This window comes from Peromyscus leucopus, chromosome 15, assembly GCF_004664715.2.
Source record: "Peromyscus leucopus breed LL Stock chromosome 15, UCI_PerLeu_2.1, whole genome shotgun sequence".
NCBI lineage: Eukaryota > Metazoa > Chordata > Mammalia > Rodentia > Cricetidae > Peromyscus > Peromyscus leucopus.
The window spans coordinates 4,962,633-5,084,528 of record NC_051076.1 but is presented as its reverse complement, the minus strand read 5'-3'; the positions used below and the strand labels follow the sequence as shown (position 1 = coordinate 5,084,528).

The 121,896-nt window shown below is 48.7% G+C and overlaps 2 protein-coding genes across 3 annotated transcripts; one reads left to right on the top strand and one right to left on the bottom strand.

Annotated features, from left to right (window-relative positions):
• The first annotated feature begins 405 nt into the window (after nt 1–405).
• On the top strand, nt 406–42,330 carry Lamb3 (laminin subunit beta 3). Of its 2 annotated transcripts, none has more exons than XM_037211114.1 (23): nt 406–450; nt 1,672–1,730; nt 2,686–2,840; nt 18,005–18,119; nt 18,641–18,714; nt 21,814–22,005; nt 23,355–23,418; nt 23,707–23,900; nt 25,917–26,037; nt 26,630–26,818; nt 28,251–28,406; nt 28,944–29,140; nt 29,499–29,610; nt 30,318–30,696; nt 32,376–32,536; nt 32,618–32,835; nt 33,049–33,246; nt 33,559–33,703; nt 37,097–37,304; nt 37,674–37,815; nt 38,186–38,362; nt 39,070–39,223; nt 41,794–42,330. In XM_037211114.1, the coding sequence occupies exons 2-23, from the start codon at nt 1,700–1,702 to the stop codon at nt 41,928–41,930; spliced, it is 3,519 nt and encodes a 1,172-aa protein (XP_037067009.1). In that variant the 5' UTR covers nt 406–450; nt 1,672–1,699; the 3' UTR covers nt 41,931–42,330. The 2 variants fall into 2 exon arrangements, with proteins under 2 accessions (XP_037067009.1, XP_028738640.1); XM_028882807.2 differs by having other exon boundaries at nt 418–561.
• Nucleotides 42,331–45,314: 2,984 nt separating this feature from the next.
• Camk1g (calcium/calmodulin dependent protein kinase IG) lies at nt 45,315–69,368 on the bottom strand. The gene is given in 13 exon segments (XM_028882806.2): nt 45,315–46,145; nt 46,261–46,376; nt 46,933–47,381; nt 47,607–47,694; nt 48,195–48,273; nt 49,414–49,526; nt 51,494–51,569; nt 54,598–54,721; nt 55,312–55,450; nt 56,709–56,783; nt 59,682–59,810; nt 61,862–61,991; nt 69,182–69,368. Coding segments are annotated over 11 exon segments (1,464 nt in total). The 5' UTR covers nt 61,963–61,991; nt 69,182–69,368; the 3' UTR covers nt 45,315–46,145; nt 46,261–46,285.
• Nucleotides 69,369–121,896: the final 52,528 nt, after the last annotated feature.

Sequence of the window (121,896 nt, the reverse complement as noted above, 5' to 3'; positions counted from 1 at the left end):
TTTTCCACATTTTCCCCTCAGGATGAGCCTGGTGCTTTCCAGTGTTCTGAATATTTGGGTCTTACACTGTCCAACCCAGTGACATGTCCCAAACCCTAACACAGTCCTCACAATCTGATGTGTGCCCCCAGCTTCGTTGGTCTTCCAGAGGTGACTGGAACTTAAGAGGAAGCAGATACCTACTAGACTTGGGAAGGTGCCAGATCTAGTACCTGGGCTCTTCCCTGCCCCAGAAACAACACCCCCCCATCTCTAAAGACCTTGCTGCTGCCTATTTCCAGAACATTCCAGCCCTCCAGACACCCAAGACCTGGCAGCCTCCAAGACCAACCCACTTGCCTAGTCCTGTCCTGAGGGTGGGGGGGCAGTGACGTCAGATGGGCGTGGCGACTGCCAGATTCCTGAGGCCGTCGTGGACTGGGGCCACACCCAGCCAGGGAGTCTCCAGAGGTGAGGCTGCTGTTTAAAACCTTGGAGCCAAGAGAGGGGACCCCCACATTCCCAGGGAGCTCTCCGAGAGGGATCTGGAGAAAGGCAGGGAGCGTAGGAGCTCAGGGTGAGGTAGGTTATCTGCCTTACCTGTCCTGTGGAGGAGGGTGGAGAAGGGCTGTGTCTCCGGGGTCTGAGGCCTGGGTGCAGGGCCGATGCCGCACTCTTCTTGGGAGCACACCTGAGTACACTTGGGTCTGTGGCTGTTTGAATTGCTTTCTACGTCTGATAAGACTTAGAAGGAAGCAGCTAAAACCCGGCTTAACACAAAGGCAAGGTAGGAGGAATGGTCAGGCTCAACTCAGCCTCATTCTTGGCGGGTTTTCAGGAGTGCAGAGATGCTTTCTGGCCTTGAGACTTGAGGCCACATGCTTCAGCCTGGGCTCCTGACTGCCCTGGAGGAGGTAAAGGAAGGACCACGCAGCAATGGGATGGAAAGTTGGCAGAAAGGCTGCCTGGCTCCCTTCTGCCTGCCCACAACCCCCGTTTCCTCTCAGCAGCTTTGGGCAGACCTTGTGTGTTATCTCAGGTGGAGCGAGAGCGGTGCATGCTCTCCTGCGCTGTTTCCAGCTGCCTCCAGCATCCCTGCCCACAACTGGAGACGTTTTGAGCTGCTTTTGGTGCAGATAAAGCCTTTTCTCATTTTTTCTTAAAACTATCAGGCCTGCCTCTCCCCACGCACCGCACCTGCCTTCTTAAGATCCCTTCTCCTTACAGCGTTCCTGAAACCTGGTTAGCCCAGAGGTGTGGTCACCTCAGCTTCAGCCTCACTGTGGCCCTGTAATACTGGAGACCCCGTCCGTTCAGGAAAAGACCTGCCCCATGGCTCTCAGCACCTTTGGCCTATAGGCCTTTGGCTTATGGGTTGGCTTGGGTTGCAGCCCTGCAAAAGCCCAAGTCCTCTCCCTTGAGGCAGAAGCAAAGCCTTGGGCCTCCCTTTAGCTGTCCACAGCAATGGGCCCTGCACTCCCTCCTCCTGCACAGTCCCCATGTTCCCGCCCATTTCAGAGGAGGAAGCTGTATGTCACTGCAACCTGGGACCGGGGTCCCAGGTTCCTGTCATTGGCTACAAGTGTCTTTGTGAAGACTTGAGATGAGGACTTGGTGAGGACAGTAGTCTAGCACAAAGCAGGGAACGGGTGGGTGGTGGCCGACTATCCAGGATGTTTTGTTTTGTTCCAGGTGACCTCTCTGGGGACCTCTCTGGCCCATGATGACAGTACTTTTATTCCTGTGCTTTGGTAAGTACCCCTTCCCCTCCTCCAGGCCACCAGCAGAAGAGAGCTGCCCAAAGGTATGAGTACTGTCTAATGGGACAACTGTGGGTGCCCCCACCTCTCTGTGCTTCAGGGAGAAGAGGCTTCTCTGCCTCTCTCAGAAGGCTCCCCGGGTCTTCTTGTCTTCACCCAAGGGTGACGTGTGGTTTCCTGAGTGCTTTCCACTTCTTATTCCCCATCCTCTCGACTCTCAAGCTGGCCACAGAGCCACTATGGCTCGAGTTCTGTTTTCTGGAAAATCATGGCTGCTGCTTGCCATGCTGGTCACCTGTGCAGACAGAGTAGAAATAGCAGGTGCTTTCTCAGGGTTCCACCAATGGTTCAGCCAACAGCTGCCTCTGGGCTGTGGACTAGACAGGCACAAACATCGGTCACAGTGTCTGCATGACCCAGTGTGTCTCCAGATAGACTCTAAAGCCACATGTAGATGGCATGCGTCATGTGTTAGGATCACTGCTGGTTACCAGTTGCTGACATTTCTTCCCATCTTTTCTTTAACTAAAAAAGTAGTTTAACAATTTCATACATGTATATGGCCTCATGTAACCCAGTCTGGGCTTGAATTCCTTATGTAGCTGAGGATAACTCTTGATCTTAGTGGCTCCTGAATTCTGGGATTATAGGTGTATACCACCATGCCTGGTTTATGCAATACTGGGGACTTGAACCCAGGACTTCATACATGCTAGGCAAACACTTTATTAACTGTGTTACAACCTCCTCTCCTTTCCAAGTTTGGGTTATGAGATATGAAATCAGCCCCTTCAACTCCCTGAGTCAGGACTGTAGTCATCATACTGGCACCAGTGAAGACTGGGCCTAGTTTTGCTGATGTCAGCTCCACAGAGGGAATTACTGGGGTACTACCAGCTGGGATCTCATATTTTGGGCCCACTCCAACATTACCCTGTGATTTCAGCCTTGCCTGGCCTCCTGTGTGCCCAACAAGCCTGCTCCCGAGGGGCCTGTTATCCACCTGTTGGAGACTTGCTCATCGGAAGGACTCAGCTTCTTCAAGCCTCGTCTACCTGTGGACTGACCAAGCCAGAGACCTACTGCACCCAGTATGGAGAGGTAGGTCCTCCTTCCTAGGCCTCTAGGACAGGAGGAAGATGGGACAGAATGGGGCCACTGGATAAAGTGTAGGAGGCACAGGCCAAGGGCCATACTCTGGGAGAGGGCAGAAGGGTATAAGTTCAGATCCCTGCTTCCAAGGAGTTTAGCAGTAGGAAGAATTAACAGGACTTCTCTTAATACACTAGGGATTGTATCAGAGGTGGCAGCATTGGAAGGCTGAGAACCAATGACATAAGAGCAGTAGCAGCTAGCCGAGTGCTAAGCAAGCCAGCAGGCAGCATGGGTGCTTTCATTCCTCTCTGCTCTTGACTATGGGTGTCATGTGATTAGCTGCATGAGTTTCTGCCTTGACTTGCCTGAAATGATGGATGGTAACCTGCAATTGAAAGCCAAAGAAACCCTTTCGTCTCTTACAACGCTAGGTTTTTTTTTTTTTTTTTCAATCACAGCAACACAAGTGAATGCAGGACATAGGAATGTATAACATACTTTGATCTCATTCACTCTCTCTAGCAATCTTTTTTTTTGTATTTTATTTTTTAACATTTCATACAGGTATATACTGATCTTGAGTGTATTCCCTGCTGTCCCTTCCTTCCACACTCTCCTTTTCTTGGCCGTTCTCCCTCACATTTTCCCCTGTTCTTCCCTTAGACAATTTCACTTCTATCATCATTTAATATACACATACGTGGTTGTATATAAAACCTAGGAACCAAAAATGAGAGAAAACATCTGATATTGTTCCTTCCAAGACTGGCTTAGTTCACTTAATATATTATCTCCAGTTGCATCCATTTCCCTCACATGATATGATTTATTCTTTTTATGGCTAAAAAAAATGGCACATTTTCCTTATGCATCTCCCTGTTACTGGACACCCAGGTTGGATCTACAATTTAGCTATTGTGAATAGTGAACTCTGATGGGAAGGTGTCTCTGTGATGGGTTGATTTAGTATCCTTTGGACAAATACCCAGGAATAGTTTGGCTGAGTCATATGGAAGGTCTACTGTTAGGTTTTTGAGAAACTTCCATACTGACTTGCATAGTGCTGGAGACTAGTTTTCATTCCTACTGGCAGTGTGCTAAGGGTTTTGTTTTGTTCATAGCCTCACCAGCATTGTTGTTGGAATTCATTTCTTTGAGAATTTCATACAATATATTTTGATCATATTCTTTAACCTCAAGATCCAAACTCTTTCCTACCTACCCAACTTGACATTCTTTATCTCCTTAGAAAAACTAAAACCTAAACAAAACAGAATGAAAAGCACACAAAACCATAGAGTTAGATTTGGGTTGGCTAACTACTCCCCAGTGTGAGGTCTGCCCTGCAGTTTGGTTGATATCCAGTGTCGTGCTGTTGAAGAAAATGGATTTTTCCTCTTCCAGCAGCTATCAATTGCAAATAGCTTCTTGGTTAGGGTGAGACTTTTGTGCATTTCCTCTTCTCTACACTGGAATTTTCTCTATCTTGAACTTGTGCAAGTTGTTTGCATGCTCTCATAGTCTCTGTGAATTGATATATGCCTGTTGTATCTAGAAAATGCCATTTCCTTGAAGTTCTTCACCACTTCTGGCTCTTACAATTCTTCTGCGTCCTCTTCTGCATGGATTTCTGAGCCTTGAGGGGAATGGCATGATAGAGGCATCTCATTCAAGGCTAAGCACTCCAAAGTCACTTACTCTCTGCATATTGCCCAGTTGTGGGTCTCTATATTAATTATCATCAACTGCAGGAGGAAGCTCCTCTGGTAAGGGTGGAGCTATGCACTGATCTATATGTCATTTTACTGCTATTTCCTTCAGAGAATAACAGTTTCCTCTAAGGCCCGTGACCTATCTAGTCTCAGGTTCTTGGCCACATTAGTAGTGTTGTGTATGGGCTCTATCTCATGGAGTGGGCCTTAAATCAAATAAAAAAGTGGTTGGTTACTCTCATAATAAAATGCCCCTATTGTACTGATGATCATATATATATTGCAGTCAGGTCACTCTTATAGCTTGCAATGTTTGTAGCTGGGTGAGATTGTTATTTTTCTCCTCTGGTAATGTATATAATACATCCAGAACTATTCATATCAGTAGGGATGAAGCATCCAGTTGAGGACTGGCTCAATTCCTCCATGTTTGATGACATAAATATGTGTGTCTTCAGCAGTAGGGTCTTACTGTCAGGTTGTGAAGGGTAGCTAAGAGCATTATCAGTAGACTGTAACATTTGAGGGACATTCTATAGAACCCCTTGGGCCAACAACTCAAAAAATGTAACCCATTCCTGTGATGAGGGTTGTATTTGGTAGCATATGATGTAGAGAAAGGACACTACATCCTACTACAGAGATACGTACTCATCCATGTTCATTGCTGCTCTATTCATAAGATCCAGAATTGGAAGCAACCTAGTTTCCACTGAATGATGAATGGATAGTGGAAATGTGCATTTACACAATGAAATATTATTCACCTGTTAAGAAAAATGAAACTTGAATGTAAATAGATGGATCTAGAAGCAGTCATTCTGAGTGAGGTAATCCCAATTCAGAAAGACAAACATTGCATGTTATCTCTTATATGTGGATGCTAGCTTTTAAGCTTGAAACATGTGTGTTTCATTTAGAATATCCACAGAGATTAGGTAGCAAGGGACCGGGGGAGGGGTGGAGAGAATCCTTCCAAGGAAGAGAAATAGAATCCAATGTTATAAAGAGATAAAGAGGAAACTGGAACAGGAGGATTAAATGAGAGGGGGGTGGAGGGCAGGGTAAAGGAGGAAATAGCGAGAGTGAGAGTGATATTAAGGACCTTTTGAGAAGCCACATGGAAACCTACAGCTGTAGAAGCTTCCTCAAGTATACACATATAAACAGGAGTTATATATCTATATATCTATATATAGATAACATGAGTTATATATAATGGAGTAGACAGCACTCCAGCTAGACACTTTATGTTTTTGCCTTCTTAGTGGCCACCATTGTCCTGGGGCAGATGTCATTGGAAGGTGTCTTTGATTTGCATGTCTCTGATGGCTAATGAGACTGAGCACCTTTTTGTGTTCATTTGCTATTTATAGGCTAACCGTTGAGAAAGGTCTATTTTATCAGCCCATTTAATGCTATTAATGTTTGAATTTTTGTTGTCTAGTTGAGTTCTCAGTATATTCTAGATATTAACCTCTGTTGGGTGTGTAGCTAGCAATGAGTTTCTCCTCTGCGGTCTGGCTCTTCACATAACCATTTGCTTTGCTGTGCAGCTTTTTAATTCCATAAGGTCTTATTTCTTGATTGTTGGACATAATTCTTTAGCAACTGGGGCCCTATTCAGGGAGTCCTTGCTTGTGCCCTCACCTTCAAGTGTTTTTCCTTAAGTTCCAGGTCTTATAGCAAAGTCTTTGATCCACACGGAACTGATTTTTGTTATGGGTAAGAGATAGGGACCTGGATTCGTTCTCATACAGGTGGACAGGAGTTCCATTTGCTAATGAGGCAGTCTTTTCTCCAATGTGTATTTTTGGCAGATTTCTCAAAAGTCAGGTGACTGTAGCTGTGAGGGTTTATATCTGGATATTGTGCTCCATTGATCTCTGTGTCTGTTTTTATACCAATGCCATGCTGTTTTTGTTACTGCATCTCTGTAATATAACTTGGGGTCAGGAATGGGGCTACCTTCAGCGATATTCTTTTTGTACAGGAGTACTTTGGCTTGCTGAGGTCTTTTGTACTTCCATGTTCATTTAATGTTGGTTTTTTTTCTATTTCCATGAGAAGAAGCGTTAGAGTTTTGATGAGGACTGCATTGAATGTGTAGATTGTTTTTGGTAAGATAACCATTCTCACAGTGTTAATTCTTCTGATCCATGACCATGAGAGGTCAGTTTGAAGTTTTCATTGTACAAGCTTTTTGCTCCCTGGGTTAGATTTATTGCAAGTTTTTTTTTTTTTTTTAAGGGCTATGGTATTCTCCCACAATGCCTCTGAACCTTTTCTTTAGGAGCTTTTGATTTTTTTTTCTTTCCCCTCAACAAGGGTTTTTTTTGTTTTTTGTTTTTTTTTTTTTTTTGGCTCCTTGTGTTTATATGTGTTTAAATCTTTGTGTCTCCTTGTCTCCCAGTTGTCTGACTGGCCTATTTTGCCTATTTTGTTTTGTGGTGTCAATGACTGAATCTCATACAAGTTAAGGAAGCACTCTTCTACTGAGGTACATTCTTAGCTCTACTTTAACTCTTTGTGGGTTTTTTTTTTTTGTTTTTTTTTTTTTTTCTTTTGAGACAAGGTCTCACTATGTAACTCTGGCTGTCTTGGAACTCACTATATAGACCAGGCTGACCTTAAACTGACAGAGATAGCCTGCTTCTGCTTCCCAAGTGTTGGGATTAAAGGTGTGCACCATCACACGTAATAGTTTTACTTTAACTCTTTATATCAAGACTGAGTCTTCCTAAGTTGTCCATACTGCCCTTGGACATACAGTTCTCTGGTCTCAGCCTCCTACTAGCTGGAGTCCTCAGCCATTTTGCTTCCTTCCAAATGGGTTTGTACAAGAGAATGTCAGGGAGTGGCTTGCCAGGAGGTCTCCAACTTTCATGGGAAAAGAGAAAGAGAGGGAAGTAGACACTTGCCTTTGACCCTGAGGAAGGAGCAACGGTTTTTATGGATGCACCTTCCCAGGCTGCTCTGTCCTCAGGACCCAAAAGAGGGTATTTGAAATGCTCTTGCCCCACTGTCCTTTCAGCCTGGCATGCTTGTGGCTGTTTTTAATCATAGAAGGTCCTGGGTGGGGACTTTGGAGATGCTGAGTGAAGAAGGATGTGCTGTCTACATGTCACCCACTTGGATATGGGAAGCCTGCTCGACCAGCTTGGGGAATAGACTGCTCCCTGTAGGTCAGGCAACAGGGTTGACTTAAGCTTTCTAGGCTGTAGAGGGACTTCAGATGTCCACCCACAGACTCCCCAAATCATGTGCCACTAAGCCTAGGCCTGATTTTCAGGAAGACTTCTGTTCTTCTTGCCTCAGAAGGTGGAGCAGGGAGAGATCAGGACCCCATGGTAGAAAATATCCTCCCACCCAGCTGTGAGAAGAGCCTCTCTTCCACTTGGCCTGGACATTTGGCTTCTCCCTGGCCTGCCCTCTGCCTCTTTCAGATGCACCCTCTTTCCCCGCCAGGAACTGGCCTCCTTTCCTGCTTACAAGTAGCCTCCTGAGAGCAAGTGGGGTGCTTGCAAAAGAGAAGTCTAGACTGTTGCAATCCTGGTAATGGATAAATATTAGCTATTTTCTGCTGTGAAAGCTAAGAAGCCTTGGCCGCTTCCCTTTTTCTAAGGGAGCAATAAATACAGGAAGCTTTTTGCAGAGTAGAGGATGGGACACCTTGTGGGTGGTATAGAGTTCCAGTCTCCTGCTAACTGCAGTATGACCTTGGGCAAGAAATCTGTCTGACTCTTCCGTGGGCCAGTGTGAGACAGAGTGGTCTGCAGGGTCCTTCCTTGCTCCTACATTCTTGGAGATGAACTGGGTACAGACAGCACCGTCTCTCCTGTGCCTCCTACCCTTTGCCAGTTTCTCTTTCTTCCTCCCCTATCCCATGCCATCTTAAAACTTGTGGTTTTCAATGATGAAGCCACCGCACGCGCACACACACACTTGCACACATGCATGCATGCACACATGCATGAACGCATGCACTGAATGTTCAGAGGCCTCTTCTCAGTCCCATGTTGGGTGCCCCTAAGCCCTCCCCTGGGGAATGTGTGGAAGGCATCATACTAAGAATCCTATATAAATATGTCAAGTAATAGTCATGGCACCTTATAAAACAGCTCTTGTTATTCCCATGAGCTATGAGAAAGTTTGGACTCCAGAAGGAAGAGAAAAAGTTGGGTTTCCTGAGTGGTTCTGCAGGGAGGGGTATGAGGTGGTTAGCTTCTCATACCCCTTCTCTGCATATCTCTGGAGTTGAGGTTTTTCTTCTGTCTATGTAGAGGTGACAGTGGTGGCCTGCTGAGGTGGCATGAGAGAGTGTAGAGGGACTTGTGACCTCAGGTGTCTCAGTATCACTTCACTCCACCCCTCCCCAGCCTGACTGACTGGGAGGGAGTTGCATGCTGGGACTCTGTCCAGTTCCAAAAGCGTCCCTTCCAGCTCTTGGCCTCCAGAAATGACTCCTTTGCAAGCCAGTCTTGGCCTGTCTGCACGTTCCTTCCTCAGCTACCCCGCCTCGCCCCCTCTACCTCTGTGGTTGGCTGAGCCTCCAGTTCTGGCTCCTTTGGATTTCAGCTGTGTGTTGCAACCAATGGACCTTGGGTGTAGTTATCTTTGCCCCATGACACTTCCCCCAACTTTGTCCTTCTGGGCCAGCCTGCCTTCCTGACCTATTAATAGTCTGGCCCTACGTGTGAGCTACACTCTACCAGAACAGCCTGAACTGCAGTCCCTACTTCTAGTTTGCCTTCTCCATGCTTTCCTCCTTCCAGCCCCTGGTGCCTTCTGGGTAGGCTTATTGTACAGACAGTCCTCAGTCTCAAGGCCTAGGTGAAATCCTGTGACGCTGTCCCACCCTGACACACCTCTGCACTTCTGCTGAGCCCCAGATGAGAAGGAGCAATGTTAGCGTCCAGTTCAAGGGACTGCTGTGAGGACTATGTGGCAGAATGTCCAAATGAATGAGGTGCCTGCAGAGGCCCATGCTCCTGCATCACTTCCTCTTCCCTCCCACCCTCCTTCCCCCACTGTCTCCCTCTCTGCCTCCCTCCTTCCCACCCCATTTTCTTCTTTCCCTCCCTTCTTGTCTCCTGGGGGCTGTCTCTGCTCACAGATCTCCCAAGTACATCTTCCTCATCAGGCCACTCACCACCCAGGGAAGTCAAACCATCCTGGTCCTCTGCCTTCTTTACTTCCTAAGGTCACTGCTGCCAGTCTGATCTGTGGGGGACTTCTGGAGAAGCCAGAGTCAGCCAACACTGACGTGGTCTTGTGGTCCTGGTTCTGACTCTCAGAATAGAGTTACGTCTTTGGGAAAGCTGAGGCTCCTGTCCGGATCACCATTTCTCCACATAGGAAACTTACTGCTTGCTCAGCCCTGGTGTCTCTGTCTGTTTCTCAGAGAACCCCCGGGTACTGCATGATGTCTTGGGATCATGGCACAAGGACTGCCTATGCTCAAGGCTTTGCAAGGCAGAGAACCAGAGCCCACGGTTTTGTCTGGATGTTTCCAGCCTTGGCTTCTGCTCCCAACAAGGTTGACGACGTGTCTGCTCTGTTTCTCAAATGTTCTACTTACCCCTGTTCCCTCCCTTTCTGAGGGAAACTTAATCATCCCATTGTCTTAATGACAGTCTTGCACAGCACATTCCCTACGTTAACTTTCTGTGCAAACCAAATAGCTGCCATTTTAATCTCTTGCACAGAAGAGAGCTGCGGCCAGTTGGAGGTCCCTTCCTCCTCAGCACATAAGCACACAAGCATCCACATGCCCACCTGTGCCCACACCAGCCTTTGCCTCTCTTTGTTTGGAAACGGTCTAGCTTATGACCTTCTGAAAGGCTAATGTGTAGACAGAGGTTGTGCATGGGGGTATGCATACATGCGTGTGCATGTGTGCGTGTGTGTGTGTGTGTGTGTGTGTGTGTGTGTGTGTGTGTGTGCAGTCACTGTATTAGCTGCTTCTCTGTTACTGTAATAAAATACTACGACCAAAAGTAACTTAAGGAAGCAAAGGTTTATTTAACTTCTGTCCAGAGGGAAAGAGTCCATAATGGTAAGGAAGGTGTGACGGCAGGAACAGGAATGACCTCCTTGTTTCCTGCTCCTACTGTCATGATTTCATCCATATACAGGAAGCAGAAAGTGAGAGCAAGAAACAGGAAAGGCTACAAACTCTCAAAGCCCACCCCACAGTGACATATTTTCTCCAGCGAGGGGGCAGCTCCTAAAGGTTCCATAACCTCACAAGCAGCACTAACTGGGTGCTGGGTGGTTCTGGGTGCTGGGTGGTTTAAATATGTGAGCCTATGGAGGACATTTCTCATTCAAACCACAACCGAACACACACACACCACACACACACACCACACACACACACACACACACACTTTGCTTATGGTTTCTCCATTGTTCTGGAGAGTTATCTAATAAGAACAACTTAAGGAAGAGTTTATCTTGCCTCACAGTTTGAGAACACAGTGCATAATGGTTAGGGAGATCATGGTGATAGGAGTGTGAGCAGCTGGTCACATTCTATCCACAGTCAGGAAGCAGAGAGAAGAGTACTGTTACTCAGCTTGCTTTTTATTTTTCATTCCGTCTTAAGCTAGCATGTAGAATCCAATGTTTAGGGTAGGTCTTCCCTCTTCATTGAAACTGCCCAGGACACCCTTACATACACTCTCAGAGGTGTGTTTCCTAGTAGTTCCAAATCTGAGAGTGTATGTAAGGGTGTCCTGTTCAAGCAAGTTCAGCTCTCACTAGGAAACCAGGGTGGTCTTCCACAAGATTAGCTCTCTCTCTCTCTCTCTCTCTCTCTCTCTTCTTATCTCTCATCAGACACAAGACCACACCACACACACACACACACACACTCACTCACTCACTCACTCTCTCTCTCACTCACTCTCTCTCTCTCACACACACACACACACTCACTCACTCTCTCTCTCTCACTCTCTCTCTCTCTCTCTCTCTCTCTCTCTCTCTCTCTCTCACACACACACACACACACACACACACACACACACTGTCCTCTCTCCTTAGGGATATTGAGCTTGTCTCTCTCTAAAACAGTGGCTTTCCTGTTCCCAGGAGCTCTGAGAAGGCCTAAGGTCTTCCATGCTGCTGCAGCTTTACTGTTCCGGTGGGCACTGTAGACATCTTTATTTTTATGTAATCTTCCTTAGGAAAGGTAAGCCATTCAGACTTCAGCACAGGTTCATATATCAGAGACATAGATGAAATTTTTCAAAGGGTCTCAAGAGAGTAAGGGGTGTCACCTTGGAGGGGATGGAAGAAAATGAGAAGACTGTTGGAGGAGGAGAGTTACTGTCGGAGGGAAGCAAGACCCGGTGTGAGGCTGCAGGCGCGGTCTGATGAAGCTCTCCACTCTTGGGCTGGCGGAAGCTCATTGTCTGCTGAGATTATTATTCAAACAGTTTTCCCTGATAGTCAAAGTATGTCGGCACCATGTACAGGCAGATGAGCACGACGATATTAGCCCAAGACCTTCTGTCTCTGACTTTGTAATACTCCTCTCCACAGTCACAAAGCTCTAATCACCTTTAGATTCTTCAACATGGGTCTGGGATTTCTAGGAAATTCACCTTATACCATGGAAGCCTCAGCAATGTCTGGCAGGCCAATCTTTGCCAGCAAGTCCTCTGTCTGTGGTCATGACATGGACTTAGGAAGCCATTGTCATGGGTAGAACTGCCTCTCCCCACTCGGGACTAGGGGGCATCTTTGCTTCTAGATCAGTGGTTCTCAGCCTTCCTAATGCTGTGGCCCTTTAATACAGTTCCTCATGTTGTGGTGACCCCAACCATAAAAAATTTTTATAGCTACTTCATAACTGTAATTTTGTCACTGTTATGAATTGTAATGTAAATATCTGATAGGCAGGATATCTGATATGCAACCCTGCCCCACAGATTGAGAACCTCTGTTTTAGAGGGATCTGCCCCTTTTGAGTGAGGGGTAGAGGACAGCGATGTCTTGAAAGTCTATTTAGTCTCAGCTGTGTGTAGTGGTGGCCACATGACCTCTGTACACCTTTAGTCAGAATGGAACAGGTCAGTATAGAGTCAGATGCCTGGTACATGGATCCCTGCTTCATCCCCATGGCATTCCACCAGTAGGCTGGGGATACCCATCATGTCAAAAGCAGTATACCTGCCTCGGAGGTCTTGGAAGGGTGAGCCAAGGGCGTGCCCGTACTGCTCAGAAGAGCGACTGCAGTGTAATGTAATTTTGGGGTGTGTGGTGAACCTGGGCTCTATAATCAGCTTTGGAGAATTGCCTTTCTCAATTTAGTTTAGACAGAGCTGTCTAAACAGTTTGAGCTAAGCAAGAGGGGAGATGAAGTTGAAAATGGCTGGGCTCTGGAGGCCTCTTCCCACCTAGCACCTGCTGTAGGCTGGCCTTGACTTTTTAGTGGTTGTAGGGAGACTACTCCTGGGAGCTGATGAACCCCTGCTGAGGTCTGCAGAGCGCCCTCTCTGGCCTTCCACAATTCTTTCTCCTCTGGGAGTCAGCTTTCCCAGCATGCCTCTGGTCAGTGTCTTCTTCCCCTCTTGATTCTCTTGTCCTGCTGGATGTCCATGATTATGGTTTGGGGATAATAAGTCCGATCCAGGGAGTTTTAACCCATGTTATAACAGGGCCAACTTGTTATCACATCTACCCTGTGCTTTACCAAGGAGGAAGCTGACATGGAGACATGTATCTTTCTTTCCTTTCCTTTCCTTTCTCTTTCTTTCTTTCTTTCTTTCTTTCTTTCTTTTTTTTTTTTTCTTTCCTTTCCTTTCCTTTCCTTTCCTTTCCTTTTCTTTTCTTTTCTTTTCTTTTCTTTCTCTCTCCCTCTCTCTCTACCTCCTCTCTCTCTCTCTCTCTCCCTCTCTCTCTCTCTCTCTTTCTTTCTCTTTCTTTTTTAGAAATTGCTTTTCTTGAAGACAGCAGGACTTTTTGCTTTATTTGTTCCTGGTTCCCTCCTTTGGGCCCTGGCTAGTGGCCATGACCCCAGATGTAGCTTAGATGGACACAGGCAGCTCCCTGGATCAACCCTGAAGGGAGCTGCATCATGGCTAACCAGAGCTTGCTTTTCCAACCCCCCTTCTGTTCTTCTCCACTGTGATTCAGGCCCCAGAGTCTCTTGCTCATTCCCTTGCCCTACTTAAGCACTCTGGAAGGGGTTGTCTTTCAGCCAGATTTCTGAGATTCTAGAAGGCTCCGAGAAAGCCCAGCCTCTCCAGCTGGAGAGCAAACAGGAGCCAAACTGGCTGGAGGCCTGGCAGGCTGGACTGATAAGAATGCTTCATCTCTTGGTAAAACTCAGGGAGCATGGTGGCTCTATGACCCTAGGGAGGGAGGCTGCAGCCTTGGAGAGCAGCCATTGCTGTAGAGAAAGGGGCACACGGGACCTGTGAGAAGAGCCTCACAAGCGCTAACACACACACACACACACACACACACTACACAGAGAAAGAACCTGAGGCCCAGAGTGAAATCACACAGCTTATCTTCAGATTGGCTTCTATTGTAGCTGTTCTATTTCAGGTCCATCATCCTGCTGGCGAGTTGACAGCAGAGCTACTTAAAATACCTGTCTTAAGCGGGGGCTTAGCCTCCCTTTGAGGGTGAAGCCAATTCCTTCCTCAGCTGTGTCCCCAGACACGAAGCACGCAGCACGTAGTGTCCGAGCTCACGAGGCCATCTGATCCTTTATCAGTGCCTGTGCATGTGGAAGGCTGGTGGACGTGGCTTTAGATCCCCATGCTGTCTGTATGACCGAGGGAGGCTCAGAGCAATGAGCCCACATTGACACTGGACATCTTTAGTTTATTTTTTTTATAATCCTATCTATAGTCCTACATTTAAAAGTCAAGTAACATTCAATATGTAAAAGTTTAAACATATCAAAAAAAATAACAGGGAAAAGTCACCTGAAATCCTGTTATAGAGATATTAGGTTGAGCTATATGTAGCTATCATGCTTATGGGTCAAAACAGGTGAATATCAGCAATTTCATATGGGTTTTTCCTGCTATTTTGGATATTTCCTTCCCAACATAGTCAGTTTCTTAAAAATGTATTTGAGATTGTATTGTATATTCAAGTTAAAGCCTAACTTTCACCCATAAGACATTCTACTGTAATCTCTTCCCCATGCAATTAAAAAGTTTCTCTAAACACTTCTTAATGGTTACATAATATTCTCTCATTTGCGAATACCAAGGCCATTGCCACCGTCTCTGGCTTCTTGTCCAGTGTCCTAAGCTAAGAAAGAAAGCCTTGTGTTGAATGCTGCTCTGGTCAGGCAAGGGCTGGGCTCGACTCCCAGCAGAGCCCGGGGCAGGGAGCTCTGGTGACAGCAGCATCTGCCAGAAGGCGTCTGGCCTTGTCTCTCCTCCGGATATGTGCTGAGTGCAGACGGAATGGGGGTGGAAAATTTGCCCATGAGGCTGGGCAGAATGTGGGGAAGGACACACTCCTTTGCCAAGGACCAAAATAGGGTCTAGAGAGGCATCCTGCTCTAGCCTTCTCTTGCTCAGAACAGATGATGCTAAATGACCAGGCATTTCAGCTGGTGGCACATCTCCAGTCTCCATGGCAGCTGAGCTGAGTGTGCTGGTGAAACTGAGTCCTTCCCAAAGTGCTCTCTGTGCTGTGGGCTCCCCGAAAGTCAGCTTCAGGGTCAGCACAGGTTCTGCTTGGTGCTCTGTGGATGAGACAGAGATGGTAAACTTTAGCATGCTCCAGGCGAAGTCTGTCACTCAGCAGCTTTCTTGGGGAAAAATAAGAGAGAAATACTGTTTACCTCAAAGGGCTGCTAGTGTTGAGCTCACTGTATACCTACAGATGACTTGGAACTTCTGGCCCTCCTGCCTCCTCAAGGCTGGGATTACAAGCATGTACCAGTATGCCCAGTTTTATGCCACACTAGGGATGAGGACTCAGAGCTTTGTGTATACTAGTCAAGTGTTCTACCACTCAGGCCACACTCCTAGCCCCTTAAATAGGTTTTTATACTGCATTATCTAATACAGTACCTGGCCAGAACTTCATCACTTAATTTTATTTTCTTAAGAGATAGGTCTCATTATGTTGCCCAGTCTGACACCAAGCTTGAGTTTAAGCTATCCTCTTGCCTCAGTCTTCCGAGGGGTTGGCAGCATGGGCATACTGCTTAATGTTAGTCCTTGATTCCTTCCTCCTCCCTCCCCACTCCTTTCAAACAGGCTGAGCCCAGGAAAGAAATAGCTATTGATCATGTGGTTGAAAATAGTTGGCACATGTTGAGCATTTCCATTCTTCACTCATTCATTCATTTATTCAGTGAGGACTTAGCTAGAGCCAGCGGTGTGCCAGGCACTTTTCTCCACACTGGGAGGCAGCAGGGAAGGAAGGCAAGCCTTTGCCCTCATGGGAAATGCACTGTAGATGGGGAAGGTAGACAGCTTATGGAAATCAACAGGAAGGATATAGCTTGACAAGCAGAGATGCTTGGTAAGAGAAATCCAGCAGGGGAGGGTGGGTATGACCAGGATGGAGACCAGCTGGCGAGTGATGGGCACAGTCTAGATGGGGCTCAGCTACCAGTGCTTTCTCAAGCATCTTTGGTTGTGATAAGGATATATGGCAGTGGTGTTCCTTTCGCTGACTAAGGTTAGGAACGGGAAGTGGGCAGGAGAGCAGAGGCCCTAGAGCAGCACACTCAACTCCCCTTCTTTTTTGGGCCAGTGCTGTGGGCACACAGAGGGAAAATGGTGCTGGGTAGGGAGTGTCCACAGCCCGTGAGCAGGCCCAGCATAGCCACAGAGTCTCTGTACCTAGGCAGAGTGCCCACACCTATGGCACCGGCTCAGGTAGTATATGGCCTCTGCACACCGCTGCGACTGAGCAGCTGCAAGGCTGTGGGTGAGAAGCGATTAAAGGAAGCAGAGGCCTGGGGCATGTGAATAACCATCAGGGCCCAGTGGTCTCTTCCAAGCCTTGCTTCTGCTTGTGAGTGAACCTTCAGCCCTCTGGGCTGTGCACTTGAATTTTGGGCAGGGTTTAGAGCTATGGCTACTCAGAGAGAGAGAGAGCAGATGTTTGTATGTGCAACCTGAGGAAGCTGGAACAGGACCTTGCTGGGCCTGTGGGAGTGCTATGTATTGCACGCATGATCATAGTCACAGACCTCGAGACAAACCACCTCTCTGATCACCTTTGTTTCTCCATTTTCTCTACCTTGACCTGGAGCCCATCCTTGCAGCTCTATAGTTAAGTCTTTTGTCCCACTCAGAATGGTACAGGCCATGGAAGAGGTGAGTGTTGTGTGCTAAGCCTGTCACAGGAAGGCAGTTGTGATGGTTAGTGTTATCAACCTGATGGACTCCAGAGTAAGTCCATCATTTTGGGCCTGCCTAAGGGAGATTACCATGACTATGTTAACTGTGGGTGTGGCTGGGATCCTGGGCTATATGTGTGCTGAGTAGCAGCATGCATTCATCCTGTTCTGCTCTTTGTGGATTTGATGTGACCAGCTACCTCAAGCTCTTGCAGCTCTGACTTCCCGGGTATGGTGGCTAAGGGCTCACTGAGGTTGGGAAGACAGTATGTTGGGAGGACCACCTTTATTTCATTCTGCTTAGTTTCTGTGGGTGGGTTCCTGGAGGGACTTGGACATTGGGAGCACGTCTTTGTGAGAGACATGTTGGAACCCTCTGAGGTATTGGAAGCAGCAGTGATGATCAGAGGAAATCTGACAAGTACAGAGTATATCTTGAGTAAACCCTTTCCCCATTAAGTTGCATTTGTCAGAGATTTTATTATAGCAACAGGAAAAGAAACTAAGATAGCTAGGTTCTCTCCTGTGGACAGGGTATCCTGGAGCTGGGAAATGGTAACCAAATATGGGCTTCCTTAGAGAGCAATCTAACCTGTGGAGCCCAGTGCTATGCCTGGCATGTAAGACATGCTCAACAAACACCCGTGGAGTGACTCTAACTCAACCCTCACTTAATTTATTGAGGAAAAAAACTGGGCCTGGGAAGTGGAATAATGGAGCCAGCACCAGAACCTCCAATTTCCTTGTTCTCTAACACAGTGTTCCCTAGCACAGTAGGTACTGAGTTTATGTGGGTTTCTCCTTTCTTTTCCCTGCCCGGTTCACACCTCTGCAGTTTCTCTTTCAGGGAATGACATGAGCTAAGATTATTTTCCACCGTGTACTCCTTCTCCAACCCCAACATTGATTTGCCTTGCTATAAGTAGGAAGGCCACAGAATTAAACTAAGAGATGACCAGAAGCCCTGGGTTAAGAAATTCATCTTTCTTAGTGTGTTGGTGACATTGGCAGGTCCCTTGAGGGTAGATTCCAGATGAAGACATGTGCTGGGATCCCAGGATAGACGGGAGAGACCCACGGGGACCCACTCTGAGCTCTGCTATCTCCCTCCCCGACAGTGGCAGATGAAATGCTGTAAGTGTGACTCCAGGCTGCCTCACAACTACAACAGTCACCGAGTGGAGAATGTTGCATCATCCTCAGGCCCCATGCGCTGGTGGCAGTCACAGAATGGTGAGGACCTGCCTCCTGCAGCAGCCCATGATTATGGAGGCTCCACAGGCTGGGGCATGTGGAAGTCTTTCAAGACAATTTGGGTTTCTGTGGGAAAAGGTGTGGGGGGTGGGCAGGCAGAGCCTTCTAGCTTTGTTTTGGGTCTGTTGGACACCATAGGCAGAAGAGCTTGCTTAGGCTGGGGAGAAGGTATGCTGGGAGAGTACCACATCCATTTCACTTTGCCTTGTCTCTGTGGGTGGTGCACGTGGGCCTTGGGCCTTGGAAACAAATCTGTTGTGACAGACAGGCTGGGACCCTCTGGGGTATCAGAGGTGTCAGTGATGATGGGCCATCACCATCCGACAAGGACATTTGAATAAGTGACACAAGCAGGAACACACCTGGTCCACTCCTTTCCCGGAAGTGCCAGACTCAAGGCAGGAGATGTTCCAACTGCCCAGAGCTGGTGTTGTCAAGGCCTGCTTTGGGGGCATGGGGGATAGCATCTTGTCTAATATTTCTCATTCTTGTCCTCCCAGATGTGAACCCTGTCTCTCTGCAGCTGGACCTGGACAAGAGAATGCAGCTTCAGGACATCATGATGGATTTTAAGGTTTGCTTTTGGGAACCTCAGGGGGTAGGGGAGGGACTTGGGTTGAGAAAGAACAGTGTTTTGTCTCCCTAGGCTGGGGTGATGGCACCATATGCCAGGGGTCCTCTTTCAGAGTAGGTACACTCACTATGATTTTACATCATTGTGACAACAGATGGCTGACCACCAGAAGAGGGCCCCTTCCCAGCCCCCTGTCTTGGCCATGGTACAGCTGCAGACCCTAGTCCTCTCTGCAGCTGACATCTTTAACCTGTCTAATAAATAGACTTTTCTCTGGCACATACTAGTTCTGCGGGACTTGGTTGCTTTTTATGATTTCGATATGAAATGTCCCAGAAATAGCTCATGTGTTGATGGCTTGGTTCCCAGTGGGTGGTTCTAGTCATCAAGAGGTGGATCATGAGGCCTCTGATGTGACCAGTGGATCAATTCATTGATGGACTTATGTGATGATCTGAGGCATTATTTCAAAGTGATGGAAACTTTCAGGTGGGGTCTGGTTGGAAGAAGCAGGTCACTGGGGTCATACCCATGGGGCTCTGTCTGTCCTGTTTTTCTCCCTCTCCCCTCTCCTTGTCTTTTTGTCCATCTGTTCTATCCATTCCACAGTGTGTAGCTATATAATCCTGGCAGCAGGGAAGGAGGGCAGGGGCAGATGGATCCCCAGAGCTGATTGGCCAACAATTCTAGTTCAATCAGTGAGCTCCAGATGCAACAATAATGCCTGTCTCAAAAAACAAGGTGAAGAAGTATTGAGGAAGACGTTGTTCTTTAGCCTCCATTCACTCACATGTGCACACCCCACATGTGTGCACACACAAACATGTACACATAAGCACATAAAAATAAGTAGAATATGCCAGGAATATAGATCAGTGTGGTAAACGACTGTGTTAGTCAGGCTTCGTTGCTATGACAAAAACCTCTGAGAAACCAGTTTGAGGAGAAAGGATTTATTTTGGCTCAGGGTGTCAGAGGTTTCAACCCCTAATGGCTGCTCCCTTGACTGAGCTGAACCTGAGCATCATGTCAGGGAGTGTGAGGTAGAGTGGAGGGGAGCAGATCACTAATGATGGAGAGAGAAACTGGGCTAGAGATCTGAACTCAGGTCCTTAGCTTATACAGCAAGCATGTGTCCTCTCCCCAGGGATGGTGTACTCTACTTTAACAACTTTGAAGATGAGACCAAGTTTAAATAGTGGCCAAGAACTTACCTACCCACAGGAAGGACATACCCTGGCACATCTCTCTTGGTGAACAGTCTATCCCATCGGCACTATGGCCTCTCAAATTCTCCTTCCTGTCTTAGACTCAATGGTTTCATTCATTTGTGACAGGCCATTGTGCCCACCCCCACCAGAGGATTTAATTACATTCTTTTACAGAAATAGTCAAACATGGAAAGATAAAGTTTGGTTAATAAGATGAGCTGAGCAGGAAAGTCTATAAGACTTTTAAGAGTTGAAGGAGTGTGAGATGAAACACAACAGGACCCAGGTTCTTATCTGACTGAGAAAATTGTCTCTGAGAACCCTGCCCTACAAAAGGTCAAAGCATTCTGAGAAATGCCAGCAGTGTTTGAACAGATGCCCAGTCTCTCAAGGTGACAGTTTTGAAAGGCAGTGTTAAGTTGTATACTGTTAAATGCTTTCGCTGTTCTGCTGTTTCCCGTCCATGTATCAGGTCTGGCAGTACACATACCACTGAGAATATGGTAGAATTGGTATCCGTCGGTAGGGATCGAAAGGGGTGTAAAACGAGTCACAACGAAGCTGCTCTTACTAAGGATATCAGAGGAGATTGAGTGAGGTGGGGGGCGGATGCAGTGGTGTTGGTGTTGATGAGCCTGGGAGGGGCATCTAGCTTGGCTAGCCTTGGGGGTGGGCTTGTCAGAGAATTTACCTTATAGCCATGTGAAGGGCACTTTCATTCCAGGCAAAGGCTCTTTCAAAACTTCAAAGCTAAAGCTAGGAGTGAGGAACAAGGAAACCTATAGCAGGCGAGGGGACAAGAGACTCCACGAAGTCTAGAGGGTGAATGTCTATGGCTGTGAGAAGGCTTTAAGTTACCACTCACTCAGTGACGTGTACTCAGCACCCACTGTGCACTAGATGCTGGGAAGAACTGGGAACCAAGCGGGCAAGGGAGAGGGTGTAGCTCAGGGCACTGTTTCTCAACCCAGGTTAGCTCTGCTCTCCCCCTTCCCTAGGGACATATGGCAATTTTGGGGGACACTTTGGTGTCACCACTGTGGGTATGGCCACAGCATCAGGTAGGCTGAGGTCAGGGATGCTGGTAAGTGTCCTGCAATTCATAGGGCAGCCTGATGGTTCCTTTGTCCAACCCCATATAGGAACTGTGTTGAAGCTGAGAAATCCTGCCTAGAAAGCAGGGAACTGACTAGTAAATAATTAGAATGGTGGTGCTATTTCTAAGGGAAGCCAGATGGCAGACTAGGAGACAGTGCCATGGGCTGGGCAGAAGGATGCAAGTTAGATAGGTGTAAAAGAATCTCCATGCAGAAGTAACATTTAGACTTCCAACAAAAGATGAGAAGGAACCTACAGGGAAGGGATGCTCCAAACAGGAGACAGGTGGGAAGGCTGAGGAGGGGGTGCACTCCCTGAGATGGGCTGGTGAGGGCCAAACAAGGAGTACAGAGCCTTTGCACACAGGGCCAGGTCAGATTTTAGGAAGGGTGGTGTGTTGGTCAGTGTTCTGTCGCTGTGACAGATACCGGAGATGAAGAACTTAGCAGGAGGAAGGGGATGTTTTGGCTCACAGGTGCAGAGGTTTCAGTCCATGCTCACTTGGTCTTGTTGCTTTGGGGCCCATGGAGAAGCTAAGCATCGTGGCAGGGAGTGGTGGAGCAGAGCTCCTCCTCTCCTGGTGGCTGGGGTGGGGGTAGGGTGCTGATTGCTGTCTTGGACCTTAGGACTTGTCCCTGACACTTTCCACAGTCCTTGCTCTTGCTGGCCCACCCGTCCCTCCTCTCTCCAGGAGCCTCCTGCAATTGTGTCTCCCATGGAACACTACCAGTGCCTCTTCCCCTCGGCCACCACTCAACCCTACTCCACTCCCTGCCCCGTGTCTCCCCAGAGTCCCATGCCAGCTGGCATGTTGATCGAGCGCTCCTCTGACTTTGGCAAGACCTGGAGAGTGTACCAGTACCTAGCTACAGATTGCGCCAGCACCTTTCCCCAGGTCCACCAGGGCCAGCCCAAGACCTGGCAGGACGTCCGGTGCCAGCCCCTGCCCCAGAGGACTAATGGGCGTCTAACTGGGGGAAAGGTAGGTATAGGGAGCCTGACCCAGCAGGCAGAGGGAGGAAGCCCACGTCTCCTAGTCAAACCGTGAGAACAGACCAGATCAGATCATTTTGCTGGGACCTTCCAGAAACATCCTGAGGCTTCTATTGCATCACTCATCCCGACTTTCCAGCTTCCTCCTAGAGGGCTCATGGCTGCATCCCCTGTGGAGTTTGTTGTGAGGACTTCTGGATGTCTGCTTACACATAAGTGAGCAAAGAACACATGAAATTTCACTTTTACAGGATTTACCACAAATATCAATTTTTTGGTTTTAATCTATCGGTCTGCCAGACCTAGTCATTGGAGGGAGATTCAAGAGTAACCCAGAGCTCTGAAGGCATCTGCATTGGAAATGACAACCTGCCTCTAGAAACACCCAGAATTTTCTCTCAGAATCTTTCCTGTATAGTCACTCTCTTCCCCAAAGCATATCCCACTCCATATGAAGGTGGCTGGAGCTTCCCCTACCCTTGGAGAAGCGGCTCTGGGGACAGACAGGCTGAGTGCTGCCCCCATGTGGCCACGGATCTCCTTGTGTCCACCTACCAGCTATGGGGTTAAATCTTTACCCAACCCATGTGTCCACTAGTTCCTAACCCTGAGCAGAGCCCAAGGCTTCTTCCTTATTTGTAAGGGGTTGGGATGAAAACTTGGTGGGATATGCCTGGAAGTCACATGTGGTGAGAGGTTTGTAGCATAAGTAAAAGCCTACTCAAAACTGATGGTGATCAGGGTGGCCAGTATGGAGTGCTCACTTAACCCACATCTATCCAGTCACATCTTAACATCTCCCGTGCATGAAAATGCCAGACAAAACCCACCATCATGTATACTAAAGTTAGAAAAAAGTAACAATTGGACCGTGAGATGGCTCAGTGGTAAAGAGCTGGCCGTGCAAGCCTGATGACGTGAGTTTGATCCCCAGAACCCATGTAGAGGAAGAAGGAGAAACATGCCATGGTACACTGTGTGCTCCCACACACACCATAGTCACACACCAATACTAAAGAAAAATTAAAACTGATAATGAAATAGTATCATCAAAGCCCTTCTCTGTAATAGATGATATAGCAGGTAGACCTACATTTTCCATCACACACACACACACACACACACACACACACACACACACACACATACACACACACCTGTGCATGCTCTTTTAGGATCCAGTAGTCATCTACTGTCCCCAAACAGGTGCCCACGGTCTGTCTCAGGTTCCCGGTGAGAAGGGGTATCAGGAGAATGAGGACGGGAGGGAAGGAAGGTGTCTGAGCTTGGTGCACGCTTCAGTCCTCTGCGCTTCTGACCTTTCTTCTCTCTGAGCAGGTCCAGCTTAACCTTATGGATTTAGCGTCAGGTATCCCTGCATCTCAAAGTAGAAAGATTCAAGGTTGGTTTGACTCTCCTCCCTCTTTCCCATGGGACTGTTAGTAGGGGCATGAAGCAGCTTGGGACCCAGGTTATGGAAATTTCCAGTTCCTTCCTACATATGCAGTGTGGTTGGGAAGTAGTGCTTGCTTGCCCCACTCATCCTCCAGGAATATGTGTAGCATGGTGTGGGAAGGCTGAGGGCTGGAAAGTCTGTGGTATTATGGGAAGGTAGAAAAGAGGGAGACTCTATTGGCCTTTAACTTCCTGTCTCTGCTTTCCCTCCCCTCCTTGCTGGTGCCACTCTCAGAATTAGGTGACATCACAAATCTAAGAGTCAACTTCACCAAGCTGGCCCCTGTACCTCAGAGGGGCTCCTATCCACCAAGCGCCTACTTTGCGGTGTCACAGCTGCGTCTACAGGGGAGTTGCTTCTGTCATGGACATGCCAACCGCTGTGCCCCCAGTCCTGGAGGCCCTACGGGTCCCACCACTGCTGTGCAGGTGACAACCCAGGGTGGGATGGCAGAGTGGAGGGAGTGAGACCAGAGCAGACCCTCCCGTGAAGCAGGGCAGCTGCTCAGTTTCGGTTGTGGTTATTGCTGGTGACATAGCTCAGTGGTAGAGCACTTGCCTAGCAAGTGAAAGGCCAGAGCAGGGTAGGGAGATAGGTTGGGGACAGGGGCTGGGCATGGTGGTGCATACCTCGTAAGCCCAGCACACTTAGAAGGTAGAGGCTGGAGGAATAGGAGATCCAGGTCATTTTCAGCTACATAGTGAGTTCGAGACTAGCTGGGCTCCACACCATCCTGTTTTTTGTTTCTTAAAGTCTCTAAGCAAACACAAAAAGACATAGGTATTTAGTAAGTCTGCAAGAACAAAGGTAAACCTACTGTCTCAGAAATCCACATTGTATACTTTAGGTCTGCTACATGGCTGGGGATGGTTTCCGCTTCAGCTGCATGTAGACATGTGGGTACAGGGGAAACTGATGCAAAGTCTCTCACCCTGGGTCTCACAGCATTATTATAATATGGAAGTTGCTGCATACCTATGAAAATATTGCTGTGAATTATGAGATACAAGAGACAAAATAACCTGTCTGGACCTCTACTCTCAGATATTCTGATTTCATTACTGATGTTTGAAGCTCCAGGCTGTTGTAATGTCCTGTGGTGTGGAGAGGCACTGGTCTTGGGGTTTAGTCATCTGGCAGTAAGGTGTGGGGCTAGGTAAGAGGTCAGTGCTTAGTATGCACACAGAGTCCACCCTGAGCACCAGCCAGTATCGATGCAGGAGGGATGGGTAGAGAAACTCCAGTTTAGCAAGATCTTGGGGTCCACTGTGAGCCCCAGTAAGAGGACCCTGGGAAGAGGAGAGACTCTGCAGTGAAGGAGCACCAGGACATTTTGTTTGCCCTTCCCAGGGCATTAGCTTGTCTGCCAACCTAAGGGGATATGGTGCTCAGTCTGGTGGCAGAGAGGCAGGAGAGTCATAGCAGGCAACTGAGGAGGGAGGTGAGTGGAGAGAGCGTCTCAGTCTCGACTCTCTGCCCACTTGTGGGACAATTCCTGCTGGAGGCTGCAAAGGAGCCCAGAGGGAATAGGATCTCTTAGGGCATAGAAGACAGATTAGGAGAACCTAAGGCCTAGTGGGAGGAACTCACAGGACTGCACCAATGCCTCAGCCTTGAGGGTCAAGGTTCAGGTGGAACTTGGTCAGAGCTCTGGTATTTATTTGTAAACCACTGCCCAGGTGACTGTGCATGCAGCCAGCACAACAATTTATGGAGTTAAAGGGACCTGGGCAGGCCTAGGAAGGGGGAATAAACATGCCCCACTTGGCTGGTGAATGTAGAAATTAATTATGGCAGACAGAAAGACATTAGAATTGGCCAATGGGAAATGCCAGCTTGCATGGGGAGTGGCTAGAGGTTCAGCTGTGGCAGAAAGGGAAGGGGAGCTGAGAGTGAACACGTCCCTGAGTGCCAGGCTGTGGAGGTGGGGCTTAACTGGGGAAGCAATTAGCATATAATAGTGGTTCTATTTTTATATCTTAATGAGTCTAGTAACAACTCACCATGCATGTTCCCCCGGCCAAACAGCTTAGTCATGGATTGCCAGAACGAAGCTGTAGAGAGCCTGCCAGACTCCAGAGTCCTACAGTTCATTAGCACAATGTCCCCGCCTTCCACTGAGCTCTGGCATGTACATCACAGGTGTCAAACCTGTTGAACCCTTGCTAGTATGCAGGACACCTGCACACTCGCATGCATGTACACACATACTCACGCTGCCCTCCCATGGGCACACAGCATGAGTACTCACATAAAGATCCAGGCCACCACAGTATTACAAGAACTGGGTGAAGGCTAAAGCATTTAGGTGTGGTGTCCTGGAGGGGGCTTGTGTCTAGGCAAGGTCTTGAAGGTCAAGCAGGTTGATCTGTAGGAAGTGGGCAGGTCCAGCCCTCAAGCTTTCCTGTATAAATCCTTTCTGCTAACCACTGCGCCTCCCTCAGGTCCAGGATGTCTGCATCTGCCAGCACAACACAGCTGGCCCCAACTGTGAGCGCTGCGCCCCCTTCTACAACAACCGGCCATGGGGACCTGCAGAGGGCCAGGATGCCCATGAGTGCCAAAGTAGGAGCCTGGGATCAGCTCCTGACCATAGCAACTGGGATGGGAGCTGACTCGTCTGTATCTTACCTGGAACACTGGGACTCTGCTTTTGTTGCTTATAACTGAACTGCAGCCCTGCATTCAGATCTCTGGTTTGCAGTGGGGCTAGAATCCCCTCACAGCCTCCATCCCTATTCTGTCAGTCTGGAAGAGCCAGGCTTTGGTCCCTGCTAAAGACATGTGCTCCCAGAGACACTGTGTCCCCTCCAGGCTCCTTGCTCTGTGTTAGACACATCCGACTTCCAGTGATCACATCCCTCTACCCAATGGCCCTTGGATACAGAACCTTCATCTGTGCAGATCACGAAGTGGCAGGGACCCATTTGTGACTGTGCTGAGGGCTAGCGTGCATGTCAGGATGGGACGGCCTGAGTGCTTGTCCACTCAGCCCTCTTCCTGGTCATGAAGCCCTTCCCCAGTCTCCTTTGAACTTGGGCCCCACTTTCTTGCTGTGCATGTTTCAGAGTTGACAGAGGTGCCACGTGCTACTTGGGGGCCTGCCGTGGTGGTCTGCTCTTGCCCCATGGAGTCAATCTTGGATCTCCCTGTCTAGGGTGTGAGTGCAACGGGCACTCGGAGACCTGCCACTTCGACCCCGCTGTGTTTGCTGCCAGCCAGGGGACACATGGAGGTGTGTGTGACAACTGCCGGGACCACACCGAGGGCAAGAACTGTGAGCGCTGTCAGCTACACTATTTCCGGAATAGACGACCTGGCGCTCCCATTCATGAGACCTGTATCCGTGAGTAGGGGCTTCAGGGACAGGTTGCTATCCACTCATTCTCCCCAGTTAGTCCCTGGGGACATGGAGGCCGTCAAGAAGCATCAAAGCCTTAGTCCCGAGGAAGGACTTGTGGGATTGTTTTAATGTAACTATGCTCTGCCGAGTAGGTCACTCTCTCTGGGTTCTGGACCAATCACACAGTGAGCTTGCTGGTCAGTATACACCCTTTTCAGAGGGCACAGAGAGAAGAAAGCATCAAGTGCAGCTCCTGCCTTTGGAGTCTACACACATGGTGAACCGCTGTGTCTGTGATGCTGCTGTGGGTGTTGTGTGCACTGCTTTTGTTGAGAACTCCTCTACCATGAAGTTCTCTCTCTCTCTCTCTTGGTTTTTCAAGACAGAGTTTCTCTGTGTAGCCTTGGCTGTCCTGGAACTTGCTTTGTAGACCAGGCTGGCCTTGAACTCACAAAGATCTGCTTGCCTCTGCCTCCTGAGTGCTGGGATTAAAGGTGTGCACCACCACCGCCTGGCTATGAGATTATATTTTAACCCTCTGGCCCCTGCACAATGCCTGGCAAATCACTATGGTTGAGTATTTGTTGACTGAATAAATGAGTGGGATGGCTTAACAGGCCCTCCAGGCCACTGGATTAACCTAGGACCGTGGTTCTCTACCTTCCTAACACTGCGACCCTTTAATACAGTTCCTCATGTTGTGGTGACCCCCAACCATAGTATTATTTTTGTTGCTACTTTATAACTGTAATTTTGCTACTGTTATGAATCATAATGTAAATATCTGATATGTAGGATGCCTGATATGTGACCCCCAAAGGGGTTGTGACCCACAGATTGAGAACCACTGACCTAAGAGAAGAAAAAAACAGGATAAAAGTGCTTGAGGGCAGTTTAATCAGGAAAAACCTTCTGGACAAAGAATCCTTGAGTTTTGAAAGGCATGAAGGGGTCAAGGAGTAAGCAGGAGCTGGGCAGCTTGCTGGTATTTGTGTCTGGAGAGTGAGATGGATGTGAGTTTGACTCTGTTTCCCCCCTCCCAGTCCAGTCTCCAGTATGTTAACATCTGCAAGCATTGGTTTCCTCATCTGTATGACAACTCCTGCCTGTTGAGGTTGTCATGAGGATTGGGCAGGACAGCCTGTGAGTGTACCTGCTCATTGTTTGGAACATGGTAGTCACTCTAGAAGTGATGATCACAGAAGCAAGAGTGTGATACTTAGCAAGAGTCAAGTGCTGTCCCACCTGCTTTGTGTGCATCATTTAGTACTCAGAAGGAATTTCTTTCTCTCACGTGGCAGATGGGAAAACAGGCACAAAGGGTTCCAAGCTTGGCTGAGGTCACGAGGCTGGAAGCCCACGGTGGAATGGGAGTTTGGAGCAGGCCATCCTGGCTCCTCCTCTGAGCTCTGACTTTCCTTTGTTTCTGACTCAGCCTGTGAGTGTGATCCAGATGGGGCAGTGCCAGGAGCTCCCTGTGACCCATTGACTGGCCAGTGTGTGTGCAAAGAGTACGTGCAAGGAGAGCGCTGTGACCTTTGCAAGCCTGGCTTCACTGGACTCACCTTCGCCAACCCACAGGGCTGCCACCGTGAGTAGAAGGCCTGGGAAGGTGTGGTGTGGTATGAGGCGTAGGGTCTTTGGAATGTTCTCATCAGAGGAAGCCCCACTTCAGGTACTGTGTGCTGCACCCGTGTCCTCCAGCAAGTGGCAGCACAGGCCTGGGTTGGAAGGTGGGTTTGAGTCAGTCTGTGCAGGGGTGGGCGGGCCAGTTGCCAAGCTGCCAGGTGGCTGGGAAGGCACAGTGGCCCTATGAGTCAGCCATGTTATGCACAAGGACAGGCCCTCTGACTTCAGGCTGGTCTGATAGCTGAGATCAACTTTTGGGGGACGCACCAGCTCTGCACAGCATTAGCCCTGCATTCTGTCTGCAGAGTGAGAGTCTGGGACACAGTCCCCAGAAGCAGGGCCAGACAGCCTGGTAGAAAGGGTCCCTGAGGGTACATTCTCCAGTAATACACAGAGCAGGTGCTTTTCCAGGGCTAGGCCCTCTCTGGTACATGTTTTTTGGGGCCAACCTCTTGGTGGGAGCCTGTCTATGCTCACCAGCCCTCCCTCCCTCCCACAGGCTGTGACTGCAGCGTCCTAGGTGCCCGGCGTGATATGCCTTGTGAGGAGGAAAGTGGGCGCTGCTTGTGCCTGCCCAACGTGGTGGGCCCCAAATGTGACCAGTGTGCCCCTTCCTACTGGAAACTGGCCAGTGGTCGGGGCTGTGAGCCCTGTGCCTGTGACCCACGGAACTCCCTCAGCCCCCAGTGCAACCAGGTATGCACAACATCGGTCCAGGGACTCTTCAGTCACGGAGGGGTCCTGCCTGCTAATGTCTTTACCTCTCCTCCACTGCTCTCTGGCCTTCCTACAGCCAGGCAAGGCTACATCTGTCTCCTTGCCCCTTGGGGGAGGCCACCAGATGTCCCTCCCTCTGTGGTTCTCAGCCTTGGGCCAGGCTTGTCCCCCATACCGTCTGCAGCTCACTGCCGAGACTTGACTTTGGGCTTGTCTTTCAGTGAGAGTCCTAGTTTTGGGGAGCACCAGATCTGTAGAGCAAGGTCTTAGACACAGCACCCAGTAGGAAGGCCAGGAAAACACTGGAAGGGTCCCCCATGGCATTCTCTTTATTCAGTTTACAGGGCAGTGTCCTTGTCGGGAAGGGTTTGGTGGCCTGACATGCAATTCTGCAGCCATCCGTCAGTGTCCTGACCAGACCCATGGAGATGTAGCCACGGGATGCCGAGGTGCGTGCTTATTACGTGGTCAGGCAGCTGACATGTAGCGGGGTGGGTTAAGGGGTGCTTGGTGGAGTGCATTGACATGGTAGGACCTCCTGTACTGATGGCTTGGGCGGCTCTGAGAGTATCTACACTTGAAGACTGCCTGGCCTCCCTGTGCCTGAATCAGGTTATCTAAGGTGGTCCTCACAGTCCAGGATGGGGGTCTGGGGACCTCCCACTCCCCAAGAGCAGTGGCCAGCAGCAGTGGAGAAAATGGGTCCTGAGGAGGACTGGGGTATTTTCCTGGAGGGCTTATAGATCAGCAATGGCGTGGGACTAGAGTAAATTCCAGCGTTGGTCTCAGCTCTGCCTTGCAGGGTCTGAGCAAGCTGCTCCCCTTTCACATTTCTTCCTCTTAAGGGGGAGGTGCCATGTACTGAGTCCTTCTAGGCCTTGGTTGCCTCCTAAACAGAAGCAAGAAATCAGAATGTAAATGCACGGTGGGTGTGCTGGTCAGATGGGTTCACATGCATGTGAATGTGTCGCTAAGAACAGGCCTGGCCTGCCATGGATGCTAAGGACAGCCTTTCGGTTAGTCCTGTCAGGGCTTTCCTTCTGGCTGCTGTCCTCTGATAGTCTATGTCACGTATGCAGACCCCGTTCCTTCATCCTCAGCGTGCTCCTTCCTCTTCCTGACCCCAGCCTCTGAGTGTCCTTTCTCCCGGCTCTAGCCTGTGACTGCGACTTCAGAGGAACCGAGGGTCCGGGCTGTGACAAAGCCTCAGGCCGCTGCCTCTGCCGCCCCGGCTTGACGGGGCCCCGCTGTGACCAGTGCCAGCGAGGCTACTGCGACCGCTACCCAGTATGTGTGGCCTGCCACTCTTGCTTCCAGACCTATGACGTGGATCTCCAGGAGCAGGCTCGGCGCCTTGGTGGTCTCCGTAATGCCACTGAAGGCCTGAGGTCGGGGACAGGTCTGGAAGACCATGGCCTGGCCTCTCGGTTGCTAGATGCCAAGAGCAAGATGGAGCAGATCAGACAGATCCTGGGGGGCACCTCTGTCACAGAGCAGGATGTGGCTCAGGTGGCAAATGCCATCTTGTCTATCAGGTAGGTCTTTCCTCACCAAGCTGTTGGCGGGATCATGCCAGTGGATTTGGGTGAGGGCCTCACTGGTCCATTCTAGTCCATGGGGCATTTTTATGCATACCTCCTCTTAGCCACCAAGGCAGGTCTGTGAAGGTGGAGTGGTGGTGTTGATTCCATTCTGCAGATGTGGAGACAGGCGTGGATGTGATGCGCTGTGCAGACACAGACCCAGAGCCTGAGCCCAGCGCTCCTCCTGAGCCTGTACTACCAGTGGGATAGTCAGCCTGGATTAGTCACCTTGGCAGAGGGCACCCATGAGGCAGGGCACTAAAAATATCTCTGAATTTGTCTTTAGAATGGAAGCGGCCCCACCCACACCCCCTCCTACCAGCAGAGGCGCCTTCTTTGGGAGCTCGGGTTCTGGAAGCTTCTATAATTAGCTTGTGTTCCCTGAGCATTGGTGGATGGATGGTGCCAAGCCCAAAAAGAATAAGAGGCTCTGTTACCCATGGGGGTGTTAGGACATCCTTGGCAGGGTGGGGAGTGGGGAGCTCTGTGGATGAGCTACAGCTTGTTGGAAATTGTTCATTCATTCATTCCACATTTGTGTGTGGGTGTGGGTGGGTGCACATGAGTGTGCATGTGTATACAGAGGCCGGAACAGGATGATAGGTGTCTCCTGTTGTCACTGTATGACTTCCTGCCTTGAGACAGGGCCTCCCACTGACTCAGAAGCTCACTGCTATCATTAAGGTCCAGCTTTTGATGTGTATACTGGAGATTTGAACTCAAGTCTTTATACTTGCAGAACAAACATTCTTATTCACTGATCCATCTCCCCAGCCCTTCCAAATAGGTTTTTGAGAACCCAATAGGATCCAAGTATTGTGCAAGGTACCAGGGTCATTAAAATATTAAGATATGGTCTTCACATGCCAAGGGCTAAGGTGTCTGTCTTGTAAACAGTAATGTGCTACATGGGGTATGTTAGAGAGCTAAGATTCTCACAGGGGAGGCCATGGTGGCCTTCACAGAGGAAGACTATATGACCTAAGTCTCAGAATTAGGTGACCAGTCCACAGGTGGTCAATATAGGAATGTGTTGTGTCTTGGTAGACCCTGAAAGGGCATGCTATGCCTGAGCAAGGCTGTGTGGTGGAGATGTGTTGGACGGGGAAAGCATGGTGGTATAGCAGAGGTCATGAGGCATGAAGATAGAGAACCATTGGCTCTCAAGCTTAGGACCCAGGATCTGGAGTGACACCCTAAGCCTCTGTTAGATGGAAATGGCCGATGAGCATGCAATGGGGTTGGAGCTCCTTGGGGGAAGGATGGCTACAGAGGAGAGATTGGGAACCATCCTAAACATAAGGTGAAAACTGAAACCAACCTGGGGACCAGGGGAGCCAGCAGGGTGGCTCTCTTCAGGGAAGCCAGGAACAGCCTGGGAGATGGAGGTGGGTCCCAGACGTTAGGCTGACAGAAGTCAAGGAGAGAGAGCATTCAGAGTCACCTGCAGAGAGATGGGGTAGGCTGTGTCCTGACTCTAGCTTGTCTGAGCCTCTGCCAGGCAGAATTCTCAGTAGCATGTGGATTGTTCCCTCTCATACCTGTGTAGAAGGCCCTTCCCCATGCAGTCTGCTTCTCCTGACTCAGTTACAGCGTCTCCCTATATTTCAGCAAGTATCCTTCTGCCTCAGGCGGACTCTTCAGGGCCTGCCGCTGGACCTACCCTTAGAGGAGGAGATGCAGTCCTTCCCTGGTGACCTAGGGAATCTGGACAGAAGTTTCAATCGCCTCCTCCTCATATACCAGAGCAAGAAGGAGCAATTTGAGAAGTTGGGCAGTGCAGACCCTTCAGGTGAGGACAGGGGCACAGGCTACTCTCCCTAGGGAGAAAGGGCCCTGCCCAAGGCCTCCAATCCCTCTCCCTTTTCCTCAGGAGCCTTCCGCATGCTGACCACGGCTTATGAGCAGTCCTCCCGGGCTGCACAGCAGGTGTCCGACAGTTCCAGCCTGCTGAGCCAACTGAGGGACAGTCTCAGAGGGGTAGAAGGGATGGAGAGTCAGGCTGGGGGAAGAGGAGCTGGAGGAACCCAGCTCATGGCCCTGCGCCTGGAGATGGCTTCGCTGCCTGACTTGACACCCACCATCAACAAGGTGATTGGGAATGGAGTCCAGTGTCCTAAGCCCTCATACCTGTAATCTGTCCCATTCAGAACCTACCCCACTCCTCCTGACCCCATGTCTGTGCTGTGCACCCAGGGGTTGCTAAGGAAACATGGTCCTGGTTGCCATGGAGATGTGTGGATGTTTAGTGTGGGATGGGAGTGGTTGTGGAGGGGCCTCCTTGACACCCTCATCTCTCTGCAGCTCTGTGGTAGCTCTAGGCAGACAGCCTGCACCGCGGGAGCGTGCCCTGGAGAGCTGTGTCCCCATGCCAATGGCACAGACTGTGGTTCTCACTGCTTGGGAGCCCTGCCCAGAGCCAGAGGGGCCTTCCACATGGCGGGGCAGGTAGCTGAGCAGCTACGGGGCTTCAACTCCCAGCTCCAGCAGACCAGGCAGATGGTAGGTACCACAAAGTATGGGAGCAAGAGGCAGAGGGTGCAGAGTCCCTTGAACAATTCAGAGTTCACATTGTACAGTCAGGAGAATAAAGTTCAGAGATCTCAGGTGATTTGTCTAATGCCTCACAGCAAGTGTAAAGTAGAATTTGGAGCTGATATCTTGAGCTTTCTCTTAAAGTCCTACATAAACATCATTTGCAAACTGGGTTGGTTGCAAGTCCCAAGGGAGAGAATGCCCCACAGATTCCTTGGGAGCCGCCAAGAGGCTCCTTGAAGGCGATGTCCTTTTCTGACCCACGTTGTGTTTTAACAGATTAGGGCAGCTGAAGAGGCGGCCTCAAAGGTCCAGTCAGATGCCCAGCGCCTTGAGACCCAGGTGAGCACCAGCCGCTTGCAGATGGAAGAGGATGTCCAGCGCACACGGCTTCTCATCCAGCAGGTCCGGGGCTTCCTCACAGGTGAGCGTCTTTCACCTCTGTGGGTGTTCTGGCTCCCATCTGCCCTAGTTCATTAGCCTACTACCTCCTTCCCACCATGTCTGCTGCCCACTGGCTTGGCCATTTCTCCTCCATGGTCTTCAGCTATTGATTTTGTTGCCCTTCTTCCAACTGCCCACCCTGTTCTTGGATGAAAATAGGCTTCTTTCTTGACCGCTGTCCATCTATTCTCTGTGACTTTATGTTTCCTTTGCTCACTGGGTATCACTTTAAAATTGTCAGTCCCCTGCAGGGTCTTTCCTGGCCTGGGATGAATGGTTCCCAGGTTACAGTTTGAAATGCCACCTCCCCAGGGAGGCGTTTTATAGTCCCCCTGTCTGTGTATCCCTCCTCCCTTCTCATCCCTGCTCATCCCTCCACTCAGAAATGGCTGTGCAGTCCATTATGAGTGTGTCTCCAGCACAGCAAGGATGGATGTCTGTTTTGTTCATGGCTGCATCTCTAGCACATATATAAGATTGGAAGATGAATGGATGGATGAATAAAGAAATGAATGGATGGGCCAGGCCCTCTCTTCGGTGGCCTAGAGGATGAGATAGGACTCAGGGGACTCAATTTGGGGCAGGTTGTTTCTCTTGACCTTATCTTTCTCTTGAAAATGGAGTTGGTGGTATTCTACAGGTTTATCCCAAGAACTGAATAACTGCTGTAAAATGGACTTTGACAAATTAAAGGTGCCTCTGGATTGTGAGTTGATATTATTAGCTCTTGGGTCTCTGCCAGGACTTTGCTTGGCTGGACGCCTGGTTGATATGAGCTGAGGTCTGGGCACAACAGTGACTGCTCATGCTACTACTGAGTGTTTTTACCCCAAATAGCCAAAGCTGTCTCCTGGGTGCAGACAGCAGGTCATGCGGAGAGCTGTAGATGGCGCTACTCGAACCCAGGAGCGGTCTACAGAGGCCTTGTGACTTAATCAGGAGGAGCCTTTGGGAAGCATGTTTTCTGAGTGCAGGGCAAAGGTGCCTGGTATGTAAGGACAAAAGGACAACCAAGGTTTGGGGCTTGAGACTGAGTAGCTTGAGACTTGTGTTAACTTGAGCAGGCCCCAGTCAGGCTGGCGGGGGGGGGGGGGGGGGGGGGGCAACGACTGACTTCTCTGTGTAGCCTGGGATCTGCTCCTGGGAGCTGATAGGAGCTTCCAGGCACCTCCTCCCTCTCAGCCAGGCTGCACCTTAGGTCAGAGCCTCTGATGAGTTCATCAGCAGAGGGGGAATGGAGAGAGAGGCTTGGCTGTGTGTGGGACTCCAGAGACTTCTCACAGCCACCACTTGGTGGATTCTAGTCTGCAGACCCACCACAGGAGGTGCCAAATCCAGCTGCTACTGCCACAGGAGAGAGTGTCAGGCCTATGGAGGAAGGAGGGGTGTTGTCTTTGCTAGCCCTTGGGGTGGAATTGAGGCAGTTCCCACATGGGGCTTATGGAGCAGTTACTAAGTACAGGCAGTATTCAAGGGGCTTTGTATCACATTCCTTAACCCTAGCCACTCTAGCTAAGTGCTGCTATTACCTCCAGTTCCCATGTGAGGAATGCACAGAGAAGTTAAGTAGCCAGAGGGTATCCAGCCGTAGGTACACACACACACACATATACACACACATGTGCGCACGCGCCTCCTTACTTTTGATGTCTCCCCCACCCGCCATATTCTCTCCCTTCCATCACTTCTTCTGACTTAATTTCCCCTTTTTCTCTAAGATGCTGCTCAGGTTCCCCAACCATCCAGGAAGCCTCCCTGGTCCTGGGGGAAGTGCCCCTCATCCCTGGCCCAGTGTACACCCTGCAGATCACTCAGGATTATGCTTCATCTTTTATGTATCCCTCATTCCCACTACATTTTGAACTCCACAAGGGCAGAGTCTGACTGGATCTTTGCCTTAACCACACATGCTGTGCATGCTGGTATTTACTGGGCCCACTCCGCCTCAGAAAGTTATTGACCGAGTCGACTGTACACCCAGGCATGCATGCATGCTGCTGCAGTTGTGAAAAACACAGGAAGTGCCTGAACTGGGTAGGGCTATGATCCTGGCAGGAGGCTTTCTGGGAAAGGTGTCCATTCAGCCCCATTCAGAGAACAGGGCATTGGGCTCCAGGAGAGGGCTGCATCTCTGGGAGCAGGATCCCCGAGGAGCTATAGGTGAGGTGGGAATGCTTAAACTACCAGGGCTGCACCTTGGGCTTCTGTGGTGTGTTGCTGCATAGCCTAGGACATCCTGCCTCCTTTCTCCCAAGAAGGTCCTTCTACCTGGTATGAGGAGGGCAGGAATGGGATAGGACCTGTGTTACCTGCTGCCTGTGAAGAAAGGCTGGCCCCAGAACCGTACAGTTCAGGCCAGGCTGAACTATCTGGTTGAGTGGACACTTCTTTCCAGAGTGATATCTGTAGAAGCAGCTGAGAGAGAGATGGAGAGCTATCTCCTTTGTACTTGCCTCTTGGATCTCTCTCTGAGACTCTTTGTAAAACTCTTGCTAACTGATGGTGACATGTCACAGCTCAGGATGGGGTGAGGGGTCACTCAAGGCACTTCGCAGGTCAGGAAACTGAACCCAGGTGGCCTGAGTAGTGAAGAGCAAGTGCTCTTTCAGTCTTCCATTTACTCAAGTGCAAAGGACCTCAGAATGCCTGGCTTTAGCTGGGATCTGGGGACACAAATGGGACAAAACCCAGTCTTTGTTCTCAGGGGGTTCATACTGCAGCAGGAGAAGAGAGCCAAGCCAGGAAGTGTTTTCAAGGGGGTCGGGGGACATGGCTAATGAGAACAATGAGGTGAGGGGATAGGAATGCTGGTTCTAGATTCCATTGCTAGGCTGGCCTATCTGAGACGGTGACATTTCAGGGAAAAATGGCAGTCCTTCTCTGTCTTTACAAAAAACGAGCACTTGGCCTGAAGATGGGTGCAGGGAAGGGGTCTTATTGCCAAGGAAGCAGCTCCAGTTCCTGGCCGCTCCCTCCCAATTTGGAGCTGATTATGTATGTGCTGCTGGCATTGTTCAGTACCAGCTGCCTGGCACCACCTCCTCCTCCAAGCCCACAGCTTCCTGTGGCACCAGACACTTAGCTGCCACAGCTGTGCCCACATCCCTCCTCCCTTCAGCAGAACATAGGACAAGAATCCTATAGTGTCCCAGAAACACACCACCACCACCACCACCACCACCACCACCACCGCCGCCGCGAGAGAAAGGTGCCTGGGTTTGTCCAGGAACAGGGCTCTTGGGGAAACAAAACGGGGGGCGGGGCGGGCTACAGGAGATGCTCTCCAGGGGTGCTACCCAGCCTGGAGGGGCTGTGGATCCTAGAGGAGATGAGTGGGGCCTCTAATCTGACGGTTTGGCTGGCTTTCTTCCAGACCCCCACACAGACTCAGCCACCATCCAAGAGGTCAGCGAGGCAGTGCTGGCACTCTGGCTGCCCACAGACTCGGCCACAGTGCTGCGCAAGATGAAAGAGATCCAGGCCATTGCTGCCAGGCTCCCCAATGTGGACCTGGTGCTGTCCCAGACCAAGCAGGACATTGCACGGGCCCGCAGACTCCAGGCTGAGGCTGAGAAGGCCAGGTATGACCACTGGCCCCAGTGCCTTCCTAGTGGAATTGAGTTCATGTTTGCTCCCCTACCTGGTGGCTGGGAGAGGGGTACAGGGGCTGTAACATGGTGGGGGTTACTATGCCAGGGAAGTCATGGTATCTGCAGGGTTCAGGCTACATTTCATTCACATGACCTCATACTTTACACAGGGAGCTTGTGTCCAGAGAGTGCCGTGAGCATCACTCTCACACTCACCTGCCGCTGGGTGGGTCCTGTGGGTAGAGAGTTAATGCTTCCCTTGCCTTTGCCTGAGAACAATGCTCTCCAGGGCCGGTGTGAACTGAGCTCGTATTTGTTCATTTGCTGCTCACTCATTCTCCTTTCCCTTCCTTTACTCAGAAGCCGAGCCCATGCTGTGGAAGGCCAGGTAGATGATGTGGTTGGGAACCTTCGGCAGGGTACCGTAGCTCTGCAGGAAGCTCAGGACACTATGCAGGGCACTGGCCGCTCTCTTCGGCTCATCCAGGAAAGGGTTGCGGAGGTGAGGCACTAGAGCTCCCCATGTTTGGGAATGAACCATTTAGGGACAAGACAAAAAGTGCTAGAATGTGACCTGGTTAGATACCACCTCGTTAGATACACTTGTCTTGGCTTTGAGCTTCAGACTTGTCTCACCCATCCGCGATGCAAAAGCAGGGATGGACTATGAGCTGCATTGGGGATGATGTCAGTGGAGCTGGAAAGGGGAAAAGCCTGGGTACCACTGGGCAGGGAGCGTGGAGTCAAAGCATCATGGTCAGATGTGACGATGGAGTGAGAGACCAAAGAGTGAGAGACAAGCTGGGGGAATGAGTTCCCTTGATGCCTGCGAGACCCAGCACAAATCCGGATTCTTCTGTCTTTCCACAAAGGTCCAGCAGGTCCTGGTGCCAGCTGAAAGGCTGGTGAGAGGCATGAAGGAGCAGATGAGTGGATTTTGGGCACGGATGGAGAAGCTCCGCCACCAGTCCCAGGAGGAGCAGGCACAGGCCATGCAGGCCCAGCAGCTTGCGGAGGGTGCCGCCAAGCAGGCAATGAGTGCCCAGGAGGTACAAAGTGGGCAGAGTCATCCCAGTGACAGGAAACCAGAGTGGGGCTCCTGAGCAGGAAGGTTACTACACCTTATATAAGACCACACAGGACAGAACCAGAATGGTTGAGGGTGAACCCACACACAGCCTGTGCCTGCATCCCACCCCTGCTCCTCTGGGTAGCTGGTGCAGGACACAAGGATCATCCTAGATGCTGTCCCTTTATGGATGAGGTAGTGACTTATCCCCAGGTCCAAGTTTATCCAAAGTATTTCCCTTGATAGTCGCTCTGGAGCTTATCTCCCGAGTCTCCAGCCTGGTCAGACCTTCATGGCTCAAACAGACACCCTGGGCTCTGTCCTCATCAGAATCAGGACAAAGAAGATCAAAGAGCCATTTTGGTATCTCGGGTGTACCACTTGCTTTACCCAGGGCAGGAACACAGGCACATGCAATCCTGGTCTAGTGACCAAGTTGCCAACACACTTTGATATAACCTGCCATTTGTGCCTGGCAAGTACGGTGGGTCATGACACAAGAGGAGGAAAGACAAAATTTTAAGACATCCCTTGGGGCTCAGAGGTAGGGCATTATAGGCAAACCCAACCCTTGGGGGGAACCAGTTAGGAGGCCGCACGTGCTGATTTGGGTGATGCCAGTTAGCACTGGCATTTAGGACTTTAGATGATGTTGATGGCGATATTGAGAATGATCTACCTCTACAGGGCTTTGGGAGACTCAAGCAAAGGTATACAGAGTTGAAAGACCGGCTGGGTCAGAGTCCTATGCTGGGTGAGCAAGGCAGTCGAATCCTGAGCATCAAGACAGAGGCAGAGGAGCTGTTTGGGGAGACCATGGAAATGATGGACAAAATGAAAGGTGAGCATGATCCAGGAACATGGACTGTTGGGCAGTTGCCATCCGTGACTTCTTTAAAATATTTTAAAAGTATTTGTGTGTGTGTGTGTGTGTGTGTGTGTGTGTGTGTGTGTGTGTGTGTGTGTGTGATGTGTGTGTGTGTGTGTGTGTGTGTGTGTGTGTGCAATTGTCTGTGGAGGTCAAAGAGCAGCTTGCAGAAGTTGGTTATCTCCTTCCACTTTGTGGGTTCTGGAGATCAAATTCAGCTTATCAGGCTTGGTGGCAGGTGCCTCTACCCACTGAGCCATCTCACTGGCCCATCCTATCTGGGGCTCCTAAAACTCATTCTTGTTGGAACCAAGCCAGCAGTGCTAAGGGAATGAGAGCAGCCAAGACTCACTGAGCAGCTAGTACATGGGATGAGACTGCAGACTGCAGGGATGTGCTGGTCCCATGGCCCGAGAGGCTCACAGTCCAGCTGGGACCTTTTTTCCTGCTACCCTCAAAACAAACGCTTTGCTATGTAGTGACACATGTGTGGGTGATAAAGACGCAGATCTCTTGGGGCTCAGAGGACAATCAGTGCCAGAGAGAAACGCTCAAAGAAGTAAGATGAGGAAGGAGGTGCAGGCCTCGGAGAGGCTAGAGGATGATGAAGGACCTTGGGGTGATGGCGGTGAGAAAGAAGAGGAGTGTTCTGAGAATGTGACAGGCCTCACTCCCTGAAGGAGAGGAATGTAGGATAGGAGTGTGAGGGGGACAGTGGCATGGTTCCTCGAAGCCCCAGTGCTGAGGGTGGACATGGACACAGTAGTGATCCGTCTGAGGCCATCTGAGGGTTTCAAACATGGAGACATCATGGTAATAGCCTTGGAAAGGGAGCATTCCTAGGAACCTGACAGTCTATAGATGTGATGGTGAGTGAGACCATTGAATTGGTGTGTCCAGCAAATGCCATACACATTATTCCTCTGCATTTCAAGAAAAATAGTTGGCAAAAGTCTCATTTCTAGCCAGGTGGACACTATAAAAGAGATTAGGTTGGTGGGTTTATGGTGAATTGGTGAGAGGTGTGGCCATATATCCTAGAGGAGAGTTGGAGGCTGGTTCAGTACTTATCCTGGCCTTGTCCTGCAATACTGTGTCGACAGATAACAGTTTGTTTATCATATCTGAAGATGGCAGATAATTACACTAGGAAAGAGAGTCTAAAAGGCGGGCTAGAACCAATGGATGAAATTGTGTAGGAGGGGCAGTTACCTCTGCCACTGTTTGGGCCTCTGTTACTAAACCATGGCTTGAATGAAGCTTCTCTGTGCATGGCTTATGTCACCGGAAGTACTTTGTAACTGGCAAATGATGGCAAGCACAAGCTGTTACTCACCTGAAAGAGACTCAAGAGTTCTGAGTCACCTCAAGTTGTTCTAACGCAGCAATGTCTTGCTCACTGCGGGAGGATTTAACAAATGAGAGGCATCTGGGTGAACAGGAGGCCACCGCTCCAGGGAGACAGTGAAGTGACTTACCACCTGGTGTGGCCTGGTCCCAGCAAAGGGAAAAGGCTCAGCTCGGAGCATGGGAGCAGGAGTTTATCTACTTGTTGGGATTTGCCTTTGTGGGATCCTCTGGGACTGGGGGGGGGGCAAGGGACGGAAGAGTGGCTGTTTAACATTGTGAGTATTTCTAGCGTCTATCAGCCTGAAATTCCATGTGGAGTTCCCCTGGCTGCATATCAGCCCAGGCACAGTGCTGCTGCAGTCTGCTGGGGGTGGTGAGGCCTACCTCACGTTCAGAAAGAAACTGACAGATCTGCATCCACAGGAGAGCAGTAACCAGGGCAGGCAGGGGGAGGGGTACTGTGCAGCTGAGGAACTGAGGTGTTTGTTTTGGACATACTACCGCACAGGAGCACAACAGACACACTCCTGTCCCCCAGGAGGTGGGCGTGGGCAGCTGTGTGGGTGGAAGCAAGAAGTGGTCAGATTTGGACTCTGAGAAGATGACTTCTGACATAGTTAGGACTGCTCCATCCTACCCTGGGAGGCAGTCCACACCCCTCCTTACTCCTGGTGAAGTCCAAGCTGTCTCAGTACGGATAGTGGGGACTCCTGCATGAGGCTAGACTGTCTGGGTCACTCTGGAGAACTTCAGACCTTCCGTCTTAATCTGGGGATGATATGTGAGTGCACTGGGGATGGGGAACAACTGCATTTTCCTGGAGGACATTTTAGAGAGAAAAAAGTGGTGAAAGATCCACGTCACCTGGCCAGCTTTTTCCAGCATCCATCTGAAGGTCATTGGTAGGATTCAGAGGTCTGCATGCCCAACTTGGGCTGCTAATCTTGGTGGCAGCAGGCTCCCTCATCACCCTGGGATAACCGGGAGCCCGGAGTGGAGGAGAGGGACGGGCAGAGGGAAGACCGAGAGCAGGCCTGGGCCTGGGCCTGGGCCTGCCAGGTTTGAGTGGGATGGGCTGGAGAGGTGGGTTGCAGGTGAGAACTGTCTGCTTCAGTGGTTGACTGTGCTCAGGGGAGACTCTTGTCCCGGCTGCCTCACCTTCTGATTTTTCCCCATGGCTGTTTCTGCCTTAGACATGGAGTCAGAGCTGCTTCGTGGGAATCAGGCCATCATGCTGCGCTCAGCAGACCTGTCGGGGCTGGAGAAGCGCGTGGAGCAGATCCGCAGTTACATCAATGGGCGTGTGCTCTACTATGCCACCTGCAAGTGACCTTAAGCCCCAATCTCATACACATTCCCCTCTGCCTTGGAAGCACACACTGGGGGGTGGGAGGCGTTTCCTAACTCTAGGACACTTTAATACCACTGATAGTGCCATCTGGTCACCCGGGTGTGCTGCTGCTCGGTATCTGATGGCCATCGAGCCTGTGTTTACATGACCACATTTAAGGGAGAGATGGTGTATGTGTCGGGGGGAGGGGAAGGCCAGCTATCACAGCTGAAGGTACTCCAGCTCAGGGAGCTGGGCTGCATAGTGTGCCCCCACACCTACTCCTGCCCTCCACTGTAGTGGAATCTGGGATCAACACAAAAACTAGACAGAGTGATGTACAAATACAAAGCCCAATAAAAAAATCTTTGAACCGGAGCCTGGAAACTCAAGAAGAAAATGATCTGACTCTGCATTAACTAACCTCCGTCACCTTTTCTGCCTCCCGTTGAGGTTCCTGTGGACTCAGTCCTATGGCTTGCCCTGATTACTCAGTCTAGCTCAATTGGCCCCTGGACTCAGGCAGATTGTGTTCCTCTGTCTCAGGACTGGAGTCCATCTGTTTCCACTTTCTCAGTGTCCTCGGCTCTACCCAGACAGCATAGGAGAGGAGAGACTCTTATTGGCAGTCTCCAGCCTGTGATTGCCCAAGGTCTGGGGCTGGTACCAGGGGAGAAGAGACTCTCTAGGTGGCAGTCCCTGGCCTGCGATTGCCTACGGTTGGGGTTGGTATAGCAGACCCCGAGGCTCTCAGCTCCCAGCCCTGAGAGCCAAGCTTTTGAAGTCAGAGTCCTGTAGCTGCAGACACTCAAGCTAGTGATGTTTTCTCTTAGTTTTAATCACTAGCAGCCAGGGCATTGGGTAGCTCTTACCCTCCTTAGCTCTAACAGTGCTTTCATTGCACCCCATGTCCCTTAAGGCTTGGCTGCTCCCTGGAACTCTTTAGCCACCAGGACCCACAGTTTCTTATCTTTGGCTCCTGGAAACGTCATTCATGTCAGGAGGCCACGGCCTCGCTCCCCGCTGCTGTCTTCCTGCTGGTGCTTCTGCCGTTTCTTCCTCATGTTACCACCTCAGGCTTGAAAAGTGGCCTGAACAGTAGTCTATACAGCTGAAAGCAGCATGGAAGAATGCAATGTCATTCCACAGTCCTCCACGTTTGCATGAAGGACTGTGTCTTGGTCAGTGTTCTACTGCTGTGACGAGAAGCCATGACCAAGATAACTCTAATAGAGAAAAGCATTTAATTGGGGCTTACTTATAGTTTCCCAGGTTTACCATTAATGTCATGGTGGGTAGCATGGTGGCACATAGACAGGCATGGTAGCTGAGAGTTCCACATCTGGATCCAAAGGCAGCAGAAAGAAAGAGGAGACACTGGGCCTGGCTGGAGCTTTTGAAACCTCAAAGCCTGCATCCAGTGACAGACACACTTCCTCCAGCAAGGCCACACCTACCCCAACAAGGCTGCACCTCCTAGTCCTTTCAAATAGTGCCTCTTTCCAAGCATTCAAATATCACAGCCTATCGGGGCCATTCTTACTCAAACCACCTCAGGCTGTGTTTGTACGAATCACAGGCCCTTCTGCTGGGCCAAGTGGTCCTTCTCTGGCCCGGGTGAAAAATGGCTTAGAGAGTTCACTGAGGCTTGTGATGGTAGAATGTTTGTTGTCAGTGGTGAAAGAGTGGCACCCGGAATATTGCCTTCTGAAGGAGAGCTGTGCTTCAGCAACAAGCAGCTGTGCTGTAGTGTAGCTTCCTCAAGGCATCCCCGTGGGTTTAAAGCAGCCAGGATGCAATGAGAGCATCCACACAGCTGTTAGAGAGGAGCTGCTTGCCTGGAAGTCCTCTGTTCAAGGCAACTGGACAGCAAGGAAGGGGTCCAACAATTATCAACCAAGGAATCAAATCCATACCCCATCATTCTCCCCTCTCAACATTTATAATTTAAGGGAAAATAAACACTAAAAGGGTTATCGAACTTTAATAGCACTCAAAACAGCGACTGTATCAAGCCTTAAAGAAAAAAAAACAAAAAAAAAAACCAAAATAAATAAATAAATAAAAAATAAAAGGGTTGCTTATATTAATGGCCTGTTTCTAACATTAACATTGTATTAACAGAATTTAGTGTTCTGCACTTAACCAAACCTCCTTGGGGGAGAATTGGGTCATTTTACTTGTCCTAGAGGTAGGGCAAAGGCTTAAAACTGCTTGTAAAATGACTGTGTATGTTGATATGAAGTGTCACATTTGTGTGCTAGCCATGGTCCAGGCACTGTGCTGGGCACTTTCCCTCCTGCCCTTTTCCTTCTCATCTCATTTCTTATTCCCCTGTTTCCCTTCTCTTCTCTTTTCCTCCCCTTTCTTTGAGATGGGGTCTCACTACATATGCAGCAAACACTGGCCTTGAACTCACACTCCTGCCTCAGCATTCTGAGTGCTATTTTTTTTTTTTTTTAATTTTTTTTTTTTTTTTTTAGGTTGACTGCTGCCACACACCCTGCCCTCTGACACGTCCCCATATCTCAGTGCTACATTCATGAGCGTGTGTGAGTCAATATTCAGGTCTATGTCTGGCACATTAGCATATTTCAAGTCCCATGTTCGTGTGACATCACTGATCTATTGCATCATTTTATTGAGTTGTTTTTCAAGGTAGTGTGACGTCACTGATCTCGTGTGCACATCACCTGAGATCTCATTGCCAGCACTGACCACACACACTGTCCGATGATGTGTAAGTGAGATCAGTGCACATCACCAGTCCAGTGTGCACAGCACCAGGCAGTGCACAGTCCCCATGGTCTCAGTGTGCACAGTCCCCATCCAGTGCACACCCCATGTCTCAGGACATCACCCATTCAGTGCACAGTCACCCATGATCTCAGTGTGCACAGTCACCATGTCACTCCAGTGTGCACAGTCACCCATGATCGTGGACATCACGTCAGTGTGCACAGTCACCCATGATCTCAGTTGCAGTCACTGGTCTCAGTGTGCACAGTCACCCTCATTGCACATCACCATGATCTCAGTGTGCACAGTCACCCATGGTCTCAGTGTGCACAGTCACCCATGATCTCAGTGTGCACAGTCACCTCAGGGTCTCAGTGTGCACAGTCACCCAGTGTGCACAGTAACCCGAGGCCTCAGTGTGCTCCATGGGGGCAAAGTTGGCTTCATCTTCATGGTCTAAAGCAGTCATCAACACAGAAGGAACTACAACATTCATAGAACCTGATCCAAGGGGTTGAAATGAGTTGGGTGATTCAGGTGTCTTGACACTTAGCTCCTAATATATGTTTAGCTGCACTACCTCTAGCTGTCCAGGTAGGCCCAGCTGTCATGAATTGCTTTGATTTGGAGAGAATGAATGAAACCTTATAGAGAAAAATATGTCCATTTTATTTGAGCACAACACAGAGCATGAAGCTTGAGGGTGTGACGGCAAGAACACAGAGACAGAACAATGCACCTGACTTTCAGGGGAAAAGAGGAAGCCAGAGGCAGGAGACCTGGCTGATGTGAAAATAGTTCCCCAATTCTTAATTAGTGGTGTGTGAGGTGTGTGGCTGGAAGAGAAGTGCTCACAGTCTTGGCTTTCTCTACTCCATGGGGGATGGGCACTGCTGTGCTTCAGAGGCAAGGAGAGCTTTGAAGTGTTCTGGGTCTCAGTGCAGTGGGAAGCTAATCCTGGAGGGAAGGACTGGAGTTGTGAGTGCCCCCAGGCCTCTGGGGAGCAGCCTGGCATTCATGCGAATAGGCAGGTACTATGACAAGGAGTCCATCTGGCCATGAGGCCAGAGAGGCAGGAGTGAGTATGCAGAGCAGGGAGTCTGAGTCAGACTCCATATGGCTTTGCTTGGAGAAAGTGGCACAGCCTGGCCAGCCCACAAAGCTTTTCACAACAAACAACACAGACCCAGATGAGCACTATCTATGGACACAGCACAGAGCCACTGCACATAGGATGTGGGGACATGGAATGGGCAGGTTGGGAGACCTGGAGGCTGGGATGCCATGCATCCTGCCCATGGTCTCAGGGAATGTCCAGGCCTTGGGGCTCCTTTGTGACTTCCTGTGAGTGTCTGCCCCAGGGCAGCAACAGGCTGCTGCTTCACACCAAATGCCAGCCCTGCTCCACTGCTGTCTGTCCATCCTCTGTAGGGCAGGTGCTAGCTTAGAAAGGCAGAGAAGAGTCAGCCATGTCTCCTGAAAAGGGAAGCACTCTGGGTGAGGATAGGCTTTCACCCGGTCCCTCCTTTAACCCCAGGAGTGGGTCTTCCCTTCTAGACCCCCAGCTTGGCTTGCAAGCCTCAGATCCTACCTGAAAACTTCACAGGCTCCTGGGATCACATAATGAGACACACCCCAGTTTGCCCAGCCCGGCAGTGGGAGCTGCCACCAGCTTTCACTGGCACCATGACCTCTGACTTGAAGTTCCTAGAAAGGAGACAGAGTAGGGCCCTTGAATTATTTGAGATAAAAAGAAACAGTTGGTGTTCTTCACACCCACAACATCTGCCTTGTCATCCCTTTCTGAAGTTCTGATGGCACAGGCCCTGCTGTGGGAACCTCCAGGGCTCCCTTCCTCCTTCCTGCCCCAAACAGGGAAGAGCTGGTAACTCATAGGATCCAGCGCTAGTACTTCTCATTCACACGTCCGCCTTTTCCTTTTCTCAGCACTTGGGATCGGATGTACTGTGACTGTGAGGCAAGTTCCCTACTATAGGGCTGAAGCCCAGCCTGTCTCTCTGCTAGACCTCTACAGTACCTCTGTGATGCATTTTATAGATGAGCAAACTTCAAGCCAGAGGCGAGACCTAACTGGTTTCTCTGGCTAGCGGCAGAAGCTTCCCTTGCTTGGGCCCAGAGTTCCTTCCACCCTGTAACTGCCGATTAGTGGGCCTGACTTTTGTGTTCATGTTCTTCAGCAAATGGTTCCTACCCTTTCTGAAGTGGATAAGCAGAGTGAGGCTGACTGCCTGAGACTACGTACTGTTTTTTGTTGGCCTTTCTGAAGAGGGTGGGCTCGGAGCAGTAGGAGGACTTCCCCTTGTTCCCGATATTTAGACAGCTGGAGCAGCAGCCACAGGGCCCGGTGGCTAGGGGGCCCTGTTGCATGGGCACTAGGCTACTGCTGATTCGCAGAGAGCCATTGACCAGGCAGTTCAGTGAGCGGCCACCAGGAGCTGAAGGCCGGGAGCTGTGTGGGCAGGGCAGTCGGGTCAGCAGCAGGGCACAGGGGTGTGCCTGTGGGGTCCGAGTCGGTCAGGCAGGAAGGGCTCCTATGTCTGTGATGGTATTGTCATAGGAGCTTGGTCTGGAGACTTCAGGAGCTGGGGACACAGGTGGCCTGTTCTCCACCTCTGAGCGGACACTGGGGCTGTGCAGGTTCATGTGTAGTTTCCTCATGTGATGCACCACTGCGGCCGCGTTGAAGGCTTGCTGAGGAGGCAGGGAGTGTCTGGTTCTGCTCTTGCAGAGGCTGCTGGGTTCCAGCTTCTCCCTGGGGCCTCTGGAAACCAACCTGCCCATGTCCCAGCTCACAGAAAGCACAGGGTACTGCTGTTGTCTGGGAGAGGGGTGCCCTAGGAAACCCACCCACCAACCTCAAACAGTCCAGCCTCCCGGGGCCCAGAACAGCATGCTCAGCCTCTGAGCACAGCTCACCCTCCACTTGCTCTTGGCAAAGTTCTTCTGAATCTGGAGGCTGACAGATGGGTAGATATCCCGGTGCAGGGCCGTGTTCCCGTCAATCCTGGCATGTAGGAGGGGACTTGACTACCAGGTGGCCCTGACACTGAAGTCAGAACTTGGACAGGGCTCTGAGCATGCAGGGCCAGGTTCAACTGGTAGGATATCCCAGGAGAAGGGTGATTCCAGCAGGAAAGGACTCCTATGTCTCCCTGGGCAGGTCATAGGCACTCTACCACTGAGCTACACTCCCAGCAACATGCCCCTTAGGACAGGTTGCCTCTTTGGCAACTAGCATTCAACATTGTTCCGTGTGGGAGTTGACGCTTAGCCTGAAGACTGAAGCCTTGGGCTTGCCTCTGGAAGTGATTAGAGCACTTTGCTGGGTCTTGCAGGTCAGACTGGCCCAACCCAGTACTCTCTGCTGGCCACCTGGGCCTGATGAACACGAGTGTGTTTCCTGGATGCCTCAGCACTGGCTTTGATGTCCAGGGGGTCCTGGGAGTTAGCTTGGCCTTGGGAAGCAGAAGGGAGGAGACAGAGCCCACCCTGTTTCTCACTCACCAGGGGTGTCTTAGGGCCTTCTCGCAGGTGTACCGTTCATTTGGGTCCTTCTCCAGCAGATGGCAAATAAAATCCTTGGCTAAGGGGAATATCAGAGGCTCGGCTAAGGACCAGATCTCATGACTGATAGAAATTCACTTCCAGGCTGGTGGGTGGCAGTGAATGCATCTTTAGCTAATCTTGCAAAGAGTTGGTTTTAAGTCTTAAAGAAGGGAGAGGAAGAAATCCAAACCACCCAACAACCCACACAAGCCACCAAGAAGAGCGCTCTAGGCAGCCTCACCCACACGTACAGGGGAACCTTGCCAGTCACATCACACCAATGTGCCTGCACAGCATGTGCATGCAATTGCTGGTAAACACGTGGGCTAACATGTGAGTGCTGGCTTCTTCCATCTCTGACCACCATTGACCAGGCCCCATGAGCATGCATGGCTCCTTTTTCACATACGGAATGGGTGCTGCCCTCTCTCTCAAATAGTATGCGTGCTTGCTTCTCACACACAACATGCACACCACCTTCTCTCACACACATCATGCATACCCTGCCTTCTCTCCTGCCCAGCATGCATACCCTGATTTCTCTCCCAGCATGCATACCCTGCCTTCTCTCCTGCCCAGCATGCATACCCTGATTTCTCTCCCAGCGTGCATACCCTGCCTTCTCTCCTGCCCAGCATGCATACTCTGCCTTCTCTCCTGCCCAGCATGCATACTCTGCCTTCTCTCCTGCCCCAGCCATGTGCATCTGCTTCTTCTTCCCACTACGTAAGGGTCGTTATTCTGCCCTGAGTAGCTTACTACGGATTAGCATCTCGCAGCTTATGTGACCATTTCTCAGTCCATATCGACCGCGTTCTCATGCGCTTCTAGCACTTTCATTCTGGGCCTCTCCTGTCTGTATCCTCACACGCTTTCCTTCTCTTCCCTTCTCCCTAGTTGCACTGGCTCATCTCCTTCTGGGAATATTTCTTCAGTGCTATGTCTGGCTAGGGCCTACGCTCTTACATATCATCTTGATATCTTCTGAGGACTCAGTCCTGTGACCAGACATTCGTTGCTCTCGAATCTCTCAGCAGGCGGCTTCTGGCCTGGTAGCCAAGTGGGCATAGCTTTCAGCATGATGTGCGATATTTTGTCCAACTGCAGCCATCTGCCTTTTCAGTAAACATCACCTCGTGACTACGTAGAATATGTGCGTTCTGCTCGGCATTTAGGCAGTTCACTAGGGTTCAGGTCCAGAATGGAGACTCAAACTCATAGTAGCCCTCTTTGATCTTCTCAAACAGTTTTGACTCTGTTTCTTCATAGAAAGGGGGATACCCACACAGTCTGCAGGAAGACAGGAAAGAGGGGGTCGGCTAGACATTCCCTCCTCCATGGACCAACCTTTCTTTTTCCCATTCTCCCACTGCACACATTCATAGTCAATGAAGGTCTCGGACAAAGCAGTGTGACTAAGGTAGGCCCGCCCACTATTCAAAATGGGCAGGTCCATAGAGCACATGCAGAATTGAGGCCTTAGGAGTCTCTGGACATCTGCCCACTGAGCCCTCACTTCCTCTGTCTTTTGGGTGTTCTCCACAAAGCATCCTTAAGAAGGATGGGGAATATCACAAGGGATTAGGCTATTTTGGTCTACTTTTTTGAGACAGGGTCTCATGCAGCTCAAGTTAACTTCAAACTTGCTATATAGCTAAGGACGACCTTGAACTTCTGCTTCTCTGGCCTCTATCTTGTTGAACCAATCCTAAATGGTCTTATAATCAAAACCTGGAGCCAGATATTGGGGTAAATGCTGAAAGATCAGAGAGACAAAGGAACAAGCCACAGTTACTTCTCACCACTACCGAATCCTCAGGTCGAATGGAAGTCGAGATCCTGTCTCCATGAATCCTCTGACTGAAAGTCTCTGAGTCCTGAGCCAAAAGGTTTCCTCAGCCGAAAGGCTTTTAGTTCCTGTCTCCTCACACCATGTATACCTTTCTCCACCCAGCCATATCACTTCCTTCCTAGTGCTGGGATTAATGGTGTGTGTGCTTCGCAAATACTGGTAGCAAAGGCATGAGATTTCAAGTACTGGGATTAAAGGCTTTGTGACTCCCATGGGATTAAAGTTGGGTGCCACCACTGCCTGGCTCTGTTTCTCTCCTAGACTGAATCAATCTCATGTAGTCCAGGGTGGCTTTGAACTCACAGAGATCCAGATGTACCTCTGCCTCCCGAGTGCTAAGATTAAAGGTGTGTGCCACCCCTGCCTGGCCTCTATGTTTAATCTAATGGCTGGCTCTGTCCTCTGATCCTCAGGCAAACTTTATTTGATACACAACATCACCACACTATCTTCTGAGTACTAGGATTACATTTGTGTGCTACTGTAACCAGGTTTTATTTTCCAAAAAAGATGTTTTATTTTCATTTATATGTTTTATCTGTGTCTGTGTGTCACACGTGCACAGGTATGCACAGAGGCCAGAATAGGGCATCAGATCCCCCTGGAGCTAGAGCTACTGGCCTTATGTGGGTTTTCCAGAAAAGCAGCAAGTGCCCTTAACTGTTGAGTTCTCCCTAGCCCCCTTCTTGACACTCATGATTGAACTCAGGGCTTCATGCGTGCTGGGCAGGCACTCTACCAACTGAGCTCCATCCCCAGGCCCCAGCCTCAGGGACAACTCAGACAGATATTATTTGAGTAAATGAGGCAGAGCATTATTTAACAGAATCCACACTAAGAGGCAAGTGTGATTCCTTAAGAACAGAGCTGGCTGCTGTGGTTGGGGAATGCTGGGTATGTGTGTGTGTGGGAGCCGATGGGAAGGCTAGGAAAGGGAGTGCCTGAGCATGTGTGGAGGAGAGGAAGTACCTAGTTCAAGAGGTGGCCTTCAGATAGTGTCACTGCTGGATGTGGGGAGCCGAGATGCTTCAGCCTGCCTGGTTTCTAAGCCTTGATCTCTCATTTTCCTGTTGGTTTTACAGAGTGGCTGGAACTCAACATATTTGCACAGAGGGTGGGGATGCAGTGCCCTGAAGGAGGGGGTCCAGGGGGCTGAAGAGTGAGTGCAGGCTGGGTTCTGCTCATAGCTTGGTAGACCTTAGAGGAGTTATGTACATAGTGAGCATGTGTGTGTGCATGTGTGCGTGTGCGTGTGCGTGTGCGTGTGCGTGTGCGTGTGCGTGTGCGTGTGTGTGTGTGTGTGTGTGTGTGTGTTCACACACGCAAACACAGATGCCTGAGAAGAGAAGGGGTGAGCAGACCCTGAGATTTCCCAGGAAATGCACCGGCACCAGCTTTTACTCACAATATGTACGTGATGACACCAATGGACCAGCAGTCCACAGCCTTACTGTAGGGCTTCTGGGCCAGCACTTCTGGAGCTGTAGAAAATCAATGGTAGGTTCAGGGCTAGGGACAAGAGCAGAGGCCAGAGAGAGGAGGAGAGAACAGGAAAAGGAATGGGAGTGGGGGTGGAAGGGCAGGGTAGGGAACATCTATGAGATGAAAACTCCCCAAAGGCAGGGCCTGTATCTCTCCAAGCAGACAAACTCTTCCTGAGAGGAGAGGCCTGATCCTCCATCAATCTGGGAGTTTCCACAAGCTGTTTGTGACTCCTCCATCAGCCAGGAGGTCTCCAGCTTTGCTGCTCCTGTCAGACTAAATACCTTCTAAGAGCAACACCTGTCTGTGCTCACATGGGGGGGACCCTCAGGATAAGGGTCATGTGAGGGATCCTCAGGATAAGGGTCACATGGGGGAACCTCAGGATAAGGGTCACATGGGGGATCCTCAGGATAAGGGTCACACGAGGGACCCTCAGATAAGTGTCCAGTCTCTGTCTTCGGAGCTGGGCTCTGCAGGGTGGCATGGACTCTCTCCCACTGCTGCAGAAGCCCTGGAAGGCAGAGGCTCCCTATCCTAGTCATCTCAGGAAGCTCCCAGAAAGTGACAGGAACTTCTCATCTATCTGTGGGTACCTGCTTAGGGCAGGAGCTTGAGGGCTCAGTAAGGCCACAAGCCATGTCTCCCTAGGGGTGGGAGAGCCAGGCAGAGAGAGCTAACTTCTGAGGGTACCCCAATATTGGATTTAGTATCCATAGAATTCCACATCTTTTAGTGAGTGACTAAACTCCCCACGAAAGAGAGCAGGTTCTTTCTGGGAGTCTGGGCTCCTACTTTCCTAAGTCCATCAGGTGGTAGCAGGAATAAACAGAGGGTATTCTCTTTCTCCTTCCTCCTCTCGGGTCCCAGCACTGCTGTCCCCAAGTGTCCTGTCAGTTATTCTCTTTCCAGGAGTCCTGGCAGCTGAACGGGCACAGTGCCCAGCTTCTGCCACTCCCATGTACGTCCTAGAGTTACATGAGGTGCCCACACCCCTTGGGGCCAAACTCCTCATCATGTAGATCCAGACTCCTAGCAGTTAAGGGGTTCTAGTTTAGTGGGGGGAAGGGGGAGAGTGCTCCATTCCTTAGCTCTCCGCTAATCTCAGGGTTCTGATGGTGGCAGAGTATGCCTAGAGCTCAGGGCGGGCTCTGTAAAGAGCAGGATTAGAGAGGCAATGGACTGGCCAAGGGCTCTATTAGTCCCTGAGGATGAACATGTCCACACATAATCACTTTTCTCTGTGAATTTTATCACAGTTGTGCTGGTCATCTTAACACACGCTAGAATTATCTACGAAGAGGGAACTTCAGTTGAGGAATTTCATCCATCAGATTGTCCTGTGGGTGGGTTTGTGGGGCACCTTATTGATCTGGGGTTGATGTGGGAGGAGGAGCCCAGGCCACTGTGTTGGTGACACCCCTTGGCAAGTGGTCCTGGGTGATATAAGAAAGCAGGCTGAGCAAGCCAGTAAGAAGCATTCCTCCATGGTCTCTGCTTCAGTTCTTGCCTCTAGGTTCCTCCCTCGAGCACCTGCCTTGACTTCTCTGGATGGCCTGAGTCAGGATGTATAAGCCAAATACACCTTTTCCTGCCCTAAGTTCGTTCTTGTCAGCATTTTATCACAACTGCAGAGAGGCAAACTAGGACAGAAGTTGTTACCAGAGAAAGTGGGGGTATTGCCATGACAGACCTGACCATGTCAGTTTGTGGGAAGACTGTGGAGGATTTCGGAGCATTGGACTAGAAAAGGCCATCTAATGCCCTGAGGTTGATGAGCTATTATGGGACCTTAGAAGATAGGACTGTCAAGAGGGGTGCAGATGATGCAGGCCTGGCTTGTGAAATTTCAGGGTAATAAAGACTATCAGGGCTGTGTGTAAGATATTTTGAATTAAGAATCCATGGCATATGGTCAACTGCAGCTGAAAAATTAGCTGAGATAAGCAAGAGACCAGTATTTTTGAACTGAAATTTTCTGGGGAGTGTTTCTTCAGAGTTAGCACACAGAAGCTGTAATCTGGGGCGCATTGGACTGCACATCAAGCTGCCAGCAGAACTTGGTGAGTAATATAGAAGAGCCTACCACATGGTGCTAGTTCTGAAGGCGTGGATGGATCATGGAGAGCAGCTCAGGCTTGGCTCTGTGTGAGGCTAGGAGAGGCTGATGATGCAGCTTTGTTGCAGTGGAGACCTCGGATATTACAGATGCCACCAAGGGTGGTGACAGGTATGGAGTGGAGCTGGCTTGAGTCTGTGGGACAAACTGTTTGTGTTGTGTATAACAGAGCCAGAGAAATGAGCTGTCCAAGCCCTTTGGAGCCAAGAAGTCAGTGAATCCCAAATGTCAACATTGATCTACTTACTATATTAGATTTTGGTTTTGCTTTGATTCAATTGAAACTGTGCATTGATTCTCTCTTGGAGTAAGAAAGTATTTAACTTGTTTTGTCTTTTATAGGAACCCACAGTTAAAATACTGGATATTTTAAGATGTTCAACTTTTAAAGTTCTGAAAAATTTAAAGACTGTATGATATTGACAGGATATCTTGGGAACAAACAAGAAAGGAAACTGACATGGTATCGACTGTGCTGGTTACCTTACGTCAACTTGACACAAGCTAGAGCTGTCTAGGAGGAAAGAGCCTCAGTTAAGGAATCGCTGCCATCAGATTGACCTGTGGGCAAGTCTATGGGATATTTTCATGCTTAACGATTGATGTGGGAAGGCCCTGCTCACTGTGGGTGGTGTTATATCTGAGCAAGTGATCCTGGGCTGTGTAAGAAAGGGAGCTGAGCAAGCCTTGGGGAGCAAGTCAGTAAGCAGCACTCCTCCATGGCCTCTGCTTCAGTTCCTGTTTCCTTCTTGAGTTGCTGCTCTGACTTACCTACATGCCATTAGACATAAGACAAATAAGTCCTTTCCTCTTTTGGTCATGGTGTTTATCAAACAGCAACAGAAAGCAAACTAGACCCCTGGTGATTGAACAAACACACAGCCAGCTCCTGCTGCCCCTGGACTCACCCACGTAGCCTGGGGTCCCACAGGCCGTGGACATGACTCCATTCTGTTCCATCTTGGATAGACCGAAGTCAGTGATCATGATCTTGGAGTTCTCCTCTGGGGTGAGGTACAGCAGGTTCTCAGGCTGCAGAAGGAAAAGACACACAGCATATGAAGGAACCCCTGAACAGTGTGCTAGTCCTTGACATGGGATTTCCTGGGAAGCTAAGCCCTGGGCTCCCAACTCAGAGGCCACAACCCCTTTCCCTATTTCTTCCCATCTTCCTCCTCTCTGTGTCCTTGCTCTACATCCTAGAACTCTGTATCTTGCTTATAGTCCTGGCTTTGCTTACCTGTCCCCACTCCCAACTACCCTAAACTGCATTTTGAGGGACCGAACTAATTGTCTCTTATCTCCCAAAGTCTACTGTGGTGTCTGCTATGGCCCAGGCCCTTAGTGAGTGTTTGTTATTCTTGAATTTGACTGTGGCTGTGGGCTGTTTTGACATCTTAATGGGGAGAGCATTCAAAAGGCTCATAAAAAGGCTAAGGTGTAGTTAGTTGAACAATGATCATCTATGACCAACATAAGGAATCTTAGAGCAGAGGCAGCCTTTTGAGTCTAACCAGGCCAATGTTCTCATTCGAGAGTTATACTTCTCAGGCTTGATGCAACATCATGAAGTTCCCCCAGTTCCTGACATGTGTTTCCCACCAGCACTCCTGCCCCGTCACCTTTAGGTCTCTGTGGACGATGCCGTTCTCATGGAGGTATTTCACTGCAGACAAGACCTGCTGGATGACCAGGCTGGCATCTTTCTCTGTGTAGACACCACGCTCCAGGATCCGGTCAAAAAGCTCACCCCCAGAAACACTGTGGGCACAAGAATCTGATTCCATATCGGGTCAAGGGCTAAACACTTCTCTGTAGCCATGGGCTGTAAGCAGTCAGGCCACCCTAAAGTGAGATGTGAGGGTGCAGAGGGAGGCATTCTCCTGCCTCAGAGTACTCCCTTTGGGTGTCTGAGATGATCACTAGGGGTCATTTCCTTGCTTCAAGCATTGTTTGGTTGATCTCTTTCTGGAAGCTTCTATCATAATTCAAATGGCCTTGGTTGGAATGCATGGAAAAGCTAGGAATTCTTTCCTAGGGATACTACGCTTGCTTTCCTGGCATGCAGGAAGCCATTATAACACAGAGAGGTGATTCAAAATTGGACAAAGCGTGAAAATGAGATTAATTATGCATACATTTATAATAGGGCTTCTTTTCTCTTTAGGGAACTGGGATACCTATGGCTGCAATTTCAGATAGGGACATAGGGGCATTTTGAAACTTGAATAGTATAGGAAATGAGGACATTGGAGCTGACCCTCTATTATCTTTGATATCATTTATACTATGTTTCTAGAAGTTTCCAGTCAGAACTAGAACATGAGCATCATAGAACTCGCTGCCTCCAATGAAAGATTGCATTCTCCTCCAGTGTATTCTTAATATTTCTAGATATCATGTTGAAACCTGACACCTTGTAGTTCCAACAGCTCCCCTCCTGCTACCACACAAAGCAGGTCAACTCTTACTTCTGTGTGACAGTGGCAGACACAGAGACCATGCTACTGTCTTATAGAAGGATATATCACATAGCCTGCATTTAATTTAAGTGGATCTCTCTTGAGAAATTTATTCTTTATACTGAATTGAAATCATCCACCTATGGTTTCTACTCTTGCAATCACTTTATCCTAGAACGATGTTAATAGGTTTACTATCGAGTCCATAGACATGGACGCATTAAAGTGGTGCCAGAGGAGAGTTCTGGTGGCTTACATTATGCCTGGTATTTGCCTCTTCAGTGGCTGAGTGGTTGGGAAGTCCCAGAAGACCTTGTGGGTGGCAAAGAGCATGAACAGCTATTGTCTGCTCATAGGAAATATCCCAACTGCAAGCCTGTGCTGGTCTGAACCAACTCAACAGTCGACCCAGTGTGGCCCTTCAGCCCAGCATCGGAAGCACACTGATTCAGAAGGACAGCATTTCAGAGCCCCTGGAGCAGGGTCTTGACTGTATCTGGCATTCCCTGACCTTCCTCCCCTCGGCCTCTTTAGGGGTGAGGATCATCTTTACTTACAGCTGCATGACCAGGTAGTAGTGGGTGGTGCTCTCATAGATGTCCTCCAGGGTCACAATGTTTTCATGCTTGATCCTGAGAAAGATAAGAATCCTGTGATAGGTACATGGTTCAGGTGGTCCAGACAAAGACTCAGACTTTAAATTTCTACTAGATTGTTTGGATGATAATGTGTAAGAGGACTGGGTCTGAGAAGCCTTCCTGATGAGGCCAGCACAAAGCAGCTGTGGATGGAAGACCTCATCCCATCCCATGAGCTGGGGGTCCAGACAGGATAAAAAAGAAATTGAGCTGAGCGCCAGTGTTCATCTCTTGGCTTCCTGCCTGTGGATGTGATGTGCTCAGCTGCTTTGTGCTCCTGCTTCTTCTTTTCCATAACGGACTAGAAACTGTGAGTCAAAACAAATCCTTCCTCCTTTAAAATTTTGACAGATATGTTGTCACAGTAACACGAAGAGTAATTAATATAGTAACCATGAAAATAAGAGTTAGATATGAAAAAAGGTGGGTTCTGATTTTCTATGGAATGCCTTAGATGAGTGATTCTCTATCAGGATATTTGCCCCATAAAGGACATTTAGCAGTTACACATGTTTCCACTCATGCATGCACCCATGTATCACCATCTGTCTATCTATCTGTCTATCTATCTATCTATCTATCTATCTATCTATCTATCTATCTATCTATCTATCATCTATCTATCTATCTATCTATCTATCTATCTATCTATCTATCATCTATTTCCCAATCATCTAATTATCCTTTGCATTGTGGTTCTTGCTCTTCCTTCCTTCTTCCTTTCTTTTGTTCATTTTTTTTCATTTTTTCTTCTTTTCTTTCTTCTGGCAGGATGTTACTATGTGGGTCAGACCTGGGTTAGGCTAGAACTCATCATGTATACTGCTAGGCTGGCCTCAAACTTGTGCTGATCCTCCTTTCTCTGTCTCCCAAGTGCTAAGCTCGTAGGTATTTACCACCAAACCCAGCATCATAGTTTTTAAAATAACTTTTTTTAAAAAGTATTTATTTGTGTGTGTGTGTGTGTGTGGTGTGTGTGTGTGTGTGTGTGTGTGTGTGTGTGTGGTTAAATAAACAACTGGACTGAATTGAGCTGAAGGTTCCGTTGTTTCAGACAGAGAGAACAGGAAAGGGCTGTGCAGCCAGCCATTTGCTTCCTGCCAATATTAGTAGCTTGTGATGGCAAGTGCATCTCTCTCATATAGTTGTACCAGGATTAAAGGAGAAAATTGCAGATGGCTCAGCGATGAAGGTGCTTACTGCACAAGTCTGGTGACTTGAGTTCAACCCCTGGAACCAATGTGAAGTTCCTCACACTGCAACATGCCCACTATGGCATGTGTGCCCGCACATCATGTACACAGGTACACTTAATAATAATAATAATAATAATAATAATAATAATAATAATAATAATAATAAGTACATTGTAAATTAAAAAAATCTTTTAAAAATGAAAATGCATGAAAAATGCATAGTATAGTGCTTGGGAAAGGTAGAGCCAGTGGCAGATATCCGATTTAAGGTATCTTTAAACTCCAGAGCTGGTACTGTGTTTCCTAGAAGGATGCTACCACCCGTATAGGCTGGCAATGTTCATATTAACTTCCTTATTATTCATGCATTGAACTGATGTGTACTGAATATCTAGGCTGTTATACAGTGCAGTAAGAAAGAGCACCACAGTGTGCTTTCCCCCAATCCCCTGCCCAGGCTCTTCTGTGCAGAGATAAGTGGACGTCTACAGTACAAATGCTCCAACCAATTTCTTCCTGTTTCCTCGAACCTATGCTTTTTGTTCTTTATTTCCAGCAACAACGTCACTTTCTACTTAGTGGGCGCTTGCCTTAGTCTCAGGACCATTTGAAATGTTCTGCTCTTTTGTTGTCTTAACTGTCTTTGCACAATCCTGCCACTGGTGTTTTCACCCTGTGTAAATTGCTGTGAGGGTTTTATAATGAGTATCCTCTGGTTTCCTTAACCCACCTTCCTGCATGCCTAAGAGGGATGACTATTAACCTGATTCTGTTGCCTTGCTTGAAATCCCTCCGTCAGTTCTCTTTGTTCACAGAATAAAGCCAGCATCCTTGATCCTGGCGTCAAGGACCCTCTGCAATCCTTGTTCCAGTCCACACTCTATTCTCACTGCCTGTCCTTGGTACTACTACCCACACAAAGCTGTGGGGATTCTAGGACATACTCTCTCCTTACACTTCCATGATTCTGCACAAAAGTTTGCAAAACCCTTGCATTTCTTTTCTGTGGTGCCTCCTTGTCCACAAAATTCTACTCACTCATCAAAGTCTTTCTTCTTTGAAAACATACTGAATAATTCACATTCATCAGGCATGTGGGCCAGCAGAAATGAACCTGTCGCCTCCATACACTACTTCCTGCTGGATTACAGCCAGTCAGGTGGGAGACTCGCTAGTTATGGGTGCTCCTCCCCAGCTGGGCAATGTGGGCTCCCGAGCAATGCCTGCCTAATCCAATGGTTCTGATCGTGTGTCAATGTGCCTGTCATACTTAAAGTATGTCACAGGCGTTCCACAGGCTCACTGTAAGAGTCTCACTGTGAACGTTGGTGATACATCAGTGCAGCCTCCGGCGGTTTCCAGGATGATTGTGTGGGTTCTCTCTGGATCAAACCAAGGCTAATTCTCAAGTCTCCTGCTGCCTCCTTGGGTATCGATTCTTCCTGCTGTCAGCCATCAGTTGGCTTTTGATTCTCTGAGCTACTCACTCTCTGGCCTACATGTATGAACGAGTGAGTTCACCAGTCAATTTGCTGGGAAAACAATTTCATCTGGCCCCACTGCCTGACTAGCCTGAAAAGGATTCAAAGGGCACGAGGCCCTCAGGTGTGGAACCCGTGAGAAGGGCAGGTCAGAATCCCACAGTGCACCTGCCTCCCCCTCCCCACCCCCTGTGGCCCTACACCCACTTACTCACCTTTTCAACACAGCAATCTCGTTCTCTAGGCTACTGTCCCGGAAGGCTGGCGACTTCTTGATGCACTTCAGGGCAAAGAGTTTCCCAGTCACCCTTTGCTTCACCAGGAACACCTCTGAGAAAGCTCCTCTGTGGGGAAGAGGCCAAGATAGAAAATGTAGCTCTGGCTGGCAGAGAGCATACCAGAATTAAAGGGGAAGATTAGAAGGGAAATGTGTGGCCGATGAGTTTCCATTGTCACCATGAACTCGGACGAGGGGGATGCCCACCACCTCTCTGACATGCCACGATGCTCTTTCCCTTGTAGATCTCATGGGACACATGTGGGGACCAGGAGGCCACTTTCCCCTGTGTAATCCCCACAGACTCTGCTTCAGCTGTGGACATCTCTCCATATAGCAAAGCCCACTAAGGCTTGGCAGAACCAATTCACTCATCATCATCATCATGATGTCCTGTGGCCAGTGGTGCTGGCAGGAGAGGACAGGCTCACATGCCGTGAGGGAAGAAAGACTCCTGGATAAGTTTAATTAGCTTCTATTTATGAATTATTTAATTTAATGTGATGGGGTCTTCTTACTACCTTCAGACTGCTGGCTAACTCCTGGGATCATGTGATCCTCCTGCCTCAGCTTCCCGAATAGCTGGGACTATGGGTGTGTCTTATGAGTGCATTGCTGGTGGTCACCCGATTCTGTCCTCAGAAGACCAGGAGGCTGACTATCCACTCCTTCATTCTGGAGGTTCTGGGGCACACTGGATGGAACCCAACAGGATTTGACATGCTTCATGGGTGCTGGAGATCAGCCATCAGAACATCGGGTCAGCTAGGGCTGGGAGCTGGAGCTTGACAACTGATGCTAGAATCTTGGCTTTGGAGGTGAACGCTGTGCCCATCACAGTTGTGCTGGATTGTTTGGGAATGAGGACAGGAGAAAACCTGACCATGTCCAGGACAGACAGACACATTTTTCTCCTGCTACATTTGACTTCCTGATGGCTAAATCTGCAGGTGTGGAACCGAGGGATACAGGGCTGACTGAGCAGTGAAATGCCAACAACTGGATTTAGGTGGAAGGGTTTATTCGAGTCCATTCCACCTTTTCCTTATGTCTAAACTCCTTTAAAAGCTGGAGCCATAGCTCCCAAATGGATCCCTCTAGGTTTGCATAGTGCTGCGGTGGTGGCCCTCCCTCACCACCACGAGGGAGGGCCTGTCTACTTCTGGAATGTCTTCTAGGAGATGGTGCCATGTCGGCTCTCATCAACCTGGGCTTCTTGCTCTCCACTTTGTGGGTTTAAGGCTGCTTAGCAAATCATTTCTGACTCACTTGTGAGCCTTGTCTGTCTTCTGCCATCTGCCACTTTCTAGCTACCCCCATGTTGGCAGGGCCCTTGAAGGAAGGTCAGGGCTCTGACAACCGGCACTGTCCCTGTGTCCCTGTGCATGCACAGTCAGATACCTCCCTGTGTAGGGACAGCCTGAGTCTGTTTTCAGTGGTGCCTGGTGCCTGCCTGTCTACAGAAAGAGAGGGCATCTCTCACTGTCTGTGGTCACCACCTCCTGGCCGGGGCAGGGTGAAGGGACACTTTGCCGGCACTGGCTAGAAAGCTTGCTAGAGGGAGCAGCCTGTGGACTCCTCGCTTGCCTAGGCCCAATTATCCCTGGCTCATTAGCTGACCAGCTGGGGCTCTGAAGAGGCGAAGTCTGGTTGCTGGAGCTGCTGGCTGGCATACGTCAGAGCCTGTGACCTCCTGGGGGACAGGCAGGACTGAGTGGTGAGTCTCCTCCAGACAAGCAGCCTCATATGGAGTCAGTCAGCCATGTGATTGCTGTCGAGGGGCACGCCCAGACACCACAGGCCCCAGCATTTATAAAGCACTGGGATAAGGAGAAGAGGAGAGTGAAGGGGAGCTGATGAGGGTGAGGAACCCACCTGCTCCTGGGAGTATGTTAGGAGCCACTGGGGTGGCTCAGGATGTAGAATCTGGGGGCAGGGGTGGTGTCTCCTGAGGGGTCCAGTGCATTAGAGTAACAGGTACCTTTTGTACTGCTCTGATCCCCCCCCCCAGTGCTATAACTCTGCCCAAGTTCCTTAGTGCAACTGGGAGTGAGTTCCAGGGGCTAAGCTTCCCTAGCAGGCAGCCCAGCTCTCTGACAGCCCAGCCCCAGGACTTACGATCCCAGCACTTCCATGAAGATGAAGGTTTTCCTGATATTGGTGGTCTGTTTCTTCCAGGAACCACAGTCATCTTCCTCCTCCTCCTCCTTGTGCCCCATCCCCTCCAGTGTTGAAGTTGCCTGGGAAGCTTCGTGGGAGGGAGAGAAGTGAGACAAGGTCTGGTCAAAGCGTTTCTCAAATAAGACAGAACAGGTTGCAAAAGAATCTGAAACACCCAGATCGTGATGTAATGGCCAGAAGGAAAGACTGAGAGCAGAACCTGGAAAAACGGCAAACTTAAGAGCATTCTCCCACTCGCTTTCTAAAATTGCGAGAGCAAATCCAGTGAATGGCTGTTCCGTATCTGCCTGCTAAATGCAATAGGGTGTAGACTGAGGGTGGAAACCCGATGGCGATCTGTGCACTTGTGAAGGTGCACAACATATAAATTGACATGGTATACCCAGCTCTCGGGCATCTGAGCTGAGCCAGGAACTTCCTGTGTTTCTTCAGGCTCTGGAGTCAGCCTGGCTCCTTCGTACCATCAAAGCTCTGCCTTCCTCCCCATCTTCCTCCTACCTGCAGCAGCTCCTGTGAAGGAGCAGTGTGTTTCCCTTGCCACCCCCACAGCATGCACACACAGTGGATTGGATTGGAATGGGTGGATTTTTGCTAGTATCTGAAATGAAGCATCAGAGATCTGGGGCTGCACACATTTAGGTAGTACCAGTGATGTTTCAGGGGCTAGATATGTGATGATGGACAAATTGGACCATGGCCTTCCTTCCTGGGGCAGCCAGGCAAAGGAAGTAGGCAATGAGCCAGCCAGCCAGCTCTCCTGTGCATGGCTAAGTGACAAGAGACTTGGTGGGCAATGGGCACAAAGAAGGGTGTCTTCAGATGAGGCCAGTGGACGCATTGTAAGCAGGCTGGATTTAGGTTGAGACTTGAAGCTGGCAAAGGAGTCAAACAAGCAAAAACTGCACAGGCCTGCTTCCCTACAGAAAAACAGAGCACGAGGTTCCCAATGTAGGGACGCCAGGACGGCAGGGTGCCCCGCTACTGAGCATCTGGGAGTGATGTGAGAGACAGGGCTTCTGCCAACACCCTCCACCTCTTGAACCTGACAGAGAAGCAGGAAAATATGTCTCTCTCGTGGTCACTCCTTTTAGGCAGTGGCTCTGGTCCCACTTCAAAACAAAAACAAAAGCCCATAAAAACCCCTGAGGTCCTTTAGCAGGCTGTGGAGATAGCACAGCCAATAACATGCTTATCTTGAAAGCACGAGGACCTGAGTTTGATCTCTAGGAAAAGCTGAACATAGTGGCACATGCTTGTAACTCCAGCACTGGGGAGGTGGAGATGGGTGGATCTCTTGGGCTCACTGCTGGGCTAGCCTGTTCTACTCAGTTGAGGTCTCAGAAACAACAACAAAACAACATCTGATAGCATCTGAGGAATGACAGCCGGGGCTGTCCTCTGGCCTTTACACACACACACACACACACACACACACACACACACACACACACACGCATGTTCATGTGCGCTCACATATTCTTACATATGCACAAAACGTTTGTGCTTCTGCAACTTTGTGTCAGGTGAAGAGCACAGGTTTGGAACCTGGGTTCGAATCCTCTCTCTACATTAACTTCTTGGACTGTGTGGGGCAGGAGCTCTGAGGACGATGGATAGGGTGGCAGCCTGAGCTTGATGCCTTTACAGACTACAAACTCCAAATCTCTCCGGATCTTTGGTATGCCTGAACCCCACCTACCAGGCAGCCAGAGAAGGAAGGGGACAGTATGTGAATCCTGTGGCTGGGCTAGCTAGTGTCCACTTCCTATTGAGTGCAGTCAGGGTAAAGGGGGTGCATGTCTAAACATGAAGAATAGACAGAGTTGGTTTGCATGCCTCCCTTTGGGTTTCTCCCCTACACAGAACAGCAGGGCCGGAGCTTGCTCCGGGTGAGGGGCTAATGAAGAGCCTGAGCATGGGGACCTTAGCTGTGCACACCACTCCCCCTTCAGGACCTGCGGGGAATGACTGCCCACGCTGCAGGAGGCTCCCAGGCCTCATTAGCTGATCTGTGCTCAATGTTCCTTCTTTCCCAAAGCTCCTAAAAAGCTTTAAAAACATAGTATTCTTAGCCGAGGAGAAGCCAAACATCTTTCCGCCCACCCCTCCTCCCATACAATGAATCCTAACAATTTAGCTTCATCATCTGTGTGGAACACTCAGGGCCCAGATCTGGACCCCACACCATCTAGGGCTGGGCTCCCATGATCCATGATGTCACAGAGGCCTCCTGGGAAGGAGGCCCAGGTCCAGGTGGGGTGGTCACAGGTAGGGAGGGAGGGGCTGCCCACACCCCAGCTGGGTCATGCTGCTTTCTGCTCCAGTCTCAACGCCTCTTGTCCCCTGACTTCAGAGACACCCTGAGCTCTGATATTATTCGTTTTGCTTGCAAGGCATTCTGCTTCACACTATTTTCCATAATGGCTGCCATTAGGTTTTATAGTTTTGAGGCTTAGGAGCAATTTCACCTCCACAGAGGCCTTCAAGAAGCATCCCCCATGTTGGCATGTGCGCCTGGTTTATGTCCCTCACTCCTCAACAAAGCGAGATAACTGTGAGGGTTCTATACCAAAGATTCCTGGCAAAGAAAAATGACTGTGTGCATATAAGATCATCTCTAAATCATGAGGTAACAACTTTTCATTCAGTGAGCATTTATTAAGTACTTCCTGTATACTGAGGACTGAATACAGCTATTTCTATGACACAAGCCTTAGTTCTGCAAACACTTGTAATCTAGCTGGGAAGAGTGAATGCAGGTCTGCATCTGTGTAACTAGACAGGCAATGTGCCTAAAGAACAAGCATTCCCAACATGCAGTGCTCATTACTGAGCCTCATACACACAGGAGAGTAGGATGGTTTCAGATAGGAGCTAGGTTTAAGATGGGTGTGAATGGTGGATGGGTTTAATTTTTGCCCTTCAGAGGGCGTCACCCCACTGAGACCTTTGATATGGAGTCCTGTCTGAAGCACAGTGGGAGGGAGGCAAATGGTGGCAGAAAGCCAGGTTGCCTTGCTTCTTGTTGTCCCGGCATTGGAAGGAAACTACTGGGACATGAGTCCAGCCCCGCGTCTCTGGGATACCCTCCCTAAGTCAGGCCGCTTCTTCCCCAGCTCCCCTCTCCTACAATGCATTTGGTGTTTGGCCTGTTTTAGGTAATCATCCTCTCTAGAAATAACTCCAAAGAGATGAAGCCTTGGTCTTGCTGTAGTTTTGGTCTGGTCTTCTTGGCTTCTTGGGGTCCTTTAAGTTTCTAGCGAGGGAGGAGCCAGAGGGGACACTTCTTCCCAGAGGACATGCAGGACAACTCCAGCCATGGCGTGTATGGGCCCGCCCTTTGCTTCTGGGACAGGTGTTCTAACCCACGTTGGCAGCCAGCCTGGCTGTTGATGAGATGTGGCTGAAAGATGCTTGGGCATGAGTCCAGCAGGCAGGAGGCCCCGCAGTGGTATTCCCAGGGGGCTCACTCTTCTCCCCTTCCCAGCTCACACCACACCCACACAGAACTCTTTGGAGGATGAGGCACTCCGCAGTGTCCTCCTCACTGCCCTCACTAGGCCACCTGTGCTAGGCTGCACCATGACCCACACTTTCTGCCTCTCCCTCCGCTCCCTTGCTCCGTGTGGCCTCCTCTCAGCTATTTACCGTGCAAGGAGTCAGTGCTGCTCTGCTAGAGTCCTGAATCAGTGTTGGAACCTGAAACCCATTCCCTCCACCCTAGGGCCACAATGCAGAGATGACATGGAGCTCTGCGCTGTCCTGAACACACCAGAAGGGTGAGGACAGGGTCAGATAATCTTTTGAATGCTGTATCTGTGGTTCTAAATCTGCAGATAATGGCTCTCAGTTCCACCCACAGAGGAGACACGGCTGTACCTTCAGCACTCCTGCCCGGAGCTTCTCAGGGAGGCAAGTTGCCTCACTAGCTCTCACTGACCCCAGATGAATCAAGGTACCCCAAGATTCATTTTTCTTTTCTGGTGCTGAGGATCGAGTCTATCCAGAGCCTCCCACACTAAGCAAGTGTTCTACCCCAGAACTCCACCCTCAGCCACCCCAAGGCTTCTCTGTTCTCCTTTCCTGGACTGTTGGGAGTATGGCATTATGGGCCTGGGGATACTGGGAGGGGGTTATCAGTTGTATCATCTTTAATAAGAATGTGGACAGAACCACACATGGAGCAGATTATACCAGTCCAGAGGGTAAAACCTGGACGCTTTTCCTGATCTGGTACCACAGTTTCCAAAATTCTGACCTGTACCGGACTCTTTCATCCTTTGGAATCTGGAGTCTGGATTGAGAACACACACTGCTCATTCTCAACCCTGTTACCAGCTCCACGTGCCAATTTCTGCTCACAAAACAGCTGAAGAAGGTTTTCAGTTGGCCTGCAGTTTGGTGCTCTGCAGCTGTGCAGCCCAGGGCAGATCATTATATACCTCTGAATTCTGACCTTTCTCCTTAGTGAAAAATGGAAACTGAACTAGCTGAGTCCCTGAAGTCTTGTGGACGTGAGTCCTGAGAGAAACTCCTTGTGAAAAGATGGCTTTGCTGTGCTGTGGTTGCCTGTCTCCATCCACATCAGCTCCCGAAAGGCTTCGAGGAAGACTACAGATACTGCTACAGTCTCTCCTAGCAGTTCCCACATTTCCTTTATGAGATGCTTTCTTAATGCCCATTAGCAGCAGGGACCTGGCTAGAAGGGTTCTGAAGGGCTAGAAGACAGACCACCTTCTTAAGGCACAGCCCCAAGTGTGAACTCCATATTCCACCTGGTCTTCAGCTGGGAAAGCAGGCATCTACCTAAACAGGGAGGAAAACAAGCTTGGGTATTGGCTCTCCACATGTCATGTGCTGTTGTCTGTTAGGAGTTAATGACCATCATCTGTGTGTCTTTGTGTCACACAGTGATGGCTATGATGCCTAACATTCATGCATGAGGTGCCTCCTGTGTGCAGGCCCGGGACTCATTACTAATAAATGTCACAACCAGGCATTTTGCTGGGGCTCTCAGAAGGGGATAGCAAGGATCCATATTGGAGAATTCCAGGACAGACATCAGGACTCGTGGAGTTACAAGCCTTCCCTCTGGGGACACAGCTTTGGTGCTCCCAGACAGGCTGTGCCGCCCTTCCCCCAGGGCCACTCTCTGGCTGGCAGCCGCTTTGCACCAGCCCCCTTGCCGTTGACCATGGCGGTGTGCCTGCAGTTGTAGAGGCAGCCGCAGTCTTTCCTCAGACTCCGCTGCTGCTCCTCCTCTCATTCATGCCACAGCTCATTCACTCCCCGGCTCTGGCATGCTGCTGCGGCTGGGTGCCGTCACTCCTCACTCACACGCACGCCGTGTGGCAATTTATTTCTGGCTGGGTGTGCGTGTGTATGGGGGAGAGGAAACAGAGACGAGTCCTCCTTTTAGAGAGAGATGTTTTCGTTTCCTTCTAGCCAGAATTGCTCCCAGGCCTGGTAGAATAATGAGGCAAGGACAGAGCCCCTGGACATGGCTAGGCACTCTGCAGGCATGATCCCTGTTGTGGATTCCCTGCCACTTTTCAAAGTGACACCGTTTTATAGCTGAGATAGATACTGATGGATAACAGTGTTCAAGGAAAAAAATGCCCTGAATCAAGCAGATAGTACGTGACCATATCCGTCTAGGAGCCCAGTTCTAAGGCTTCAACCAGTGTCCTTGTCAGTGTGCCACAGGACCTGTTGCCTCTTTTCTGGAGGTGGCTGTTGGGATGTCACTCATCTCCCCCTTCCTCCTTATGATACTGTCATGCTGCATAGCACCTGACTTATTCCTGGGAGACATATGCTTCAGTGATCTGAAAAAGGCTGTCTCCTTGTTGTGCTCAAATCCCTCATTGTTGAAGCTGGGGCATCGTGTCTATTGCATGAGCTGCTCCAGGCTCCAACTTCAACCTGCACTTCCTCAGACCTCAGCCTTTTCCAAAGTTTTCCTCATCTCTCTAAACAGGATTCTTAAGCACACACACACACACACACACACACACACACACACACACACACCCCATAGCAACATGAAATGGGTTCAAATACTACCAGCACACAAAGGATGCCAGTGGTCACTTGCTTTATAGCAGGAGATCCCCTTATCCCTCTGGGTACCAAGTAGCCCCATCTATATACTAAGTGGGGAACCATCTAGCCCACTGCTGGGTGAATGAAAAGCCTATTGCCAACTGTGAAGTGCGGCAGTATTAGCTATTACTAAGCACTTTGCACTCTGGTCTGTTTCAGATACGGGTTTCATCTTTGTCCCTGGTTTAGCTCGGGTCCATAGGAATGATGGCTCCATTCTGCCTGTGGTCTGTGATCTGGAAAAGATTCTCTCCTTATCCGAGATGGAACCTGCTGGACCCTCTTGACTCGACTCAGAGATTTTCCTCATGATCAGTTATCTGTTTTCAGAGCAGGAGGCTGGCTAGGCTCACACTGCAGCTGGCCCTGCAGCCACCTCCACTAACCTCAGGGTTAACGTTGTGCGTCAAACTTACGTGGAGAGAGGGTGGGTGGTGAATCCAATCCTACCCTGAGCACCCCACAGAGCCATGCTAGGGAAGTTTAAGGACTCTGGGAGCAGATGAGCCCCTGGGGAAGGTGAAGGAGCTGGGTTATGACTGACAGATTTAGCAGGTTGTGCCTGTGTCCTGCATCTTAAAGCAGCAGCCTTGGCCCTGGGGTGGGAAGCTGAGCCCTGCAGGGACCCTGCAGCTGCAGGGCCTGAGGCCATCTTTTCCCTGGAGTATGAAGAACAGCCACAGGCTATTTGTAATGGCCTTTGTACCCACAAGCTATCCACCCCAACCAAGGATGCTAATGTGGGCGGGGTGAGCCTTCTTTTTTGGTAGATGGGGTATGTCCCAGAGGTGAAGGAATGAAAGATGAGCTGGAAGACGGGTGCCAAGGAACTGTCAGTCCTGATGCCCCCTGCCTCCCCATTTTCCCCCCAGCCAGGAGCTCTCTGAACTGGGCACAAAGCTCCTCCATTCCTGTCCCTGCCGGCAAGTACAGAAGGCTCCCCTGGGCCAGCCCTGGAGGAATGATCAGATGGCTCCCCAAAGAAGCACCTACCAGCCCCCATTCAGACTTCTCTTTCTTGGATGCTACAACTTACCCTTGAGACCACAAGAGCCAGGAGAGATTGACAGAGGCTCTCCCTCCCAGTGCCCCATGCTTCTTGTTAAACAAGATAACCTCCCCAAAGCCCAGAGAAGAAGCAGGCTGTCTTACCCAGGGACTCACAAGAAAGGTGCTCCAGTCCGTGGTCTTGGCTGGCAAGCCTGCTCCTACAGGTCTGTGAGGATTAGCTGCCCCACTGCTTTAACAATAAACCCAATTAAAGGGGAGGAATGCAGGGGTTTTCTTTCCCAGGACCGTAACCAGGCAGCCTTAAAGGGGAGTAAAAGTAGCTACAGTGGCTTGTATCTCTTCTCGCTTTCCTGGGCTCTGCTCTCCCTCCCTCCCAGGGAGCTGTACCAAAAAAAAAAAAAAAAAAAAAAAAAATCGCTCAAAAGGAACCCTTTGATGCCCGAGTGGCTGTTTACACACTGTGCGATTGTGGTCACAGTTGTGTTAAATTTTGTCTGCATTCGCGTATGTAAGAACAGAAAACAGAAATGCACAATCAAGTTGTGGGTTTCCCCTGAAGTGTAAACAGGAAAGCAGAGAAAACTGTCTGGGACTGCCTGACTCAGTTTCCACTTTACACAGCCGTTGCTGATGAGGTGGTCTAAAAGCCCCTCCCCGAGCCCTGCAGTGGTTTGTATATTGGCTGACAAGCAGTAACCCTCCGTTAACCTGTCATTTTTGTCTCTTATGGAGTAGAGAGAGAAGCCCTGGGCTTGGCTGGTTCTATCCTGATCTCTGATGCCACTCCTCTCCTCCAACCTCCATTCTGTCCCCAGTCTTAACCTCTGAGACCTGGAAGTGCTCTGTTCTCTCAGGTCCTTCTTCTTCACCTCTCTGCCCTGGCCCTTGACTAGTGTTCTTTTCCTTACACAGGTTCCTCAGGCCTCTGACTTCTGCATCTTGCTTTCTCCTTCTCTGATCTCTCAGTGCTATCCACCCATGACTCCTGTAACCGCCTTCTTGAGGAACCCTCCCCTGAATGTGGCCATGTTCTAGTTACCTTCAACCCTACTTTTCTCCTGGAGTCTTCCCAGGGAGGTTAATGGCTACTGTCTTCCCAGTGTTCTTCAGAAACCCTTCTTGTCTGTGCTACCCCCAAATCCTGTTAGGCCCTAGACAATTTCATGTGTTCTTATGAATTAGCTTTTAAATCATCCCTTCTATTTTGTATTGCATTGTGGTCTTGGAAAAAAATAACATTTCCATGGATCTACATTAGGAGCCATATTAAAAGGCATCATCCCTCTTTCCTAGGGCCTGACCTTGCTTTCTAGGGGTGGCTACTTTGGTTAGTTCTTGTGCGTGCCTGTGGTGTTTGCTCTCATGGATGCAAACAAATAGAATACACGTGTGTCTCCTTGTTATGCCTTCTGATGTCTCCTGTTCTAGTCTGTTTTCTGTCTCTGTGATAGACACTTACGACCAAAAGTGACCTGGGGGTGGTGGTGGGGTAGGGTGGGGGTAGGGTGGTGTGGGTAGGGTGGGGGTAGGTGGAGGTAGGGGGGGGGGGGTGGGGGTGGGGGGGTAGGGTGGTGGTGGTGGTGGTGGTGGTGGTGGAGGTGGAGGGTGGTGGGGGTGGTGGTGGTGGTGCTTTATTTGGATGACACAGTCCTGATTACAGTCCATCACTGAGGAAAGTAAAAGCAGGAACATGAACAGGAACTGAAGCAGAGACCTGAAGGAATGCTGCTTACTGGCTTGCTCTGCCTGCTTTCTTATATAACCCAGGACCACTGAGGTGCCAACCCAGAGGTGGCTCTACCCTCAGTGGGCTGAGCCCTCTGGTATTTATCATTATTTGAGAAAATGCCCTCCAGACATGCCCACAGGGCACTCTGCTGGAGGCAACTCTTTAACTGAGATCCCCTCTTCCCAAGCAACTGTAGTTTGTGTCAAGTTGATGAAAGCTAATCAGTATCCATCTCTGCAATATTATTCCAGACTGTTCTGTGTCTTGCTTTCTTCTCTGTCCTGGACATTTTGGGGGTAGGGTCAGGACAAGTCCTCCATAGGCACTGGTTGACAAGTTGCAAGAGGCAGATGTGTGGGCTGGCTTCCTGAGTCTTCCAAAGACTGGATGTGTGGCCTTGGCCAAGTGAATCTCTTCCACCTTACTTTTCCTATCTGTCCTGTGGTGCATTCACTGGCCTTGCTTCTTGCAATGGTGAGGTGAAGGGAGACAGAAGTCCCTGACCAGTACCTGGTCAGCTCTTAGCAATGCTAGCTGTCATCAGTCTCTGGGCTCCAGTCTGAACACTTACGTCTCCACCCAAGTTCCTGCCTTGAAACTTAATCCCCAGTGTGAGGATGTTCAGGGCCTTTGAGTGGTGACTAGGTCTCAGGAATGGAGCCTCCCAGCTTCCAGAATCAAGAAATAAAATTCTGTTGTTTATAAGCCACCCAGTTTATAGTATTTTGTTATAACAGCCTTAACAGACTAAGCTACTTTCTCAGTCCAGCTTCCATTCTTCTTAGAATTTTCTTAATAAAAAAATACATTAATAAAGAGGGATCTCTGTATGAGCAGTGGCTAATGCTCAAAAGCGCAAACAAAAAAAAAACCAGAAAAAAAAAAAAAAATAAAAAAAAAAAAAAAAAAATCCACAGCTGGGTGGTGGTGGTGCAGGACTTTAATCCCAGCAGAGGCAGGTGGATCTTTGTGAATTCAAGGCCAGCCAGGACTGTTGTATTGAGAAAACTTCTCCCGGACCCTCCCCGCAAAAGATACAGTTTCTACTTCAAAATTTGCCTATAGAATGAAATCAGGGCACATAGGGCAATGCTGAAGGCATTCTGAGATCCAGTACAAACTGGCTCCTGTGGAATGTTCTCTTCTCACCCATCTGCTGCTTCAGCCACACCACAGACACTGGTTTCTGGCATTTCACTTACTGTACACCTTCAGGCTTTGCTTGTCTTGGTTCATTCACATGGAATACTCCCTCACCCCCAGTCTCTGCCTTCCGGTATGCTTCATATTAAAAGACCCACATAACTTTTCCTGATAAAATACACATGTAAAGCAACTTAAGAGAGAGTTTACTTTGGCTTCTAGTTTGAGAGTATAAACCATTATGGCAGGGAAATCACGGCCAGCAGAAAGGTCACATTCATTTACAGTTAAGATAGACAGTGATGGATGCTTGTGATCAGCCCACTTTCTCCCTTTTATATAGGATCTTAGTCTAGAGAATGGTGCCACCCACAGTGGGCAGGTTTTCCCACCTTAACATAATAAAGATAATTCCCCCACATGCATGCACAGAGGCCCATATAGAGCTGATTCTAGACTTCATCAAATTGACAGTTGAGATTGGCCATCACACACATGAAACACTACCTCATCTAGAAGGCTGCAATTTCCTTCCTTGAACACATTTCTCCGACCTATAAGCCATTCCCCAAACTCTTTGTCTTCCACAGCCCTTTATCTACTCTTTCTCTTGTCTAGACATCTCCATTCCCATTTCTCTTCCCTTTTTGAACTCAGTGCTTGATGAGGACAGAGACTTGACCTGGATTTTCTGTTCTCATCCCAGATATCTCACCATACCTGGCTCTGGGAATGTTTCTGGGACCCATAGAAAGACTTTGGTGTCAGCTATTTTCTGTTGTTGTGATAAAACAGCATGACCAACAGCAATGTATGGAAGAAGGAATTTATTTGGGCTTACAGTTCCAGAGAAATGAGTTCATAGTGGCAGAGAAACATGATAGCAGGTCACAGTCATGGCAGCTGGATCAGGAACCTGAGAACCCATCAACTCAGCCACAAGGACAAAGCAGAAAGAATAAATGAGGAGTTAGGTGAGGGACTATAAGTCTCGGAGCCCAGTTCCTGTGCCGCACTTCCTCCAGCAAGGCCACACCTCCTAAGCCTCTCCAAACAGAGCCAACTGCCTGGAACCAAGTGTTCAATATCTGAACCTATGGGGTACAATCTCATTCAAACAACAACAGCCTCTGGGTAGTTACAAGTAAGTAAGATACAGTCAAAGGTGAAGTGTGCCAAGGACAGTAGCTTGTCACTGTTGCTGACCTAGTCTCCCACTCAACACCTCATTCTCTAAATGGGGCACCAGACAAACCCATTGGAGCCTTTGGAGTTGGGGAGAGCTGAGCAGTACCTGTGGGCATTGGTGTAGGTCACAGAGTTTGTCTCCATGGGAGCTGAAGCAGCCCCTCCAAAGTCTTTCCCAGGACACACACATAAACTCAACCCATAAAATATTTATTACAACCTGACTTCGAACTGGCACTGGGGATATAAAACTGGACTTGGTCCCATACTCACAGGATTTCTACTGCCCTAGCATGTGGCTAGTCAAATTTGAGTTTTTAAGAGTCTGGACTAAGGGAGCAGTAGGAGAAAAGAGGAAAAGTCAGGACCCAAAAGGAAGGGCCGTGAATACCAAGGAACACTCCTTCGTCCAGAGTGATGGCAGGCCTGAGCTCGTTGGCTCTCAGTGACACCAGCAGGGCTAGAAGCTGCCCTGTGGAACTGGCTTCCCTCTCCACAGCTCCATCTCTTTGAGTTTATCTTTAAAGCAAACAAAGGGGCCTCTTATAGTTTGCTCTGAGGAAGGGGAAAGGGAAGCAGAACGGTGATGGGCGTGATGACCTGCCAAGGAGGAAATGATGGTGAACCAGAGGAATCAGCTGCTTGTAAAGTCAGAGTTAGAAAACCAGAGCCACAGCATGTGTAAGGGTCCTGGGGTGGGAAGGAGCTGTGTTACTGGAGTCAGAAGTGCAGGGAGGGGAGAGGGGAGAGCAGTGTGACAAAGAGAGACATTCCTAACCCAAGGCTGGAGGATGGAGAGTGTCTGATCAGGGAGGGTAGTGCGAGGGGGGAACAGGAGTGACGGGATGGAGAGGGCAGGCTGGCACATGGGGGTGATCGATACAGACAAGTCACTTTGTTATTGATCTGTCTTAAACAATAAGACTTCTCTGCTGGCACTTGCAATGGGCTTTTCACACAATGTCCGAGTCCACACTGTTCCTACAGCCTGAGAGAGGCTGGTTCATATTTTAATTTGACCTCTCCCCAATACCCTGCCTACACAGGCATGTGAAAGACTCTTTGATGGGTAATGAGGCAATTCCATGGAGCTTATCTTATAATTAAGGGGTTTATTTTGGGTTAACTCACAACAAGCATAAGGGAGTTAGTTGGCTGTGGGATCCAGGAGGCCTGAGACGAGGTCCAATGCGGGTCTCTGGAGAACTCTGCCTTGATCCGCAGCACCAGCATCCAAGACCACGAGGTAGCCAAGAGAGCGAGCACCTATGCATCCAGGTCTTAAGGGGTCCCCCCTCAGCCACGCCCCCTGGGGGGCAGGTAATTACCTGCTGCCTATAGGGGCGGTGCTTGGGGCAAAGCACAGACAACCACGCCTACAGATGGGGCTCCCACCTCTCTGTACCAGCAGCGATGTCACCGACCTAAGACATCAGGGCGTCCCCTTGCACAACAGAGCTCTGAAGGATGGGAGCTGTGTTTCTGTGGCCCGAATATCATCACCGCAGGTGAAAGAATTTCCACATGACCCTCGAATCCAAGGGACCAAATGAAAACCGAGAATGAGAGTTTTCTAGAGCGTTCTGTATTTGACACCATGAACCTTGGGAAGGAGGAGTGATGTATGGGCTCACCAGGGCTGCCTATGACAGAGCCCCAAAGAACAGACAAGCAGCTAGTTTCTTGTCATTCTGTCTCGCCTCCCAGGTTACCCCACAGTCTGCAGAGAGCTGAGCGTCAAGGGGGGTGTTGCTGTGACTTCAGGTGTGCTTGCCTGTCTCCTCCCCATGACTGCTTCATCTCATTTTCCCTCCATCCTCCCCATTTCTGTCACGACACTCTCTGAGTGGATGGCCCTAGACCAGAGGAGCATCTACAACATGGAGGGCATCCTTCCATCCTCATCTTGGCATTTGCCATGTGGCCCTGCACTGGAGGAGTCTACTGCTTTGCGGCCTGAGTGCAAGTCCCAACAACCCTGGCCTTGGTGGATGGTATGTCCAGGAACGGGTGTGTGTGTTGGAAGGGGCAGAACGTCCATCACTCTGGCCTTCTAAACTTTCCTCTGACCTGTCTAGTTCCTATGTGAGGAGCTGCTCCTGGTCCTTGTTAGGTTTGAGGGACTCTCTTCCTCTGTGAAAACCATTAGTGACTCTGATTTCCATGTTCGCATGGAAACCCGAAGGGTAGGAGCTGAAGGAAGGAGCAATGGACTCTCCAGGGAGTGACCTTGAGACACCAGGGTGTGGGGGCTGGGGACTGGCAGTGTGTGGCCACGGAGCTAACTTCCCTCATGGACACTTCATCATGGCTGCTTACAGAGTCTGATTCAGCTGCTGAGTTTCTATCTCTTTCCTCTTTCTCTCATTCTCTAGGGAATGGACAGACAACAAAGGGAGTGGCTGGGGGGTGTGGGGGGGAGGGTGAACGACAGTGGGTAGAGTTTTAGCATCCACTTTGTAGATTTAGCATCACTTTGTAGACGGCTGTAATTCCAGAGGGACCAGGGGAGTCTGCCCGCTGAGCAACGTTCTCAGCTGGGTTGCCTGGGACAAGTCTAAATCTCACGAAACTTCCTGTCCTAGTGTGTGAAACTGGACAGTCGTTCTCAACCTGTCCCAGCAATATGTCATCAGATCACATTAGATAAGGTTATATAGGAAGACATCAGCAATGCAGTTCCTACTCTAGGAAAGCTTTCCTTGGGCTCATTCTGGCTTATCCCTCCTAGAGAGCTGCACTACCCTCTAGTGGCACCGAGGAGGCATATCATTTTCTTGGCAGGGCTGTTTCTGGCCAGCCACCTGCCGTCCTCCAAGGTCTCCATATTTCTGAGCTGGGACGTGACAGCAGCTCCCTTTCTTTGGTTTGGAAGGCCAGTGAGTGTGTGCCAGTGTCTTCTAGGGGTGTGACAATGTGACAGGCACTGCTTTCGCTCTCCTACCTTCTTACCTCCCAAAGGAGGGGAGCTAGTTACTGCCAGGGCATATCTCTGCCTTCTGGAAACTCCAGGTGAATGAGCCTAAGCTCCCCCACCTCCCACCAGTAAAAAGAACCCAGCAAGACCACAAGGACTTCCTGGTAGTCTTCTATGTCTCCTACAGCACCCAGCACAGAGCAGACATTCTGGAAAGTTTAGTGAGTTAAGAGCCTGCTTTCATGGGTACCGTCTCTAGAGAGACCCTAAATGAAAACCACCACAGTGAAGACATCAAGAATCACAAAGAGACTGACTTTGGACTTCTTTGCTATGGCAATGAGACTTTCAGTGTTTCTCTTTAATAACCTTTATATCATTTAAAACTATGTGTATGTGTTTGTGTTGGTATGTGTGTGGTACATACATGTGAGTGCAGATGCCCACAGAAATGAGAAAGGGCCATCAGATCTCTGGAAGCTGGAGTTACAGGCAGCTGTGAGCTGCCCAATATGAGTGTTGGGAATAAATTTGGGTCCCCTGGAAGAGCAATGTCTGTTCTTAACTGCTGAGAAATTTCTTCATCCCCTCAGTGAGTATGTTTCCTGGACATAAACTCTACATAAGGGACATTTTCTTCAACAAAGGAGTCCTAGCAATTCAATGAAATAAAAAGTATGAAATGCTGGGGGATGAAAAGCACACATGAAGAGGACATTTGTGGGCAGGAATCAATGCAGAAATACTATAGGATCCATCCACACAGCCAGTCAAGTGACCTAAGAGAGTGGGTGAACTACAGACAGGCTAAGAAGAGGGTATCTGCAGGTCTAAAGGCTGGTGTTCATGGACAGCAAGGTCTTGGTATACAACTCTTTGATATAGGGTGATGGGCAGTCTCCCCTCCTGGGATGACTGTTGTGGTGGTTTGACTAGGAATGGCCCCCATAGACTCATATATTTGAATGCTTAGTCATCAAGGAATGGAACTACCTGAGAGGGATTAGGAGGTGTGGCTTTGTAGGAGGAAGTATGTGACAGGGTGGGCTTAGAGGTTTCAAAGGCCCATGCCAGACCCAGAGACTCTCTCTCTGCTTATGGATTAGGAATGTAGTTCTCAGCTTCTGCTTCCATGCCTGATTAAATGCCACCATGCTTTCTCTTACAACAGTTGCCTTGGTCACGGTGTCTCGTCACAGCAATAGAACAGTGACTAAGGCAACTGTCTTCAAGATAGAGAAATCCTGAGTTCTGAGCCCCCTGATGCTCAGGAAGTGTAAGTCATACCCTGTTCAGTTCAGAGGCAGAACAGTGGGCCCAAAGCTGGAACCTGAATCTCCTTGGGAGTGGTTTGGGAAGGTTACAGGACTCTTGAATAGCTCTAATTGCTAGCATCTAGGAGGGAGTCATCCAGCCTTCTAGGGACACTTGACCTACCAGGTGGCCCTGGGGGAAGACACAGCTATAAAACCCCTTTTCCAATTGTCTTCTGCCTAGACTCCCTACAGGGAGGTGGACCCCACTTACTGTATTCCCCTCCTCCCCTCCCCCATTTCTGGATCCCAGGAGATCCTAGGTTCTGAGGCCACCGAACCTTCCTACTAAGTGTCTGCTGGCCAGTGCTCCTGAGATGGAACATTTACATAACAGAACTGAGGGTAAATAAAAAGCCAAAGAAATAATTTCTAGGAAGAAACAATTGCTTGATTTAGACACGAGACCTCTGGACTCAGTGTTCTCAGCTCTTTGGTCCATGTATGACCTTCAGAGATGGATTGAAAGAGCCCAGTGGAGGGAGGGAGGGAGGGACAGGCATACTGCATCAGGTCTATAGACGGAGAACAATGGCTGTTTCCCTTGGAAATCAGGCACCATGGGTGCTCCACATCCAAGGAGCTCTTGTGCTGTCACTCACAGCAGCTTGGGGACAGAGCACAGGGGACACTGGCACCCTTTCTCACAGATTGTTTTGATCTCAGCTCTCATCATCATCCCCACCCCCAACAGGTGGGAGGAAACAGAAAGAATGTTCTGTACAGCTTTGTTTAAAACCTTGGAGGAAAAAAACAACATCAGCACAGAAAGCATTGTAGAGATAGGTTATAGGCACCGGGAGGGGCAAGGCCGGTGCTGAACAGCACCAGAAAATCATCCATTCATGGCCGGGCCTAGAACACTCCCAGCCAGGCTACTGACTCATTCATGCCTGTGTTCGGGCAGCGGGTCTGCAAGAGGGGTTGACAGGAGAGAGAGGGAGATGGTGAAGCTTCTGCTTTGTTTTGGAATAGGCCACAAGAAAGCACCAAGCGTGTGCCATGGCTTTGTCCAGAGGGCTCCCGGTCTGCATCAAGGGCAGTCCAGGCCGTATTCTGAAAGCCTCCATAGCAAAATAATCTACTTTCTCTGCAATGTTGGGCAATGTTTTGTCCTTTCTTCGTATTCAAAACTTAAAGCTGAGCCCCAGAGTACATACTATATGTGTTGTTAAGTGCCTAGCATATAAAAACTAATTCTTTATTATCTCACTGAGCAAAGGAATATTAAGAGTCAGGCAGGGGCAGGCCTGTAGCTTGAGGGTGTGGATTGGTGGGAGAATTCAGGCTGAGGTGAGGCAGTGTCATTGTCTGCCTGGTGCTGAGTACTGAGTAAGAGTTCTAATGCAAGTACTGTGACCCAGGGACCTGTGTTGGGAATGAGGCATCTGGTTGTAGGGATGCTGCAGAGACCAAGGGCAGAGTTGGGGCCAAGAGAGGCCTAGTGCTCAGTCATCGGTACCTAACTAAAGGGGTTTCTAGGCTGCTTGATGGAGAATTGGGACCATATGCACCTGCTTCTGAAGCTCTAGACCCCAGTGCAACTGGAGGATTGAAGGTACATGAGCTTACATGTCAGTCAGCCAGACCCCTAACTGTTGTTTTCCCTCGGCTCAGTGGCTGCACCTAAATATATTGATAGTTGAACTACCATCTGCAGTCCTGTGGCCTGGCAGTCAGCACCCTGCCATTCAGGCTGTGGCCTGGTGGGATTTTCATTCCCCCCAGTGCTGGCTCTGTGGCTGTTGCCAAATGTAGTTTTTAACTAAGTACCTATTGTTCTATTTACCAATAAACACTCGGGAGTCAGATGTTGGGGTGAAAACCTGCTAGCTCAGAGAGGCCAAGACGCATCCAGTTTACCTTCCTTTTTGGCCAGAGACCCAGCAAGAGAGCATCTCTCCAGCTGTCTCACACCAAAAATATCTTGAAACTCCAAGTCCTTCCCTCCTTCTTCCTGTGTATCTTCTCTCTGTCTTCCTGGCTCCTCCAGATTCCCTATGGCTGATTCCTGTCAACTAGTTGCTGGCTCCACCCCCATTCCAAGGTTAATTTTATTAACACAGTCTTGGGTTTTGCAGTGCAATCAAATATCCCACAACACCCAACCACTGTATGGTCATCATCTCTTCAGAGTGAACATCTTTAAGTATCTGAGAGCAACTCTGAACTGTGGTGATATATTGTGTACCTTAATAAAATTTGTCTGAAGATCAGAGAAGAGAACAAGCCACTAGATTAAACATAGAAACCAGGCAGAGGTGTCACATACCTTTAGTCCTAGCACTCGGGAGGCAGAGATACGTCTGTGAGTTCAAAGCCACCCTGGACTACATGAGATTGACTCAGTCTAGGAGAGGAAACAGAGCCAGGCAGTGGTGGCACACACCTTTAATGACAGCACTGGGAAGCAGACTCGCCTTTAATCCCAGGAAGTGATGGCTGGGCGGAGAAAGGTGTATAATGCGTGAGGAGACAGGAACTAAAGGCTTTTCAGCAGAAGTATCCCTTTCAGTTAGAGACTTTTTCCGCTGGAGCCTTTCTGGTGAAGACTCAGAGACATTCAGTCAGAGGATTCGTGGAGCTGGCCAGATGAGCTGTGGCTTGTTCCATTGTCTCTCTTATCTTTCAGCATTTACCCCAATATCTATCCCTGGGTTTTTATTATAAGGCCATTTAGGAGTTTGTGTTACACTGAACTTCTGATTCTTCTGCCTTTTGATAGTACTTCTGGATTGTTAACTTGATGATATCTATAATCATCTAGGAGAGGTGTAAACGGAGTTTCTGCTCTGTCCTGTCCCATTCCACAGCCACTTCCAAATAATTACTCAAAGGATGATATTAATTATAAATACGTGGCCAGTAGCTCAGGCTTATTACTAACTAGCTCTTATACTTAAATTAACCCAGAATACTTATCTATGTTTAGCCACATGGTTGGTGGCTTGTTACCTCATTTTTATATGTCTTGCTTCCTCAGTGGCTGGCTGGCCTCTGCCTGGCCGCTCTCTTCCAGTCCTTAATTTTTTTTTTGTCCTGTCCATACTTCCTGCCTGGCTACTGGCCAATCAGCTTTATTATTAACAATGAGAGCAACACACATTCACAGTGTACAGAAGGACATCCCACAGCAGAGAGGAGTCTCTATGCATGCTGTGGGGATTACCTTGTTTAGGTGGAAATAGGAAGACATGCCCATTGTGGGTGGCACTATTCCCTGGGCTGAGGTCTTGGACTGTGTTAGGAGAAAGTGAGCTGCACACTAACATGTATGCATTTCTTCTGCTTTCTGATTGTGGACATGATATAACAGATTACTTCAAGCTCCTGCTGCCTGACTTCATTGCCATTACAGACTGCACCCTTCAACTGTGAGCCAGAACAGATCTTTTTTCTCTTAAGTTGCTTTTGTCTGAGTGTTTTATCACAGCAGTGGAGAAAAGGTACATGCCCCCTCCTCCTGTGTGCTAGGATTACAAGCATGCACCACCGCACCTAGCTCTTTGCAGTACCGAGCCCAGAGCTTCATTCTGAACAATCACCAGACCAGCAAAGCCACACCTCCAGCCTCCATGCTCAGCTTTATCAGCTTTAAATGTCAAATTCTTTTAACAGCAGGGGATGTAGCATGCTCATCTTTGTTGTCTTGGTTCTCAGAATGTGACTGTAACTACATAGTAAATATTAGAAAGATCCCAATATAGCCAACGCTGGTGAGGAGGACCTGCTGGAAGTTCCCAGCAAAGCCTGGGGAAGAACCTCCCTGTATACCCACTCTTAGGTTTGGATAAAACCATCAGTTCCCTGCAGTGAACTGGAGAGATCCTACCAACATGCAGACCAGCCAAACAGCTTTCTTGGAGAAGTCCTCTGAGGTACAGTTATCTTAACTCTGGAGAAGATATTTCTGGTAAGAAGGGACCTTGTTTAGAAGCAGGGCCATGGAACAAGTAATGAGTTGAATTCAGATGATGTCACACTGGAGAAAGGCTGGTATTTGGAGGTGATCATACACACAAGAGGAGGTGGCTTGTGCAGATAACAGAGACACTGGTTGCCTCTGGGAGACAAGGACACCAAAGATGGCCAGCAAACCCACCAGAAACTAGGGGAGAAAACAGCAAATTCTCTCTCAAATTTCCTGAGGGATGCAACTCTGCCAGCTCCTTGACCTGTCTGTGGTGCTTGATCATGGCAGCTCTAACCTCCCTCCACCCTGTAGGAGGCTAAGACTGAGCTAGGGTGGGTGTCTTGGAAGGAAAGCATGGCAGACCTTGCTCCTGCCCTTGCTGCCCTCTCCCACCAGGGGAATGCTGGTAGTGTGGAATCCTCAATCCTCTTGTTTTTGTTCTCCATCTGGAGCCTTCCCTCACTCCCCACCCCTCATGAGCTGGGTGCAGCATGCAGTATGTCAGAATTCACCAGGAGGCCAGCTGTTACTGTGTGTTTTGCACAATTCCCACTTCGGGTCATCTGACAGGCACACTTGCAAGAAAGGAAAGATTTGTTTTTGTGCTTTTAACTACCTAGAGACCTGTTCAGAAGAACTCCATAGGACTATGCTTTTTGGAATGCCAACCACACTCCTCAGCTGTCTGAAGACCCTTCACAGTCTAGACCTTCTACAAGAGTGACTGACTGAAGCCTGCAATTAATTCCCAGACATTTCTCTCAGTAGAATCCCTAGTGGTAGAGGTGGCTTTGAGTTATCAACAGAATATGTGAGTGGAATGTGGGGGTGGGGTGGGGTGGGGGGCTAACTGTGTATCTTTGATGGCTGTTTAAACACAAATTCCATGTGTCTTAGTTAGGGTTTCTATTGTCATGACCAAAAGCAACTTGGGTGGCAAGGGTTATTTCAGCTTATAGTTTCACATCACAGCCTGTTACTGAGGCAGTCAGGGCAGGAACCTGGAGGCAGGAGTGATACTTACTGGCTTGTTCCCCATGGCTTGCTCAGCCTGCTTTTCTAGTGTCAGGACCACCAGTCCAGGGATAACACCACATCAATCATTTGAAGGCATTTGAGATCAATTGAGAGCCCCTCTTTTTAGATGATCCTACTCTGTGTCATACTGACACCACCAAACAAACCCACATCCAACTGGGACAATTGAAACTAGTTTGTGAGGAGATTTTGGACTTCCAGAAGAGAACCAGGACGTGGGAAGGCTGAGTCCCAGGGAGGAAGCTTGATATTCGGAAGCCGATGGCTCACCCCTGTGGTGTTCTAACCATGAGGTATTCTGATTTTGGGTTAGCAGACCCCTTGTGAGGAGATGAGAAAGAAGCCCTCAGAGACCTTAGGGAGGAGGTGACAAGGCTCAGTGGTGGTTTAGGTTTGCAGTGCTGGGCCAGAGCCCCCCTGCTGGCCATCAAGGGCTCAGTCAGAGCTCTGCTTATAACCAATGAGGACAACATTCATCTAATCCAGGGGCCAGGAAGGTTTCTCTCCCACCCCTCACTTGTGTTTCCCAATTCCACTGGTCACGTACTTTTGGTGGGGTGGAGTCATTGGTGAGACGGAACAGAGGAGAAGAGTTTTTGTTTGTTTCCATTGTAGTTACAGAAGGCTGCTACTGTCAGGGAGGGCTCTCTCCCCCTCCCCATGTCTCTGTTTCTTTCTCTCCGTCTCTTTGTCTCTCTGTCTCTGCCTGTCTGTCTGTCTGTCTGTCTGTCTCTCTCTCTCTCTCTTCTTAATGCCAAACCTAAGTTGTGTGCGATGTGTGGGAAGTACCGCACTCCTCTCTCTTAGGGAAGAGTGGAAGAGGTGTTAGATCTTGGGGTGGAAATGGTCAGTTTACAGTATCTTCCCGGCTAGAATCCCCAGGGAAGGGGAAGGGAAAGAATGGAGAGCAAGAAGACTGCAGGGTTACCACTTAGATGACCTAAATGACCAGAGAGGTCATTCTCTGGGAAAATTCATTAGATGTTTTGTGCTCTCCTCTTACTGTCTGAGAAACATTGCTAGGGATATTTTACTTTTTGTGAGGAAGGTGATGAACACTACCTGGAGAGGCTTTCAGCCATTGTCAGGGCATCAGTAAGGGCCCTTGGAGACCATCTCTTGGAACTGAAACTCACTTTAAACTGCTTGATTTAGACATACCACATTTCCATAGCTACCTGTGCGTGGACACTTTCTCTGTGGCCCTGTTTGTAATCAAAGTGTTTGAGTTTGAATCATCAGCTTACCTAGAAAGCAGGCCTGCCTCCTTTGCAAAATTAGAATTAACTTCACAGGGATGAAGCCAAACAGTGGCTAAAGGCGTGGGTGCTCTGCAGTGCCAGACCGGCTGGATTACGATAGCAGCTTCCTCACTCACCAGCTCTGCTGTCTAGCTGAGCCACGCTTCTGTGCTGTGCCTCGTTTATAAATGTGGGTGTAGGGGTCAGCAACATGGCTCAACAGAGAGGCGTTTGCAGTGCAGGCCTAGCAACCTGAATCCAAGAGACCCATGCAGAGGTGCAAGGAGAGGACTGATTCCATAGTTGTTCTCTGACTACCACACACAATGATGATAGTAAAATAAAAAATGAAAGCAGGGATGTAAATGGCACTTACCATAAAAGGCTGCTCTGAGCATTGAAAAAAAACACTTGAACACAGTTATTAGAAAAGAATAAGCAATAGTTGTCACCTATAGCCATCGTCATCATCACTGCAGTCACCACCATCACACCATTGTCATGACCACTGGCATCACCATCATTACCATCACCATCACTACTTTATCACCACCATCACCGTCATCGCCACAGTTACCATCATTTTCAGAGATGCTGTGAATTGGTGTGAGGAACAGCCTGTGTCCAGCACTGTCCACTTTACCTCTTCCAGCATCATCGAGGACTCCTACCTGGGGTGTGGACAGTAAGGTGTTCATCACTGTAGTCAGTTAAACATCCAGGTAAAATTCTTAATACCTCTTCCTTTGTCACAGCGACAGCCAGAAGCTGCCGCTGAAAGGACATCTGTTGGCCTGGATTCTCCAGTCTGTGTGGAGCAGAGGCACACTGTTGAGGTAGGGTCAGCTATCAAAGTTTTTGTAATTACTTTGGAAGATCCTGATACATCTCAAGTTTGAGAATGAAAGAGAAACACAGGTCAGAAGGGAGAACTCTGACCTCGGCTTCCATGTGACTAGAGCCCTGTACACAGGCTGGTACTGTTTAAAACAGTGCATTCTCCTGTACTCCTTCCCATTGGTAGAGACTGAAGATGAGACAGTTTGCCTGGAATATTTAACAACCATTTTCTGAAAGTCAACCTGCCACCTGGAAATTTGACCAGTCACTGCTTTAACAGATTAATCACGTAGCTGGGGAAGACGGTACTGTGAATGAGAGTGTGTGTGGTGCAAATGTGAGGACCTGAGTTCAGATCCCAACACTCAGGGGAAAAGCTGAGCAAGGCCACCTATGCGCCTGTAACCCTAGTGCCAAGGGGGAGGGGATGACAGAGACAGGAGGATCACTCTGGCTCACTGGCCACCAGCCTAGCCAACACACAAACAAAACCAACAAAAACCCACCCAAATAACAAAAACAACAACCCACACACAAGCTCTACATTCAATTAGAGACCCTGTCTTAAAGGAGCAAGGCAGAGAAAGGTGGGAAAGGACACCCACATCTTCCTCTGGCCTTAGTGTTGTGTATGGGCAAGGACACTCATCCTCAAACTTCACACACACACACACACACACACACACACACACACACACACACGGGCGTGTTTCCAGTTGCTGGTGTGTTTGGTGTGTCTGAGCCTGGTTCATTGCATGCTGCCCCCTCCTTTCTTTGCCATACCTCTTCACCCCAAGGAAAGAGCACCCTATTTCCCTAAGGCATCCTGGAGCTTTGCTCCACACACCCGCCCAGGTCTGTGCTTTCCCAGTAGAGACTCAGTGAACAGCTATAGGACAAAGACCTGGCTGGCCTGGCGCGTTGTCTGGGCTCTGTTGGATCTCAGACAGGTGCCCTTTATTGTGTCTGTAGGGTCACAGCAAATCTGAGCAGATTGTTAGGACAAAGCGGGGCAACTGGCAGACAAAGTGCAGGGCTGGGTGGAAATAAGTTAACTCAAGCCTTTTGCTGGGCAGAGCTGTTCCAGAGACATGAGAACCTGTGGTCAGTAGAGGGCAGTGTTGTCTCAGCAAATATTTTAATAATTGCTTCGCCAGGCTCTGACTGACTTTCTAGAGCTTTGGCATGATTGCTGGAATGAACAGAGGCCAGCTAGTCTGTCCATTTGAACAAAAGCAATAAAGAAGATGGACACCTCTGTACTTACCGTCTACATCCCATATTTCCTGTATAAAGCTTTAGCTTTCCTGTCTACATCAACCCTGATGCTGGGGAGCCCACCCACCTCGGGCTAGACCTGCAGCTACTACAAGTGATGGCATTCTTGTTCAGTAAGCATCTCTTTCATTTTGTGCTGTTTTTGATTTTAGCTTTCGAGATAGGGTCTTACTTGTGACCCTCCTGCCTCTTCCTCAAGTGATAGGATTGCAGGGTGCCTCACTGTACCCAGCAGCATCTCTCTTGATGTCCATTATATTCTTGCTGTGAAGATGTATCTGCACAGCTCCTGACCCTTTCCTTCCTGGTCTCCCCTTTCACCTCCCCTCTACCCAATTCTCTGCCCTGCCTCCATATCTGGGTGAGAGTGTGGGTGTCTGGCTCACGGGTTAGCAGGGCCAGGTAGAAGACGAGGATGGTTCAAGAGACAGAGGAGATCTGTCCTGTAAGATGTTCCCATCTCAGGAGGACGGGCTCATGGTAGCAGCACCCAGAGGGGCAGGGCAGAAGAGCTTTAGACACACTCTCTAGCCAGAGGGTGAAGGCAGCTGGAGTCACAGACTCAAAGCTATTGGCAAGAGGCTCTGTTATTCTTCAGGGTTTCCTTAGAGCATCCTAGAAAACATCTCCTCCATATACCCAACATCCTGCAAATATTTCCAAGAGTCACACCTTTGTTTTCCCTGTTTGATGCTCGTTAGGCCCTCCAAAATATCTCCGTAATGCCAGACACAGTCCTCGCTTGGGGACACCAAGGCTCTGGGACTTCAGGACGAGGTCTGGGACCATCTGGACTCATCAGATGCAGGTTGCAGTCAGGTCCTCACTCTGGCTCCCTTCCCGGAAGGAGGCCATCTCCACTGCTGGGTTTTTAGGACCCAGCATGTAGGTGTGGAAGATGAGAGGGCTGTTACCAGCCTCGCTGTGTTGGCATTAGGAGATTAATGAGGCTGTTTCGATGAGGAATGTCTCTTCAGCCAAGTGCTGGCAATTAGTCAGAGCAGAGCCTGTGTGTTCTGGTCTGTCAGCTGGATCCTGGAGAAGAACACCTCAACAATGAGCTGGCACAGATGGAAGTGGAGCTCACCCCCTGCCTCAAGGCAGCAGAGTGTGTCTGCAGTGGCCTTGACTAAGCCTTCTCAGAATCACCAACCTGATATTGCTTAGAGGAAAGTCAGATGCTGTGTTATTGACCTTCTGCCTCTACTTGGGGACACAGTAAAGCTTCTAGAAGGTTCCTGTGCTCACAGGTCACTTTGAGACTTTGCTCTCAGACCTCCCAGAAGATTGACTGTTGACACTGTTGGTTCAGGGACCATTTTGAAGAGCAAGGACCCTAGAGGGGAGAAGGAGGGAGGAAGATGGAAGAGAGGAGAGAGAGGGGGGAAGGCAGTATCATTTCAAGTGTATTAAGGGTGTGTGAGTACATGAGTGTGTATGTGAGTGTGTATGAGAGTATGTGTGTATGAGTGAGTGTGAGTGTATATGAGTGTGTGTGTGTGTGTGTGCGCGCGCGCGCGTGTGAGCATGTGTGTGTGTATGTATGAGTGTGTGTGTATGAGTAGGTGAGTTTGTGTTTGTGTGAATGAGCGTGTGTTGAGTGATCCATGTCAGGGGTCCTATTTAAGTGCTGCTAATCTTCTGTATCTAACCATCTGACCTTCTCATCATTTCTTCATCAGGACCTCCTTCCTTCATCAGGAAAGGGTAGCTTCTCTGCAATCCTCCCTACAGGGAGGGACACCCTAGAGATAAAGGGATCATCTCTTCAGCTCTGCCTGAATGCTCATCACTAGCCAGCATCTGTCCCTTCCCGAGCCGGGTCTTCTTCCTCTGCAGACTAGGAATTTCCGTTCTTCCTTCTATCTAACATGGATGGAGTGGCAGTAAGCGCAGGATGGGTAACCTTAGCGAAGGGTGAGCACCTGAGAACCTAGGAAGGGGCAGCTCCCTAGATCTTGGCTAGAGTGAGGATGGTCAAACATTGCCCCAAAGCCCAGTGTCAGGAAGGCCACAGGGCCTGATGTTCACAGTGCTCCGTCCCCGCCACTCAGGGACGGCCCGACTGGCTCCTCTCTGTGATTACTGTTCTCACAAGGCTGTCTCTGCTTCCTCTTGTCATCCTTTTCTGTTGCTCCTGTGTCTATCATGATCAGAGGTTGTATTTCCCAAAATAGAAACTGGGATATCCCCTACTGTGTGCAGATGGTTTGAGGGCCCTCTGGGATGCATGAAACTTTTCTGCATGCCTGTCCACAGGCAGATTCTGTTTTTAGGTTATAGTTCTGCTGCCATGAGACAGTCAGCCAGGGTCAACATGATGTTGAGCATCCAGATGTTTAGAAATGTCCAGATGGAGGGTTTAATGTTTGTAGTTGTTTGTTCTGGGCACCTGTGGACAGACACACTTCAGTAAAAACAGACATATAAATAAAGCCTGCCTGAGTTACCGAGCATATTTCCTTTGTAGCACACAGACGGGCTTTCTTTTGTTCTTCCTTCCTGTTGGCATTATTCTGATGATGGGCTCTGTAGAGTTGATTCAAGCCAGCACTGGCCCCATTTTCTGCCCACTCTCCTCAGAGGCTTTCCATGGAAACAGTACCATGGCATAGCTTTCTGGAGCCATAGTGGGCAGAGTCCCTAGTCCCAATCCTCTTCAAACCTGTCCATCTACACACCACCCACCCTTCCCTCTCCCTTCCTTCCCTCACTCCTCATCTTTCCTTCACTCCATTCTGTCCTCTCCTAACTCCCATGTGCCCTGTACTATGTGATCCTTGTCTTCAACTACTGTGGCTTCGTTAGCTGGGCAAGTCAGGCGGACACCTGGCTATAAATCTGCAGCTGTACAGACCACATTCCCAGGTGTTTCTTACAGGACAATCTCTGGCAAATCTCACCTTCTCTTCCTGGCTTCTTATTCCCTTCATTGCTTTCTCAGAGTGGGAACAGTGCTTCCTGGGGCTCATGGATCACCAGTAAAGGTCATTCTTACAAGCAGATCTCTTTGTCAGACTGAGGTGTGAGTCTGGAAAAGGAGAGCTCTGTACACAGAAATTTGTGGGTGTCCTTTCCTAATCTTCTGGAATCTTCTAAATGAGTGTCTCTTTTCAGGACAGTACCCTTCCCCATGGCCTGGGAGATCAGCCATACTCACATGAGGTGAGGTGGTGTACCTCTTCCCTCAGTGAGTCCTTCCTTGGCATCCCACCCCAGGTGGCAGCCGAAGGGCAGGGAGACAGGGCTGTTGGTTTAATTCCTTTCCAACTGTCATCCCTCCTGGTGGGAGAAAGCAACCTTGGGAAAGGAAGGGTTGTGGCTTTCAGAGCTTAATTAAACATATTCACAAAGTCCAGGCCCAGTTAGCCAGTGAGGGACAAGGAGACAGAAGCCCGGCACTGTACTGTAAGATTAATAAACCAATTAAATAAAGACTTTGGTGGCTTGGTGGCCCCACAGGAGCAGGAGGCAGCGTTGACAGCTGCTCTGTCTTGATGATTGCCACACGTTTCAGAGGCCTAGACAGCCTGGGCTTTCCTCATTCAGGGAGAGAATACCCCAGGCTCCTGTCCTGTCTAATCTCTCCACGGCTAGTGAAGTTGTTTGCTGAGCCTGCGGGTTGGATGTCATGTTTAGTCAACTGGGACGAAAAGAAAACAAAAGTGAATTCCTCCCCCTCTAATCAAAAACAAAAACAAAAACAGAAAAAGCACCCATGTGAGTCAGTTTATTTTTTTTGAGGTACACCATTCCCATAGCAGTGGAACAGGCAAGGCAGGGAATTCTAGGAGCCCAGAAAACTCTGCACAAGGGCCTCCCTGGGGTACCCACTTTCTGCAGATTGACAGTTTTCTGGTGCCGCTTGTTTGCCTCTCAACACCGCTAATGCCCAGTTCTGCTTCTCCCAAAATGGAATTCTTTCTTCCTATTGGTATTACTGTGATAAAGGCTCTGTGGAGGAGTTGGTATAAACCAGCACTGGCCTCACTCTCTGCCACTCTCCTTAGAGGCTCTTCCATGGAAAGCACACCATGGTAGGAGTCATAATGTCTGTGTCCTAGTGAGTGGAGTCCCTGATCAGCTCACTATATTTGCATGTTTGCCCCTCCGGGTTGCCTGGGGCATAGTTAATAGACACTGGCCTCAATCTCACTAAAACCACAACACAAGCACATCAGCTCAGGCAATGGCAGACGGGAGTGAGGCCCTTTCTGCTTAGAACTAAGAGTGACACAGTGGAAAGATACCCACAGTTCCCTGCAGGATGGAACGTGTCAGCTGGGAGCCCACACCTCTAGAGGCATCAGTGTGCGCTAGTTAAGGATCCTTGTGGTTTGGACTTCAACTGTCCTCCAGAAGTTCATATGTGAAGGCTTAGGCCCTGATGGTGCTATTGAGAAGTAGTGGGAATCTCCAGAGGAAGTAGGTCATGGATCATGCCCTTGAGGGTTTATTGGAATTCATATTTTTCTTGTTTCCTGGCCACTCTTGTTCCAACACACATTCTACCACGATGTTCTGCTCTCACTGCAGGCCCCAGACGACAGGGCCAAGTGAACATGGACTGAAACTGTGACACTGTGAGCCGAATTTCTCACCCCCCTCTGTGCTGTTTACCTGGGGCACTTTGTTCCAGTGACAGAAAGTTGACTGACACGTCCTCCTTACCCTCACTCAGCCAGGCGGGCCTTGGGAGCTCAGGACTCTGGGGTTGTGTCAGCTGCCCTGTCTTGGTCTCAGAAGCTGCCAGATTGCTTCCATATGGATGTTGGTGAACACCCAGTGGCCTGCCAACTTCAAGGAGAGGTTCTGGGGACCTTTTCTCATTTGGAGAAAAAGAAAAAGAAACAGAGGAGATAGCAATGAAGTCAATTATGCTTCATAAACGGAGAATCTATGGGAATGATATCGCATGGAGAGTTTTAGATAAACATAAGTGTAGGCAGTTATGAGACAAGTGCCCTACTTCCTATCTGGAAGAAGAGAGAATGAATGGGTCAGACTGCAGTGGTTCTGTAGGTGCTGATCTTGGCGACTGGTAGCAAGTATCAGTACTTCTTCAGTGAGCAGGATGACACTGGAGTTCAGAACCGCGTGGTCTTCAGTGTTCTGTCAAACTTGGTCACCTCCCAGCTGTTCAACCTTGAACATCTTTTGTGTTTTATTTCTTCTTGTCTGCAAAGCAAGGATGATATGATACCCACCTCACAGGACTGTTAAGACATGAGCAGCTTGTGCGAAGTCCTTGCTGGTCTACAGCAAGCTAGTGGCAGTGACATCTTCAATCTTCTAATTACATGGGTGTTACCCCTACACACGGCAAATGGTCTTCTCTTCTTCTCCTTCCCAAAGACCCCAATCAATCTGTATGTAAAATTCAAGCTTGTCTGCTGTATGGGGTGGACAGATCTGTGAAGACCACATGGCCTTGGCAACTCTGCTCCATGTGGTCCCTGCTTTCTCCAAGAGAAAGCAGAGCAGCGAGGAATAAGGTGAGGGAGCAAGTTCACGAGGCCCTGGGCTAGCTCTGGACCAGGCACAGCAGCACCGTCATGCCCGCTCACTCATCCCTGGAGCATCCTGAAACTCCTCACTTTCTCAGACAGCTCAGGGAATTGAAGTCATTCCAGAGAAAATGACTTCAGGGTTCTACAGTCATGGGCTCTTGAGGATGGAGCTATTGTTCCTCATTAGACTAGTAATGTCAGACTGTCATATAGATCTGCAACAATACAACATCACCTACACCAAATTTTGTGAGCACAGCATTTCTTTAGCACTGGGAAATTTTAGCTATCCCAGCACCCAGAACACTGAGACAGGAGGATCACCACAAGTCTGAAACTAGTCTAGGCTACAAAGTGAATTATAGACAGCCTGGGTTCTAAGGTAAGATCTTGTCTCAAAAAAATTAATATTTTATTATCTAACCTTCCAAACTCATCTTTGTATTCAGTCTCCATGTTTTCATGTTTGATCATGTTTTACTGACCAGCCAATATGTTTTTTCTTAAATAACATTATGTAACCTTGAAAAAATTTTAAAAAGATTTATTCATTTTATGAGTGTATGCCATATATGTCTGTGCGCCATGTGCAAACAGTATCCACAGAGGCCAGAAAAGGACACTGGATCCCATGGAACTGGGATTACAGATGGTTGTAAACTAACATGTGGTTGTTGGGAATTGAATTTAGGCCATCTGCAAGAACAACCAATACTCTTAAGTGTTGAGCCATCTCTTTATTCCTCAAAATTTTTTTTTTAAATAATTTTTAGTAAACAAACAAGGCTGCATAAAATTATTTTTGGTAAACAAACATAAAAATTGACATTTTAGCATTGGTGAGCACATACTTCATTGTCTTATATAACCAGACACTTTGATAACATATGGTTTTTAAGGTTCTAAATGCTGAACTTATATCTTGAGTGAGTGATCATGTCAACCTTAGTCAATGTTCAAATGATCAAAATAACATTAAGTATAGTATGAATTTTGCCAGTTCTAGATTAAACATTAAAAATGTATTTGGGACTGTCACTCTTAATGTTAGTTTTCTCATTGCTGTGACCAAATGCCTGACAAAGTGACTTTAGGGAAGAAAGGGTTTTTTTTGGGGGGGGGGCTTATGGTGTGATATGATACAGCTCATCCCAGTGGGAGGTTGAGCAGCTGGGACTCCCACCTCTTCACATCATAGTAGAACCAGAAGCAGAGAGGCCCACCCCACAGAGGTCCACTTCCCCCAAGGAGGCCCCACCTCCTAGTAAAGACTCAACAACCTTCCCAAAGAGCACCATCAGCTGGAAGCAGGTGTTCAAACATGTGAGCCTGTGATGGACATTTCACAATCCACAATATCGTAAAATGACAACCTAATCAATGTTGCTTATTGCTAGAATGTTCTTGTGTGCAGACTTCCAAACTCTATTAATCAAATTTTATTTATTTTTTATAGATGTGCCCACTCACAAAGCCAATGGGAGCAGGATATTTTATTATGGGAACTCATCAGTTACTTCATTTATGAGTTCAAGTGCCCACACCACACAATAACCTATCATTGAAGATTACTTTCTCCTTCAATTTTGTTAAAAGAGAAAATCTTCCTAAGGGACTTGTTGCCCATAATTAGAACTACTCATTTTCTTGATTTCTGGGATATACAAAAAGCCATTTCCAAAATTTATTCAAAGATTATTAATTATATCACTTAGCAGCAGTGTATCTTATTCAATTCATTAAGAAAAGTCTGGGAAATTAAAATGTTATAAATTTCAATATACTTTCCCCAATGCATTTTTTAAAAAGTAAATGCATTTATTTTATTACACATTTTAAGTGTCAAAACCTCCAAGCTCAGATTCAGCTCATTCGATTTGTGGGAAATCCTGTGCACACAGACGTCTCTTCAGCAGAGCTTGTCTTCCTTTCTAAGCCAGTCTGGGATCCACCTTATTTTCTGTGACAAAAAGCCTGACTTAAGGTTTTAATTCATGCCAACATTACAATATATGTTTTCAGGACTATTATAAAAACCGTTGTAAGAGGGATTACTTCTAATCTTGTAAAAAAGATTACTGAAAGTGAAGTCCAAAATCAGGAATGACATGATGGAAATAGTCCATTTTATAATAGATTTTAAAAGCAAGGATAAATTTATAGCCTTTTCTCATGACCCAGTTGATCACAATTAAATGGCCTGTGTAGCTGCAATGGCAGTTGTTTACAATAAACAAAGCACAATTGAAGATGCTCACTTTTTAAAAGTAATGCAGGGGGTTGGGGATTTAGCTCAGTGGTAGAGCGCTTGCCTAGCAAGCACAAGGCCCTGGGTTTGGTCCTCAGCTCCGACCAAAAAAAAATTTTATTAGTTTCTGAAAAGAAATAGAAATTATTCCTTTAATTGGATTAGACATTGACATTCAACTAATTTTATGAAACAGAAAAGGTATACATTGCTAGGAATGAGTGGATCCAGACACTAGCAGTTAATTTTATCACTTGATTAATAAGAGGTGTAGAAGGACACATTTTAAACATTTTACAAGCTTAAATATCTTAGGATTCAATGCAATTGGAAAACATAGCTTATTATATTATTTGATAAAATAGATTTTAATTACTTATTGAATAATGCACAGTGCATTTGAGAGAAACCACATAAAACTTTTATCTCAATCTTAGTATAACATTTGGACTAGTGTTCCTGAAAGCCTCTGTGCCTGAGAGCTAGTGTTCTGAAACAAAACTGTGCTGTTCCAGCTGCTCGGAAATTCCTTTTTACTTCTCCCTCCCTCCCTCCCTCCCTCCCTCCCTCCCTCCCTCCCTTCCTCCCTCCTCTCTTCTCTTCTCTTCTCTCTCTTCTCTTCTCTTCTCTTCTCTTCTCTTCTCTCTCTCTCTCTCTCTCTCTCTCTCTCTCTCTCTCTCTCTCTTTCCTTCTCTCTCCACCGCTTCTCCCTCCCTCTCCAGCATAGTTACTTGGGAGTATAGTTTCAGATATGCTCTGTGACCTGGAACAAATAACAACCTCTCTGGGCCTCCCTCTAACCTCTGCAAGATGTGTGTTATACACATGAGCCTGTTACCATGTGTTAGTGTGGGGCTGGGAATTGGAGAGCATAGTGTGTATGTGTAGTGGAGTTGAAGTGGAAACATGTCTGGATGTGCAGATGTATGGTGAGTGTGATGCATGTAGAGAGTAGTGAATGGGAGGATGGATCAGAAATAGAATTCCATAGGAATTTAACTACTTCCTGTACTTTGCAGTGATGTGTGGGACCAGTAGACTATTTTTCTTGTCTCAATAGATCTGGGGCACACAATGTGCTGACTGCTGGGCTCAGCATTTGGCTTTCTTGGGACATGAGGTAAATGTATTTCTTGCCTTCATGGAGCTAACAATCTGGAATCCCACTGATAACATGGACTTCTGTCTACCAGGAGAGGCTTTGTGGTCTGGGGAACTGTAGTCGGATGTTAGTACCTATAAGCCTCACACCTTAAAGGTTTCATCCCTCAGGTAATGGTATCAGAAGGTGGAGCCTTTATGAGGTGATTAGATCATGAGGCTAAGTCCATCATTAATGAGATATACTCCCATGAAAGAAGTTGAAGGGAGACCTTTGCCCTACCTGCCATGTGAGGACATGGCAGAACTGGTAGTCTACAAGCTGGGAAGGGGACTGTCATAGTTAGAATTCTATTACTGTAATGAAATACCATGACTGAAAAGCAAGTTGGGGAGGAAAGAGTTCATTCAGCTTACACTTTCACACTGTAGTCCCTCACTAAAGGAAGTCAGGACAGGAACTCAAACAGGGCAGGAACCTGGAGGCAGGAGCTGATGCAGAGGCCATAGAGGGGTGCTGCTTACTGGTTTGCTCATCATGGCTTGCTCAGCCTGCTTTCTTACAGAACCTGGGATCACCAGCCCCAGGATGGCACCACCACAATGTGCTGAGCCCTCCCCCTCATTCACTAATTAAGAAAATGCCCTACAGGCTTGCCTAGAGTCTGATCTTATGGAGGCATTTTCTTAATTGAGGCTCCCTCCTCTCAGATGACTTTAGCTGTGTCAAGTTGACATAAAACTAGCCAGCACAGGACCCTTTGCCAGAACTCAAGTCTGCTGCACCTCTATCTCAGGCTTCAGCCTTCCCTATCCAGGAGAGATGTCTCTCAGTGTGTGTGTGGCGACTGGTTGCAGCTGCCTGCGTGGTTTAGGATGGAGCTACCAGAGCAGAAAGCAGAGACCCCTGGTCACCTGCTGTCGAGGCCTGAGAGATTCGAAACACTGGCTACAGAAGAGGATGGTGTCCTTCCTGGCTTACTCTGTTCAGCACAGAAGCCACAGCCATATATGTCTAGCTGGGGAGTCCTTGTCCCAAGTTTGTGTGCTGGGATTGTATATCATACACCAGGTTTTGAAGATGGCACAGAAGGAACACAAGCTCATTTGGTAAGGGTCAGATGATAAAAAAGAACCTTTGGAAGAGATGGAGTTGTAAAAAGTATTGTTAATCAGAAAGCTCAACATCTCTTTTATTTATTTATTCATTTATTTATTAGTTGTATTTATTTATTTATTTATTTATTTATTTATTTATTTATTTATTTATTTATGTTTATTTTAGTGGTAGCTCCTAAAAATTCACTTGTACCCGAGGCTCATGTTCTCCTTCCATCCTCCAGTGCCATCCAGGGTGATGAGAATGGTCCACGTGGAGTTCAGGTAGGTGGAGGCTCCCCAGGCATGGTGAAATGAAGGGATAGTTCATGGTTGAGTGTGAGGCTTGAGGGAGAGACCATAGGCTGCATTACAGCATTCTCAGAGTATCCTGTAATGGAGTGTGATGTATCCTGAAGTCTCAGGAAAGGGTTTAAAAAGGGATGTGAGTCGGGCGGTGGTGGTGCACGCCTTTAATCCCAGCACTCGGGAGGCAGAGACAAGTGGATCTCTGTGAGTTTGAGGCCAGCCTGGTCTCCAAAGTGAGTTCCAGGAAAGGTGCAAAGCTACACAGAGAAACCCTGTCTCGAAAAACAAAAACCAAAAATAAAAATAAATAAATAATTAAAAAAAATTAAATAAAAGGGGGATGTGACCGTTGGGATTGTAGATATTCTACTCTGGCTTCTCTGGAAAAATGGTATGAGAAGCATGAGCAGGACTAGAGCAGAAGGAGCAGGCAGAGGTTCTAGTTGTCTAGGTGAGGGACAGTGGCTTTGCCTGGCTGCTGTCAGTGTGGGCGGAGAGACAGGCCAGTGGAGATGGAAGAACTTACTACAGACATCAGGAGTTGTTCAACGAGGAGCCCCGCAGGAACAGAGTTGTTTGCCTCTGAAGCTGGTAGAAGGGCAGCAAGGAAGCTGTCCTGTCTGGACACTCACCCTCAGAAGCTCCGAAACTCCAAAAGCACAGGAAGGAGCGGTACCTTCTGGGTGGAGAGAGATCTCCTGAGCGACAGGACCTTGTCAAAGTGTTAGTTGTGCAGTCCTGTGCCTGTGTGGTGCCATCCCTAATGGTAGCCTTGGAGGCTGCCGCTCCGTGAAGTTTTTGGCCAGTGGGTTTAAGTTCTGCAAAGGCTGGTGCTTTGGCAGATGTGTGTGCCATGAGGAAAGTGTTTGTCACGCTGGGGTCTGTCTGCTACCCACTCCCAGCCTGTGGTATGGCAGCCTCTAGCCTTCAAATCACCAGAATTTCAAAATCAGACATGACTTGGGCGCTGTTCTTCGGTCTTCCCACCCCTTCCTTTAGCTGATCTTGTTCACCTCTCAACTTGGGATTTTTTGCTTAGGATGTGAAATCAGTGATTTTCCTCTCAGACCTCAGACTCTTCTCAAATGTTCCACAGGCAGAAGCCTATCACTGTCTAATATTGTCAGGCTCTCCCCACCTGGTCCTCCTCCCAGGTTCCGCTCCTGTCACTCTTTATGGGTCTTCACGCCTGCAGTCCAGCCCACTCACCTGTCCCTCTCAGACTCTCTTCAGTTGGCTCAGGCTGACTCCTGCCTGCTGTCAGCTTCCCGCTCTCTCTCCCTGTGCATCACCCACAGTTTCCCACAGCCTAGGTAGAACTGCCACTTTCTTCCTGAATTACTCTCTTACTGTCTCTCACTGCAGTGAGTTCCAGCTCTAAACAGCCTGGTATTTCTAGTTCTTGCTTACAGGTATATCCTCTCCTCTGTGTTGTTGAGTGTTTCATAGGCTTAGTGTTTTGTCACCTGGGGATACACAGTAAATAGGATTCATGGAACCCTTAGGATTAAGGGTATCCTCATTTTGTATGGGGATTAGGTGCGCATGACAGCCCGGGACAGGAGTAAAGTTGGAGGTGTGATAAGTCAGGGGTCTCGGTGACAGAACTTCAGAAGATATTAGCAATCTGGAGAGTTCTGACCCCGTGCTGATCCTGCTGAGGCACCCCATATGCCTAGTTTGGGGCCTCCCTGCTCCAGTGGGAATGAGCAGTTGGAAATGAGTCTACCCTGGGAACATACAGGACCAGTGGAGTCTTCTTTCACATGAAACATGGCTAGATGTTTGGATATTCCCTGCATGTGTGAACCTCCTCAGCACGATTCCAGAACCCTGAAAACCAGGAGGACTGGGGGGTCTGGAATGGCGGTGTTTTGAGACATTCTGCAGATAGACAAAAGGCTAACACTACGTGATATCTTTGTAAGGGTGCCTGCAGGACTGTACTTGTGCTGGTATTGTGTTCCCCAAAATATTGTGCACCCTAATAAACTTATCTGGGGTCAGAGACAGAACAGCCACTAGCTACAAAGGCTAGAAAATGGTGGCACTCACACCTTTAATCCTAGCACTCCAGAAGTAGATCCCTCTGGATCTCTGTGAGTTCAAGGCCACATTGGAAACAGCCAGGCATGGTGACACAAGCCTTTAATCCAAAGAAGTGAGCCTTTAATCCCAGGGAGTGATGGTAGAAAACAGAAAGATATATAAGGCATGAAGACCAGAAACGAGAAGCATTTGGCTGGTTAAGCTTTCAGGCTTTCGAGCAGCACAGTTCAGCTGAGAGCCGTTCGGATATGAGGACACAGAGGCTTCCAGTCTGAGGAAACAAGACCAGCTGAGAAGTTGGCCAGGTGAGGTTAGCTGTGGCTTGTTCTGTCTCTCTGATCTTCCAGCATTTCACCCCAATAACTGGCCCCGGGTTTGATTTTATTAATAAGAACTTTTAAGATTCATGCTACATGTAATCATGCTAGCTGAGGTACAGAAACAGGCAACAGTCTGAGGGTGTTCAGTTAGTGAAAGTACGGATACAAGGGTGTAGACCAGGATGACATGGTCCTATAGGGGCCTGGGATACAAGATAACTAACTGGAACTTCTTAGAGAAGTCACATCTCCATCGTTGGCCTCATAGGGTGGGTGGGTGGGAGAAATAGGAATGGCTGTATCTTAGAGACAGTGTATTTATTAACCAATGCCACCAAATTCAGAGACATGATATACTGTGTGTGATAACCTCGTAGGAATTCAGGGAAGTAGCATAGGATCTGACACTCAGCTCTGGGGCCCCGGAGAAAGCCTCAGAGGGTATGAAATTTTCCTTCCTGGTTCACTTGAAGAAGGGAAGGAGGCTGAGGCAGAGGCTATTTAAGCATGGTTTGGGCACATCAGATGGGTTTGGGGATGGAGTAGTATTGAGCTTTAACACACAGGCTAGACTTTCAGGCTCCATAAGTGATGTCATCCACCAGGTCATGCACTGGCTGAGTCAGAACACCCAGGGGCTTTGCTAAGAATGATTTAGTGGGGTTCTGGCTTAGCATGTCTAAAGTCATCTTCAATCATCTTCCAGGGTATCGTGCAGTCTGGTATGGCGGCCACTGTCTGGGGGAAGAGTTCAAGGAGGGCAGAAGAATGGCAGCTCACTTGGACTTCGTATCGTATTGTTCTTTAGACCTCACTGAAGGCATGTGAGGCCCCACTGCAAAGTGTCACTGACATGCAGGCAGAAGCCAAGGGGAAAATGTTCAGATGCACGAATGTTCCCAGTGGCCAAAGCGTTCCTCTCCTCTGTCACCCCTGTGGCATGCTATGTAGCTCAGGGTCACAGTCACACTTCAGCCATTAGCTTTCAGACTTCTCCATGCAAAATAGGCACAGAGAGGTTGTCACTGGTCACTAAATACACACTGCTGGGTCCATCCAGAGTCATGGGCTGGGCTGGGGTAAGGCCAGGTCATCTGTAGTTCACTGCTTCTCAGATGATGATGTCTCAAGTGCAGGGACCTCACTGTGAGGATCATGGACAAAAGATAGAACCTGCGTGTGTCCAGAAACCAGGAAGAATAGAAAGGAGAGAGGGCCAGAAGGAATATCTGAATCCAGCATGGCCCAGAGCTTTCTAATATAGTGATAGACACCAAACCCCAGGTCTAGAAACTTCAAACTACCAGGTAAGGTAAATTCCCCAAGCTGTACATATGGATGCACCAGATTAAAAATGCTGAGGACCAAAGACAAGAAAACATTCAAAGGTGCCAGAGGAGAGGTTTTACTTATAGCAAAGAGCAAAGGTAGAAATTACAGCAGGATCATTGTGGAAATAATGAGAGCTGAGGAGAGAAGGGTCAAGTATTTAAAGTGTTGTCACCAGCTAAGAATCTGCACTAGGGAATGGTGCTACAGAAGAGGAGACTATCTCAGGCAGACATGGGATAAGAGAACCCATTGCCCTCGACAAAACATTAGAAATTCTTCAGAGAAAAGAAAATGACACGCTCTGGAACTCAGCTCTGCATAAAGAGAGGACAAGTACCAGGCAGGAATCACTGGAGGCAGCACATGGTGCTCCATTTTCTTATTCTTGTTTGATCTGATGGACAAGCGTTTGAAGGACACAGTGATGGGGATGGAGGTGTAGCTCCATGGTAGAGTTCTAGCCTACTCCTGATATGTGTGATGCCCTGTATTAGGTAGGAGAATGTAGCTCAGTTGGTAGAGTGCTTGCCTAGCATGTACAAAGCCCTTGGTACCCAGCCCAAATACACAGGGCATGGTGGCATATACTCTTGTAATCCCAGTGGTTGGGAGTGGGAGGCAGAAGAATCAGCTTCCATCAGCTATATAGAAAGTTTGAGGCCATCCTGGGATACATGAGACCCTGTCTCAAAACCAAGTAACAACATAAATGAATAACAATGGTAATAATGGCAACAATGTATCACATGACTACAATGTGTGAATAAATGAAACAAAGGACAGAGGGTGTCAGAATAGATTAAAATCTGTTGAAACATCCCCTCTTAGAGGCTCATGAGTTGCACAGGAAAGTCATGTGACTTACCAGGGCCTTCCCAGTCCTCTTAGGTGGGGCAGCTGCCTCCAAGCCATACAGGGAACTGCAGGGACTCAGCTTCCAACCAATGGGGGTAGGCTTTTCGCTGATGGAGCTGTCTGAGTCACACATGCTCCTGTAAGTAACCCTAATAAGGTCATGGGTTCACCAGTCTATACCATGGTGGAATTGTTTCTTTGGTCTGTGTTTGGTGCCTTATCTGGGGCAAGCTGACATTTGATCATGTCTCCTCAGTGCAAGAGTTGTTTACAAAACTGCACATTATATATGAAGATGAGCTAAGGGTATAGGCAAGGAAGGACATTCTGACACAATTATCCTGGGGAGAAAGTAGCAGCCATTGATACCTTCAAGAATTCATCAGTGTTTCTCTTGAGAGGAGTTCAGTTCTTTTGTGCAATGAAAGGATTGGGCCAGGGTTAGCGGGATTTTCGGTAGGGAAGGCCCTCTTTGATGGCTGTGCTCCAGTGTGGTCTCAGGTGTGCTCAGCTGCAGACTCACTACAGGAGATGGTAAAGGCTGCTGAGCTCCCATGTCCAACAGGGTCTCTTCTACCAGCTAATTCTTGTACGTTTCGGCTTTTGTTTGTGTTCCTAGGAGCCTTCCAGGAGAGCTAGAGGAGACATAACTCAGCCCGGGACATGGGCGGGTTTGGCCCAGAAGAGTCAGGCAACAGGGAGTGGCAGGCATCTGGAGGGCTCACACCCAGAAGGGCCCTGAGGAGTGTGGGTGCTCCTGTGCACGCTCCTGTGCCTTTATCTCTCTTCAACACCAGCAACTAAACAGAAAGTACAATTGTTGTGTCACCTGTGATATTAAACCCATGATTGATGGTTTGGACTGAACGGCTCAGGTGTTGGCATTCTGGAGTTTCAATAAATGGAGGCTTATGAGTTTATGTCAGACGTGTTCAGAAATGCCCTGAAGAATATGATTTCATGAGGTGTGAAAAGACGCTTTCTGCTGTGTCTGTGCTTCCACATTCTTGTGCTGTGGCCTGTGGGGGAATGTGAGTCCTGAAGCACCAGGTTAGAGATGTGTGGGGGCAACCTTCTCAGCTAGGAGCCGTTAATATGGGCATTGCTGCCAGACAAGGTGAAAAACTCTACAGTGTTTGCAATGTTTGCAAATTTATTTGGATAGGGAGATTTGAGAAAATGCACTCATAAGGACACATACTCATAAGGGGACACACACACACACACACACACACACACACACACACACACACACACACACGAGAAATGGCATTAGAACCTTGGTCTTTTTAGTCTGCTCAGGGCTCACTCAATTAACCCATGGCTCCTGCGGCTGTATGGTTAGGCCTGAGGACACCTTATCATCTAGAACTGGCAGGTGTGATATTGTGCTCCCCCAGAGGCCAGGATAGAAACTGTATTTTTGTTTATTTATCCTTCAATACCCATCTTCTACCTTTGGCACACAGCTGGGAGCGAGCTGGAGTGTGGATTGCAGACTCTGGACTTTGGAGCTTCCTCTCAGGGTCCTGTGAGTGAAGGCAACTCTTCTTCCAGCCTTCTCCTTCTGTCCTAAGCCCCAGCCTACATCTTCTCCAGTCCAGGGCTCAGGTATATGGCTTCTGTTGTAGAATGCTGTCCTCTAGGTGTGACCTGGTTCTTCCCTTTTGGGTGCTCAGCACCTGTGATTACAGAAAGGAGACTCATTAACTTTCCATCATGGAGCAGAGGAGGGGTTCCAGAGTCTCTCCCTTCCCAAGGGACCGATAGACAGTTCACAGCTCCTGGGAGAGAGTATGCTCTTCATGGAACAGCACCCATGAGCTGATAATGCTCCTGTAAGTAACCCTAGCTCAAATCATTGGTCCCCCAGGCTAGACTTGAAAGGAATCCTTTCTTTGGTCTCTGGTTGGTTCCTATCTGGGCTGAGTAGACATTTGTTTACATTTCCCCAGGAAAAGTCATGTGATATCTTTCTAAGACCTTTGGAACTAGAGTTAGTATCCTGATTTAGGAGAAGAAAAATCCTAGCTAGGTGGTGGTGGCACACACCTTTAATGCCAGCACTTGGGAGGCAGAGGCAGGAGGAAATCTGTGAGTTTGAGGACAGCCTGGTCTACAGAGTGAGTTCTAGGACAGCCAGAGCTACACAGAAAGACCCTGTCTCTAAAAGAAAGGGGAGGGGAGAAGTCCAAGTTTAAGCAGAACTCATGAGCTGCAGAGGACATGGACAGGGCGGCCTTCCAGGAGGAAGTGTGGTCATCTCAGAGGGTTTCTGGTGGTGGTGGTGTCTGTGTGTGGGGTGCCTGAGTCTCAAGCAGGTCTGGGCTAGAGACTAACTCTGAACCTGTGGGTCTCAGACATCTCTGCAGGAGTACAGAAGGCCAGCATCTCCCCTGAGGTCCTGTGGGGGTCTGGCCATGGGGCTCAAGCTGCTATCAGAGCCCAAGGCAGGACTTTAATGAATGTTAGCTCTTTCTTCTCTCAACTGGGATCTCTCAGCTAGCAGCCCCAGAGGGAACAATTAGGTTGTTTATCCAAACCTCAGCCACTTTGCTATGTAATTGATTTTTCATTGAGTGTATTTAGGAGAGGTTATTTACATGAATGCAGGCCCACCAGGGACAGCAGCATCCTTGTAGCAGAAGGGAGAAGCCTGGATCAAAGGGCAGGAGAGTCTGAGAGAACAGGATGGGTGAGCTTCCAGGCCTCTATAACCTGGGCGAGATTCTGGGCAAATCTTTAACCCTTCAAACCCTGGCCTCATTTTAAAGGCGAGCAGTGTTCCCTTTAAACAGTTGCTGGGAAGGTGCTGGCCACTGAGCCAGGTGCACCATGGAATCCCCAGACCCTAGATTTCATGACTATTATTACTACCACTACCCTCCATGCGGGGGAGCTTTTCCATCCTCAGCTTGCCTACCGCTCTCCAAGGCTCAGCCTCTATTCTAAATTCTACCTCTTCCCCAAAACCTTCTCTGCGAGCCCCAGTTTTTATCCAGTTAAATTCCCACCTTCCACAAGCAGCTTTGAGGATTATCTGCTGCACCAGCTCTTAAAACTCTTTTAAAAGTGAAATATAATTACAGTTTCCTCCCTACAGTCCTTCCAACTCCTCCCTTCCTCTCAAATTCATGGCCTCCTTTTCTTTAGTTATTATTGTTACATATATATGCATAAATATAAAAATACAACCCCCCGAGTCTGCTTAGTGTTGCTTATATGTCTATGATTTCAAGATGACCACTCAGTATTGGATAACCAGTGAGGGGCTCAGCTCTGGGGAGGATTCATTCTCCCTCTCTCTGCAATCAGTTGCCTGTAGCTCTTTGGGGTGGGCCCCCATAAGATTTTCCCTTTCTGTGTTAGTCTATTGGTGCGCAAGGCAGCCATATTTTGAGGTGTCATGGGTTTAGGTTTCCTGTCACATCTAAGAGACACAAGCTCACAGCAAATTTCCCAGTCCTCTTGGCTCTTACAATCTTCCCACCCTCTTCTACAGCGTTCCCTGGATCTTAGACGCAGGAGTCGTGTTAGTTATATCCACGGGGGCAAGGTACCACATGGTGTGTTGTTCTCTGCATTTCGACCAGTTGTGGTTTTATGTAATGCTCTCCATCTGCTGCAAAGAGAAGCATCTCTGACGGATGGTGAGACTGGAGCTGTGTTTTAAACCTTAGCTGTAAGCCACTGAGTTTTATTCTTCTCTATTCCCCTTGTAGATCAGGAATCGGCCAACTCCAGGTGGCCCATGGGTTAAACCTGCCCATTGCTATTTATATAGTTTGTAAGTTAAGAATCATACTCACAGTTCTAAATGGTTGAGAAAAATCAAAAGAATACTTTGTGATACATTGTCATTGCTAGGTCACAAAGTGGCCCCACAAATGGTAGTGCTGTTGCTGATGTCCTAAAGATGGTGGCCTGGGCCTGACCCAGGCTGGATTCTTAGGGTGTAAACAGGAGTCTTACTGGGTAAACAGAAACCTAAGCTCAGCATCCTTGGAAACCTTGTGAAGAGGCTTCTGTTTGTCAGGAAAGCCTCCTACTTCCCTTCTTTGCTCCCTAGGGTCAACTACCTCAGGTAAAGAGCACCTAGTTCCCAGTTAACCCAAGCAGCCTGCAGCAAGTCACAGTCCCCACACTAACTCCCAGGCTGTTCTGGCCTGCAGGCCGCCTTCCACTGTTACCTGCTCCATAAAACAGACTCTACTCTTCCAGTCCAGCCACTGTTCTCTACCATCTGGGGCAGCCTGGCAGTTTATGTCCCAATAAACTATTATCTACCCACGGAGTGGTCTATTTTGGTGGTTTCACTGTGCTCGCTTACAGTTACGTGAAATTCAAACTCCCGTGTTCACACAATTCTCGTGGACCACAGGTGCAGCCTCCATTCTCCAGCCTGTTGCTTCAGTGTGGAGTGGCGGGGTTAAGACAGACTATATGACCTGCAAGCCAAAGGCTGTTAGTGTCCTGGCCTTTACAGCAAAGTGTGCTGGTCCAGATTCTGCACTTCCAGAGGGTGGTATGTGCCCTTCTTGTCAGAATTTCCACAGCACTCAAAGGAATCCTTGCAATCTAGCAGAGAGCTTAGTCTGTTTTGTGTGGCTGGGTCAGGGATGCCCGGATCAGGACCTTACAGTGTAAGAGGTTCCTTTGGCTTCTGATTCTGGTGACTGGGGTCCTGAGCTGACAAGACACCAGCATGTTAGTGAAGGCCCCTTGGCTGCATCACAGTATGGAGGAAAAACAGTGACGGTCTGTGTGGAGAGGCCAGCAAGTGCTGGGGCCTCACTCCACACCAACCCACTCTCAGGAGAACTAAGTATTGTGAGACCCAGCCCACTCCAGGACACCAGTGTTGTGGAGCCCCAGGGCACAGCCACCTTCCACGGAGTGCCACCTCTGAAAGGTTCCACCACAGCTTCCAGCCCCTGAATGTGTGGGACAAACTCACCCAAGCCCTGCCAACCACAGGACAGACCTAAGCGGCTGGTGGCAGCTGCTCAGTCTCATCACTGGGGGCTCTTGTCTGGTCCTGTTCCTGGTTTCCAGCTCAGTGTAGGACTCTGTCCACCATTGGGTCTCAATGAGGTATCACATGGGAGAACTAGAGACGAGGAAGAGGGAGATGAGGCACCACCCAGCTCTGCCCTGTGGAGCTTCATCTCACATCACATGGCCTGTTTATTGAGGTGCTTGTCAGTGCAGGTCTTGCACCTGGCCGGTTGTCTGTGCTGGAAATGAACGTGCTTAGCTCAGGAGACACTCAGCAAGCAGAAGTTCTTCTGCCACCACTGAGCTTCCTGTCTGCATGGAGGTGGGGCAGGCATTCCAAAACCTCCAGTAAGCACAGACTATGGAAATAAATTGTATTTAAATATGACCAAATGTGAAGAAAAAAATTAGGGTTAGGAGACAGTACATGCCAGGTTTCTTGGGTGTTTGGAAATTTGGGACCTTAAATTGGGATACCAGAAGCTTCTCTGAGGTTACATGAGTAAAGTGTGAGGATGTGAGGCATGTGAACTGTGTTTGAATAATGAAGAATTTAATGAGAGCAGAGAAGACAAGTACAAAGGCCCTGTGACAGAGGCAGTAGGGTGGAGGTGGGGGAGAGGTGGGGAGGGAGAGAGGGATGGAGGCAGTGGGGGGGGGGGGGGGGGGGGGGGGGGGGGGGGGGGAGAGGGATGGAGGCAGTGGGGGTGGGAGGTGGGGAGAGGTGGGGAGGGAGAAAGAGGCTTGCTGTGTTGAGGAACAGGATGAACAGTGTGGCTGGAGTGAGGACAGGGAGGAGGAAGGGAGCTAAGGGGGGGAGCAGGAAGGAGAGGCAGACGGTCTGAAAGGCTGTTGTTCATGTGAGGGTTCCTCCTTTCCTCTGAATTGCAGTCATTTAAGGGTTTTGCACACAGAACCAAGGAGGTCTGGTTTCTACCTGTAGTGATAGTAGTGGAGGTGCTTAACAAGTAAGAACACTGACGTCAAACCATCCTGACGACACACTTCTGTAATCCCAGCACTGGGGGGGCAGAGGCTGAGGACTTTGAATTTGTAGGCTGCCTGGACTTCACAGCTAGATCTCATTTCAAAGATAGAAAAACAAAACAAAACAAAAAACCAAACAAACAAAAAAAACAAAAAACCCTGGCTGGTGATCTGGGCTGGTAGAATGCTTGCTCAGCATGCAGGGAATCCCAGGGTCCATCCCCAGCACTGCACTAACCTGGCCTGGTGGCGTGCACCTGTAACCCAGGAGGCAGAAGCAAGAGAATCAGCAGTTCAAGGTCACCCTTGTGTTTGAAAGAAAGCCAAGCCAGGCCAAATTAAACCAAGCAAAGCAGGGAACTTTCAGAAAGGCCAGTGGTACAGGGCTCTATGTGTAGTGTGAGGCAGAGGTGGGATGTGTCTGAGTCTGGACAAGGTCTCCCTATTACCTGTCTTCTTGGCCTTCCTGGCAGGCATCACACAGAGCCTCAGCAATTTTCCACTAAGTGAATCCAGAGTAACTTCAGGGGCTTGGCCGGGGTTTGGTTGGGGCTTGGCTCCAGGAGGGAACCACCCAGCCCACCAGCCCATCTGTTCTCCTCTGCCTTGGTGCTGAGAACAGTGAGTGGGGGTGTCCAGGCCTGGCCAGCAGGCCCTTCTGTTTGCCTTCCCCTTGGACCCTCCATGCAGCAGCCTGAGCGACAGACATTAATTAAAGTGTAAGGGAATGACTTCATTAGCTTCTAATGGTCACATGCTGCCAATTAAACACCTTGATGACTAGCTTCCTCGGGAGCTTAATTAGCTATTGCTCAATAATTCCAGCCCTGTGCCACCACCTGTCAGGTTAGGAGCCAAGACTTTTCTTGGATGTGCCCCCCTACTCCTTGGGAGCCAGGAGCTTCAAGAGGAGTTGGAATTGGCACATCCCTAGACCATTCTGTGGTCCTGTTGAGCATCTGAAGCTTGGTGGAAATTCCCCGATGGGCAATATTTAACTTGCTGGCTGTGTGTCTTCCATACTTTGGCAATCGGATCCTTTAGCTGAGACGCCTGTCAGAGAGGAAAACCTGAATGGACCTTGTGGCTTCTCCCTTCTGTAGGTCACATGAAGTCCCGTTCTTAGTTGCCTGTAGCAGCTGCAGAGCTGACTTTGTTAGGAAGGAAGGGCCAGAGTTTTACAGCACCTCAGGGGACCGGCTTTGGGTCCTGCAAACTCAGCATGAGTGGACAGAATGGAGAGGCTGCTGCAGACACAGGCCTTAGGGTGGATGGTGTAGACACGGTAATGGACATGATTCCGGGACACTTGGTTTGCAGTGACAGAGCCCTGAGCACAGGGCAGCCCTTTCTAGGATACACAGAGGAACAGACGTTGCCCAGGGATACTGGCCAGCCTGAGGAGGATACAAAAAAATTAGAGTGGTAAAGGAAGGGGCCGGGAAACTGCAAGAGCGTTCCAGGGCCTGGGCACACCTTGGCGTGATGCCTAGGAACCATCGTCATTGTTCAAGCTGCTCCAAGATCCCATGCGAGGGTATGGGTTACATGGTGCTATGCAGGGCATGGCAGGGTCTGGTGCTCTGACCTCCACTGCTAAGTATGGTTCTTCATGGAGGCAGGGCTGTGCAGCGAGGTGCATAGTCCTAAAGCATTCCCTCCACTCTCCTGGCTCCCATTTCATATCGGCTCACAGGTCACAGTTCTCTTTTATTTCTTTTTTGTTTTCAGACAGGGTCTCATCTTGTAACCCATGCTAGCCTCAAACTTGCGATCCTCCTGCCTCAGCCTCCTGAGTGCTGAGATCACAGGTGTGTACCGCTGTGCGTTGCTCCACGGAGTCGTGCATCCCCTCCCCTGTTGAAAGTGCCTTGTAGCTACTTCATCACTAGATGGTAGGGGAAGTAACAACGGTCTGCCATCCACTCTGGGCCCGAAGAAGCCAGCAGCTGCCGCTGCTCTCCTAGGGCTCCTCTTGAATCCCAGCCACCACACTGTGGGGAAGCAAGCGGGCATGGGGGCGCCGACAGCTCCAGCTGAGTCCCAGCCAGCTGCCAATGGCAACTGCCAGACACACGCACAAGCCTTCAAACAGTTGTCTGCTCAGAGCAGAGATGGCTGCCCCCACTGACCCTGGCCACATCGCACAAAGATAAACACAATAGATGCAGACTGTTGACTCCAGACCTGCTTTGTGGGGTTAGTCAGAAAGCTGAAGGCAGGCTCTCAGGCCCCGGAATCCTCCAGGGTCTCAGATCACTCTGCGGCAGCCAGGAAGCACGGCCTGGACTCACTTCCTAGAGCACAGGGCAACTCAGGGTTTGTGGAATGGATGAGTGCAGATTCCAATCAGGATAATAAGAATTCTGCCTTCGTCCCGAGACCCCGTCTTTCTCTAGTACCTTACTCCAGTGTTTATTATAAACTTTGATCTTGTTAACAATAATGTCCATTTTTCTAGTTACAATTAGGAATTTCAAAATATGGAAACGAATTCCAAGTGGAGTGCTGAGTGAGCTGAGAATGCTCAGAGCTGCTAGCACAGCCCCTTGGCACCTCACAGAGTCCTGAAGGGCTCGTTTTCTGTGGAGGTATGGGCGTGTGTGTGTGTGTGTGTGTGTGTGTGTGTGTGTGTGTGTGTGTGCGGGAGGTGGTGGCAGGCGGGGGTATGAGGATGAGGTGGGGTGGTGGGGTGGTGGTGGTGGTTCATGGTTCGTACTTGTCCACTGACCCTTAGCTGAGCATGGGTTCTGCTCTTGAGTTTTGTGTTTTACTCCCTCACTGCTGTGATGAAATAAATATCTGACAAAGCCAACGTAAGGAAGGTGGGCTTCATTTTGGTTCACAGTTTGAAGACACATGTAGAGCGCCTTTTCAGACCTCCAGCCCCCAAATCATGACACAAGGACTTGTTAATTATGAAAGCTTGGCCTTAGATTAGGCTTTTTTCTAACTATCTCATATAACTTAAATTAACCCATTTCTATTATCTACAAGCTGCCACGTGGCTCATGGCTTTTACCTCTCCTCCGGCGTGTCTTGGTCACTCTGCATCAGACTCTGCATTTTTCTTCCCTGAGACCTCTCTGTCCCCAGAAGTCCCACCTAACCTCTTCCTGCATAGCTATTGGCCATTTGGCTTTTTATTAAACCAATCACAGTGACCCATCTTCACACAGTGTAAAGGAATATTCTGCAACAAATACAGCCCATCATGGTGGGGAAATCAAATTGGCAGGAACATGAGGCTACTGGTCACACTGTCCAGGGGCAGGAAGCAGAAAGAGGTGAGGGCTTCTGCCCAGTTTACTGCCTCCTTTTTATCCAGTCAGGACTTGGACAGGATGAGTGATGTGGGCTGGATCTGGAGACAGGCCTGTGTGGGGAAGGCAGCGTGCTCCCTTGGAGGGACCTGAGAACAGGATGACAATGTCTGAGGAGTATGTTGGTGAGCCTAGACTTCCAGGAGGCTCTAGGAGCCTCTCAGACTCCTTTAAAAACTGCCAGGAGGGTCTGCAGCCCAGGCCTGAAGACTGCAGCTTCTTCTGAGAGTTGGTGAACACAGTAGGAGCCATTTGGCTCAAGAGCGAGAGCTCTAACCTCCTGTTTGACTCGGCCACCGGTAGCCACTGCAGCCTTCAGAGCCTTCCTCCTAGCATCCCCTTGTCTGTAAGTGTTGACTGCGATGGACATGTCCTTTTGGGTGCTAGAGATGGCACAATTCAGAGCATGCTGCAGGATGAGAAGCCATGCCTCAGAAGGTAAACCCCAGGGGAAGGACACTGCTTTCCCTTGGCCCATTCTGCCCAGTTGGAGTGTGAACAGGTGTGGACCCAGGGCTGACTCCTCCAGTGACGTCACTCACACTGGCCCAGCAGCAGAAGTGTTCACATCCATCTTGTTTCTTTGAGTATTTGTTTCTTGGAGTATTGATTTCCATTATAGAAAAATTAGAAAATCAAAAAAGAAATGATGCATGAGTTCAGCAGCTGTGATCTGGCATCTATTTATTGCTGCTTTTTCTAGCTACATAGCTAGACCGGACTGTTCTGTACCGTTCTCCCTGGTGATGCACTTGAACTCTCTCCTTTTTGATAAGTACAGATCGACATCATCATCTTTAATGGCTTCATGATAATCTCATCATTGGAACATAACAAATTATTTAACAATTCCCTACTTGTTTGAACTTTACATTTCTCTGCTTTTTTGTTTTGCTGTTACAGGCAGGACTGTGATAGCATTTTACACAGATCTTTGCTTACTTATTTCCTTGAATATGAACATTTTTACAGCTTCTAATGTGTATTACCCCATTACTCTCTAGAAGACCTATTCTTCCTTGTTCCCATGTTTCCACCCCTGCCAACACCAGGCATTAGAAGTCTTTTAAATCTCTGCTGTAGCTTTAGTCACATTTATTTTATTACTGCTAAGACTGAATGCTGCCATCTGCATCTCTTCTCTCATGGTTTGCTTTTTTGTCTTACTTTGCCATTTTACCCCTGTGGTGTATATATTAGTTTCTTACTGTCTCCATAACCAATTTACTAAAAACTGCATGATCTAAAACATAAAACAGCAGATATGCATTCTCTCCTGGTTCTGGAGGCCAGTCTGAAATTAAGGTGCGGGCAGAGCCACACTCGCTCTGAAGCTGTTGAAGGCAACTCTGTCTTGCTTCTTCCTAGCTTCAGAGTGACCCACTTTCTCTGTGCACCTCGTCCTCTGTTTCGCGTGGCCACCTTCCCCGTGCTTGTCTGAGCGCTTTGTGTGAGGACAGTATTCACTTTGTTTAGGACGTAGTCTAATCCATGGACTCATTTCAGCTTGGTTATTTGGCAAAGACAAAGTAAGGCCTCAGTCACAGGTCCTAGGGTGCTAGGATTTTAGTGTCTTTCATGAGATTCAACTCTCACTAGTGTGCTGTCTTTTCTTACCAGTTAGTAATCATTTTGCTCATGTCTTTTTGGATCATTTGGTTCATACCTGCCCCAGAAAAGTCCAGAAAAGGTATGTGAGCCCTGAGGCATGTGGGTCTCATCACCCCAGTGTTCTGTGAGGAAATGAAGAATAGAGGAGGAGGAGGAGGAGCAGGAGGGGGGGGAGGAGGAGGAGGAGGGATGCTGTCTGCTGAGGGCTGTTGGCAGCTTTCCCAGTATATCTGAGAGTCAGATTGGAAGGTGGATGACTATCAGGGTAGGAGAGGCTGAGCCCATAAGGACCATGAATGACTCACAGCCAGGTAAATAGAGACTAGGGGTGGCAGAGCTTTGAGGTAAAGCAGTTGTCTAGCATGCATGAGGCCCTGGGTTTAATCTCTAGGACTGAAAAAAAAGAAAAGGTTAAATGAATGATTCTTCGGTTATGGAGGGGGGTTCTAAGCCCATTGGAACTTTCTGAGTTCATATGAGGCTATTTTGAGTACTCACCTCCTTCCTCAGACTTGGTAGGTACCTGAGGGTAACCTTGAACTCCTGATCCTCCTGCCTCCGTGATTATTGGCATGTACCAGCATGCCTGGTTTTAGGCAGTGTTGGGGGACTGAACCATGTCCCCATGCATGCCAGATGAGCACTCTATTGACCAAGCCACATCCCTAGCCCCATAAACATTTCCTGAAAACATCTCTTAAACATCTCAGGTACTTGGGCACTGCAATGGACTTTTAGTCCAGAACTTAAAGGTCCTTTGCCTTGCAATGGCTTGGGCTCATGGTAAGAAGCAGAACGCTTCCACACTAGCAAGACCCCTTCAGTCCCCCTATCCCTCTATGCAAGTTTCCTTGTAGACACAAATTTTCAGGTGAGCAGTAGTCTGGAGGAAGTTTCCTTAGGGGCTCAAACCCAGAGCCTCTCCTGCACCCATGCCTTGAGGAATAGATCTTCAGAGTCAAGAATGTCCAGGGGCCCTGAAAAGAGGGAGGACTTGTTCAAGGTGGCCTGTGGTGGGGTAGTCTATGACAGGGGTAGTCAGCACCCTAACAGCCCCCAGAGGCAAGAAGCACCAGGGGCAGCTCAACCTATACCTTTTATTAAGTTGGCAAATGGCTGCAGGCACAGCAGAGAATTGGTGTGAAGCACCCCACACCCACAGCCGGCAGGTTCAGGATGGAATGCTGGCTTCAGTACAAGCATCTCCTGAAGCTAAATGCCCACCTCCGTGAAAATGTCGGAGAAAACTGAGTTCAAAAGAAAATAGAGGCTTGAGTCAAAGCTCAGATCTGCCATTTCCTAGCTGGGCAGTGTGAGTTAATTCTTTTAATCTTTTAGATTTCAACTTCTGCTTTGTAAAAGTGATATGATGTTCTGGGGGCAGTTGGAGGTGAAAATAACACACTGTGTGAGGAACTAGGGTCTGGCACAGGGCAGGTGCCAAGTGAGTGTGAGTCTCTTTCTTTCTTATGAAGTCCTTATTCAATTTACTATGATATGAATGATATGCAGAGCGACTTTCCCTGTTAGAGTCTTCCATCCTGCTAGTCAAAACTCTGAAATTCTATGTCTTCACAGACACTTCCTATAGATATGCCTTTGATATTTCTGCTTCTGCATGAGCAGAAATTAGCATCTCTTTGACCCAAGAGGTCCTGGGTGACATGGGGAGGTCAGATGTAATGGGGGAAGATAGGGTGAGACAGAGCACAGGTCATCTCTGGGAGGCAGTGGGACCAGCTTCCTGAAAAAGCCTGTGGAGACCACTGAGCAGGAGCAACAGTTGGCTCCTCCTTGGAAAATGTTGGTCGTGTAGGCCATCTGATTGCTTGTCTAGGAAAATGGTGACCTGAGCATCCTGGAAGTGTGTGTGTATGCGTGTGCGTGTGTATGTATGCACGTGTGTGCGTGTGCATGTGTGTAAAGGAGACATGATCTGTTTCATGTGAAGAATAAGAGGGTCATCTTGGCGGGGAGCAGTTCAGCTTCCCGATCTAGACAGATAGTGGAATAATCAGTATGAAGGGAACTTGTCAGAAAGAGAGGCTCTAGGGGCATGAGCAAGATCAAGGAAGGCAGAAGTGAAGGTCCACAGCTCCAGATAGTAGCATTTCGATGGTCCTTATAGAGGTGCTTTGTAGAGCGGGTGTAGCTGGGGGCACAGCTGGGTAGTGGTCCCTAGGACTTTCCTCTAGGTAATTCTTCATGGTACTGGGTAGTTAGTGTCAGGAGCTAAGCTCAGCCCCCAGGAGCAATGGCCCCTTAAAACCCCAATGTTTGAAGGATTAGACATTTTCATCACGGGGGAATGGGATACCACAAGGAGTCCCTAGGCCTTCTCCCCAGGGGGTTCATATATTTGGAGATGAAGACTGAATCATATGTGTGGGATAAGAGAACATGCTGTTTGTTCCATGGCATTCAGTGTGTGATTCATTTGACATGGAGAATAAAACCTGGCTGAATAATAAGAAAATACAAGCCCCTGAGGGTTTGACGTAAAGCCTTGTACTCATGGTCCGACCATAAATTAGCACCCATAATGAGAGTGAAAATTTACCCTGAACTTGGGAAAGTCTTTTTTTTCCAACTGAGTTTAAATGCTTTCCATAAATCCCAAATATTTTAGGGCTGTAAAGATGATTAACCACCTGAAATGTAGTTCCCTGGGACATAAAAAGAAAAATATCAAGCCCTTTCTTAAGCAAAGTCCATGAGTGAGGACTAAGTTATGGTATCTTTGAAGGGTGAAGCTCTCTCTTCCCCCATGAGGTAAGAAGGAAATAGAGAGAAAGGGAATCAATTGGAAAATGACCCCCATGCTTGGTCATTGTTTTTTCTTCCATCAGGAACCTGCTGTTAGTTTTTATAAGTAATAGTGAAGTGATTAAAAATGCCCTACACCCTGAAACAGAGTCTGGAGAAAGTAGCCAGAATGAGACGGCCCTTGTTTCTCCATTGTCCTGCCTCTTTGGTGTCCCTTCCTTGATTCTTTCATCCATCTTTTGAATGACTCAAGAGTTAGTGATCTATGATGCTAAAATATTTATATGGTGATGTGTCTTTTAAAGAGAGTTTGTGCCTAGTCTGCAAACAGATTGCCAGACCTTCCCAAAAATACTGAGCCAAGTCGTAGTGCCCAGGGCCCTGAGTGTTCTTCCCACCAGCCATAAATAGTATTTTATGGCTTGATATCTTACTCATAAATTAGTGAAGAAATAAAGTCAATAGTCCTGTCAGACCTACTGTTTGATATGTGAGGCTGGTGAGTAATGAGCTAGTTAGGTGCCACCTAGGTAGTGGGCACAGACATCTTAAGCATTGCTTTTTCAATCCCCCTTCTTTGAGAAATTAATTTACTTAAGGTTCTAGATTAATAAGCTCTGTCTTGAATACTGGTTTCTTCCATTTTTGGAGAGGACAAAGGTAAAGAACAGCAGGAAGGATAACTGGATGTTTAAATGAACTCTGACGGTGGCCTCCTGTCCCCAGCAGGGATTCCATCATCTTTCCAGGGTGCACTTGCTTGAGTGGCCCTGGTTTACTGGATGCTGATTACCAATATGGCATGGCTGTGGGTGCTGTGGATTAGGAAATGTCAGCCAGAACCTTGCTTTTGCAGCCTCTGACTCTGTAGACCTGAGTCAATGTGGGCCACAGCTGGAGTCTTGACAACTTGTGAACTAAGAAACTGTTCAAGTTTCCCAGTGTCTAGGGTTAGACAACTATCTGGGACCAGCTCTAAGGAGGACTGGTCCCAGAGTTCAGGACAGGAGAACAGCAGGTCCCCAAACTATGGGCCAGACAGGTACCAGAGCTCTGAAGCCCAAGTCCCTGTAGTGGCAGGGTCCTCTCTGAAGCCTGGAGAATCCCCCTGTGGTGGCAGGGTCCTCTCTGTCACCACAGGGTCTTCTCTGAAGCCTGGAGAAGCCACTGTGGTATGGGGTGAAAGAGCAGCTAAGGGTTCAGAGTCAGTCTTCAAGGAGAGAACTTGGTTCAGTATTGTCTTCCTCTCTCTGATTTTGAGTTCCACTCTGTTTTCCCCAGAGATGTTCCCTGCATCTCCCTGATCTGGTGGCTCATACCAGGCCTACCACCCTGGGAGTGGACAGTCTTGGATGGTAGCTGCTTCGTGCTGCCAGAGTCCTAAATACCAGTGGTTACTTGTGATATTTGTCCTGAGCTCAGTCCTTCCTCCTCCTCCTTCCCTACCACCCACTCTTCTTGTAGCTACTGTGGCACAAGCCATGTCCAGGGTCAGGACAAACATTGCTGTTGAACCCCAACCTCACCTTGGAGGGAATGCACCCCAGACTTTCTCCCCAGGCAGGCCAGTATCCTGAACCCCTGTTTAATCCAGTGTAAGGTTCTCAGCCCATTCTTGGCACCCCCTTTTTCCATCTCTCTGATTGATTAAGGAAAGCTTTGTCCTTGGAGAGTCTGAAATCTTGCTAGGTAAGAAAAGATATGAATAAAATGTGGGTGTAGACCACCCGGAGAAGAGAGAGCAATGGGGACAGAAAGGGCTCCATTGGGGTGCTGGACATGAGAAGAGAGCATGATGGGATCAGGAAGGACTCCACTGGGTGCTGGACACGAGAAGAGGGTGCAGTGGGGACAGAAAGAGCTCTACTGGGTGCTGGACACAGATTAGACTTGGAAGATGAGGTGTCAGGCCTCTGGCCTCATATACCCTGTGCTTACTCAGGAGAAACAGGTCCAAAGATCCCGAACTCCTATGGCTCTGTTAGCATCAGCATACCCCCTTGGAAACCAGCAGGACAGGAAGGTCACAGTCCCCTCTAAATGGCCATTAGAGCTATTAGATAGGAAAGCAGTTATTGACCAACAGATATTAAATCTTGGCTGCCTGTCCATATTGGTAATGATCATAATGAAATCCACTCTCCAGCCTAATGGATGTGGATAAAGTCTTGGAAAATGAAGAGAGAAAGCAGCCTATTTGACAGGGAGTTAGAAACAGAATCCATCAAGAGAAGGTGTCAGTTTTTAAGAAAGGCTGCAGGTAGTTAGGGAAAGGGAGAGTTATGTGACCGGAAGCAGCAATGCAGGAAATTTGAACCTGGAGCCCATGTAAGAGACATGGGTGAACTGCATGTCTGGTCCATTCCCTTCTGAGGATGCTGGGGGTGGGTCTGTGGCAACAAGCCTCAGACTTAAGGGCTCAGTGTGGAATCTCAGAGTGCATTCAGAAGATGTCTAGAGCTGGGCTTCCCTAATTTCTCTCCAACTTGGGTCAGCATTAGCTCTCACATCTGATTAGTGTCCCTAGCTGGGGAGACATGCAGTTCCGAGTAGGAAGCCATGCTGACCTCTGCAATGATATCGGGGTTTGCTGTCAGCCCAGCATCAGTTTGCTGGATACTCGGAGGGAATGATTATGCCCATAGGCTGTAGCTTCTGCACAGAGCTCTCACCTTTCTGCCAGAATGAGCCCAGTGATCTTGAAGATATTTTACTCTTTGTATGTTGACCCCAAGTCTGTAGCTCAGCCCTGACTTAGGTTCTTACTTCTACAGCAAACGCAGTTTTAAAATGTGTTATTTTTTTTAGGTGTCCTGGGTACCTGTTCTCTTTTCTGATGTCTGGGACGTTTTTGACCCTAAAATCTTATCTGACTTTGCTATATGAGAAGTCATATTCTTAATGCCTCATCCTCTGAGATGGGAATAGGATACATAAATAGACCCAGTCAGTCAGATAGAACCTGCATGGATTTTGGAGCTGGTTTCTGAGGCCACAGAGGTAGAACTCTGGGTCCTGTGATGGTGTTCAGGCACTGTGGTCCTTAGTGCCCAGCAGTCAGCAGCAGTTGCCATGGTATCCTCACAGAAGTTTCTGGGGTGGGGGTGGGAGTGGGAATGGGAGCAGGTGAGAGAACTAACCATTGTTAGTCTCAGTCAGAGATAATCTGGTAAGAGGTGAGCTAAGAGGATGTGGCTTGACAGAGGCCTGGCCTGAGGCAAAGCAAGAAAGGACCTGTTTCTGTGACTTCCTCCCTTTCTTTCTCCCAGCTGCAGGACCCACTGAGAGGCCCTTTAGCTAGAGCTCCTAGCATACTCAGGGAAGGAGAAAGGACTTGGGACAGCCCCCAGGCTTTGCTGCTTTCTAGTAAAACCACCACCAGTCAAAGGATGAAAGGCAACGTCAACCCTTGCATGAATGCACCATAGAGACCATCTTCGGGATGGGTGCTTCTCAGGCTAAGTTTATTAAGACAGGAATCCTACAGGCACAGAGAGAGCATCAACACACTGTTTCTCAGTTCTGCTCAGTCCCTGTGGTGGCTTTGGCCTGTTTAGTTCATGGATTCACCCTCAGATAGCCTTCCTCTTTCAGCCTGGGACCTGGGGGAGTCAGCTTCCTTTGTATGAGGGTACCAGCCACAATCACCTCCTTTTGCAAGCTTCCAAATTGACAGCCTTTCTAGACTTCTTTTAGGGCCTTGACCTTGAGGTTTTAGTACTACTCACCTTATTGTGGAATGAAATATGGGGGGTTTTAATCAAAAGATCAGTGAAGGGTGCCAGACACTAGCAAAGAAGAAACCTCCACATAGGAAGAGGCTCACTCATTTGTGAGTCTAGAACACCCTGTGAGAGAGGTAAAAAACAGCCCGTCCATGGTAGAAGAACCCAACTCCATAGTTTGTGACCTGAATGCTCATCTTTCTCAACTCCCTTTCCTTCTTGCTTTCACTGTGAATTGACATTACAGACTGGGTTTTTGTTCTTCTTTTTGATGTCTCTAGTACTTAGCATAGTCTATTCTCAGCCTGCTAAAGAAGAAAAGAGTGAATGAGTAAATAAGGGAATGGAAGGAAGAATAAAGGTTACTAAGGCAACTAATGGTGCTAGGACACATACTCCATTGTGTGGCCATGTGGAGTAATTAGCCCACTGCTCTTTGTGTGGTTGTCCCTGAGAGGGGCATGGCTGTGTATCTCAGGTCTTCCCTGGTGTGCAGAAGGAAGTGAGGGAGCTCCAGCTATAGATGCTTCTATGGTAGAGGTTCTTCTTCCCTTCCTTGAGGCATGGCCCAGGGGCTAGGGATGGTGTTGTCAGCTCCTGCCCTTCTGTTCTTTCAACCTCATCTTTCAGTCGTAGCACTGGTCAAGGCTGGCATGACAAATTCTCTTGGAGAGAGAGAGAGGGTTTTCCATTTCAAATGATGGTTTCAAGGACAAAAAGGAGTGGGGACCATTACCCTAAAGCCAAACTCATTCATTTCTAATATGGTAAAAGAAAATAAAAGCAAGGTTGATCTCATTCATAAATTATGCCTGGTCAATGACTTTCTGCCAACTGAGTGAGTGACTGTTCCAATGACAAAGAATATTCCAGAGGCCAGAGACTTGGAAATGAATGAGTAAATATCGAGGGCCTTTCTTCTACCTCTACCTGCTTTCACAAACAAAGGTACACATAGATGCATGCAGATATACAAGCACATACACACATAAACAAAACCATGCACACACAAACACAAAATGCACACCTACACACACATGGGCACAGGTATATGTGCATACCTCTTCTGCCCCCAGGGGTACTCTCTTGCCAACCCCGAGGCCTTCTTCCTCCTGTTAATTTAGATATGTCATGCCTGGGGTCTATTTTGGTTGATGCTAATGTGACAGTCTCCCTTTACAGAGTTTTAGAAAATTCTAGGAAGCTGGAACAGACCAGAGCATGGAAGCTTGGAAGTAATAATAGATGGAGTCTTGGATGAATGATGGTGGCAGACTTGCAGCCCTCAGAACAGGCTCCTTAGGGGGAACTGTCACCACAGCTCCTGGGTGACCTGCTTTCTTCTCCAGAGGAGGTAAAAAAGCACATGACCACTCTGATGCTGCCTGTGAATAAGGCTTTGTTTTCCCTACCACTCAGGCTCTCAGCTTTAAAACCAGAAGCCCCCAGAGTCAGAGTCATGGTAGGAAGTGGAATGTGGAGGAGCCAGAGGTCCCAGGGACCCCAACTCATAGACTGCTCTTCCTTACAGCGGCCATTGATTACTTGAAGATACACATAGACTGCTTCCTATAATGTAGTTGGCGCCAGTAAACAGTGTTAGGCTGGCACTGGGCCTAGTCAATGAGGGGTGTGTATTTGGAGGGAAATTCATTAAACACTGAGGTGTTCCTTCGTCTCTACACTTGATATTCAGGAGTCAGTGTGTGTGTATTTGCTTCCCTAGTGGCTGCTCCATTGCCCATCTCCCCTCCTCCTCACCCCCTCCTCTCCATCCTGCCCACCTCCTTTTCTCTTCTGCCTCCTCTTCCTCCTTTCCCACACCTCTCTTCTCCCTTCATCTCTCCCCGTGCTTCTCCTCCTGTTTCTCAATCCCCATCTCAGTCTCTCTCTTCCTCTAGTTGTCTCTACTTAGGTTTCTCAGTCTTCCTTCTCAGTTTGGCTCTCATTTTCCGTATTGTGCCTCCTTCAAAAATTCATGTCCCCGAGGAACCACATGGTGAAATCCTACTTAGAAATGGAATTGGGCAGATTTATTTAGTTGAAGTCACATCAGAGCAGGGTATGGGCTTAACTGATGTTGATGCTATCCTAGGAGACTGCCAGGGACAACATGTGACCGTGGAGGCAGAGGCTAGAGGCATGAGAGCACCAAGGATTGTTGCTTATAACGGCGTCCTAGGGAGGGACCAGGGAGGACTCAGCTCCAGAGCCTTTGGAGAGAACTCAGCCAGTACTTTGGTCTGGATATCCAGTCTTTTGCTTTGTGGAACTTAGTTACATCAGCCCTTGTTTACATCAGGTTCTTGTGCCTTTCTCTTCCCAGTCTAGAGCTGGTTTGAAGATTTAGACCCTGGCCCTCACTGGAGCTGCTCTGGCATTAGGCCAATGGTTCTTTCACTCACAGCCAAGTTCATACTCATTGGGCTCCCAGGATCGTTCTCATGGACATGCCAGACTCAAGGAGCATGAGCCAAAAAAAAGGGGGGGGTGTTCTTAACAGGTGTTCTGTTATACCAGCAGGCAATAGATCTAGACGTCAGCATTCAGAACTCAGGGTCAAGGCCAGGACCCTCAGTGGGCTTAAAGGTTTGCAAAGAGAAACCTGAGCTGGTGTGGGGGCAGTTGCATGCACAGTTCATGTTCATATGTGTGTGGAGAGAGAAAGGATTTGTCTATGGCTTAAGCATATTCTAAATAAGCATATGCTGGAGGAGTTGCTGCTTTCTCCCCATCATAATTCTCTGCTTCCTGTACATTTTCCTACTTGCTGGGTCTTTCCTTTTATCCCGGAGCCATGGAAACAGCTCCGTCTTCAGCCTCCCCACTGGGGAAAGGAGGCCCTTTGCTTCCCACTTTAAGTCCCATTCATGTCTCTGTCTTCCCACCCTGAGTGTGATTAGGGTGAAGGAAAGCTCATAAAAAAGAAAATCAAACTTCGGGTAATTACCACCCATAATTTGTTTATCTTTTAGAAGCTGGTATCGGAGGGACATTACTCATGGCGAGATCCTGGCAAAGGCAGATGCATCATTTATACTGAAGTGTATTATCTGCTGTGATATTTATGATAAAATGAGTTTGCCAGCCATCGTCTATCAGGCCATAAACATCTTACTCAGGCTTGAAAAATTGCTTTTAACATGATCTTGTTGCAAGATTAGGGCAGATCTGTCTTGCGTGATTTTCTTACCTCTGCTGCTCTGGGGGTGGGAGTAGTGCTGGATGTGTCCCCTGGTGGAGACACCACTGTCCCCTGCCCTCCTCATACCCCTGACCTCAGTCCAAGGAGACTGCAAGGTCAGAATCATTTCATATTCACTTACATGTTCCTGGTGTGGTCTGGCATTTGTTGAAATAGTGGAGTGAGTCACACTTGAGGATGCCTAGCTTCAAGGATCAGGACCCAACATATTCCTAGGGAAAATATAAAATACCATCACCTGAGCTAATTTATTCCTCTCATCCTGTGTCCCATCATGCATTTTCTCATCCACTCCACAAACACTGTTTATCAAGAACTGTTACATGCAAGCAGCTGCACCGGGGGGTGACAGACTAGATGTGGTGTCTACATGTAAAGAGTGTGTGATCCTTCTTTGAAGGTAAGAGAGAGATAACTGGTACAGAGACGGAAACGAAGCCGTGAAGACAGGGTTGCAGGTTCTGAGGACCAGACACTTGCTTCTTACCCAGAGGTGTGGGCAGGAAGGAGATAGCTGAATAGGGCTGAATTAGATCTCTGTCCATCAACTATGTAATTAATATTCATTAGCATTAATGTGAATAGTGCTAATTAGTATTATTAGTTTGCAAGTAAATTAAATCAAAGCTAATGTAGATTTAAACAGCCTGTACTGTTCCACAGAATTTCTGGGAAAACCCAACAGGAAAGTCTCAGGTAGGGTAGGAAGTAGGGGTCCTAGGGCCCATCACAGAACCCGGGGCCCCTTCCTTCAGAGCTCTCTGACCATGTGGCTCCCTGTTCATGACTCTTTGCTTTTCTGGACTCATAGAAGATATG

Coding starts and splice junctions, on each gene's coding strand:
- Lamb3 (XM_037211114.1), top strand. CDS start 1,700: ATGATGACAGTACTTTTATTCCTGTGCTTTG. Junction 29,141..29,498: donor TCAGCCCCCAGTGCAACCAG/GTATGCACAACA, acceptor CTCTTTATTCAG/TTTACAGGGCAGTGTCCTTG. Junction 37,305..37,673: donor GCTGAGGCTGAGAAGGCCAG/GTATGACCACTG, acceptor TCCTTTACTCAG/AAGCCGAGCCCATGCTGTGG.